The sequence below is a fragment of the Trachinotus anak genome, unplaced genomic scaffold (genome assembly GCF_046630095.1).
Source record: "Trachinotus anak isolate AG129_WGS33_773 ecotype Australia unplaced genomic scaffold, CSIRO_AGI_Tana_v1 ptg000002l, whole genome shotgun sequence".
In the NCBI taxonomy this organism is placed as follows: domain Eukaryota; kingdom Metazoa; phylum Chordata; class Actinopteri; order Carangiformes; family Carangidae; genus Trachinotus; species Trachinotus anak.
Genome location: NW_027273853.1, coordinates 23,671,217 through 23,804,038, shown reverse-complemented (window position 1 = coordinate 23,804,038; position 132,822 = coordinate 23,671,217). Strand labels below are relative to the sequence as shown.

At 39.5% G+C, this 132,822-nt stretch overlaps 6 protein-coding genes across 11 annotated transcripts in view; 2 read left to right on the top strand and 4 right to left on the bottom strand.

Annotated features, from left to right (window-relative positions):
- Positions 1-51,428: 51,428 nt before the first annotated feature.
- On the bottom strand, positions 51,429-74,897 carry tmtc3 (transmembrane O-mannosyltransferase targeting cadherins 3). Of its 3 annotated transcripts, XM_071457204.1 has the most exons (15): positions 74,756-74,897; positions 73,818-74,031; positions 73,258-73,476; positions 70,078-70,177; positions 67,752-67,867; positions 67,229-67,401; positions 63,215-63,467; positions 60,606-60,754; positions 59,611-59,731; positions 59,282-59,393; positions 57,650-57,753; positions 56,411-56,580; positions 55,709-55,935; positions 53,592-54,374; positions 51,429-53,074 (listed from the first exon to the last, which is right to left on the bottom strand). In XM_071457204.1, exons 2-15 carry the CDS (start codon positions 74,004-74,006, stop codon positions 53,070-53,072), a joined length of 2,721 nt encoding a protein of 906 aa, XP_071313305.1. In that variant the 5' UTR covers positions 74,007-74,031; positions 74,756-74,897; the 3' UTR covers positions 51,429-53,069. The 3 variants fall into 3 exon arrangements, with proteins under 3 accessions (XP_071313305.1, XP_071313290.1, XP_071313298.1); XM_071457189.1 differs by having other exon boundaries at positions 51,429-54,374; XM_071457197.1 differs by having other exon boundaries at positions 51,429-54,374; positions 74,665-74,807.
- A 27-nt stretch (positions 74,898-74,924) lies between these two features.
- Positions 74,925-108,895, top strand: cep290 (centrosomal protein 290). Of its 2 annotated transcripts, none has more exons than XM_071457176.1 (53): positions 74,925-75,060; positions 75,534-75,647; positions 76,178-76,255; positions 76,469-76,538; positions 76,630-76,676; positions 77,100-77,234; positions 77,776-77,829; positions 78,025-78,045; positions 78,957-79,103; positions 79,389-79,571; positions 79,804-79,893; positions 81,109-81,231; positions 81,620-81,743; positions 82,704-82,876; positions 83,215-83,377; positions 83,510-83,610; positions 83,712-83,778; positions 84,845-84,948; positions 85,716-85,791; positions 86,015-86,148; positions 87,420-87,584; positions 88,643-88,792; positions 88,893-89,008; positions 89,103-89,205; positions 89,859-90,089; positions 90,794-90,967; positions 91,071-91,182; positions 91,730-91,935; positions 92,321-92,472; positions 93,058-93,169; positions 93,723-94,178; positions 94,361-94,525; positions 94,792-94,899; positions 95,076-95,210; positions 95,293-95,562; positions 96,130-96,237; positions 96,834-97,033; positions 98,839-99,052; positions 99,617-99,754; positions 100,308-100,529; positions 101,191-101,313; positions 101,403-101,545; positions 101,939-102,094; positions 102,565-102,688; positions 104,221-104,355; positions 104,771-104,857; positions 105,116-105,280; positions 105,388-105,510; positions 105,662-105,831; positions 106,077-106,218; positions 107,054-107,127; positions 107,642-107,736; positions 107,957-108,895. In XM_071457176.1, the coding sequence occupies exons 1-53, from the start codon at positions 75,013-75,015 to the stop codon at positions 108,199-108,201; spliced, it is 7,371 nt and encodes a 2,456-aa protein (XP_071313277.1). In that variant the 5' UTR covers positions 74,925-75,012; the 3' UTR covers positions 108,202-108,895. The 2 variants fall into 2 exon arrangements, with proteins under 2 accessions (XP_071313277.1, XP_071313267.1); XM_071457166.1 differs by lacking the exon at positions 74,925-75,060 and adding an exon at positions 103,132-103,872 and having other exon boundaries at positions 75,249-75,647.
- On the bottom strand, positions 108,890-113,661 carry rlig1 (RNA 5'-phosphate and 3'-OH ligase 1). 2 transcript variants are annotated; one of them, XM_071457218.1, is made up of 7 exons: positions 113,422-113,661; positions 112,530-112,647; positions 112,239-112,334; positions 112,034-112,150; positions 111,338-111,535; positions 110,722-110,891; positions 108,890-110,014 (listed from the first exon to the last, which is right to left on the bottom strand). In XM_071457218.1, the coding sequence occupies exons 1-7, from the start codon at positions 113,509-113,511 to the stop codon at positions 109,829-109,831; spliced, it is 975 nt and encodes a 324-aa protein (XP_071313319.1). In that variant the 5' UTR covers positions 113,512-113,661; the 3' UTR covers positions 108,890-109,828. The 2 variants fall into 2 exon arrangements, with proteins under 2 accessions (XP_071313319.1, XP_071313326.1); XM_071457225.1 differs by having other exon boundaries at positions 112,239-112,329; positions 113,422-113,621.
- Positions 113,662-114,599: 938 nt separating this feature from the next.
- On the bottom strand, positions 114,600-119,207 carry lyve1b (lymphatic vessel endothelial hyaluronic receptor 1b). Of its 2 annotated transcripts, none has more exons than XM_071457147.1 (6): positions 119,068-119,207; positions 118,315-118,480; positions 116,920-117,059; positions 116,414-116,788; positions 115,520-115,598; positions 114,600-115,111 (listed from the first exon to the last, which is right to left on the bottom strand). In XM_071457147.1, exons 1-6 carry the CDS (start codon positions 119,150-119,152, stop codon positions 114,910-114,912), a joined length of 1,047 nt encoding a protein of 348 aa, XP_071313248.1. In that variant the 5' UTR covers positions 119,153-119,207; the 3' UTR covers positions 114,600-114,909. The 2 variants fall into 2 exon arrangements, with proteins under 2 accessions (XP_071313248.1, XP_071313256.1); XM_071457155.1 differs by having other exon boundaries at positions 116,414-116,782.
- A 2,341-nt stretch (positions 119,208-121,548) lies between these two features.
- LOC139605552 (paramyosin) lies at positions 121,549-129,073 on the top strand. Its single transcript, XM_071457136.1, has 8 exons — positions 121,549-122,432; positions 123,032-123,172; positions 124,439-124,639; positions 125,731-125,918; positions 127,523-127,736; positions 127,942-128,040; positions 128,231-128,298; positions 128,518-129,073. The coding sequence occupies exons 1-8, from the start codon at positions 122,166-122,168 to the stop codon at positions 128,675-128,677; spliced, it is 1,338 nt and encodes a 445-aa protein (XP_071313237.1). The 5' UTR covers positions 121,549-122,165; the 3' UTR covers positions 128,678-129,073.
- The window catches only part of eif4g2b (eukaryotic translation initiation factor 4, gamma 2b), a 14,322-nt gene continuing 10,341 nt past the window's right edge, over positions 128,842-132,822 (bottom strand). Inside the window, exons 17-21 of the mRNA XM_071457122.1 lie at positions 132,468-132,726; positions 132,091-132,295; positions 131,324-131,532; positions 130,683-130,804; positions 128,842-130,489 (exon numbers count right to left, since the gene is read on the bottom strand). Of these exons, the coding sequence (XP_071313223.1) occupies positions 130,424-130,489; positions 130,683-130,804; positions 131,324-131,532; positions 132,091-132,295; positions 132,468-132,726 (861 nt within the window). The 3' untranslated portion in view covers positions 128,842-130,423. The remainder of the gene's footprint in view (positions 130,490-130,682; positions 130,805-131,323; positions 131,533-132,090; positions 132,296-132,467; positions 132,727-132,822) is intronic.

Here is a 132,822-nt window from a genome sequence, read left to right as displayed (position 1 = left end):
TTTGGTTTATGTTTAACAAACCCTGAAGGAATTATCACAAATCCAGAATTACAAAGATACATATTACTGACCACATCTCAAAAGGAACAAAAACTGTTGTTGTTGTTGAATTACAAATAACCTCACAAAGCAGCGCAGCATTTTTGCTTTGCTTGTTGATGCTCTTGACAACGTACTAACTAGACTTCCCTCAGTGGTGTTCTGAACCGACAGGTCTCATTTTGCTCTTGATTGTCAACAGCTCTGTCTAGTACCGTATCAGTCATAAACCCATTTATCCCATTTATCACCCCAACATTTTGGAAGGGGAGGGGGGGGTCATTTGTCAATTTTAACCCTTAGTAGTGTTAAGTTTAAAATAAAAACATATTTAAACCTTGTTTTCCAGTACAGCAATGAAACAACCAATGTAGCTGCTGAGAACCTGAGGACCTTTTAATCAGCTGGTAGTTCATGAACTACTTTAGTCTGGTTCCTTGGCTATTCTCTTTGACTGACAGAAAGGTAAATTTGTCTATTTTCTTCAAAATTATTGATGAACTCTGGTGTGCCACAAGGCTCAATCGCTTGGCCTGTGTGTTTTATGGAAATGAGCTTTAATTTCTAACAACATAAGTCTCATTCATTTGTTCTTTTTCTATCCGGAATTTCAAAGACACAAAGATTACATATGTTTGAATTTAGGACCAATGCATAGCTCTAGATACTTGCTAGTACCCATGGAAATATGGTGAAATCAATGGATTTTCAGTAAGCTTTACGCAGGACAATTAAATGGGAGAACAAAGGATTAAATTATTACCTATTTGTTCAAGCAGATGCATTTTAGAATATAATTGAATTAAAAAGTGGTTTGGTCATAGATGTTTGTCAAGTACTTTTCCATTTAAAGCCTTTTTCTATAGACTTTTCATGCCATTAAAGGACAGTTTTGACATGCTGAAAGTTTTTGTTTGGAGGAAATGTCTGCCATGGTGTCTTTATATATGGTGTCTTTATGTCTTTATATATATATATATATATATATATATATATATCTGTATGTGTGTGTGTGTGTGTGTGTGTGTATATATATACACACACACACACACACACACACACACACACACACACACACACACAGATATATACACATACATATATATATATATATATATATATATGTGTGTGTGTGTGTGTGTGTGTGCTACCACTGGAGGTGCTAATATCAGAATTTTTCAAATTCAGCACCTAGTGGCTTTAATGTATTTTATAGTAACATTGTGCAAAAGTCCATCAGTTTTTATAAGCTAAATATTCAGACGTAAGCGTTCGCGTGTTTGCTCTGCCTGGCTGAATGTTTGGGAATTCCATAAAATTGGTTTATCAACTGTTTGTGGATGCCAGAGACATACATCATAGAGACCAATGTTATGATTTAATCTCCGCTATCAGGAAACAACAGGAAGGCCATGAAAAGTCCATTGTTCAGAGACATGTTACTGTACAATGACTGTACAGTACAATTGTGTCACTCTGAATAGCCATACTGAAGCATGACTTCAAGTGCTGTGTGAGACGTGTCATAAACAAGTCAACTGACCTCAGCCAGTAACATATATATAGAGGACATGAGGCTCAGATGTTTCCCAGGATCACACAAGTCCCTTCCATCATGCCGCACTAGTTTAAGAAATCTCACAGAGTAAATAATTGGTTCAAAGGGCATGCCCATGAGCATAAACGATTTGACAGCTCTTTAAATAATTATATCCTGGCAGAGATTGCCAGCCTGACTTTAAGACCTTTGAAATAGGCTTTAGGTTTTTCCCCTCATAATGTATAAGGAAGCTGATTGTGTCTGAGTCTGAGTTCAATGTAACAAGGAAGTGTGGCTACAAAAAAAAAGAAAGAAAATTACCCCAGTCTGGAGTGATTGCAAGTACTGTATGATTCAATAGATTATATCACCAGAATAGATGAGAAAAATATCAAGTCATGAATCAGTATCCTTGGCAGCAGGTGTGTCAGAGCAGTTGTATTAACATGAATGCAGGAAGCATTGTAAAGCACACGTGCACAACATTAAGCATTTTTACAAATCTTTCAGTTTGAAGAGACAAAGTTAGATGTATAAGGTAGGTATTGTACGTATTGTATAAGGAATATCATATCCATTGCTCATTCGGGGCATTACTTCTTGTGCAGGAAATGACCTACGTCGATAGATGTAGTTCTGCTGATTTCATAAACATGGCCTTGCGTCTGCCAACACAATCTTTCATAACCACTCTGGTTTCTACCTCACAGCCAGGAGCTTCCGCTTTCCCATCCTTCTCCTCAGACGGCTCCCAGCTGCACAAACCAATGAAGGAAGAGCATTTAGCAACCAGACCTTTTTTTGTTTTCGTGACTGTAAGCCAGCTGAACTTAGACCACAGTGTGCTGGCTCTTTGTGCGAGTGCACTTGATGGATCAGTCCCTTATGTACCCATGAATGCGACTTGGATATGTGATCAAAAAGGGTTTTGTTTTTTGTTTTTGAAAAATTTGTTTTCAGTTGTGCTTGTCTTGGGCGAAGACAAAATGTGCTTCAGTGTTTCTCCACCAATTCTGGTTTAGATAACACTTTCCCAAATTAATTGAGAGTAAACAACTCTATCTGACAAAAAGCAGTTCAAGTGGAGTCACACTGGAATGGGATTTAACTATGGGTCTATTCCAGAAATAACAATGCATGCAATTGTAGAGTGATAGCAACAGCTTGAAAGCCTTTACTGCCAACACTACGAGCCAATGGATAGTAAACACAATGAGACAACATCACACGGCTCACACAATGGCTCAAATGTTTGTTCCTGAAATAATCATGGAGGCAATAATACAGAAATACTTAATGAAAAAAAGGATTTGGGGCAGTATTTTCACTGAGGAACTACATCAGATTATTGTCAGAACAGGCCCTCAGAGAAATAATACTTCAGATTTTGAAGCCTAAATTACTTTTAGTTTCAATTCAATAGCATGCAACATAGTACCATGACAAAAAATCTCTAATCTCTGTCAAACTTTATGTAATATTAGCCATTGAATGAGCAGTTTAACAAAAACAGTCTTAACTGAAGGTCAACTTACTAGCTTTTTCTGGTTAATAAATAGTTGAAAGCTCTGAAAAAGTAAATAAGTGATTGAGTTCATATTTTTGTCTAACTCCTTCTCTGTTGGTCATAACTACTTCATCCAAGATTATTTATCAGCTAGCATGACAAACTGGCTTTATTTGGCCATATTTTGGTTAAGTTGCGACTGCTGACGCATCATCATGAGCAAACGGAGGGAAGCACTCATCATTTGCAAAATCTACTTAGCACAGAGGTAACGGTTAACTCCGCAAAACAACTTGCACAGTCTATTTAGTTAAAGTTGGTGTCACATCCAAGCAAGTCTGGCAAACTTAGACATGTTGCTAAAGTGAACTTCTTGTCACATAACATGCCCACTTCCAGAAAAACATTTTTTGTTTGCATAATGATAAGCCACTGACAATAGCAAAATCTATTTGTTATGGAAACCATTATCGATTTGGAACTAGGTCATGTAACCTACTAGAGGTGCAGTTAAATACCAGTATTATTCCTGGTTAAGAAGATCAACAAGGCACAGTATCGGACATGCCAATCACCCGTTGCTCAAGATGCACGGTCTATCTCCATTACATCTCTAAGATTCTTTGCAGTATGTTTAGTCTATAATTCTAAGATTATTTGAATTTAAAAAGTAAGTACAGAGCAGAGGATAAGTGTCAGACTGCTGTCATGTAATTTTAACACTTTGTGAGACATTGATCCTCTCGGGTACCAGCTACGGCAACATGTGTCAGCATATCTCCCATTTGTGTCCTTGTGAATCACAAGAGTGGCAAGTGGGTGTAACTTTTTTCAGGTGCATGCAGGTAAGTGTGTGCACGGGCCAGATGTCTGTGTGTGCGTGTGTGTGTGCGCTTGTGTGCGTGTGTTTGGGAGCACAGGCTACAGACAGAGTCATTACTGCCAAAGACAGTTAAAGGGCGTCATGAAGGCAAGGTTACAAATACTCTGCTCCCTGCTCTCCTGTGTTGCCACATACATTAACAACACACACACACAAACACAAAAAAAAAATGCATTATTCACTCTCTTGAATGCATGACAAAGCTCTTTAACGTCACAAACTGTCTTTTTTTGTACGTGTCCCCTCCCACTCTATCTGTAAGTGTGTGTGTGGGAATCAGCACAGGACCCTAGTCACAGGTCAGGGGCTCTAAGGTTACTAATAGCCCACACCAATAGACTTGTGATACACGTCTTGCCCTTTATGGCACTCTTCCCTGCGGTCAGAGGAGAATGCCTTCCCCCCCAGGTGGGGAGCGCGGGCTCAGCCAGTCCCGTCCCGAGAGGACGTAACAAGAGGCTTATCGGAGCGCTGGGCTGAGCTGTAATACTCCTGTGAAAGGTCTTTCAGGCCGCCTCCCAATATTGATTTTTCTGGGCAGGAGGGAAATCGAGAAGGCCCCCTCAGAAGCATTGGAGCCTGGGAGGAGGAGGAGGAAGAGACAGGTAAAGATAGAAGGTTGGGTGGTGGTGGTGGTAGGGGGCGGGGTTACCAAAGGCAACAGACAGAAAAACACAGAGAAGAGCTGTTTACAGCTGGCCATACAGGGTTAACAATTTTCTTGTCTGCATGGATATTGCGTACTATAAAACAGTATAAAAGATTTACAAGCCCTTTGCACAGCATTAATAAAAACTAATCAATCCAGACACTGCTGGTGTGGTCTGAGGACTACGTTTTTTTTTTTTTTTTCTATTTGATTCGTCCTCCTTGCAGGGAAGCAGCACCACTGTGCCTTCAACTTTTAGTATGTTTACATTGGCCTTCGGTATGCTGGGAGTGTAGCTCATTGTTGTCAATAATAAACCGGACACCTGACACTTTATCACTTAATTTCAGGCATGTGGTCTATAGGAGAAAAAAGATTAAAGACAAGAAGAAAGAAAGAAGGGTATGTAAAAAGAAAAAGCATTGACAGTCAACAAACTATATCCCCATTGGCTACATCAGTTCCTTTCATACAAAGACTTTTGAAAAAATGGCTTGACACAAGCTGTGTCCTTGGCAAGCAATAAATTACTCTTTATACAGAATAGAGAAATCCTAGTAGTTAACCGTACGGTGGGCCCACCATCACCATTAGTATGTATCTGCAAAAATGATAAACCAGAAATCTTACCCAGGTTTCTTAAATTCATCTGAGTTTGAATATAGACCGGATAACTTTTGCTCACCAGCAGCTGCTGTGGCCACAATTGACAATACAGGATAGTACATGTTTTCTGTGCAGCGCAGCGCTGACTAGTGAGGCATGCTGGACATAAAGCAATGCATGCCGGTTAGGAAATTTCTGGCACTGTAGAACATCACGATATCACGTGACATTAAAACTTCACAGGAGCAAGGTTCAGCACAGTTTAAGTTTTCCGAGTCAGGTGTTGCAATTGCTCTTGCGTCTGCACCAGGGGGAAGGAACCTCTGCAACAACAGAACTTTGCTCTAATTGATTTGAAGAGAGTTTGGGTTATTGGGTATTTATCCATTTTCTTTAGGTCAGTTTGCAAAATCGGGCTGGCAAGAGTAACAGCAAAGAAGCAGAGCAATACACTGCTATGGAAAGAAAGATAATAAAAAATGTATTTTAACACATAACAACAGGGGAACAGACTTCAACACAAAACCTGTAAAGAGAATGCCAGAGCTAGGAATACCTTTATGGATCCCCTGACAGATACAGCGGCCCAGCGAGATTTGCCCTGGTATGCCCGATGGCCATTCCAACTGTTGCTGATATTTTTCAAAGGGCATTATCAAGGAAGAGGTGCTTGTTCATCGACCAGAGGCTGGGGGTCAACAAAGCGTTTTAACCAACAGATATAGCTACATGTTATACCCTTCACTTCCCTGATGCTTAGACACAGCAGCGGGTCAGCTTAGGCTCAGGCTTGTTTGCACAGGCAGAAACCCTGAAATGTGCACTAAACCAGTTATGTGTAAAGGTCAATATTTATGTGTGCCAAATTAATCTTAACTCATGGGCCTTTTTTACTTGGTATTGGTATGTATCATCAGTGAATTACACGTAGACCATCAGCCATGTGACAACACGTGATAGCTTAGGCGTCAGATGTGGCCCCTTGATCTTCTCCTGGTCAGTGACCTTTGACTCCTTCCTTCAACCACTCTAGAGCTTCTGACTTGGATGGTTTGTGCTGACTTGTAGACACTTGCTGGACTTGACAACAGCCCAGCTACAAAAAGGATCCCCCACCCCCCACCATGAATTAAAAAAATATTTACTTCTATGGTTGTGTTAAAATCAATGATTCAAAGTGGATTCCATGTAAAATTTGTCAAAAATAGTACAGAAATAGTCCATGGTCCCTTGATCGAATTAAAGAAATACTGTCTAAGCAGTAGTTTCTGTGCTTATAACCAGAGTGAATGAAATGGCTACACAGAGAGAGTGAGAGACTAAACCAAGTACCGTCGAGACAGACAGACAGTGATAGAGAGAGAGAGAGAGATGGATCACCTGTGTGGGAGGAAGCAAGCGAGGGGAGGGGGGGGGGGGGTTGTTTGTGTGGATGAATCGGTCAGACAAGGGGGGCCTTGAGAGCTCTTGTTCGGTGTCACCTCGGCGCAGAGTGAGAGTGCGCGACGACTCCAGCCCCCGTCATCTGATCTAAGGTCAGCCTTCCACAGTGTGACTCAGTGGCTCCTGAATGCTGCTTTCAGGGCCTGTTCAGCTCTGTACTTGAGGATGAATCACTTAACTTGAGCCTTTTATTTATGGAGAGGATCCTGTTTCTGTGCAGCCGTGTTTCCGCTCCAAAGGGAACATTGGTCAGCGCGCCTCGCCCCCACACGAGGGCTGCTGTAGGTTTGATCAGACCATCTGGTGAGCTGTTATTTTAATCAGAATCGGCTAAATGAACCACACAGGAGCTTCCACACTGTTGTATAGTATACTTTGTTGTGGCTTTATTCTTGTTTTTAGGGTTACAAAGACATTATGTTCTCACATTTGCATACAAACAAGCATCTTTAGGCACGTCTAGCTATAAGTTATCTAAGAGTCATACCCTATTCTGTATCCTTAAAAACTCTTGAACAACATTCAGTAACTCCAAATAAAAGAACCCCCATCTTTACGCTTTCTAAACGTATAAAACTCATTAAATAGTTTTGCCAGAACCAAATGTCTCTGCCGAGGTCATTTTATTTGCAAATGCATCAACAAAAGGAGTTGGATGGGTGTTGCCATATTATCTAGACTTCAATAACGCACTACTTCCCTATTCAGTCTCCCTTTTGACTGGTTTCAAAGGGGAAACATGATAATAGTGAAAGCTAGCTGACAAAAATGCCAACAAAGACTATCTCCCTCTTTTAGTCTTATGACATGAAAGACACCTGTGCTTTCTCAGATGTGACACAAAAAATATGTAATGAACACCGTAGATAAGCACTTTATCTGGCAGGTTGACGCAGATATGCTAACGTCTAGAATGTATAATGCAGTATGTGCAGGTTCAGTAGAACTAGCATTCTGCTAAGTTACAAATCGAGTCCATTTAACTATGTTGGGGTGATGAGTTTGTTGACAAAATTTAAGGCTAAGATTCTCTAGTTCATAGATGGCCTATCATTTTTTTAGCACACAACATATTCAAACATGTCATCTTTACCACATCCATATTTATTTTGCTTTCTTTTCAGTCAGCTGTAGTGAATATTAGTTTAAGAAAACAAAAAATTCCTCATCTGTAAAAGGTTGTAGGAGGAACAACAACCTATAGGACTGAAAAAATACCCAAAAAGTAATCCCCACGGTGAGACTTGAGGTTCAGATTAGAGACACGTTGTCAACAAATTGTCTCTTTTCCGCTTTTCTTCACTTAGGACTACATTGCATTCATTAACATTCATCCCCAGGAGACTAACCCTGCCCATAGCCTTCACCCCTACATGCCTAACCCCAACCTTGACTAGCGATATCCCTCTGGCCCAGTGATCTAAAGCACATACCACAGAAAGCACGCCATTTCTGGTTCGACTTCAGCCTGGTTTGTTCAGACAAGAACATTCAGATTGGATGATGCTGTATAAAATTTTATTAATTTTATTAATGTCCAATACCAATGCCTTTAAAATTGGCAACTTTAATATGGTGAAAATTGGGAAAATCTTAAAGTTATGGCAAATATACTATGGTTAAAGCATTGCTGTGGTTTGTCACTGAAATACTTGGCTAGAGAAACATTATGGTCAAAATGGAGAATATTCATTGCAAGTAAACAACTCCAGTCTCCTGCATGATGTAAATCTTAAGGTGTAGAGTTATTCATTTGTCCAAGAAAACAGCTCTTTGTCCCTACTTTATAATTACAAATACACTTGTACAAACAGTACATGGGACCAAACACAGTATCTAATGTCACCCCAACTTATCTCTTACAAAAACCTATTTGCCCCGCAACATTCTGTTTCTACACCCATTTAAATAATTATGGTGTATGTTTTTTTGTTTCATTTTGGTTATTAAAAAAAGGAAGTAAACAGAAAACAAGACATAATGTCTCATACAGGGACTGTTACAGCCAAAAGATATACGTAAACACAGGAGATATACAACGATATACAAAACACAAGAATATGACACATTCCCATGTGAAAGTGGCAGTTTATGTTGTTTCTAATATCCATTACTGTTCAAGGGGACATGATCTTTTCCTTAACCTAACCAAGTAGTTTTAGTGTCTAAAACTAACAAAGTCATGACTGTTATCATAGTAACCATGACAACAAAGGATCCATGATCCACTGCCTTTGGTTGAGGTGTTAAACAGTCTGATGGCAGTGGGAACAAAGGATTTGCTGAGCCTCTCAATTCCGCAGCCCAGTGAAATCAGATATTGGCTGCTGCTGTAGCTGCCTCTCTGGCCTACAAGGATGTTGTGGAATGGATGGTTGGTATTGCCCAAAATGGCCTGCATCTTACAGTACATGCATCTCTCCACAGCACTCCTCAGTGAGTCCAGACTCCTACCAAGCACAGGTCCAGCCTTTTTAACTAGCTTGTCCAGTCTCCTTGTGTTCTTATCTGACGTGCTGTTATTGCAACAGACTGCATTATACAAAAAGGACACTCGCCACCACTGACTGATAAGGCATGCAGCCTTTCACTGCAGGACCTGAGCTTCCTGAGGAAAAAGAGCAAACTCTGCCCCTTCTGCTAGATGCATCTATGTTCAGGGACCAGTCCAGTTTACGGTCCAGGTGCCCACCTATGTATTTATAAGTGTGCACCACCTCAATGTTCTTCCCTCGAACACTGACTGGCTGAAGGGTGGGCCTAGACCTGTGAAAGTCAGTGACCATCTCTTTGCTCTTGGAGGTGTTCAGAAGAAGGCAGTTCTTGTCACTCCATTAACTGAAAGCTATTCTCCTTCCTGCTCATTCCTGATACACGCCACTATAGCTGTGTCACCTCATCCACTGTAAAGGACAGGAGACCTGATCCCAGTTTGGAGGAAGTTGCAGCTTCTCCCTGTCTCCAACCCTGAAGGCCTCTTTTATCTGATTGAGGAGGGTCTTGATGTTACTGGTGATCCAGGGTTTGTTGTTTGGAAAGCAGCATACAAGTCCTTGTTGGTGAGGTCTAGTGGCTCTATTATGCTTGGAGGGGAAGTGTCACTGCAAATCAGTGGTAAGTTGTTCTGTTCCTTTATCCTATGACGAAACATTTCTCTCCTGATGGAGTGGTCTCTTCCAGGATGGTAATGCCGCCATCCACACGAGACACGAGACCAACATGCTAGACAGAGCTTTCCACCACCATCTTCAAAACACCAAGTGATGGTATACCTTTTGGAAGAATGGCATACATCCCCCCAGTACAGTTCAGAGATTTGTAGAATCAATGCCAAGGAGCACTGAAGATGTTCTGGAGACTTGTGGTAATCCAACAACTTACTAAGACACTTTATGTTGCTTTTCCTTTAATTTGTCACCCTCATCTGTATTTCATAGGACAAGAAGAAAACTAAAAGAGACTTAAAACCTCATCATGGGATTTGCTCCTTATCATGGCTTCAATGAGTACTCATGATTCTCCAATCAGACAGGAGCTTTGGGAAAACTGGTATTCATGTCAGAGTTGCAAGGCAGGAATCTCTGCTCCCTAAGAAAAATACATGAATGCTTGTCTAATGTTAGCCAAAAAAGCACATGATGATCCTCTGGAGCTTTGGAACAATGCTCTATGGAAAGATTAATCAAAGGCGGCGAATGGGGAAAATGCATAACTGCATTCCACAGACTCGCACAAGGGGTCAAACAAGTTGCTGGTAGGATCCCGGTGACAATGACTGAATTGAACATTGTTCTGCCGCATCACAACCTGGACAGCTTACCAGCATGTGACGAATCATGAATTCTGTCTCTGTATAACTGGGCCAGTGCCGAGCCACTGAACTGAAATGCCTTAGGCTATTACACACACAACCATGAGCAAGTCTCCATCTGTTCCATTATACTGTATTCTATTCTGATCTCCTCTATTCTGTTTGCCCATTGTATGTTTTGGCACTGGCATTTGCAGCATGTCAATGATGTTTTTGTAGCAATCTTTTCCAATTTAATATGATGCAGAATTACTGAGATTGCCCACACACAAATATAATAAAAGTACATAAAAATAGTGAAGTATATATATATATATATATATATATATATATATATATGTGTGTAACCTAATACAAATTGGAACATTTTCATATATTAATACACAGTGCCAGTCAAAAGTTTGGACACACTTTCCCAAACATTTGACTGGTACTGTATATGTCTAGACCATACAAATTTGTATGTTTATGTATGTATGTTTATATTGTACACATATGTCACATTAATACATTTCCAAACCACACTCATTTCTGTTGCGTTCGTTCTGGTTTTGGTAATAACAACCAGTGAAGTCTGTCTGGTTGTCAGGATGGCTTTATTCTTATGTGTGCATGACGTCTAACAGTGGGCTGCTGGCAGTGCCAAGAACGCATGTTCAATTCCCAACAAAAAACACTAGCACATAAACTAAACACTGTGTGACAAACTGTGACAAATGGGGAAAAATAGAGGGAGAGAGAGGATGGACAGGTGGCCACAGCTAGACTTAAAGGAAAATACTTCTCTTACTATCTGGGTGATGCACTTAATTTCAAACATTAGTCACACTTGGTATATTTGGTATCCACTAGAATGTGAAATAAAATTCTGTGGGTTTAAAAACTGTTACACAGGTTACACAGCGGTGGTAATGACTGATCCACTGGCTGAGATCTGGGACTCATTCACACAAACCATCAGACAACTCATAAATTTCCCCCAAATCTCAATCAGTTTTCGGATATGACACCAGTGTAGACTGGACAACATTTTTCAGTGCCTTCCAAAAACCTTACTTACCACTATTAATATGTAAATCCTGTTTTTTATGATCACACAGCACTAATGGCTTAGGTTTGGGGACAAAATGACTTGGTTAGACTCAGGGAAACAAGGCCTTTTGGGTGAATGACTACTTTATTGAGGCTTGGGGAGATTTGTCTTTGAAGTTACAGGGGTAAACATTTGGTCATGATTAGAGTACATGGCTGTAGTTTAAAAAAAAAAAAAGTTTCCCATGTTAAATCAGATATTTGATTCACCCATTCATCCACCCCAACCTCCTCCCTAAATGGCTCAGTGTAATGGTGGGTAATTCCCGAGAAAAGTTGGGTTTATAGCATGGTATACATATTGTGAGTTTACCCTTTTATACCAATGATACCACTGATGTCCTCAAGACTGTGAGCAACTTTAAATGTGAAAATTCAGTGTCCAAAGTTCATTTTGTTGATACTGGAATGAAAGCAATGATTGGACTGACTGTTTAAAGGCACTTTTAACAGACTCTCCCTCCTGACGTGTTTCCTCCCGCCCAATTCCTCAAATTCTCTCAACATTTATTTTTTTAAATCATTTAGGTCCAGGCCATCTGGGTAACCATGGGAAGGTCTTTGCATCTTGTCATGCTTGACAGACAAAGTAGACAGACCATTGCAGACGAAGATTTGTCACCAAACAGAGTAGAAACACCCTAATCAGGGCAGATAACAATGATCCAAAACAATCAAAAACATTCCAATGGGCCTGTTTGGCTGCTTGAGGACAAACTGTAGCAAAATAATTTATGAGGGAATGAGCAGAGAGACGGGTGAAAGGAGAAGACTTGAGAAGTACTTCTTTCAGAGAGGAGCATCTCTGCAGCCTATGAAAGGGCACACACTGGACACAGACCGGTTCTGTTGTCTCACTAAAAGGAAGCATGGTGATTTCTCACTTTGCATGTGCTTCTCAGAATTGTGCCCCAATTAATAAATCTTATTCTATAATACTGCCATGTCAGTATGACAGAGTGATCATACTGTAAAAGAATTTTGTACTCAACTCTACTCTTCTCTGTGAGGGAATAGAGCTCTACCTATAAAAGATGGTGTTTACAGCTTAACTCCTAACACACCTTACATACAGGGGACCAGTGTGTGTCTCCAGATGTGTACATAAGGGACATTAAGCAGCTAAGATTGATGGGACGGCTTTGGCATGACATGATGTGACATGGATTATTGGGCTGCGACGGTAGGAAGAGCTGAGATAGAATCTACGTCATGCCAAGCCCGTCCCTTTAACCATCCCCATTTATGCACCAGAGCACACACATCAGTGCTAAATTGAAGCATGGCGGAGCGCTGCATTCTCTTTGGCTACGTCATTACAAGTGACCCCTTTCACATTCGCAGGCATGACTCATTCAGTGTCAGCGAAGTATTAAAAATACTGATTATTCAAGCATTCAACTGTTCAGTCCTAGATCAGGTTGGCACTTTCTTTGTCTGTGTCAGCTCCTCGGATATTTTTTATTCAGCCACACAGGCGACAAACAGGGGTGGAGGCATTATGTTTTTGTCTGTCCACCACATTCTCATGAACACAATATGTCAGTAACACCTTGAGGGAATTTGTTTAGATTTGGCATAGATACGCACTGGGACTCAAAGATGAACTGAGATTTTGGTTGTCAAATGTCAAATTTCAAGGTCACTGTGACTTCACAAAACACATTTCACAATTAAAAAAAAATGTTTAAAGGGATAAAATGAAGTGATGACATTTTATATCCAAATGGTCAAAAGTCAACTTCACTGTGACCTCATAATGTGACCTCTTTTGGCCATTATTTAATGCTGTGACTCAGGAAGTGGAGATTGTGACCATATTTCCTGCAACTGGTTGGCGAAGGTATACAACCCCGAGGCGGTAATTCTAGTGGAGGCACCCATGTTACTCTATGCTGATCACACTGATAATGTATTAATACAGCAGACATGCACATGATGTTGGTTTAAGGGCCTCTTTGTCATATGCACAGTAAACAAGACGGTTATACATACATTCATTCAATGAAACTCTTTATTTGCTTGTTCTCTTTAGACACAGAAGTCAAGATTAAAAGTCATGAAGCTCAATGTGCATTTTTTAAAATGTTGGGTGTACAGTAGAGTAAAAATTGTATACCTGTAGAAATGTAGAAACATGTGTGTGTGGGTGTGCGTGTGTGTGTGTAGAGTGAGTGGAGATGCGATAAATAAAGTCTGTGGATAGAGCCTGTTCATTGGTCTTGTTGTCCTGGACATTCCTGATGACAGAAGTGTGAGGAGGCTGTGCTGGGGGCGTGTGCTGCCTCTGATGATGCCTAGCTCCTGAGAACCCTGGAGTGATGAATGTCCTGTAGTGAGCGGAAGGCTGTTCCTGAGATGAACTGTGCAGTTGTGGTCACACACTGGAGAGCCTTCCTGTCCTGAGCCATGCAGTTTCCATACCAGACTATGATGGAGCTGGGAAAGACACAGCTAACATTGGCTAGCTGAACTGTAACTTAAGTCAAAAGTTAGAGACCATCTAACTATTAGCAGTCATCTATAGATACTTGACACAATCTAATTCAGAAACTCTGAAGCTAAGAAAGCCAGATAGCACTGCGACTTACGTTTGCCTACAAGTGTTTGACGCACAGAGCAGAGACTTCAGGGAGTGAGGCAGGCAGATAAGACTTTACAAAATGATATGTGTTTTTTTACCTCTTTTGAGGGGTCCAAGTCTAAATCAGGGAGTTCAGACCCCCCTACCTCCTCTATAATTCGAATCCTGTTGAAAGGTATAAAACTATGCTGTTAAAACAACAGATTTAGGCAACTTAAAGAGATCAGACATCCAGGTTTTAACGTATCAAGAGCCCACTGACATATTGGGTTTAATCAGTTACTTTTCATACCTTTGCATTATTTTATTCATTTCATATAAAAGATTACTATTACTCATTTGCCATAAGAGAGTTTTTGTTATGTCTCACCCTTTGTCTTTTTCCTGCTGGTACATTTCAACACTCGTATACCTTGTCCCTGTGTGGCCCTGCCACTTGGGATTTAAATGTCTAATACAAAAGAGTGACTGTTGATGGAGGGCGGGACATTGACTCATTCACTTTTACCACCTGAGGCTACAAAGATTTTTTTTTTCTTTTTTGTAATTGAGTTGTTTGTGTGAGTCAGAGGCTGAGTCAGAATGAGCTGGTGACACACACAGTGACACACACAAGAACCCACACACTAGGTGAGGACAGAGGGGTAAAACTATAACTACAAATCCATTAAGAGATAACAACACTTCAACCTGCTCATTAGATAAGTGACATCAAATAAGCAATGTATCTGCAAGAACTCAAGAGCTCAAAAAATTTTGTTTTAGGCTTTGGCAAAAACCCCCAAAATCCAAGCCATTTATAATTACATGCACTGTCAGGCAACCTTCAAATATAGATCCAATGAAGAAACTGCGTGGCAGTTATTCTCCTTAACAAGTGTGGAACCTCTGATTTTATACCACTCAAAAATTGTTTATTATTTGATTTCTTTAATTTGTTGCGTACCTGGCTTAATTTACCATAGATTGCTGGTGTAGTTCATCCACTTTGGATGGAGATAAAAGGTTGGTGGATTGGGCAGCAGGAACAAGACGTATTTCTCCAACAAAGCAACAGAGCACAGCAGGTTCCCTTGCTGCTCATACAGTACATACTGTAAATCTCCATAGACTCTCTTTGTTTCTTTTTTATTTTTTTTTGTTTTGTCTTTTTTTGTTTTTTTGTGCATACATTGTATGACAGTGTTGCATAGGTCCAACCGTTCTCATTCTAGCGGATGATAGATGATATGGGCTTCAGTTGGGGGTTGCCCTCTTTACCTCTGTGTCCCATATGCAGCTGCATATCAAACCAAACCGTGTTGACAAGATGCTCAGATGTATTGGATTTGGATTCACTTGAGAGTGCTTCTGAAATTCTGCCTCTGTTTAAGCTTGGCCATGGGATGTTTGGTCATGTCCTTCCACAAAAGTGTTGATAGTAGAAGACTCTTTACACAGACACCAGTATCACTGATGTACCAGCCCCAACATAACTGCTGAACCTTTCCTGTTTTCACAATGGAGAAAAATGGATGGAATTTAGCTCTCTTAATTTAAAATCAATCAAACTTATGTCGCAACAGTCGTTTATTGAATGATAGATTAAATGAACCCTATGAGGTTAAAATAAGAAAACAGTCCTCTGTTTGATTCTTGCATGATCCTGCCAGGATTTGCTTTATCTCAGACTTCACCTTGCTATACAGGTGACATTCATCAATCTCTGACTACTTTGTCACAGATAAGCACACTATTTTGCTGTCTGCCAAAATAAATGATCCTCCCTCTTATTTCTTGGCATATTGTGACACTATTCCAAGTAATGTTAAATCTGTCACGTCAAGTTGAATTATGCATCCTAACCACAAGATATAGTGTTACTCATCACAGTGAGTTTTTCACCTGCCTCAGCTAATTCTCTGTAGTGTAGTTGTGGCTTGTGTGTGTTTGTGGAGGTGAGTGATAACTCACCAATGTCTTACTTTCAATATGTAACTTCCAGTGCCTGACTCACTGTTCCTTATTTTTTGTCACATGGGCCAAACATACATGCAGAGTCTCCTCAGCGGACAGACATCACGACACCTTGGACAAGGTGCATGCAAGGTGCAGCCTTCATTCATGACCTTTTAGTAAACTGCTAGTGTTAATATTGCTCAAACCTTTCTTAGTATTGTGTAATTCTCAAAATGATACATCAGGTTGATGTATAATAGCAAGTGGTTTGGAGATGAGCCAAAAACAACAACATTAATTCTCTTTGTGCTTTCAGAAAATTCCCTGGGAACAGTGCGGGCCTGTGAGGCAAGAATGGCATAGTGGCTTCTGTCAGAACTTAAGGAGACATTTTAATGAGGAGCAACACCACATTTCATCTCTATTTTTTATTGGAATGGCAAGTGATTAAGACCAGCCAAAGAGGTGGTAAGGTCAATTTTCACGTTGCTCACGTACAATGTATACGTTGTTCTCCCTTTAAGACTGGGTGAGATGTAGTAGTAGTAGTATATGATTGTGGTGATTTTAAGACATGTAAGCATTCATTGAAAGTTGTGTTCTGGGAGGCATTATGGGAAATGTATTTTGTTGTTAAATACCTATTTCTCGGCCTCTGAAGCAGATATGAAACAAAAACCCATAAGAGACCCTAAACCTTTTGCTTTTATTGTAAATCACTGCCTTTACCCTAATGTTCATCAAATCGCTAAACTTTTAAAAAGTTGAATTGAACTGAGAATGTTGACAAATGTACTTGTTTTTCCAGCCGTACAAAATTTCCAAGGCAAAGCTAATGATGATCCATTTGCGTCATCCTGGTTCCCTTGATGGAAAGCCAATGGAATATCCATATGGGTGTTCGGATTACTGTAGGAAATAAGCTAAAATAAAATGAACACCACTTTTATGATTTTTGAAGACTAAATACAATCGCCAGAAGTAAGAAGCTAATGTTAGGCTATAAATGACATACATCATTGTTGCATGACTTCAGTGTCACCACCACTAAACTTCCAACTTGTAGTTTGATTTAGGTCTTACCAGCAATACTGTGAACACTGCTGGTTTAAATAACAACTGTGAGCAATATTTCTTTGGAATTAATGAGGCGTCAACTTGGAACACAGTATCCACTTCTCTCAATGTATCAGTGCTTTAAGATCTCAGAAGACAGCCCTCCTTTTTGTCACAAGAACCATGACAGACTCGCTGGGCAACATTGTCTTTTCCTACCGTGTTACCTTTCTTTGGAGTAAACCCCCACATCCCTTTGTTGGTCTGTTGCTGCCTGCAGTGTGCCCTGCAGGCATTATCCCTGCTGGTCAGCTGCATAGCTCCTCCATCCTTCAAATTACCCCACGCCCAGTCCACCAACCTGTCCGCCCTGTCGTCTGTCAAACGATCTCCCAGTAGACACATTTTTGTGTTTTCATCTGTGGGTTTTACAGAGATTGTACAGACCTGGAAAAATGCCAGCAGCTTCTCGGTCTCTCCACTCATCAGGTGAAACTATAACTAATGACATGAATAAGTACTCTCTTGGTAAATAATGATCTTCCACAGACTTGCTCTTTTTGCATGCTATCTGCTCACAGTTTAACATATTTTATCAGCTTGGCTATTCATTCCCACTCCATTGTTGTGGGTATGGCCTCCAAATGTATTCATAGGCTACTACTGTCATTTAAAAATAAACAGCTGATATGCTGCTGAATTCTAAAGGAAATGACTGATATAGAATGAATGTGCGTTATCTACTGTGTTTTTTGATGAATTGAACATTATCATCAGGCATCAATTAACAATGCAAAGAACTTTCCAGAAGACTGAGTACATCTTTCTCTCAGTAATGACTAATTGCCTGAGGCGTCAGGGGATCAAAGAGATAAATGAAGTGCCTCTTTCACACTCCCACTATGCTTCTTAACTGTGTTTGCAATCTGACAGAGAACAGTTATAGTGTGCCTTTGCCTTGGGCATGAATTAATCAAAGCAAAAAAGCACTGCAAATACAACACAACCAAATAGATAAACATGCTGCAAATACATGCAACACAACCAAATACAGAATTGTGCTGTAAGTAGCACAGATGGCACAGGAAGTGTTTCCAGAGGACACAAAAAAGTGATATGAACTCCATGCTTTTCAAATAAAGCAAAAAAAGAAAAAAAGAAAAGAATGTACATTTTGGATCATTTTCCAACACCACTGATGAGTGGTTGACTTCAATAACCATCACTTTTTTGTGTCCACTGGAACACTTTTCTGTATTTGGTTGTGTTGTGAGTATTTGTCAAATTGATGACGATGTTTTCTTTGTTTGCTTGTGTTTTGTCGACTTGCATGTGTTTTTTTTTTTTTTTAATTGCAGTGCTTTGTGCCCCCTGGCCACCGTACTTTTATCACAACACAAACAGGAGTCAAACATAAGAGGGAACTGTTTAGCTTCAGAAAAAACACAGTTGTCTTGACAATTGACATACATTTTTTTTTCTCTATTTAGTTTCTGCTTTTACACAGATTTACAGTGGCTGAGCAGGTAAGTACATAGTTTACATAGTTTACTTCCCAGCCAAAAAAATATGTACTAATTGGTTCAATCTTCATATTTTCTTATGCAATAAGTACTAAAACAAACCTCTGGTAGTGAAGCCAGTTCTTAAAAAAACATGTTATAATTCACTGCACACTATAAACAAAGCAAATGAAGCAGTTAAATTAATTAATTAATTACATTAATTCATTCAGCAGTGGTGAACCCATAAGAACTATAGAAAAGTTGGAATCATAAAGTAAAACATGAAATCCAGGCCTGGTTTAAGTTACAAAGGTGGTGAAACACAGACATTTTTATATTGTTACACAACGTGTTCCCACCACATTACCTCATTCCCTAGCCACAAACTCCTATAGTGTTGTGCAAAGCAGTTCTTTTCATTGTCCAGAATCGCTATCCCCTCACTGGCCGGATGTTTTATGCTCTCCATGAGCCCCTGCAGTCGCTTTGACAAACACACCAAACTCTGTTTATAAATCTTGACATTTTAAGATCCCTTTATTGAATAGCGGCGATGAAAGCTGGGTTTAATGACTTTTACGTATTTTTAACTGTTCTACCACTCAGCATTACTCTTGAACTTGCTCGACCTTGATGATCACAGTGTTGTACCTTGAGTGACAAAAAGCTTAAAATTGTGTTCTTCCATTCACATTCTGCTGTCATGTACAGTATTTTTATCTGTCATTCATATTTATTGCTGTCATTCATATCTTTTAATGCTCTTCATCATTTTGTTGGCGTATATTTTGTTTTGCAACTATTTTTTTTCCTGGGGGTTGTACTTGTGATTTGCCTGCATCTTGGATTTTCTGGGTGAGTTCTGCCTCACCTGTTTGTCAGGTTTCATTATTAAATGACCTTTTTTTCCTCACCTACCCCCCCTTTTGTGGTGTCTGCATTAGCATACAGTTATCCTTCAGACGTGACAGGCTGTGTGATGGTGTGTCTCGAGATGGGTTTAGGTGGCCCAGTCTGAGCCAAGAGTCTCGGGCTTCTGGAAGATGGTTGAGATGGCAGGAAAGAATTGGATGATGTCTTTCCTTAGAGGTAGCCCCACATTACATTAGGAAGCTCCAGGCCACCAGTCTGTCTAGATCCTCAAGCTTCAACAAGCACACAGTAACACCTTTTTTTTGAATTACTTGTGTAGTGCATATGATGAATATTGTTTTGAGGCTAAAGGCAGGGAGTGTTATCCTCGCTTTCTGTATATTCCCACAAAACAAATTCTATAGAGTTTTCAGTATTCCTTTGCCATTTTGTCCACCACACGAAGCCATCACCTCCTTTAGTTAAACTTGGTGCTCCTGTCAGCTCCAGTCATCAAGTGTGTTCATTCTTCGGCATAGTGCACATATATTTTGACTGAAGAGCCACTCAGCGGCCTGTACTACGAAGCAGGATTTGAGCTTATCGAGGTCACTTCAAGCGTCACCCTGGGTTTTCACTCCACTGTAACAGTGGTTGTAGTAAATGACCATGGTAACTTCAGCTGAACTCTTCACCTGCTCTGTGGCAGGTTGACTTCAGAGGATCCAATCAAAACCTAGCAACAGCCAAACTGCTGATCAGAGATCACTAGAAAAAAAGTCATCATTCCAATAGGTACAAAAGTCTTTCCATGTGTCCACTCTGGTTTTAAAACTGGACTTCTAACAAACAGAGGGGAGTTTATCACACTAAATAACTACATAATAACTATTCCAGACATATGATTCCTGACTGTGATGTGGTGTTTTTACTCTTCCCTCACTGCAGCTGAGAATAATATGAGGGGACTCTGTGATAACTGGAAATAAGAACTAAACCCTCTGATGTTTTACTATTCAAAAAGTTATCCACACATTGTTAAATATTACCCATGATTATAAATGAACATTTCAGTCAGATTGACCTCACCAGACACGGTCTACTTCTCTGCTTAAGCAGCAGCAACAGTCTGATGTTACTTTAACTGTTTTATCTCGATCACATTTTCATAATAGTTTGTTCATCAGACAAAAGAGCAAAAATAATTCACGCACTGATTTACAGTATACTCTAAATTGTTTCTGCTGCTTCTCTTTAACCAGTCATGCAATAATATTGTTTATATTTCACCTTGTTGAATGTCACTTTTGGATGTTGCTATAACCAAAACTTGGCACAGGTATCGGCGTTTCTTCTCATATCATTAGGTACTTTATCCATGGCTTATAATTAACAATGCCCTCTCTTTCACATGAACCTGCTCGTTGCCAGACAGGGAAATCCAGCGTATTGTGATCAGAATTTCAGACACACTTCCTCATGTGAAGTAGTAGTTTCATCATCTGATCAATGCTCTACCAATTATCCGAAGCCTTTTTAACTGACATGACTCTCTTTTAATTACTTGGCTGTATATGAAGGAGAGTTTTTACACTCTGTGACCAACACCATATTTTAACCCACTTGCTTTCTGTATTGGTTCATTTCTGGCAGTGGTCTTGCCAGTTTATAAATAGTCTCCTTACTTCTGCTACTGCCATTTTTATTGATGCTTGGCTGCACACTCACTGCCTCACTGCCAGAACCTGTGTGGTAATAGTATTCAGAATTTTTTTTTTTTTTTTTTTTAACCAAAGGCTCTCTAGCTTTTTAAACAGGAAGTGGTGTTATCAGCTTATTGAATTTAAAAATATGCTTTAATACTCCTCTTTGGCTACATCTTCTCTGCACCCTTGGCTGCTGGTCTCCCAGCCCTATACAGCCCTGTTCAAGTTAGGCCCTTCTCCAAGGCTGAACAGAGGAAACTTGCAAAGGCATAGGAGGATGAGCGCTATCCTTAAAAAAATGTGGAGAGAGAAAAAAAGGAAATGGTGCAAAGGACAAGAAAAATGAAGATTAGTTATTTTAATGCTCTATGTCAGGTATTTACAGGTGGTTTGTATTGTATGAAACATGCATAAATGATGGACATAAAAGATGGCATCTGTGGTGACAGAATTGATGCCTCTACCAATAAATTTGGAACATCCCCATCCCCAGGAGCCAATCTCTGTTTGAAAGCACCTTCAGTTTAGATGCCAGCGCTGAGTTCCTGCTTGTCCTCATCTGGCTTTGCCCTGTGGGAGCTGAAAACAAACTGTGGAATGCTGTGTCTTATACCTTGTACAACATGGGGCACAAGCTGTTCGCCTGAGGAACAAAAATGTGAGGGGCCCTCTTCTTGTATTTGTTGAGGGATCTGAGCTGTGATCTGAGGAAAGGTCGTGTTTCCCAACAATTGATTTGAAGAGTCCCTTTTTCATTGACCTCGACAGAAAGATAATAAAGTAGCCAGGCACTTTTTCAGCAGCACCATTTTTCAAACAGCTAAGCAGCATAGTTACCCAAATGAAATTTAGCAGAAGTGCATGACCATCTAAAATGCAAATGATGTGCATACAAGGATAACTAGCTTTCAATATGGCTCTTGGGATGGTGTGATGGTCTATCTACCTCTTTGGTGCAACTACACTAATCAAATCCAAACCACCAAAAAACCAAAAGATCATAAGACAGTCTTTTCGGGTAGAATCCCAATCCACAATCTGAGTCCCTATCTGCTCTGATTTTATTGTGAAAGTCGTGACCGGAAGTTGTGATTCACATCTTTCTGCTGCTTGGACGCTTTTTAGTTCATATGGTGTATTCGTCACGCTGATGCACTGGAACTCCACCGTCTTGGACTGCATCTGGTGACTGCAGTTCTTGTTCTGTTCCAGTAGAGAACTGAAACATGTTAGCATATTGCTACATCTTCAGATGCTATTTTTTCAATGCTGGTACCACACACAATGTTTGATTCACTGCCATTGTGATGAGGCTGCAGCAGAAGTTTCACAGCCACTATTTGTTTCAGTGCAGAAAGATTATAAACAATGCATTTGTTACATTATCAAAGTAATCAGAGGTTATTGCAGCCTCTCCTGAATATTAGAGCAACATATTTCTATCAATGTTTTTTTTTTTTTTTTTTAACTGAGAGCAGACGTGCAGTAGCTTAGCTTCTGACAGACTCAGTAGCTCAGGTCAAAAAGCAGAGATTTTGTAGGTTTGAATCTTTTATGAAGCAGTTTTGCCATTCTCATTCACAAATATGCTTTCTAAGGTAGGGAGTGTTTTTAGTTACGCTATCTCGCACACCCAAAGTATTTGTCACACCTGCTGACAGGCTGGTGTGCATTTACTCTCAGATACTAAAAGAATGCCTTAAAGTGGTATTAAGAAATATATTTATTCAATGTAGTGTGCACAATGGGAAAGCTTGAAGCAATGTGCCAGAACTCTTTGGCTGTTGAAGTGGGATTCCTAAATAAGCTAAATAGAAGGACTGATTGGACAGCTTGTTTTTGATAAATATTGAAGGTGAATGGGATGGAGGTGGTCTTGCAGCTCACAGCAGAGAAATGACCAGATATTGTTTTGACAGCAAGAAGATTATTGACACACAGATGTCTTGGTGGAATCTGATTGGTTGAAGTGACAAGTGTAAACACCTTCAGTGGCCTGATTGATATGGAAACAGCAAAGACAAGAAAATATTTATATAGACTCAGAGGGAGAATGACAGAAAGTCATCCTGACTTGAAATTATTGATTCAGGTTGAACTGGTTTGTAAGTCGGTGTGTATCCAATAGGTGTGTACATTTAATTATGATCAGCGGTAAATCACAACCTGCTGGTGCACTTTCTGTTAATAACAGTATTTATTATTACAATACACAAATCATTTTCTGATGAAAGTGTGTATGGATGTTGATGACATATTTAAGGTGTTGAGACCTGTGACTTTGTATAGTTTGGTGCAGATCCAGATTAATATCTGGACAGATGTGTAGGATTGTTTGGCCTTGGAGGTATGCACTCTACTGAGTGCCATTCAAGTTAATTAATTACTCTTACCGCACAGCAATGTTAAGAGGTAATAAATCGATGAGCTGATGCTGCCTGGCTGATCTTTTACTAAGACTGTGAAAACGCCGTTACAATGGCACAATGTATGTGTATCTAATTCTTAAGTTTTTAAGTGGGAGGATTTGTCATAGTCTCTAAAGCTAATCTTAGTGTTCTGAAAGGACTTTTTTGATACAGTCCACGGCCGATGCTCAACTAATGTAGATGTACAATTTGAGTACACTTTGTGCACCCTGATGCTGGTTAAATAATCCATGGTGTTCTTGTTGTGCTGAGCAGAAAAGAATGATCTTCTTTAACCAGATTTTGTTGATCCTTTCCAAATACCTGCAGTGGGGTGCTGGAGGCCACAGGCTAAGTTGCCAGTAAGCCTGTGAACCCCGACTCTGGTTAAATCAACCTTGTCCGTTCTGTAACAGTTTGGTTGCTCTCAGATCGGGCTGAAATTGTCAATAAAGCTCAGTTTGTGAGCAGTGCATGAGGTATTCAATGCTAGCAAGTGGCTAAAACTTTCACTTCCTTGCCTACAGTGAGGATCTGACCTGACGCAAATATCTGATCTGGGACTTGCTGTAAAGTGTCCAGTGGATGAATGAATGAATGAGTGTCATTATGCTCAAACATGCACAATAAATGTCTGTGCCTGGATGGTCCAATAATATTCGTGGCAGTGTTTGGACCTCGATAAGGTTCTTTTTCGAGTGTCTGGTGCATGTTCTGCGGTGATTCCCTTTCTGAAGTGACACTTGCTTTAGCAGCTTTTCATTGGTTGTTTACCTCCAGACGCTGCCAAGAGATGCTCCTCGTGGACTTAGCTGAGTCACAGGTCTTGGCATTAGTTCTGAACTAGTGTTAAGCTAGCTGTTGCATTAGCGCTGGGCTTGCCAACAGGAAGCTCGTCTAGAACACGATCTTGTTTTATTATGGAAAATGTCTGTCATGAGCTCAGTGCAGAACAGGTATTTGCACTTTTTCCCTATTTTATCCAGTAGCACATACCCAGACTGAGAATCATTTTGGATCACATTTCATGTACCTGGATCTGATCATGAGTCGGTTCTGGGCCAGTAGTGTGGGAAGCAGCAAGAGGAATGTAAATACGTTTTTCATCCTCTTGGTAGAGTTCAGAGATTCTTTTTTTCAACCTCTGGCCAAGCTTGGCACAGCTGGTGCATTCAGTGGGGGGAGAAGAGAGGTGAGGCAATCTTTTTCCCTAGTGACCGTCTGTCGCAGGGCTGCGTAACTTTACTGTGTCCCAGGGGTAAAGTTTTTTCCGTTCTGCAGTAAAGTGAAGTCATTTTTAACTATGCCCCTGCGTTGCCAAACCTCCCTGAGCACAGACACAGCCTTACAGGAGCTATTTGTACATTTTGCTGTAGCTACATAACCTAAACTTAACAGAAGAAACGTTGCGAGTTCAGTATCATACTTAATTCCTTTACTCACGAAGAGCTGTCTCCAGCGGTGGAAAGCAACGCTAATGTTAACTCTTGTTCCAATTTATATCACTTCTATTCTTCTACTAAAGTTAGCATGCTAACCATATAGCCTGGTCCAGCCATACTTTCTTGTATACACTTATAACCTCTTGTCTTGTAAACTCAATGTTGGCTGAAGCTCATGGCAAGTGACCATCACCACCACCTACTCCTGGAAAGAAACCACATCACGCAGCAGAGAAAACTTACAAACAGGCCCTTAAGCCTGCAGGGAGTGATTAAAAATCTGCTCCAAAGTCAACATCAAAGGAGCTGGATCCTTTGTGGCTCCAGGTATGAGAAAGATTTTGTGGGATGGTAAAATCTCAAAAACAGCTTTCTGTCAATTCCAATGTTCCTTAGCGTATTTCTCTGACCAGACTGGGCTATTTTGTTGATATAAAACTTTGTTTCTTTACAAAAAGTGCAACATTAATAATACTACGATTATTGTGTAAGATAATTCTTTTGATTCTTCTGAATTGCTCTTTCGTAAGGAAAAATATTACCATTGGCTTATTTTTTTTGTAATCCACAGCATGTATTCACTTCAGTAAGTGATGGTGTCTGGGTGGCCCTGATTCTTCCATAATGGCATTCACAAATGGCCAACACAGTTTTTATCCACTAGCAAACCAAGAACACATTATGTTTATATGCATCACATTATCAGTGTAAATACAGCTTTGAAGTCTTGTCACCACCATGAGGCAAAAAGCCTTCAGGATGTCATGCTTGGCCGAGAAATAGTCTGGTAAAAGGCAGTCTTACCCCCAAGTCGCCAGTCAACACTTGGTCGGGACATGTTGGCGTCTTTTAAAAGTACTGGGTACCTATTTACTGTCATCTCATCCTTCGTTAAAAAACAAAACAAAGTCCAGCAAGCCATTTTGTAGTTTTTCTGTCTGCTCCATGTTGTGCACTGTGGTTCATTATTTTTGTTAAACATTATTTTTCTATGACTCTTCATTGTGTCCTCATTTCTGCCAAACAAAGAGAGATCTTCTGGTCCTCCTTCTGGTTTCTAGTCACTGACTCCAGCCCCCTCTTTTTTTTTGAAGTATTGGTTGTCCTGGTCGATACACATGCCGTAGTTAAATAGTGGTCATGGTTGTTGTGTTTACATCAGTCATCCTTGTTATGGCATGAGAACACGTCTGCTCCTGAAAGTATCTGGACCTTTGATTAGCATCACCTCCTCAGAAATGCCAAAATTAGCTCTTCCTGAAAACGTGGGGGCACCACTGGAAATAAACACAAACCCTGTGACAATAGTTACGCTACATTATGGTTGGTTAAGTTCCTGCAGTGTGATTTGGCTATTGGTCGACATTGAATGACTGAGATGGTTCAGAAAGTGGAAGTCATAAACAGACCAACTGCTCAAAATCGATATTCAGTCTCTAGGAAACTCAGAAACAGGACTTATAAACAGCCACTGAGAAATTCTGCTCAAGTTAATTCAGTTCAGATGTAACATCCTCCCATTAGACACGAAAAAAGATGAGTCATTCATCCCAGATTTTAGTTTGAAATAACATTGCTTCTGTTATGCGTTTTGAGCAGCTAAGAAAAAAAAGTTTAGGATTAAGAGAGCGCCTTATCTTGTGCATATTTTAAATCTTATCTTATCTGGGATTAAGGATAAATATCTTCCTCGCCGATTACATGCCACCTGGACTTTTTTCATTATTTCGGACCATCCCAGATTTCATCTACTTATGCAAAGCATATGTGAGTTGAAATTAAGATATGCACACTTACCATCCTTGTGGTTGAAGGTTTATCAGGCCATGGTTTAAACCTGACCCAACTTGTTGTTCCAAAGAGGAAGTGAGTAAAATCAAGTGTTCAGCTTTAAATAATGGGTTGATTCATGAAGCTGTCATACTTGTGATAAAATCATGAGGCTCTTATTTAAAAAGTCTGGTTTTATTTCCATCTTTCTCAGGCCACATGGCCTTATAGTGCAGTCACAGCTCAAACATGAGCAAAGCTTTGATTTCAAAACTCCAGAGACAATGGTGTACTTTTATATTAGACACTGTAGACAGTAGTCTTTAATATGCATTCAAATTTCAAAGTTTTACAGTTCTTCTCAGTTCTGTGTATAGTGCATGAAAAGTCATCATGTCTGTAACTCAAATTCAATTCAAAATACAAATCATCAATCACATATGTATGTGTAATGATCTTTTTAAAAGTATGTATTAACCATAGAGTTATAATAATGTCAAAAAGGCCCATGGTTTATTGTTAAAAATTCATTTTATTGTGACTTTTCTACTATAGTCTATGATGTTGCATTCAAACCAAATATACTGTACAAACTTGGTAAGTATGGGACACTGATCCAGCAGGGCATGGTGACACCATTAATAATAATATATTATATGAATACCCATCATTTCAAAAAGTTATTGTATTAAATTACTAAGTATGGGAGATTGAGTGATCTGATTATCTTTATCTTACGATCGTTTACAATTACATTTTTTATAGCCCATGAGTTATACAGTACAGGAATAGAATGCTAGCCATTCATGCAAGAGCATCTGATAACAGTTTTCACAGCTTTAAATCAGTGATACACCACATGGACACCCTTGTTCACATATTTTTGTGTGCTTTTGGATTGGTCTTGTTTTTCATGCAAGGTTCCTTAGTTTTGTCTTGTGACCTCTTGTTTGTTTTTACTCACTGTCAACATCAGGTCTCTGTGGGTTATGACTAGGTGAACAAAGAAGGCCCATTGGATAATATTTAAAATTATCCAGTGATTTACACAAAAGAACGGCAACAATTAGACAGTCTGCAGGCAATTTAGGCCAAGTTGCTATTTAGAATTAAATGTTGAAACTTCATTCCTTGACTTGCTAAGAGCTATCTCCACTACTGGAAAGCAACACCAATGTTAACTCTTGTCTCTATCATGCCTTTTCTTCTATGGAAGTTAGCATGCTAACCAGCTAGCTAAGGCCTGTCTCACTGCACTTTTCGATCGTGACTCACTGCAGCCTCCAATTTGACCTGAAGACATAGCACTGCTCAGAGGGCGTATTATAACCTCTTGCACCATAAAGACAATGGCTGAAGCTCTTGTCAAGCAACAGTCACCTTCATCTGCTCATGGCAAGAAACCACGTTCAGCAGCACAGAAAACTTACAAATAGCCCCTTTAAGCACAAAGTACAGTATAACCGAGGCTGTTGGGATTGTGAAAGGTTTTGTAGCTTTGTATCTGATTGTTGGCCAAAGTGTTGGGCAAGTGATAATTCTGATCCAATGACAGCACTAAATTCATCAATATGAGGAGAACATGAAAGTCGTGTACTAAATTTCATGGCGATCCAGCCAATAGTTCTTGAGATATTTCACTTAAAGTGTGAACCTGGTGGTTGCACCGAAGGGAAAGTAGGTGGGTTCACTGAAGTCATATTAGAATTCATCCTCTGGGGAGCATGTCTGTACAAAAAATTATGGGATGCATCAAATAGACCCATCCTGCTTGCACAGTTAAAATATAATTTTGGGTAGGATTTGTTTTTGGTTGTTTGTTTGTTTTATATTTTCCTATCCAGTTAATCTTCTTGCAACCCCTCATGTTCATCTGTCAACCCCATGTGTAACTAATGTAGGCTATTGTTCTACTTTACAAGTGTTGGGGAATAAAAATTGTTTAAAGTTAATAACAAATCTAATTGTTTGCAGACTTTCTGTCTCCTTTCCACATCCCTACACTACTCCTCCATGTTATTGTTGTATCTCCCAGCACGCACAAACTCAGCCTTGAATCGGCAGGTGGTGCTTTAATACCAATTCCATTAAAGGGTAACATTCAAGACCAAAGCAGATGGAGCCATTGCAGCCTGTACCTTTATTTCACCTTTTATTTTTTTAATTTATTATTTATTTCTTTTTGTTTTAGTTGGTTGAGTGTTCATATATTTTCCTCATTCTACTGCTTGTTTTTGCTTTTTCAAAATTGCTCCATAAATCGAAATGTAATTATTATGCCTGGATATTCGTTTCTCCTCTCCAACAACATTAACCTGTTTGCACTGTCAGTATCGATATGCTCAACATACTTCCCTTGGAGCAGTTCTACTGCAGCCATGGTGTTCTGTTTGACATTTCCACTAACCAAAACACTGCAATCTCAAACTGTTTGGATCTTGGATGCAGTTTATTTTGACCTTTCTTACACCACATTTTCAAAGCAACCACAGCTCTGTGTGAAGTTTTTGTTCCCTCAGATTTATATCAGAAGTGGAAAAATGTTTACTTTCTGCTAGAAATGATATATCTGAAACAGTGCTTTGATTTTTTTTTTTTTTTTTTACTCTAGCAGGCAACACATCCGTGATGCAGATTAATCACCGAGCCAGCATCCTCACAGGCACTGAATGCAGCACTTGATTCCTGTCATGTGAAATGGCTTCAATGGATATTTTATCAAAGCTTAATGCGGTAAAGTCATGTGTCCCTGGAAATGAGCACTCTTCATAATTATTCAATAAAATGTTCAGTTGATGGTTTACTGAATGACATACTTTACTAATAAGTGAGATTAGATGATTGTCCACAGTTGTCAGACTAGTTCACATCCTGCAAGAAGATGTAGAAAAAGCCCACACATGCAGGGCCTGAATGAATTTGTGATGAATGTTAAAGGTTGTGCACTTTGAACTGTTCCTGAGGTCCTTGTCCTACATTTGGCTATATGGATTGCATTACCATTGTTTATGTAGGAGGCCCAAGTGCCTTTAAGACAAATTCCTGGGAATGCATTGTGATTATACAGTAGTGAAGACAGGCGATCAATCAATCTGGTTATTGGAGAACAAACTTGGCACTTAAAATTCATTATTGTCAGTGGGGAAATGTAAATATGGTAAGTATTTACTCAAGTCATGTGCTTGTGTACACTTTTGTGGAACTTGAATATTTCCAAAATTCATCTGAACTTTTTCACTGAAAACATCAGGCTGCTGCTTCTGGAAACGAGGTTGATGAGAGTTGTGAGACTGAACCAAAACAGTAAAACTGTGGGCTGTAAAACCAAAACAATAGGCAAAAAAATGCTATTTAAAAAAAAAAAAAAAAGCTGAGCTCATTACATCAACTCATTTGATCTGCTGTTAAAATAAATATATAAATTATAGCACGTTACATTAAAAATAATTGTACTTATACCATCACTGTGTATTGTAATGTCAAAAATTACAGTGCTTGACAAATTCACTCCACTCACCTCTTGGTCCCTTGTTGAGAGCCCACAGTAAATTCTTCTCACTCTTTATTGCGCTTTATGTAATTTCTGTTACTTATTATGAGAACATGACAGTTGGTATAAAAACATGCCAAATTTGATTTAGCTTGGAGTATACTGGCAGCCTTTGAAACGACTTATTACACACCAGCAAACATCCATTATGTGCAAACAGCTGTGTAGCGTTTACTGCTTTCTCTCTGTTTGAAATACTCCCATTGACTCTCCCTTGTTTTCTTGCACCTTAGCAATTGATATGTTTATGCTCTCAGCAATCACATTTAGAAAGCGCAGTTTCCTGGTTTATTATTAACAATTGTTGACAGTGAGAGTGTTTCTTCCCATAATAGGTCAAATACAGACTGGAAAAGAGACCAAGGGGTGGCTAAATAATCAATTTTCTACACTTGAAGTGTAGACAGCTTAGGTATTGTAGTTTCTAAAATTTTGAAATCACAAGACTCTAGAAACTTTGAGTGCACCAATTGAGTTTTTAAGAAACTGAGGCAAGGTTGCAAAAACATGAAATGAAATATTCAAGAAGTGAGCAGAAATGACAACTTGTAAATCTTGTGGCTTGTGGTTATATAACCAACTTACTTATAAGGATTGTATAACTGTTATATGATCGATTAAATGATTATAAATTTTCCGTCATCTGATATTAATCTTGATTCTTCGCTGAGGTGCCTAGTCCTCCCTCGGCTAAAAGATTATAAATATATAATAAATCTGGATTGCAAATGTGTAACCCATCTGTACCGTTGTAATTTGAGCCCATCTGTTGTGCAGAGATTACTAGGATTGAGATTGTCAATGTGGAACCGGTGTTACACATCCTGCTAAATTTAAATCAGGATGTGTCCATGTGTGTCAATGTCCAGCACGCACACTAAAAGGCAGGATTGGCAAATGTTCGTACTCCCCATTCCAATGACCTCCTTGTGTTCTGTAAGAAAAGCAATATTTAGGCCTAGTGCAAAAAGTGAGAGAGAGGGAATGACATATAGCAAAGGGCTGGGTGGTTAAGACTAAACCTTATTGACACACTCTCTACAAGGTGAGCCACCGAGACACCCCCATTCTGGTATTTCTCTGCTCATACAAAAGCAACACTTGCTTGAGCTTTTAGATGATGATTGACCCCTAATGGAAAAGGCTTCTTCAGTTCTAACTGAGCGGTGGGAAGCAGTGTAGCGCAGGGTATACACATATATACGCATGTACTGTATACCAAATTATTACACCCTTGCACCGGTGACAGCCAGGGCTGGAAGTATACTGTTTACAGATTGTCCGTCCATCCATCCGTCCCACTCTTGTGAATGCGATAGCTCAGTAACGCCTTGAGGGAATTTCTTCAAATTTGGCTAAAAACATTCATTTAGACTCAAGGATGAACTGATTAGATTTTGGTGGTCAAAGGTCAAGGTACCGGTGACCTCACAAAACAACGTTTTAGCCATGTGAACACAAAATCTCAGTAACGCCTTGAGGAAATTACTTAATTATTGTTTTTCAGTCAGCATTGCGTATTCCCGCTTCTAAATCCCCCCTGATGTGTATCAGTTAATCGCTGCAAGCTAATTATTTCCCCAAGGATGGCAAAAGGATGATCTGCACTACTCTGCATTTGACTGACTAGTACTCATTGCCTTCATAGGTTGGGTTGGTTAGGTTTAGGCTTGAGAAGTGGCGATTGATTAGGCCAAGAATATCAAGTTAAGCCAATTAGAGGCAGACTAGGGCAGATCATGCCTCTGCTTTGCCATCCTGAGAAAGACAATATCAGTATAAGTGTTCACTTGCATTGTTTCCTCTAGACTGGCCAGGAAACAGCTCTTCAAGCTAACAATGGCTATGTAGCAATAGCAAATAGCTAAAAAGCTAAAAATAATATCTAAAAAATGTATGAGAACTAACACATAATTTGTTCAAATAAATTTCAATACAACCCATATTTCCCGGATTCAATCACATTTTGAATCAAAAGTGATGTAAGTGTTGCTTACTTTTTTGAATACCGCAGGGGTCTCACAGGCTCATGAATGGACTGCACATGTGTTTTTTTTTTTTTTTTGGATTGGTGAAACATTTCAAAATGAGAGAAAGGAAACAATGATTTCATTCTGCTTGTTGCAATTTATGTATTCCTAATGTTCCCAGTTTAATTTTAGATAAACATCTTTGTTGCATGTCCCGCTCCTCTCTAATGAACATTTTGCAATCTTTTTTTTTTTTAATGTTTTTTATCTTAAAACAAATGAAACCTGGATCAATGACATATCTCCTTTGGGTCCTTGACAAGACACATGTCATCCTGTCTGTACTTATGCATTGTTTGTATTTGTGCATTTTTTATTCAATGTGCCAGAGGTGCTTTGAAAAAACACTAAAATAAATATATTCAGGGTCAAGTCAGAGAAGGCTGTGGCTGAGGAGGGCAAGCATAAAAATGAACTTCTTTGATCTACCAACTTAGTCAAATGGACAGTAAATGGATTGTAGTGTAGAACTCCTCAGTGGCTTCTCGAGTTTTCTCCATCCAATCCTAATAACCTCCATCCACCTAATCCAGCCCTTCTCCCACACATGAGCATCCCAGACCGACCTCCATTCAGCTTTAATTGAGTAGAGCTGCACATTGACTTTTCACTAGAGCGGGAATGGGAATCGGTCAAACTACTAGCTGTAGTAAAAAAAAAAAAAAAGGATTTCTAATGTTCCCTCTCATCTTGTTGAAGACAGCTTCCGACTCAGCTGCTGTGTGTTGAATTAGCCCTGACCTGGATGAAATCTTTTATACTCAGATGTCTCTGAATAATATGGAAATAAGTAAAAGAAAAACAGTCAGCCTTGCTCAATCCCAAAGCCCACAAAGTAGCCTGTTTTGCTCTGAACCTGTCAGCAGAGCAATGCATCAATAACAGAAGTCTGTGCAGTCTGAGTGATGAACCTGAGTTTGAATTGTTCTAGAAAACTTGTAAATCTTGTAATAAACACATGGATTATATTATGTGACAATCGTGGTCATTGTTAAAAGAAACAATGTTGACTGTCGGTTTGAAATAGGAAACGAGCAGCTGTCTCCTGTGTTCAAATCCAATATTTTGTTGACTCATCAATCCGGTGACACTGTCACCATAACAAGACCATGGCTATTGTTGGCTGATTTCTCAGTTTGATATGTTTCACCCACAGTTGAAAATTGAATAATAAAAGTGTTGCTATTTAATTGTGAGCTGGAACCATAATGTAATATAACTATGTTCCAGCAGGCCAAAGTCAAACACAGCAACACAGCCTGCGCAGGCTGCAGACACCACGGCAGATCACAGAGACAGCAGTAACTTTACCAGCAGCAAAGTGCCAGCTGTGACTCAGACTACCTCCTAAGGTGGAGCAGGTCGGCCATTTATCACAAGGTCAGTGGCTTGATTCCTGGCTCCTACAGTCTGCATTTTGAAGTGACCTTGGGCAAGACACTGACCCCAAATTGCCCCTGATGTATTGGTGTTTCAGTGCGTGTGTAGGAGAATGTGGCCTCCATTGTAAAGCTCTCTGAGTTGTTTGATTACACTAGAAATCTGCACAATATAACTTCAGTCCATTTACAATTCTATTTCCATTTTCCAAAGTTGTTATAAAGACTCTGGCCAAAGTTAGCCTAGCCTAGGCTCTACCAGGAAATAGTGCAATTACTGATGCATGAATGGAACTGCTTGGAAAGCTGCTGCATGTAAAATTTGTTAAGTTATGTCCACATGTCCACATGTCATATGTGTGTTGAAATGGTTATTGGTAACTGTAAGCACTGACTCAGTCCGTAATGGCCATCTGGCAGATTAAACTGTATCCTTGTCCTCAGATTCATGTGATTATGTGAGACTCCTCAGCCAAACTTTAGAAAGCATTTTTGCATAAAACACAAGTCATTTTTGTTCCCTCTTACCTTGTGCAGTGTAGTTGCACAACACTGATTGGAATTGTTGATTGAAGAAATAATTGCAGTCATCAACGAATTTGCAGATATATCTATCAGTTCATCCAACCATCCATTTTCTATACTGGTTATCCGAACCGTTTTACGGGGGGCTGAAGCCACTCCCAGCTGACATTGGGTGAGGGTGGTGTATACCCTGGACAGGTAGCCAGTCTATCACAGGGTTGACATATAGAGACAAGCCATTCACGCTCATATTCACACCGGGGTTCAAACCCAGAACCTCCTTACTGTGACCACTGCATCCTAAAAAAGGGTCAGAAAACGAAAAAGTTTGCAAATCCCCACAGATTTACCTCTTCTTTTCAGTTGTGTTTGAATATATATTCCTGCAGTTGCCTCAGCACGGCTTAATTTTACTTAAAACATTTGCTTAAAATTCTTCCCAGCTGTGGGTCAATCTTGCATTTCCTGTTTTCTTTGCACAACAAAATGTTCTCACAGAGCGACGATAAATTGTGGTGCCATTTTTTAAAGACAGCATGTGACAGTGGTCCGCGTTTGACAAAAGAACAGTTCTTTACCAAAATTTAAGACCTTGTTTGTGTTAAACACAAATGAGGCTTTTGATTCACAGTATAGAATATTCTTTATATATCTAGACCACTTAACTGCAATTATGTATGGTGCATAGCATAAAATTTCCAAAAGGGAACAAGGGCACAATTATTCTTGAATATGGTTTGGCATGAAGGGTAACAGTATACAGGAATAAAAAAGGGGGTTTTGCAGTATAAAAAAAGAGACTTTTATTTTTGCAGGGAGTGCAGTGAGAACACATTTTTGTCTGTTATCTTATTCCCAGGCTATGATCTAGTTGCTGTTATAACTACATATAAAACTGTCCCTTTGCTGCAGTGCAGTTCAAACAGTCTGTAATCCTAGAAGGACAGGTATGTTTTTTTTTAAATCATATTTACAATGAGAATATTGTGAGTCAGATATTTGACTTTGTGTTTCACAAGACTTCATCTTAAAGTTAGTCAAATAGCTCTGAAGAGACCAACACATGCTTTGTCCCCCTGCAAGTTCAAACAAAACTCCTAAGGTCACTCATGACAGCCTGCAAATGGGAAAAATGTTCTTACTTACAAATGGAAACCCCTTATGTAAACCCTTATGTAGCGTCCTCTAAGCCAGTGGGATCATCACACTTTCCTTTTTTATTCCTCGAGACTCAAAACTATTTGGCTAACTTTATTTATTTAGCTGCAGTTTCATGAGAGTAATGTCAAAAAGTCAAAAGCCTGACTCATAATAGTATTCCTTGAGAAAGAGCCAAAGCTTTTTCTAGAGGATTGTTGGCTATCTAATCTGTGCTGCACTAGAGAAATAGTGTTTTTATAGACCGTGTTTCATGCACTTCAGCCAAGCATATATTGCCAAGTATAGTCACAGCAATTCTGAAATGGCTATTTTTATTAGTTTAAATGTTAAACATTAACAGATGTACCACATGGGTGGGATGCCATAATGGCCAACAATAAATGATCAGTGATTTTATTTTGCAGAGGAGGCCTTCTGTCTCTGTCCAGTCAGGTCTTTCGTCACCCATCCACCTATCTCATTTTAAGGCTAAGTTTCTGAATACTGCATTTCTCTATGGACTGAGTGCTTTGATACTTTCACACTATAAATATAGCACCTAGACCTGCTTTTTAATAAAAGGAGACACATAAATGTTGCTTACATATGGGACCATATATTATATGGGACCTGTAAGAAAACTGCAAATACAGCTGCTTTTATGGACTCTCACACCACTTGTGGTCACTCACTGGCATCTATGGTGACTCATCACTGCAAATTGCCACAGCTTTGTCTGTTTTAGGTTTCTTTAAAAAATAATTTGTGCTTCATAAGGTCTGGTGGTCAGTGGATAGGATAAGTCACTTAATCAGACAACCTCAGTACTGTGCCCCTTTTCCTAGCCATGTTGGGAGTATGGCTCTATAGATGGCAGTGAGGTTTGTCATTGGTCAACACTTTCGTCTACTCTTGTCTAGAATGGATTTCTGGGAATTTTTGTACATACATTCAGAATCCCCAGAGGGATTAAGTCTAAAGACTTTAGTGATGACCTGACTTTTCCTCTAGTGCCACCATGAGGTTTGGGGTGTGTCTCAAAGACTATAGGATTGGATTGCAATGGTGACTTTTGGTGACTTTTCCTGTGTTATCAGGTCAAAATTTTAGTTTAGTTTGTGATCAAATACCTGCAAAACTGAGGACATTATCGTCAGCTTCAGAGTACCTCATGTTTGCTACCAATTCACAAATATAGGCACGTTGGCATGATGAATTAAGATGGAGACAACGGTAAAGTTATCAAGCTAGCAGCATTATCTAGCTTCCTCAACAAGGATTTTGCAGTTTTTCTGTTACTCTACAGAATAACAAAAATGGTTTCAATGCTTTTAACACAGCGCTCTGTCAGTTTCTAATTAGGGGATCAATGTTTTGCAGAGATTTAACAATGTGGTTGACTTTGTCAAACAGTCATGGATAATAGAAACAACATAAACTGCTCCTTTCACATAAAAATCTTATTCCTGTGTTTACTTTGACTCATCCATCCACTCCAAGGTAGATTTTGTCACTCTACTACATCACTGCATTTATCCTTTTGCTCCTTTCATAATTACTACAGCTGCTAAATGTCACCCACAACAAATGTAACTATGGGTCACAATAACCTGCTGCACAAACAACCCATGGGCTCGTTTTTTACAGGAGGAAAATCTCAAGTAATTGGAGGCAGCTACATAAAAAAGCTTTGGAAAAACACTGGTACGACCCTTAACTAATACTGATCGTCCATTTTTGTTGTCTTGTTTCATGTATCATAAATTTAGCCTTGCGTTCATATCTTTATTTAACTTGTTCATAGTCATTGTTCACAACCAGTAAACTCTCAGGGGGAACGTGTCACCTCACCTCCTCTGCTGGTGATGCTTTGTTCATGGGCCCATCACATAGCCCTCTTTGCACCACTCTGTCACCTAAATCACATAATTACCTTTATTAACATAGTTTCAGAAAGTTACCTTCACATGCCTTTACTTGTTCCAGTGGGTCTTCAAATCAAACAGCCACTATAAAACTTATGAGGGGCAGGTGCAGATCTCCAACACCAGGGTGACACAGATCAAACCAGCTGCATTAACAGAGAGAAACCATTACATGTTTTTTGAAATATTTAATTGCTTTGTCCTCAGGAATCCCCCCACAGCTCCTCAATCTCTTCTTCCCACGCCCTCTAAAGAATACAAACAGCCAGGACATTGATCAGACAAAGACAGTTCAAAGTTGTGATCCAGTTCTGTGCAGAACAAATACACTGGACGCAACACATTTGAATCATGCTCCAATAAATGAGCCCTGCTATTTAGTTAATGAGCTTCTGATTAAATATGTTTTCATGGGAATTATCCAGTTAACAACGATTTGACTTTTGGCCTCTCCTTCACACAGTTTATTCTTGATGGATTTATTGCCTCCCTAAACCTGCACATATTGTGTTAAAATGAGACCTCTGTGTGACTTGTGGAGCATATCCAGGTGAAGCATAAAGGTTAAAAGTGAGGATAAGTTATTCAGCTGTGGTGGGAGTCCTGCAGCATTTACACAGGTCTGACTCTGATCAGAAGAATGGCATTTAACTCTTCAGCCACCACCAGCCTCCTGAAAATCTCTGGTACTTAATCACTTAATCAATTTTTCCTCAGTGAGTGATCTATATGATATGTGAAGGACTATCAGTGAGGTTTGAGGTGTGTAATTCCTTTGATATTATCACATATATGTACGTCTTCCAGCAGGTTCCTCTTTACTTTGAAATTTCTGGGGGGTTTTTTGTTTGTTTTTTTTAAATTACTATTTCCTAAAAGATCAATACATTTTTACATCTTTCATTGTTATTATTTTGTATAGGAAAAGTTGCTGATCATTTTTCACAAACATTTTTTCCAGATCAATCAAGAAATATGAATCTACTTATCTATCTAATCTAACTAAGATTTTTGTTATTGTTGTAAATGGTAAAAAGGTTCTTCATTTGCTGCTGCTATTACTTTCTGTGAATTTCGAACAGCTTGAGCTAATTTCCATGAATCATTATCATTACCAGTGATCATAGCAAAACAACAACAACAACAACAACAACAAAACAAACAAAACATCCCAGCTGCCGTCTGCGATCTTGCATTGTAACCACATAGACGATTCAAAGTACCAGTCACTTCACTCATTTAGTTTATTGTAGACAAGACATGAGCAGAAGTAATCAGATGCATGTCTGCAATTACTCATGTCTTTGTGGAATGTGAAAACCTAATGGGAGACTCTTGTTTAGACGTCTGACACATATGTTCGACACATTGTTTTGAAATCTGGTGCTTGGCACCATCCTCTGCTTTGATGTTTCACCATGATAATTACCCATGTGGCCATGTGGCTCGATGAAATCAACAAGTACCAAGTGAGTGATAGTCACGTCTAGATCCTTATCAGACTTGTGAAAGAAAATATAATAAAGTTTCAATAACGTTAATAATGAACCACATTTTGAAATGCAGACTGACAAACACCTCTCCTCTGAATCACTTCATGCTAGTGGTTTGACGTGGGTGGCGATGGAAAATTGATTAGCAACTATTTGTTGATATCAGCCACTCATCACTGTCCCTGGTTAACTTTTCATCTAATAATAATTATCTTTTCATTTCCAAGATAAAATACTACAAAAATTAATTTAAAAAAATTAATTAAAAAGCATGTGGACAATTAGGGTTGTTTAGGGTCACTAAGTGTAATCCCAAACAGACTTTGTTTTCATTTTGCAGTTTTTTCCCACAAGATCATTTGACATGGAAACCAATGGAAGAGATGCTACTTGGATGTACAACAGCATGAAAACAGAAAGCAGGTGTTTCTGATGCATGAATGAATAATTTTCACAAGAGATGAAACATATCTTTCAGGGAGCCTGTGCTAGGTCAATAAACATCAATTTTGTTTTTAATCGTGTCGGCATGTCAACAAATGTTTCTCTTACATTTCTTTTTTGTATTTTAATGAAGCGGTGCATCTTGTGAGAAATTAATTTCCTCTCTCATAAAATGTTTGATATGATTTGTGCAAAGATGTCTTAAACCTTATTGGGGACAGAGCTACCCACTGGTAATTCTCATTTGGGAATATTTTTGGTTGATTACTATGGGCCATAATAATATTAAGCCTTGTTGCCACTGAGCTGATGTTTTTGAAGGCTTAAGGGTTGGTTAACCAGGATTGCAATTAGAAAAAAAACTCCCCCATAAAACCTACCACTATCAGCATCTACCCATGCAAAACTTTTCTAAGAATATTCAGCTGCCGGCCCAATTCAGTGCAGTTTTAAATATGGCAGTTTGATATTCTTTGAGGACATAGAATTGGCTGATTTTCATTTAAGTCTTGGTGTATTTTCATCGGTATGGAGCTAGTTGTTTTTTTTGTTTGTTTGTTTTAAAGATAGCATGAACTGCCCTCTGAACGTCCACTAACCATGTGTTTGCTTTAGTCTCAGACTGGAAGTGAGTCCCACCCTGCTCTTGGATCTGCTTTAGAACATGCCTTAGCAACACCAGCACTTCCTCTGAGGAAGTGCTACGTGGGAGCTCAATGAAAAGCGGAACAGGATGATGGGACATCATAAGATAAATAAAGTAGATAAAGTAAAGTAGCAACTTCAATTTCCTTTTTTTATGCCTGTGTACTGGTGACAACCAGGGCCAGAGGCATTATGTTTTTGGGTTGTCCATCTGTCCCACTCTCCTGAATATCTCAGTGATGCCTTTAGGGGAATTTCTTCAAATTTGGCATAAACATTCATTTGAACTCAAGGATGAACTAATTAGATATTGGTGGTCAAAAGTCAAGGTCACGGGGACCTCACAAAACATGGCTTTTGCCTTGTGGAGGCAATATCTCGGGAACTCTTCAAAGGAATCCCTTCATATTTGGCACCAATGTACACTAGATTTTGGTTGTTAAAGGTCAAAGGTCAAGGTCACTGTGACTGCACAAAACACTTTTTAGCCATCACCCAAGACTTCACACAGCAATTATGACAAAATTTCACATAAAAGGTTAAAATTTTATATGATTGTGGATAAACAGGACTGAAACATGAAACTAGTCTGAGTGGTGGAGGCATTCAACTGGTAGTAATTCTATGGTGTTGTTTTTTTTTTGTTTGTTTTTTTTTTCTATTTTTTCTGGTCTTTATTTTATTTTGTTATTTAAAGCCAAAGTGGAACACAGAGCATTATTTAATGGGCCTTCATGGAAAAAGCTCAGGAGCCTCATTTTCTCATTCCAGTGATTAAATTAGTGGATAATTGCAATGATCCGGTAACTTTTCACTGTTGCACAGGTGCTGCATCCTGGAGGTTTTGACTTCACCTTAAATTAGTGTAAAATGCGTAAAATGCAATTCAGACACAAGGTTCTCGCCCTGGGGCAAAATTCTTTCTTGTATCCTCTAAAAGAATCTCTTTTAACCAACCCACACATTAAGCACCAGTTGCTGGACTACTGAACAAATCCTTGCAGAACAAGTTTCCACATGCAACAGTTTGTTGCATAGTTGTGTTACTGTATGCAAATAAGTATGACACAAGACCGAGCATGTAGACTTAACAAAATAATGGACAAAATGAAGTTAAAGAGAGTCAAAATATAAGTGTATTCACTATTTATTAAACCAGGAAGTCCCTTTAAATACAATATAGCCTGTCTTTCATAAGAGGGACATGGCCAATTAATGTCACAGATTCCACAGTTTCAATTAACTTTATTTAAAATAGTGAAACAGTGCCCCTCTGGATTTCAATGGTTGCTAACCATCATTTCATCTGAGTGAAGGAATATGCCAGGTGAAATTACAGAGGTTAATTAAATTAAAAAGAGAGGGGGAAAAAATGAAAAGAAAAAAAATGCCACCGAAAGACTGTGATTAACCAGGACTTTTGAATTTAAGCCAGAACGAAACTGCCTCAGCTAGAAAACTTTAGCAGCAACAGAAAGGTAACTAGTTCTTCAGTGTAACCAATGACATTAGTTATGGTGCTTTGATGGGACTAGTTAACTAGCAGCTGTGAAAGGTGGAGACAAGTGCTCTGGGAGATTATACGACATGGATATAAACCACTTCACTGCCATTAAGGTAAGACTATTGCCCCCTTCAAATAGCCTGACCCAAGCGTGTCTGTGTGTTGTGACTCCTGGGGCCCGCTGTGGCTTTGTGTATTTACTGGCCCTGTAGCTGCCCATGTCCCAGATGGGGAAGTGAGCTCCAGGGCTCTGAGTAAAACTGGAATTTCGACAATTTCACTTTTCTCAGAAGTCAGGACACCCAGTCACTGTTCGTGATTTGTGGTTGTGGTGTAACCTAAGCCTGTGCACAAGGTCTGGTTGCTTTTTGTTTCTAGGCTGTTGTGCAGTGAATAATGAGCTTTATTTGCACTGAGGTGTTTCTAATATTTTGCCCACATCATTTCTATCATTGAGGGTAAACTGAAGAATTAGGATAAAGATAAGAATAAACTAGTAACTTTTAGTTACTAGTTTATTTATAATATCATATTTAGTATAGAATATTTTTGTATGACGAGAAGATGGATAAGAGATGTGACATGTAATTGATACTTTTTGATGTGACCATAATTCTTGGTCTGAAAATTGTCATGTAATTGAATGTGACTTTGTTTAAGGTATGCAAGGTATGCATGTACCATGCGAAGGTACAACAAGTCTAAATGGTACAAGTATGTTGGGGAAATTACACCAGCAGTGCTCTGCTTTATACCTTACAATGCTTACTTTCAGTGTTACAGTAGCAGGTCCCTCTGAAAGAAAAGCTGTTTAAATGGGGCAGACAAGCCTTCAGATTAGCCATAGTCTGACCCCTGTGGATAAAAAGGCTCGACAAGCCCTCATGCTCGACATTAACAAATGTGAAGGCTGTTGTTGTACACTCAGACAGGAAGAGATAGTACATTGTGTGGCTCAAATCGCAAGACAGTAATTTTTGAGAAATGATTGAAACATATAAAGTGAAAAAAGTATTAAATAAAATGCACAGGCAGAGATTTCATCGTAAGTCTAACCGTAACCATCTAACCATGCCTTACCTCGATCCCTTACCCTAATGTTTATCCACAGCACACAAAATGCTGGATAAGTCAGTCAAAATAAAATACCACAACACAGATTACCCTTATGACAGTGTCTTATCAATTGCAGCTCCCACAGTAAATTCCTAAATGTTTGTGCAGACAGCATCCTGGTGCCTCGTTGGCTTTTGGTTAAAAATAAATATCTGTAATGGGCATGCTGCAGCTGCGTTGATAACAGTTTCATGTGATTCAGTGAGACAGACTGCTGGGCACCGTGTGTCAGTGACATTTCCATTGTGTGACATTTTTCAACCGAGGACTTGATTCACAAAGTAAAAAGACATTGTCAGGGGAAGTCGTTCCACAGCTTTGCTTGCCCAAAGTGCTGATACACAGGAGGCAATCCTCATTAGGTTAGCAGGAAAATCTTGGTTGAGTCTTGTGTTTTGTCAGAAGTGGATGTCATTAAATCCTCCAAAACCTTGAAGCGTGGCAGTCTGCATGTTATAAATAAAGCTTCTCCCAGCGGGCACCTCTGATCTGACATTTTTAGGCAAGTAACATCTCATTGGATATTCTTTGAAGTCACTCCTGTGGGATTCTGCTTGCATCTCCAAAGTAAGCAAAGGCAAGAAATTCTCAAAATACGATTCAGTGTTTAGCTGCGAGCATCTGTTTCTTGATGATCAAGACCCTCTTGCAGTTGTCTCGCATTTATGCAGGAACAGTGCTTTTACATGCATGCATGTTGTTTATTTTTTATTTTATTTATTTATTTATTTTTGACGAATCTGCTCCTCCGTGAGCTCAGATTTTCTTTACTCAGATTTTCTTTACTCATGTTTTTCTCATTTTCTGCACTAAGGATCTGCTAGAGAAATCCCCTAAGGCTGCCACTAATGATTTTTTTTTTTTTTTTTTTAGATTTTTAGACAATAGTGAAAAATACCCTTAACAGGTCAATATACAATGATATTGAACAGAGAAAAGCTGGAACCAGGGAAAAATAATTCACAATAATTTCAATTGTTGATTTTTTGTTTTAAGTCATTTCAAAGCTAAACATTGACTGGTTCCAGTTGCTTGAATGTGACTATTTGTTAGTCAAAACTATTTTTATATATCAGCTTGGACATTGATTTTTTTTTCTATTTTCTGACATTTTATAAACCAAACCATTAGTTTGTTAATTGGGAAAATAATCAGCAGATGACTTGATAAAAGCCAGTGGCGACCCTTTGATTGACTAATTTCGTTTCAACATATGAATTCTGTCTTAACTAAAAACACTCCAAAATGGATTTATAACAAAAGTAAAAAGTGGTTTTGAGCAAATGCTTTCTTGATAAAACACAACTGTTATTGTGGTGTCCACCCATGTATAAATAAATAAAAATAAAAATGCTGAAATAATGATGTCTAGTCAGTAAATTATATAAATAAAATTATAAATTAATAGAGAACTAAAAAATGTAATAATATGCAATAATTTACACAACATTTTTCAGTTTTATCTCATGGAGAACTACTTTGTTCTCTAAACCATCATGTTGGATTTTACAACAAGGATTCTGTGACTGATGTGCGCTCTCCAGACTCACGCAGCATGCTAAGAGATGTTTATCTTTGCGTTGCAGTGTGAAGTTTACCACCTAGGGTCAGACAGAGCCGAACACCCGGGTGGCAAACTCGGCTTTAAAGAGGACGAGGTGAGGTGTCACATTTGCTCAAGGACTTAAAAGTCATTCCAGTTGGCGGGCGTCGCTGACACTTGAATGATGTATTGTTTGCCATTGCCAAAATAAGCTTATCTGTCTTGTTTTCCGTGTGCCTCATCAATGAGCTACAAATGTACCAGGGTCAAAGGTACCAGGCTGAGTAAATAAACAGAGTGGCCTTTCGCCATACAAGAAAAACTACTGTTGGATGGTTGCTGGGAAACTGGACACCAGACCTCCAGACAACCTGCTAACTACTTTAAGTTTGACTCTCTAACTGACAGTGACCTGAGCAGGTTTGTAAGAAGGGCAGACTTCAATTAGTCTTGGTTAAGAAAGCTAAAATATTTATGTAAACTGAGAAACCTCCAGAGAAACACCTCACTTACACTTATGGGACCTTGCAAAATACTCCAAACACTTTTTCAGTTATGAATGTTTGAAGTTTGATCATTGTTGTGATTTTTGTGTGTGTGTGTGTGTGTGTTGTAAGCCTCATCATTGTTCACTCATCATTGTTCACTGGATCTACATCTACACATCTTCAACCTAAGCCAGTAAAAAATAAGCGATCGATGAGGCTAAGAATACACATAGAATCACAAAAATTATGAAATTTGTTGTTCTTGTGAATTTAATGGAAGTTTTTCCATGATTTTTTTTATTCTAATTATTTCCATGTCATGTACTGAGAAAAGGTTTGAATGCAGAGTGACCTGGCATAGAATGTTAGTTCGAGTTAAAAGATCATGCGCAAGCCAAAGAATACAAGTGCACTCCAAAATGTTGAGCGGTTTGGTATCTATGAGAATTTGTCTGAGTCTGCTCCAAAGTTTTGGAGCAATGACAGCAAAAGTTCAATGACCTTCAGCTTTCAGCCTCGACTTTGATGACCATAGATGATAGGACTGTAGATAGGACTGTAGATGCTGTTGGTGGTAAGGAGACTGCAGGTGGATGCAGGATTCTCCAGTGTTATTAGTTTTGGTTGCAGGTACATACATTTGCTGTGTAATTGTCCGTGTCATTGTCGGTGTGAGGCAAAATTCATTACTTCTATGGTCACCATGTAATCATTGTTTCATCTTTTCACTGTCTGAAAGCCCAGGCACTTCACTTGGTTTACAGATCTGAGAATTCCATTGAATTCTTGATTAGAATGAATCCTAATGTTGTAGGTGACCGTTCCAGCAGCACCACTATCAGTCCAAAGTTCTCACTTGTACATAAGAAGAATCTAAATCTAACTAGCAGATTGCCATTACATTTACTGAGCACATTCATGCTCTTCATTCCTATTTACAAATACACAAATTTTACTCTTGTGTGGTTTGTGTGGTTGTTCCGTTATGTAGGAAGTGGTCAGTTTACATAGGAATACAACAGTTTTTTGTCACTTGGTTGCAAGAAAACAAAGCAAGCCTATAATTCATTTTCTTTTTCAATGACAGCTGTGTTGTCTCAGTCACAGATAGAGAATAACAAAACTCCAAATACCAAAATTAATGACAATAGAAATAAAATGAATGTTTATTTGTATAACCTTTATTTAGTCAAAAGAACCAACTGCTTCACCGACAGAAAAAACTAGGCTGAAGTGATGCCAGGATTATAAAAATAAGAGTAATAATTTAAACAACACACATATAAAAACATGATTTGATCTGTAAAGGTGGAAATGAATTAAGAAAAGACAAGGCTAATGCTTAAGCATCATTAATGCTCTTGTACCTTAATGGGAGCAAATCCCTGCAGCCACGCTCTAAAATCTTGTGGAAAGCCTTCCCAGAAGAGTGGAGGGTGTTACAACAGCAGATTAATGCCAATGGTTTTGGTATTAACCCGTTTAATCCCATCAGTCACAATAATGACCATAGAAGAAGTTTTCTCCAGCTAAGTACAGAGGAAACTAAGGAAATTATTTTTGTGTGAGAAATGCAGATTGTCACTGCACACTGAGCGCTTCAAGATTGTACCATGGACAGTATGAGGGCTGAAAATAAAAGCTAAAAGAAAGTAAAGAGTAAAAGAAAAATCAATAAAGGTCAATTGATTCAAGACATACTGTATGACAGGATTGATTGTAGTTCAAATATAGTGCTGCACAAATTATTTGTGCTCTTGATTCTGAAGCAAACCACTAATGAGCCTGGTCACCCTGCTGCGGTACAGAAGTTTCCGCTATGACCTCAGGGCATTTTGTGTCCTCAGGCGAGGAGGGACTACCGAATTCATTCTCCACACTACACCACGGAAATAGTTTTATTTTTATGACTTGATCACTTATTAATTCATTTATATAACATTGTGTTTCCTGTGAGTTGCATAAAAGGACTGTAATATGTAATTTTGTGATAAAATCTTGTGTTGTATAATAATAATAAAATTGAATTGAATGTGTGTTGCAGAGTAGAAGTGGAATGGTAGTCTGTCCCCGAATCAACTGGAAGCAAATGGAAAAAGACTTGTGTGATCCCTTTCTTTCATTCCAGTATGGAATTTGGCAGTCAGATTCTGTATCAGTTGAATTTTTTCTCTTCAGATAGCTAAACAGAGTTATAGTAATTGGTTGTGTGAAAGATAAAAGGAAGAAGGACTTTCTCCAAGTCAGAAAGTTCTTTTAAAAAAAATGACCTACTTTTTGAACAATTTTAATTTGATAAAGACATTACTTATTTAAATTGCTTAGCATAACAGATTTATACTGACTGGTGCAGAGCAGTGTTGGTCAAACAAGCTGCAAGAGGAAGCAAAAATGGGCAGCAATGAAGAAGCTCTTACCAAGCGGCTTTCACTTGTGCCGTGAATGGTTGATTCATTTGTTGTAAGGTGGGAAAATGTATTGATGTTAGTGTACTGTATTTTACATCAGTCATTTGCACCCTCAGCGTTGTCATTTCGGTGCACAGTGTGTGCCTCCAAATGCTGCAGGAACGTGCTACGCAGGCTGCTGGTTTTGAGCACTGGCACCATTTTTAATCCAATTCGAGTGCGGTACAGACGTTATTGTATTTACCAGCACGTTTGTGGTGGGACCCTCCAAGATTTGACAGAAGCCAGTAAAGCTATGACAGAATTATGCTAAACCTCCCACTAATTCTTTTCCACTTTAAGCCTTGTTTTGAGGCAAAGCAGAGACAGGGACTTTGAGAAGATGCCAGCAGTTGTCTGGGTGTTAACGAGGTTAAGCCTCACTATTACACAGGCATGTACTTAAAAGCCATACAACCACCTATTGTAGATAACATCTTGAGCAAACATTTCCCCCCAGTGAATAAGAAGTAGATAAACTATGGATATGTATTGTTCTTCAGAAAATGCTGCAATCCACTCAAACATATTTGAGAGCTGCAAGGTGCAAACACAGATTGAATCTCAGCTGTGTTCTTCATCAAGGGCACACAGAAAGTAATTACTCACAGTTGGGAGAGTGATCCTCCACCTCTGCATTTACATCTCATTTGCACTCATCCGTCTGGGAATTCAGTCCAGCATCCTTGAAGTCAGACCTTGGTCAAGCACACAGCTGAAATTGAGCCATTAGCATTTCAAACTCTTAAAACTCTGTCTACCTCCCAGGATACCGACAAAAAGAATACAAGGCTGACAAAAGCAATTTTCCTTTTTATTTTCCCTGAAGGAAAACTTCTTGCATATAAGCATTCACGTGTTTATTTTAATGCTACATGCCAAAGATGAAAATGAACTGAAAGCCTTGAGCATTTCCCCCCGGCCTGAGAGGAGGCTCTGCTTTTTGAGTGATAGACAGACCCCCTTCATTTGTAGCAACAGAACGAGATACTGCAGGCTGACATTCCTGAGGGTTTGAGATAAAAGCAGTCAGTCAGCACAAGCTATGACTAGGGCCAATCATACAGTGTCTGTGTATACAGGCAAGTCTTTCAAACTGTACACAGATGATGCATGTGACCGTATGGCTTATCATCCGCTCAAAATTATCCACAAATAGCCTAAGATGCACGGTTGCATGCACCACTCTTGTAGTTTAGTTTCCATCTAAATGTAATAGCAGAAAAATGATGTTTGGTTAAATATACGTTTTTAAATGAAACATTGAAAGGAAAATTTGTCAACTGACAGGAAATTGCAGCAACAGCAATATTTTGAGTAAAGCCCATAGGCAGAGGTAAACCTGACGTGAAACTTTCCACAGGAGAGGGCAGTGAAACACTGCTCTGCAGTCTGGTGTTACTCTTACTCTTTAGAAACTGGACAAATTGTTGCTGCTAATTTAGAAACATGTCACCATTGTGTAGTTTGTCCACCAAATAAATACAGACATAGTCAATTTTTCATCTGTAAAAAGCAGAGATGCACGGAAAAGGCCGGTTCTCAGTGTGATCTACTTTTTCTTGATGACCGGCCGATCAGTCTCAGATATCTGATTCTGTGATGGTGAAATTAACACTAATGGGTCAGACAATGGTTCATGTCACACACAACAGCACACACACATACACAACATGCAAGCAGCATAGAAATTCTTCACTGGAGTGAGGAAGACACAAATCTTAAAATTTGGAATATGTGTAAGGCCAAAGTAAGCTGTGGAGGAGCAACCATGAAAACATTTGGAACAAGAAACTTTATCGGACACTTTAAACATCATCACCCTGTTGAACATGTCCAATTTCAAGAAACAAAGGAAAAGTGACTAAAACTTGTGCCCCAACACTTACCTCATGACAACTACCTCGTTGAACTGCTGCTAAAACTCGAAGCCTCGTGTGTCCACACCAGCAGTGCTGCTGCTGTGATTTGGATAATGGCCATCAATAATAATAGTAAACGGAAGCCTCCTCTCAGTAAAAGACACATGAAAGCCACTTAGGATGTGCAAAAAAGCAACAAAAGGACTCTCAGACTGTGAGAAACAAGATTCTCTGGTCTGTTGAAACCAAACTTGAACTGTTTGGCCTCATTTCTAGGCAACATGTCTAGAGGAAACCAGGGACTGCCCTTCACCTGGCCATTACCATCCCAACAGTGAAGTGTGGTGGTGACAGGATCATGCTGTGGGAGTGTTTTTGAGCTGCAGGTACAGCGAAACTGGTCAAGGTTGAGAGAAAGTTGAACGGTGAAAAATACAGCAATATCCTTTATGAAACCCCTGATCCAGAGTGCTCGGGACCTCAGACTGGGCTGAAGGTTCACTTTCCAACAGGGCAATGAACCTAAACGAAGTGAGAGCCCTGACTTAAACCCTATTGAACATCTCTGGAGAGGCCTGAAAATGGCTGTACACCCAAAGTCCCCATCCAGCCTGAGAGGATCTGCAGACAAGAATGGCAGAAAATCCCAAAATCCAGGCGTGCTAAGTTTGTGGTGTCAAACCATACAGGAAGACTCGAGGCTGTAATCACTGCCACAAGGCTTCAACTAAGTACTGAGTAAAGAGTCTGAATATTAATTTCTTTTTTTTTGATTGCATAATTCTAAAATTCAGTTTGCACTTTAATCAAAATGATTGGAGCACAAGGTTGTAACATGACAAAATGTGAGAGAAAGGAAGGGGTCTGAATACTTTCTGAACGCATATCACCATCTTCTGGCATGAAAGCCTCAGATAATAACCACGCAGCAAACATGTGTGACAGCAATCGCCCTGCAGCAGTGTTCGGGCCAACAGCACATGAAAGGCACATTGTGACTGACAACTTGACAGTTACACTCTGCTCCAGTCATGCTGACAGATCAGGCTCTGGCTCAGATCATAGTGTTGACAAGCTCTCACTTTGATTTTCTGTGATGCTTCATTTCCACAGTTAAAAAGTAATTAAAAAGGGCTTTATGCATTGAGACTTTGACATTAATACCCAGGCCCTTCGTTGATACTGGCTTCTGCATGCTCAACGCTGCAAACCAATCCACTGCAATAGACGAGAGACATCTGCAACTGTTTGTTATAGAAGATACCTGTTAATTTCTGCGCCTCATCCCTAACCTGTCAATTCACCAAAATGTCAAAAAACAATTTTCTCACTTGCCTCTCTCGGTATCTAGCCACATAGTTTGTATTTTATCTGTCCAGGTTATCAGATTGTTGCATCCATCTGAAGTGGCTGTGAATGGAATCTCATAACAATATGTCTTTCCCGAAAACACCCCTGCTAGTCCCCACTGTATACAAACGGTTCTTTGTGTGTTCTCTGGATTAAACCTAAAGAGTGGTGGAGATACTGATTACTTTAACTTAAGTGACTGTTCAGTTTTTTAAAATGTAGTTTTTCACTGTTGTAAGAACCACAAACTAAATTCTGTTCACCTCCATTGTATTGGGGTGTAGGCAAAAATCTGATATTTCAAAATCTGGGCAAATGAAATAACCTGCATCTGGAGGTAAGTCAGAAAATGCGTTTTTATTTATTTTATTTTTTTGTAACATGGGTGACCTGACCTCTTTTATAACCCCCTGTCCTAAATTAATGCTATACCTCTCCAGAGGCCTGTACTATGAAGCAGGATTTGAGGTTAGCAAGGTAACTTCAGCTTCACTTCTTACCAGGGTAAACCACCATGGTTACTTGTGCTGAACTCCTAACCTGCTCTGCAGCAGGTTAACGTCAGAGGATTATAATTAATTGCTTTGCCTCTTTCACATGAAGTTCCTTGTAGCCAGACAGGAAAACCCGGAGTTAAATGAACCAGTTGATAACCAGCTTAATAGTACAGGTTCACCTGCTTTGTGGTACCAGTTATCCAGGAGGGCCAATGTTAGGTCCAGTTAAACCAGATAACGAAGATATCCAGGGTATGTTCAACATGCTTTGTGGTGCAGGCCTAAGTAGAATGTGGTTAACACACTGTTACGAACTAAACCCTTTAATTTTCTGTGTATTTCTTCACAGACACTGCAGCAGTGCAGGAAGTCAAATCGTGTAAAGCATTAGATCCCGTGTATTTGTAAATAACATTACATTGAAAATTCAACTGGTCAGAGAGACTAACAGCAGCATACTTTTGGTACATTGGATTTCAATCTGGAATTCAATTTGGGATTCAAAATTGGATTGGCACTGGGCTTAACATCCTGAAAGGGATGGCATGATGAGCCAGCGTCATGAAATGAGCAACACCGAACGATACATGTGTTTCATCCACATATATGTCTGTTTTACTGCACACAAGTGGTAAACAGACACAGCACAACAAAAGTAATGAGTTGTCTTCTCACTTTATTTAATAACCTAGACCCCCACCACCAAGGCCTATTGCATAAAAAAAAAAAAAAAAATCGTACAAAAATCAGTCACTCAGCAGAATGAGGCGAAAGAGAATAATGTTGCAAACTGAAAGCTTCCTCATTCAACACTGTACCTAATTTTTCGGGGCAGACAGGCAGTTGATTGAATATTTCATACATTGAAAGTGAAAAACATGTTTTACAAGTGACAGTACATGATTAAAATTAATAGAGACAAAATAATGCACCATGAATTTAAAGCATACTGTCATTGGTAAACAAAAACATCTACAGCATTTGCAGTGCATATAAAAATAATAAATAACACTGGATACAAGTACATGGTAAATATATGTACATAGAATCATCAGGGCTAACCAAAGTCAATGCATAGCTAGGCTAATTAGTACCACCACAGTGATCCCAACTTACAGTAATCAGTCTTCTCTCCTTAATTCCACTTTGAAGAATTGCACTGAGCAGAGTCATCGCACTGAACAAATTATTGCACTGTCAAGTGAAAACAGGGCCATCATGGGAGTTGTGAAGACAATAACATCAGCTCAAAAGAAAAAAACAGTTCCACTTAATTTGCTTTTTAATGAGCGTGATGAATTGGACACTGCTGACCTGCCTCAGCCTCAATCAAGTCTGCTCATATTAAGTTTATGACTCTCAGGGCTCCCCATTAGGCTACGCTGTTAACCTTTAGTGCGGTAACAGAAGTGTTTTGATGATCAGTTATTGGCCTATTTCTTCAAGTGCTCTCAATCAGAGGAGAGGATTGTTCAAATCATCAGACCTCTTGAAAAGCAGCCAATCAGGCGCTGGGTTTTATAGTGGTGTTGTGGTATAAGATAAAAGCCTGAGGAAACAGGGGAAGGGGAGATTTGTGCATCTCTGATTTGTTATAAATTTGTGTCCATGCCCAGAGCACTTTTAAACAGTGGTTGTAGCTACAGATTCAGCTACTACAAAAACTTGAAAATGTGGAACATCCCAATAATACTTTAGTACCAGTAAACTAAAACATCATTATCACTGTCGAGCTGGATGAAGGAGAAGGTCTGTTTTCTACAAATGTGCTGTGAAAATTCCCCCTATGAAGTGGAAGGAACTTTGGAAAATGAAGAACACATGATGAAGCCTGACGCTGAGGATGAAAGTGCGTCATTGTTGACCGTCACATAAAATGGGTGCTGCCCAGGTCAAAGCCATGTGTATGAAACAGTTTACCAAGAATAGCAGGGGAAGGAAAAAAGAAATCAACTCTAATGAGGCTGTAGTGTCTAAAGGATGGCGGATAGGTGTGGAGATGCGAGGGGGTAATGTGACCAAGGGAATGAGATAACAGTCTCTTAGATGGGATCACAATGAAATTTTGAGGCAGCTGCAAGCACAGGGGCTGATGATGTAGTGGCAGGAAGTGCTGGGTGAGATCAATAAAGATTAGCAGACAATGTTGAAAGGGAACATAAGCCTGGTGTCGATGAAGTAAGGAAGGTTATTTTTCTCTATGTGGTTTGGGTTATTTAGAGGCACAGACTCTGCAGATATCATCCTGCCTTGAGGAAATCTCTGGAACACGTCATTTCCTTTAATTGTCCACGATACAATCATTCTGTTTTTAAAAACAATAACACACAGTGAGTGAGTCACATCTTTAGTGAAAAAAAAAATCCAGTGATAAACAATGACTAGACTTGGAAAAACAAAACAAATATTTATAACTAGGATATGTGAAATCATGTTCAGATGAAGCACACACATAGGCATCTACATCTCCCATAAGCTTTAAATAGATTATCCCAAATTGGCTTTGTGCTTATTGTTATGGGTTTCATGTGCAGAGCAACATTTCCCTTCTTTATAGGATTAGTGTTGGAGCAGGACCATGCTGAGCGGTCTGCAAACACGTGATTAAATCAAAGAAATAAAATGGCAATTGATTAAGAGTACATATTTCTAAGAGGGGAAATGAAGTCTTATCCTGGAGCATTAAAGAGCTCTATAAAAGTAGTCCAGCTATAAATTACAACAATGTCAATCTCCACTTAATATGCGCTCAATCTCCTCTAGTCTCTTCAAAGCAGCTGCCCTTTTTTTCTCTATATCTTTAATCTCTTTAGTGGACTTACCCTTAGTCCGCTTGTCAGACTGGCTACTGTCCAAAGACTCTGACTGGTCCACGCCCACACCTTCGAGGCTTTCTGCAGAGGATTTCCGCACATTCTTCTCATCCCCAGCCCCTTTTCTAACAGCATCAGCACCCCTCCCTTCCTCCTCACCCTGAGCAACCTCCTCTGCCCCCTCCTTGACTCTCTTCACCTTTTCCTCTTTAGCTGTCACGGTGGCTCCCTCTGCTGAAGTAAGCGGTTGCCCTGCTGCGCTCATGGCAGCCATTTTACTTCGCACAATGCTCAAGTGACGCCGCACATATTCCTCGTTTGGTGCAAGGGCCAGCGTTTCCTCCAGGCAGCGCTCGGCCAGCGGCAGGTCACGCTCCTCGAAGTAGACCACGCACAAGTTGTGTTTGCCTTGCACGTTGGTGGGGTCCATGCTTAGAATGCGCTCGAAGCAAGCCTTAGCACCGCGAGTGTCCTTCTTGTGGTTCATGAGGATGTCGCCCTTCAGAATCAGGCCCTTGATGTGCTCTGGGTGGTAGCGCAGTAGCTCGTCCAGTACAGGCAGCGCGTCCACCTCGCGTTTGGACTGAGAGTAAAGCAACGCAAGGTTAAATAGGGCACTGCGGAAGCCGGCCTGCAGACCAATGGCTTTCCGCATCCACCGCTCTGCTGCAGCATTTTCATTAGCATCCATGGCCAGCATACCGAGGTTAAAATAGCCGTTGGCATCGTCAGGCTCCTCCTCCACATAGTTGAGGAAACGACGATTGGCCTCAGGCCAGAACTTTGGCTCACCTGCAACAGAAAGCAGAGGTGTCATTTATTTTTTTATAATTCACTACTGGTATTCATTTACATAGTCTACAGACAATTTAAGTCTGGGTTGTAGTTAATTTTAGGAATTATTGTTACAGTTAAGACTAAAACATGCACAAGAACAGTGTCTGGTAAAAAAAACTGCACAAAACTGTAAATACACTTATAAAGAATATACTCTTAAGAGAAAGGTGTATACAGAGAGCAGTGGAAATAGGCATTTGAGGAATGAGAGCAGAATAATTTGTGGCATGCTTGGAGGTTTGCATATGTGCACATCTGTGTGTACCTGGCCACTTACTGCAGAAAATCCAACATTCAGAATCCAAAATTAGGTGACTAAGTAAAAAAGCTTTCAAAATATTCGAAAGGCAAAGATGTTTTTACTGGCTGTAAAGGCTACACAGTCTGCAGTGCTGCAGTATACAAGTGACCCTTTGTTGAACTGTATCAGTCATCTGATTTGTCATCTGACAAATAGCTGAGTATGAACAATGGACTACACAAATAAATAGCGACTGGAGAATACAATGAAAATATAAAAATAATGAAATCACATTGTATGTGTGATGTTGTTTATTCACCTAAAAAGATCTCTAACTGCCCCCGTTAAGGAAAAAAAAATCAAAGAGTCATTTCAGGACTGGAAGTGAAGAAATCATAAGTATGTGATACATCCAGTTTTGAAATATAAAATCTGAGGAGTGGAGGAAGCAAGTGGCATTAGTTTGGCAAACATGGAGCACATGGTGCGATATTATTTAGAAAGTGTTTTTAAATACTTGTTCCTAAATCAATAAATGTCACTTTTTTAAGTAGTGGAATAAATCAACTATGTGATGCTCCATTGGTTAAGGGGTGAGAAAAAGTTTTACACATGTGATGAAAGCATATCAAAGGTGGGCTGGTTACAGAGCTATGCTGAGGTGTGCGTGATAGAAAGCTCTGTTGACAAGATGTATTTCAACCTTAATGACTCACCTCTTCATTTTGCTGGAACCACCCCACATAATATTAAATAGCCATGTAAACCATAATGTTTTTTTCTCATTCATCGATGCATGACCTGACAGAAACTTGGCCATGAACTTGGTGCATGAAGGGTTCATTGCGGCATTAGGATGGATTCTGAAAAAACTGGTTACACCCTAAAGGTAGTATCACGTTATTCCCTTTGTTCATACAAGTTGACATTAAAAGCCCTTTAAGTGCCAAGTAATCCTTTGCATTAGTACGATGACCCCTATTTGCACCAAAGCTGCTGAATAGATTAGCTTTAAACTAGTCACTTCGTCATTGCAGACCTCACTCACCAGACTCCTGCATGAGAAGTGCTGAGTTGAAAAGCGCCAGCTTGTGGCGGGGGTTGAGCTCCAGGGCGTGGTTGAAGTTCTTCAGGGCTTCCGACGGGTCCTTCATCTCAATGTTGACGATGGCCAGGTTGTACCAGAGATCGGGGTTGGTGCGGTCAAGCTCCAAGGCCCGGAGGTAGGCGTCACGGGCCTCTGTGAGCTTATTCATCTTCAGCAGCAACTCCCCTCTGAATCAAACGAAATCCGATACATTCAAAAGGCACACTCATAGAAATCAAGAGTCATGGTATGGTAATAATTTTACATGTGGGATCATTTCCAGTAAAATCTGTCCACTTCCACTAAGTACCAGAAAAGCCAGACTAGTTATGCAAACATTATGTTTTGTCATGCCTGAATGCAGGTAGTAATAGAGTGAGAATCTAAAAACACTGTAGCACTTCTCTTACAGTAGATGGGTCACACAAAAGATGAGATCTGGTTACAAGGAAACACTTTTCAACAGAAATGTCTGTAGAAGGTAAAGTATAATTGTAGACGGCCATGTTGGTGTTGCAGCACGAAGAGTGTACTGAATTTGAATAACGAACAGATTGAACATTTGAAGTTATTGTATTCTTGTATATGTGTGGGAATAATGAAGGTTGCTGAATAATCATGAAATCTGATGAGTAGAAAATGTAAAAAAAAAAAAAATCTTGCCTGCTAATGTAGGCTTGTTTGAAGTCTGGTCTCATGCTGATGGCTTGTCGGTAGAGCTGGTCTGCCTCCTCTAGGCGAGATTCGTTGGCCCGAATCAGATTGGCCAGGTTAATGTAAACGTTCAGATGGTTAGGGGCCACACGTGTTGCATACTTCTTACCAGGAATAATCTGATGAGTGGTCAGAAAAATCATAGTCTCACTGCTTTGGTAAATGTCTGAAAACTATAGAGAATTCAAAGGAATGGAACATGTGTGATGACAGTGTTAATGTGCAACCCTCCTGACTACTACCATTCTATTTCTAGATAGATTCTTGGTGATGGTGGTGGCGGCTGTACATTGACTTAGCTGCTATATTGGTAATTGGACTGATAAGACTAAAAAATATCAGAGAAGTTAAGGAGGATTTAGAATTTAGATTTCTTAAAAGTGCCATTTTAATGCATGTCAAAACTAGCCCAGAGGTGGGTATTAAATTGAGGTGTGCCATGGCATGTGCCCGTTCACCTGACTCAAGTTGGTAGCCAAGACTGACTATGACTGATGCATACCTACACCCACAAACAAAACAAGAAACAACTGCCTCTTTTAAACCGAGATCCCACTATACTGATGTTAAGAAGACCTTCCTTTACACTGAACCAAACAATACGCCCTTGTGTGTAATTTTTAGACAGCATGCCAGCGTTTGGAATCAGAAGTGTGGGGTATAACACAACAGTGTTGGCGTCTGTCCTCAATGCTGGCTCGCCCTTTTAAACAGACGTTGGTCTAGCTCTGTGGCTATGTGTACTGCTGGCTTATTGCTGTATCTTACATACAGAACGAGAGGCAGACTAAATGGAAAACATTCCCACCTTGAACAGGTTGCATTAAAGGGGCTTTTGTCAAGTGAGGACAAGAGCAGCTCTCTAGAGAAACATAAACCACATTTTGTGGTTATACAACAAATAGCTGCTCGTCAAGGGATTGTTGTTGGCATTTATACAAGCAAAACTGAAATTCTTTAACATAGTCATATATAGTTAAATACGAAATACATAACTTGTTGTGGATTACGTGATCTGCTGCCATTAGGTGTTAAACAACGAATCTTACAGCCACAGCATGAATAACAAGTGCACAGAAGGAATCACGAAAATATATGAATGGTGAGGAGCTAAGAGTTGTTGCGTTGCATGATTGATGAATGAGGAGTTCTTGTTTGAACTGCATACAACATAATACAACATGATACCTGTGGCATGAGGGATTTGGCAACCAAGTAGGCATCTTCTGCCTCTTTTGACTTGTTCAAGTTCTTGTAGGTTCTTCCTACATTCATGTGAGCGCCAATATCATCTGAAAAAACAATTTAATGGGAGTATGAGAAAAGGCGACAGAAAAAACAAAGTCAGATTTCATCTCAGCTGATTTCTTCCACTTTGCTTGTTTTTAACACAAATGTCTCAGCTAATGTTAAGTATGACTAATGAGAGAGAAATCTTAATGGTGTATTTGAAAGTTTTGAAAAGGGTCAGTCAGGTCAAGCTGATGCTTGATGATTAGCATAGCAGGAAATCCTCATCGGGTTAATGTGTTTGCATTGTTAATCTCGGGGAAACAGTCTTGGGTGGTGAACTAACAAAAGTGTTGCTGTCTCAGCTGACATCAGGCTTCTTGAAAAATAAGCTATGAAGCAAAACAGAAAACGCTGGGAGAGGGTCTAACTGCATATGTTATGTATTGAAGTAAGGCATGCAGGTAAGCTGAGTACAGGTTTTTCAGGTGCATGCAGTCATGAGTTCTCCGATTATAATTAATGGATTAATGGATTCATCAAACAATAACCTGGCTGCTAACCATGTGTGGGGAGAAGTTTCTGAGTAGTGAAATGAAAATCCAAAAGAAATACATGACCATGAAGAACACATTAAGCGTTATTATATCATTATCATATTATATTAAGCATTTCCAGCAGGCATCTCTTTCATCACCTCTGAGGTCCTTGGAAAATCGACTCATTCATTTTTAGCCTAACATGTTCAGTTTGTACAGTCTAAATGTAGTTTGTCTCCAAGTTTTATTTCTTCCTTGGTTTCATAATAAGCTACTAATAAATCATTTCCTCTTATTTTTGCCACGTTTTAAATTTTTCCTGTCCATTTACTTTATGAAACTAGCTACTGCTCTAGTGAAAGCTATTAGTGATCCTGTGAACAATAAACAATAGCCTTAGCCTTTTTCAAGAGTGTGCTTACTTCATACAGTAGGAATCATAAGGGATCAGAGCCTTAACTAACAGAGGAGTGGAAACATTAACAGAAAGACTTCACAATACAATATCCCTGCAATTCTGTAGGCAATAGTACAACGTGTACCGTTTAGCAAATAAGTTTTCCTTACTATTATGCATTACATAACTTTACAGTCTGTGTTTCTGATACGGTATCAACTCAGGAAGCGACTACCTGGCATCTTTTAGGCCCGTAAGCTTCCTCGTGTTGCTGTGAAAACTCACAGAGAAAAATGAGTCATCTCATTCATGTAACTGCACTTGTAAGTGTAGTCGACAGTAACATGCACAGGCAAACCACACTGGCAAACACAAGCAGACCCTGCCTGAGAAAGAAACTGAAATGTACTTAAAAAAGGTATTTGTTGAGCAACTGAACAAATTTATTACAATTGAGTTAAATCAGCATCTCTGATAATCTCAAAAAAAACAAAAAAAGTTCATTAAATTAGTGATAACTTTGTTAGTGCACTGACAACACAATATTCCCTGTTCTAAGCCTTTTAGAATAATCTGACAAGCCCTGGTTGAATTTTTTTCATCCAAATTTGTTTGTAAAATGTCAAAAATAGTGTAATGATTTATGTCTCTTACCTGGCTGGACACGAGTTGCCTGGAGAAAGTACTGCAGTGCCTTGGCATAATTATTTTGATTCTCTAGAGCGTGGCCAACATTGTTCCACAACTTGGCATTGTTCTTGTTGACCTGAAGTGTTAGACAGTTTAAGATATATGACTATAAGTTTATGTTATGTTTTGTGACTGATCCTCATTTAAAAATTATAGACTTGTGTTAGACACTTAAATGACGTCTTTTATCAAAAGGTGATGAAATGTGTTCCAATGCTGGAAAATGGCCTGGATACACAGGCAGGGTGGGCCAAGATACTCTGGCAATGCTGCCTTGATTCCATCCAGCTTACCTTTAGGGCAGAGGTGAAGAGAGTGTATTCTGACTCCCAGTCCCAATTCCTATTGAAAGTTTTCACTGCATGTGTAGTTAAAAGCACTCCAATCATCAACCAGGAAATCTTCTTCAATTGCCTGCAAAGGAAATTTTTAAGAGCTTTAATTCAAATTGTTTTGCTGATACAATAAACCAAAGACTTCAACTTGCTCACATTTGACATTGAACACTTTTGTGAGTAGTATAAGGTAGCATTGTTCCGATACTAATACTAGTATTGGAAATGCCCCCGATACTTCCAAAATTATGGTATCGCTGAGTACACGAGTCTATGCACAGATCTGATACTGTGTAATTTATTAATAATCTTTATAGTTTCTCAACCTGATAAAACAGCAGTTTTCCTAGAAAACAATTATTCTTCTATACCTACAAAGGATGTTGCACTGGGCAGCCACCAGCAACTACTTTTTTAGAGCCGCATAGAAGAATTCGTGTCTGACAATATTTTACACTGAAAAGCCCCACCAGTAAAAAAGGAAATATGTACAGTATGCACAGCTTTAATTTCGAGTGGTCGGACAACTAGTGTAGAAAGTGTTATTTATTTAAAGATATTTAATGATCAACAGTCAAATTAGATGTGAAAAGATTTTATGGCATTCATGTATCCGTTCATGTTCAACAATCACATCATATAACATACATAGTAAAACTTATTTTTAATGCAATGGTATTGCATTGGTGGTCGGTATCAGCTGATACAAACGTTCAGGTATTGGAATCGGTATTGGGAGGAAAATCTGTAGTGTAAGGGTGTATCTTGTATCCTGTATTGTAGTAACAACTGCCTGGTGAAATATGTGTTGACATGTGTATTCATGTTTCCCTGAAGCACAGGGGTGTGAGTAATTTGTTTTGACTGATTGGTAGAACAGATAGATTACAGTTTCTTTCTGCTTGTTGTTTTAACATTGTAAGGAAGTAACATCATTTTGGATGAACACTCACCCTTTATGAGAGAGAATCTTGAACCCATGTGCGACAAGAACACAGAAGCCCATACTGGGCACGTACAGGACCCTCTCTGCCACAACAAAGCCGACAGGGAAGAAGAGGTTGGACGCAGGAATAAAAGGCAGGACAATCAAAGACAGGGCCTGGGAGAAAGACAAAAAACACAATTCATTAGTCCTTGCTTCTTAAATGTGAGGATTTGCTGGTGTTCATTGTAATATATAATAGTATTTGGGGGTGGCTGGCCAAGTCAGCTATTTCAATATGTCACCTCTGGGCTCTGGCAAATTATCATTGGCAAAAGGATTACTAAAACAATCAGTATTAGCAGAATAGTCAAGTTACAGTCCTAGATGCAGCTGCTAAAACAACCTGTCATCTACAATAAGTGCCTGCATGCAAAACCAACTGAAGTTGTTTTAGGGGTTAAACAAGATATGCACAGGTCTGCTGACTAGGGCTAAAATCTATACATCTCCGAAGTGAAATGAGCTGATGCCAGGAGATCTGATACTGTAGGTCGTGCACAAGCTACAGCCTGAGAGTTTGTCGGTTTTTATATGTATATATATAGCAAGGAAAAAAGAATCTAAGGTTTATGCAGCGATATGTTCATTAAACAGTGTCTTATTGTGGAAGTTATATGGATAATACATGAGAAACTGGCATGAGTACTGAAGATAATTTCCGTTCTGCTTACTTAAATAGCAAGGTATCACATGCATTGGTAAGTTATGTATAGAGCAGCATATTGACTCAGTTTTCTCCCACACCAAAAAGACACGCATGTAAAGAATACTTTTGCCGTCACTCTAAACCAAGACAATGTTGGTCCCCAGATGGCTGCTGACTGCTTCTCAAGGCAGGATGGCTTACTTGAGCCAGACAGATTTCTTAACCAGGATCAAGTGAGTAAAACTAATATGAAACCCATTGACAGTTTAACCTATATTTTCAGTTACACTTACTGGAAGTTGATGACGTGCATTTCTGATATGACCTATAATTTAAATTAACCTTATATTCCATAATGCCAAGCATTCTGATGAAGAGTCCATCCTTCAGCATAAAATCCTACTGTGTTATTTAGATGTCCTCATTAGTCATTTTCAGGCAACAAACAAAAAATTCACAGGTTCCTGCTTTTCACATGTGACTGCAGATTTCCTTAGTCCATGTGTTGTCATAGAAGACTGTCTTTGGGTTTTGGACCATTGCTTTCAGAAACCTGTCAATATTTAGATATTAACTTGGCCTTCAGGAGATACGGAGGGGCACGTTTTACCATTAATCAAGGAGATAATCAGCAGATTGATAATGAAAGTAATTGTTAGTTGCACTTCAGTGCAGAGCCAGCAGCCACCATACTCCACAGTAAACAGCTGTTATGTAAAACAATTTAATGTGTCTCAGGCTCCACGTGAGACAGATAGCTGCCTTGCAATGATTCGATGTAGGTTGATGTGGTATGATATTGTTATGCAATCTATTCCAAAATGCTCTCAACAAAGCAGAGTAAACACTGCAAAGGTCATAATTTGTGTTGATTTGTGGTCCCCTTTTCTAAGACTGAAGCTAAGAGCAAAACTGTGAGGAAGTTTACTGACCTTTAAGTATGAGGGCCACAGGCCTGTTGCACAACAGATGCTAAGCTGTGTCTGTGCCACAATGAACAATTACCACTTCGATGTTTTATCTCTCTTCATTTGGGATGGTCTTTGTAGCCTATTTTTATTTTTTTTTTTATTTACTTGGTTTGCCAGATTTAAAAATAACTTATTTGATTTCACGATAAAGCTGATAAAGATAATTATGTTGTGCAGTCTTGATTTTGTCTCGGTTACTGACTCAGCAATGTCATGGAGTGAATGTCATGAGAATTATGTTATGTATGTCCGAAAAAACAAACAAAAAAAAAAAAAACAGAACATGAAGAACAATGGTGACAGCCTTCACAATGGTACACAGGCTATGGTAATAAAATCTGTCTCGTTCAAATCATAGTTGGTTTTAGCACCACCTAATCCGATACCGAATTTAGTAGGATAAAATATCATTATTTATTGTTTCTGTTAAACATGAGGAACCACTTTATTTAATGGCTTTTGTAAAGCCTGGTCCTTTTGAAGAAAAAAAAAACACAAAATAAGTTATTTTCATTTCTAAACTATTGACATCTGAAGCTTTTCAGCCCGATCTGAGTACTTTAGAGTTAATTTACCCATGTCAAAAATGGAGAGAACAAAGGACCTTTAGTGCGAAATATGTAGAGGGGTAATCTATAATAAGAAATGTTGGAAACCTCTTGATTTCAAAACCCTCATTTGTTTCACAGGGAAGGAAAAGTTGAGTATAAAGATTCTTTAGTGTTCCCCTAAGCAAAGGGGGCACAATATTTACTCTGCCCACCAGTGATACATCGTTTTCTTTTCCCAACACCCTGTGCCAACATTTGCCGACTTCCCCACATTGGACCTTTGACATTAACAACAGCAACACATTCAGCGTCACAACCACAGCAGTCAGACTTTTAACCTTTAACTATGTGTACATTTTAACTATACATGTTATATCAAAATGCATCAGACCAAACTTCCTCTCACCATGATGACAGTCTTGGCAGAGCTGTGTCTGTAGCGCAGGCTGTGGTAAGCTAGCAGGCCCAGAAAAGAGTAGAACACCAGTGTAGCCAGGTTGCGAAGGTCAAGGAGTGACTCCACCAGGGGAATAGTACCCATGGTCCAGTCGCAGCAGAGCTCTGAGGGATTCAGCAGAAGCCATGCATTCACAGGAAGTAGGTAGTTGAAGGTCAGTTGTCTAGTAGGAGTGGGGCTGACTGCTGCTGGGTTATCAAATCTACAAGAGGACACAGAAGATAAAAAATGTTATTTCTTACTAGTAGAGTAGGGAAGGAGAAGGTAAAAAAAGTGCATTATGAAAGGCATGATATTTGCAAGGACTATAAAAGACAATGAATTAAAGAAAAAAATCTTAATTTCAAAGTTGCATCTTAACATGAGCAATAACCACAAGTGATCAAAAAGTGATAATGTTGAGATAAATACCACACTGTAAAAGATTCAAAATAACGATGACAATATGAAGAGAGTGCAGACTTATTAAAAGCTAAATGTTAAAACATGTTAAAATGAATGGGATAAATAGTCTGTAAAAGAAAAGCACAATTCTACTGTGATAAAAACTTGCAAGGTAGGAAACTTGTCACAGTCGGCTGCCATAGTACAACATAACATATAGAAAATGTGAGGAAAATTTAATTTGCTCACTTTGTCGTCATGAAAACTGAGCAGAACTGAGGCACAGAATTAAATTAAACAGTTTGATTATCAGTGGTTTATGAGCTACAGTGCGTAATCAGTCTTATTTTACAGTAAAAACAGGAGGTTTGGCAAGCATACAAGTCTGCAGTATATCAGATATCCATCCACGCAAACTTGACACGGAAAGGCCCCGACCAGCTTGGCAAGTTCAAATGCAGAACCCCCTTGTTGTGAGGTGACAGTGCTAACCACTGCAGCATATCAAGCATATTAAACTTCACTATGATAATAATATCTATTTTTTTTTTCACACAACCAGAACTGTGGTATTCACGCTCATCCATCTCAATAAAGAGGCATTTGAGGTATGAGCACGTACGCCCTCCATGACTCATAAAATTCTGCAACTCAAGTTTTATATATTGGTTGATGAAACTGTCTATCTTTTGGAATAGCTGAAGTGCGATCTTTTCTTTCATCCATCTCAATAAAGAGATAACTGTGGCAATAATAAGAACGTAGGCCAACTATAAATCAAATTTCTTGATTTTAGGTTTTTGCAGCTTGAACTGCAGTATTCAGATCTACTCTAACGTATTTATGTAGAACTATAAAAACAGTCCCTTTATACTGTACATCTACATCTGTATCTCTATATCTATCTGTCAAAATCAGTATCTAATATCCAATGCACGGAACATTCAGTGCTCATGGATGTTCCTTTTCAGTGCATCACATTGATCTTTACTGTTTACATTTTTTTACAGTTAATCTTGTACATGCTACCCTCACACTCTGTGTCATCATGGTGAGTCCCCATAGACACCCCATAACAACCATAATCCCAGCAACACCAGCTGGGAGATGAAATCTCAATGTTTTGCTAAATCAATACTATTTTCCTTACAGCAATGCTAAAGAAAAGGCTATTAGGATATCTTAAATAAAAAAGTTGTTTTTATTATTTGCTTCGGAATATAAGTGGGACATTGGGATTCATCTGACCTCTAGTGACCCTGATGTTGTCCATGACAACTATCAATAGAAATTCTGAATGGTTTTCCTGTATCGATGTCAGGTGGGCAACCAACTAACTAACTATCTGACATCAATATCTTTAGACTCTGTTTCAAGCAGTACAAAGATAATTTGACAATAAATGTGGTGACGGCTCTGACAATGAAAACATGATCTAAAATGTGAATGGATACCGTCTTTATCCTGCAGACACAATGCGCATGTTTTGTCTATACAGCTGCTATGTGACACCCTGACATCCTTAACTGGTGATCCATCTCTCGTTGGTGTTCAAGATAGGCACCTCTAGCCCCCATTTGTATCTGAACTGCTCTGGTACAGCAGGTAGTCCTAAATTGTTTTACAGACCCATGAATGACAGCTGGGAAGGTGATAATCTAAATATGTGGTATTGTTATGGCTTGAACACAGAACTTCTCCCAGACAATCTGGAGTCATCTTTAGGATTGCAGCAAAGGGATTAGCATATCTAGGCTAAATTGTCTGGAATTTTATCTTCACCATTGAGTAGAATCCTAGAATAGTGCATAGAATCCTGTATAGACAATTTCAAATTAGTTCTTTTCAATCCAATCAAACTATTAACATTTGAACATTGGCAGGGGGTTCTCACTGGTCACGTAGCTCATCTAAATCCAAATACTGAATTTCTCCTTCTGAATTACTATCTGTTGCAGCCATGCCTCAATACAAGCAGGTATCAGTCTCTTTTTCCACTTCAGATTGTGGTTTTTGCTGCTTCTGAAAAAAGATTGTGCACAAAACTGAGCACATATAAACTGATTTCCACCTCTTTGTAATTAAGGTAACTTTAGTTTAAGAGAAAATAACTCACCCACCTTTGCAGTTCTACACAGATAAATACAGTTTAATGTAACTCCCTTTGGTTTGTTATGATGCAAGGTCCCTGGTTTGATACACACAATTTTTTTTAACAATGCTGGCATGAAAACAAACTATTACAAGACAAAATTCCTTATTTATTCATGCTGCGTTTAAGAAACATGTTGTAACATAAAATTTAAGGTCAAAATGTCTTCATAAAGACAAACCAACTCTGAGCCTGTCTGAAAAGCACAGTTGGCCACAAACTCAAATTTGCATGCCATTACACAAAGGATTTTAAACTTTAGGAGTAGTATCTTTGTTTAGGGAGCAGTTGAGACCTGTGACAACAGTTCATTGTTTTGATAGATGAATTTCATGTTTACTCTTGGTATTTCAATATATTTATAAATATTCTTTGATAATTAGTCCATAAATCACAAGAGTAATAACCAGAATAATATATTGTGAGGATATGTCTATCAATTATTTTAGTATACTAATCACAGATGTGTTGTGATGTACAGGGTCTGCTTGTGAAGCTCCAGAGGAGGGTTGCACTAAGCTCCATGTCCATCTCAAAGCTACTTTGTAGCAGTGTTGTGAGCAAGAGGTGATGTGCTCTATGAACCAATTGCAAGATTCCTCCATATTGATAACAATCTCAACTTTAACTCCACCAACACAGTAAATACCACACGCACAAATTTATGAATGATATCAGCTTGTGTTAAGGGGGCACAGTGTCTATGTAGAATATCCCCCCCCCCCTTTTTTTTTAATTTACTGTCGTGTAAGAGGATTACAGGGAATATATTTTTTTTACTCCACACAACTGGTTGCTGTCAGCATTGAAATCAAGGAATGAGAGTAACACTGAATGAGTATAACTACAATGCAAATGTATGCATGTATAATTCATTTTCTTGCAGAGCCCTCTGTTCATGCAAAATAAATGTAGGCCTGTTATTCACAGCCATCAGCTGCAGGAAGTGAGAAACCATGGGAAGATTTTCTACTTTAATCAAATAAATAAAGACATTATGTAAACTATTACATAATCTGAAATAAATAGAGAACTAGACTAGTATAATGTGTTTATATAATCATGCATTCTATTTACATTCAAATGACGACTTTGACTGTATTCCACTGCCCTTTAGTGTCTACAAATTTCCTTTTGTGTAGATAATATGCAGCAGCTGTAGAGCTGCACTTTTTTAAAACTGGTAAAATCGAACATTTTACTACAACCCCTTAAAAACAAATTATTATCTTAAAAATAATCACATCACTCTGTCTATATGAAATTGTATGCTTGTAGTATATTTGTAATAAAATGCAAATCAATTCCTGATGTACTGTAAGAAAAAACAGTGTAGTCAACAAACAGGGAGAAACTGCCCTAAAAGGTGAGACTGAAATTCAACTCAAGCAGCATTTTGTCACCGATGATAGGATAACGCTGCCTACCTGGTGAAGACAGGAAGCTGGGACTGGATGACTTGGACTCTGATGATGACAAGCAACAGGGTGCTGATGATGAGGACAATAAGCTTCAACAGAGTTTGCAGGACGGCGTAGGGGAAACCGTCTTTACCCTGCAGGACTTGCCGCAGCGTGTCCAAAAGCATGGGCAAGGTAAACTGAGAGCAGCAACAGAAGGAAGACAGGAAAGAAGAGTCAATTCAACACAAACAATGGTTCTTACACACTTTCAGAGTTAAATTCCACTTATTGTTTATACTTTAAATGACTATTCAGTTTCCATTTTGATGTAAAAAAAAAAAATTATAGCCATTTTGCCAAGCCATTTAGGAGCATTTAGTGCTATGTTCAATATGAATGTTTTATCTGTGTGATGTATACCAGGTGTTAATTGTTAAACCTACCTTTCAGCTTATGCTTAGACAAAGCCTATTGCAAAAAGCCAGCCATGCCTTTGATGCTGCATGACCAACAGCAATGAGGAGTGACTAAGAACAGGGAGCCTTACCCCTTGTGCAACAAACACCTCATGGACACAGCAGATGCCGACAACAGTGATTCCCTGCTCCTTACACAGTGTTGCTGCAGCCACTAGAATAACTGTCAAAGCAATAGGAGCCCACACTGAAAAAAAACAGAACAATATATATAAATTACAGACAACTATATACAAGGTTTGACAGTGTTGTACATTCATTATTCATTATACATGCATGACTCGAGAGAATCTCTTGAGCCAAATTATGCCCTCTATTGCCCGGGATTTGGAAGACACAACCCTTTTATCTTTTGCAGCACTTAGTATCCCAATATTCACTGTTTAACGCAGTGTTCAGACAATCACTTGTAAAAATACCACTTAATCTTTAATAGATCAATGGAAAAGTCACTGCAGGGTGAAAAAAATAGAAGCCAGGCATTAAGTACTTTGCTTGCTCCTGTTAGCAGTTTGGATGTTGGTCAATGAAGGGCAAAATTTCTGACCATGAACTTTGAAATATTTGGCTTTGTAAATGAATGAGAAGTCTCACGACGGAACGTAAATTTTGGTTCCAGTGCTGGTTTAGACTGTCTCATTAGAGAAAGTTCAAACCTTAGGTCTTTCCAAGCTCTGGCATCTGAACTGGGACACAGCTTTAAAGAGCTGCCAGGTGCCTGGAGTACAGTGCTAACAGACACCTGGCAGGGGATTCCAACACAACAACCATTACCAATACAAGCCAAACCAAAGAGTGAACACAGTGTTTTACAAATTTACATGACTAAAGCCTGACTGATGTGTCTGCATGGCTGATTATCATAATGTGGTTTGCAGTAAAGAAAAGCAGAAGACATTGCATGTTTGCAATTTAATAACAGCATTGCCATTGTTTGTACCAGAGAGGGCTGAAAGTTTATTTTTCAACTGTAAAATGAAAATGTCTTGCTCAGTATTGTCCATTTTTATGCCTTTGTTCCTTGAACAATGATAGAAGAGAGATGACAGGAAATGAAGGGAGAGAAATAAGGTACGACGTCCGATAAAGGTCCTGGGCCAGATGTGAATGGGGGTTGTCGAAGTTCATGGTTGGCAACCCAATCCCAGAGTCATCAGGGCGCCCGTCATATCTATCAATAGTAATGATCGGGCTGTAATTCAGACTTAAATTATCATAACCACTGGTGTTTGTCATGGTTTTTGTCAGTTCGTTACATTGGGATGTAAATGCAAAACCAGAGAAATGTTAATCAATGTGAATCAAAATCTAAGTTTGAAGGCCCCTGTCATAAATGGTTCATCAAGTTAAACATATAAAATAGAGATGCACCGACTGCAATCATTATTCCAGGATAAAATATTGATGATAAACTATTTAATAGATGAAGGGCTCTCACTCTCTCTTAGTTGTTTCGAACGTTTTCATGGTTGTTCCTCCACAGCTAACTTCGGCCTTACAGGTATTACAAATTGCCAGCTTCGTCTTCTTCACTCACGGTGAAACACTTTGACACAGACGGCATGTTGTGTGTTTGTGTGCATCTGCATCAGTACTTTTGTTTGTGCGACATGAACCATGTGGCGCATGAGTGTAAAGTTGGCAAAGAAGTGGATATCTGAGACTGATGGGCCGGTCACCGATCATAGCAGATGACGCTGTAAACCAACCTTTTCAGATCGCAAGCCAATTCACCGGTACATCAATAAAAGCCATGTGTTGCAGCATAGAAATTCTCCTCAAAGTCAATCACAGAAACAGACCACATAAACAGGTGTATTTAATGACTGCAATTCCCACCCACTGGCAAAATAGCAGTTTTCAATAAAGGAAAAACCACAAACAAATTACTAAACGTATATGAAATACACAAAAACAAGTGCATCAGAATTTTATCAATGAACACTGACAACCAGAAACAAGCATGCTGTTAATTATCCTCTGCAAAGACAGGATGTCTAAAAAAAAATAATAATAATAATTCAGTTTTCAAAATGCAAACTGAATTGGCCCTGAGCCGTGACAGTTTTCCTCTGAGCCAGATGTGTGATCCCATTCAAACCCTTCCTGTTGCCATAACCCTCCTCATTCACACAGTGGGACTGTGGACAATTTCTGCTTTCCAGTGAATGAGGACTGCAGCATTGCTAAAGACTCTGCCAAAGATCATTCATGTCCTGCAGCTACAAGTTGGAATAACAAGTTTGGTTTTCTGCCTGTGTCTTGAATGTTTCCAATAATGTCTTAATGGGAAGGCACATGGAAAATAAAAACACTACATGACATGAAGCCGGTATGTCTTGTACACAGGACATACAGTACAGTGAGTGAGAGACAGGTGAGGTGCGTTAGACTTACCGATGGAGTGGTCTGCACTTGTTGATTTCGTGTATGCCAGGAAAGCAGCCAGAAGGAAGATTGAAGAAAGAAGTTCAGCTCTGCCAACCACACCTGTGACCTGATGAAAAAAAGTGACAGCAGCCAGTAATTCAGCCCGTTTATACAGATTTCTTAAAATTGACTTAGTTTACTTAACCAGAGGATCAGATCCCACCATAGGATATTCCTGACAGATCTTGAGTAAACCAATATACAGAGTGAAGTTCTGTTCTGGTCACTTTAAAAACATTACACACATGTTTACGATTGGCAGTAACCAGAGTCTGCATGTTTAAGTCCCTGAGTCCAGTTGTGAAAACAGGTCTTTCCAGGTAAATCATCTTAATGAAAAGCAAGCAGACACACATCCCTATTAAGAGGGCTCTCTGACAGCATCGTCTGTCATTTGTGTAAATGATGACTGCCCTCATGTGGAAGAAGCAACATTCTCACTTTCACCATAACCAAAGGCCTGAGTTCTCAGAAATTGACATACCCTAAAACCACACATACAGCCCCACAAATGCTTCTACAAAGCACTTTACAAAGCCAGTCTTATGTGTCTAGTGTGTATCCCATAACAGCACGCTAAGTATTTACAAGAGGGTTACACCTTCCTAGAAAAAGTTATGAACATCTAGATTGAACAAGGCTCATGCATAATTCACTGGCTGCCCATTTAGCGGCAACCAGCAACTAATATATACCACTGTCCTTTGAAGCTCAAAAAAAAAAAAAAAAAAAAAATAGAAAGAAAAACAAACTCACAAAACTGACCTATAGTGTTATCAGGCAGCCACAGTGCTGCCCTAGCTCATTTGATAATATGCCCAAAGTCTTATGCAGAGGCCATTTGTCTACAAGGATACTCCTATATTCGATGTTTCAATTTGATTACACTGATTGCTGAAAAACACTGCACAGAACTGCATTATCTAAATAAGTCTAGACCTACTTATTTTTATCACTTTTCACTATCAGATGAATCTACTATGATTTGGTCATATAATATTGGGAGAGCCAGAGCAGACATTTTCAAAGTAACAAGGAACTCTAAGGAACATGCAGTACGTGCTTACAGACAGACTTAAAATTGTCTCGTCAACCCGTCAAAGCTAATTTAACAGAATGTTTGAAAGGCTGACTATAGTTAGCTCAATTGGGATGAGTCATTCAGACAACAAATTCCATTTTCTGTCTGTGTGTACAGCATTGGGGTGAGGCTCATCGGTGAGTGTTTTACTCTAATGCCATTTTAGAGCTATAAGATATTGTTGTGGAGTACACTAAATAACTTGTATTTGAAGGTACCCAGCTACTTTAAAAAAAAAAAAAAAAAGCTGAAATCTCCATTCAAAAAGACAGAGAAAGACATGGGGACACACAAGGACTCTCTTGTATGTTCTTATCATGAAGGGACCTTCAGTGCTTGGAGCATGACTGAAAAACAAATGATCCGTTCAGAGAGATTCCAGACGACGATAACATGAAGGGCATTTGCTAGAGTAACTCTATGGGCTCATTTGTGACGCAAATTGTTTCCATTCAAGAAGTCTGAGAGACTCTGCATAGATTAGAGAACACCATGAGGAAGATGGGCACAGCAGCGCATGCTGTGTAACAGTAGCACTCCTCCCAAAGAAGCAGAATGTTGTCTTTGTTTTTCTGCTCTGGTCAGGGCCTGTCTGGTCATCAGATCAGCTGTGCTCAATAGGATGAATTACAAGTCCTAATTGGGGAAGAGGCTTTTCAGACAAGCTCTATTGAAGAGAATGAGATTAGGATCAAATGATCAACAATAAGCAGAAAGGTTTTCGGTTTCCGATCAAGTTCACACAACTTTGTGATCTCGATAACATCCATGACAAACGGATGCAAAAACTAACTTTAAGTTTTAAAAATAATTAAAATATTCTAATTGCAGCACAAAACAATGTCCATTGTCAGAGGAAGAGGACTGAGCACTGCACAGAGGGGGTTTAAATGACAGTTGCAGTAACTGCAGTTGCCTAAATCTCTTTACAACTGAGTTAATAGCATGTACGTAGTCCACAACAAGGGAAGGGGCATCATGGATGAGGTATGGTCACACGTCAGCAGGCCATTACGGAGGAAGGATCTGATCTCCAATCTGCATGTTGAAGTGTCCTTGAGCAAGACACTGAACCCCAAATTGAGCCCTCATCATAGTGTGTATGTGTGAGAAAAAAGCTGTATGCATAGAAAAAGCGCTGTATGGGTGAATGTGATTTGTAGTGTAAAGCCCTATGAATGGTCAATAAGACTAGAAAAGTGCTACATAAGTGCAGTCCATTTACCATGTCACTTAAGTATTGAGCCTGTGAGGAAACCACACACCCAACAGTATAAGGACATAAATAATGGCCACCTGTTCAAGTGCTGAAACTGAGGCATGATGCACCCCGCAGAGAGAGGTGTTGGGCATGTTGGAGCAATGCTGAGGCAGTGTTGTCACAGCAGTGTTGAGTACAAGTGATTTCCTAATCCTCCTCCCTTGTTCAGTGAAGGTGTGTACAGTGTGTACATGTACACATGGCTTATACACTATAGCCTCTTTTAACATACTTTATATGTACATTTTTGACATCAAATCTTTGTTTCATCTAAACAGGAGCACCACTGTTTTTTGACCTGATGTTGGCTCCTCTATTTTGTGCGATGCATTTGTGAATGGTTGCATTTCATGACATAGTGAGTGTTGCCCTTGTAATACTGGGTTATAGAGCTACAGATAGATGCTTGTGAACTAAGGATTCATTTGGCATGTTGCCTGGTTTTAAATATACAGAGAATGTTATGTTTTGCATACTTGTAAGCTCAAGTGGATGGTGAGAGCCAAACAGGAAAATGATGCAATAGTGTGTGGACAATTACACTGGAAGACCACCTGTCTGATGGTTATAATATCCCTGCCTTAGCGCTTCTTCCACATTCCTTGTCTTTCCAGTCATCACTTGGTGAAGGGACTTCTGTTTAGAAAGGGGCCTCACTTGAAGCCTTACAACTGAAGCCAGTGATTTAGTTTAACACAGCAATAATTCCTGTGATTTCAGCTGGTTTAAGTTTTTAATCCAAAGTTATTTTGTTGCCATAATATACATTACATAACTTACTTTCACCCAATAAACGTACACTTACAGCTTCAGTATGGATGGGATGCACAGCAAACAGCAAAGCTGCCACCAAGCTGGAAGTCTTGTCCAGGAACAATCGGCACACCCGCAGGAAAAGCACACATACTATGGCGTGTAAAACTACATTGAAGAGATGGTAGGAAGCTGCGCTCAGCTCACTGAAGAGGTAGTTCAGTCGGAAGGTGAATACAGTGAGGGGTCGGTAAGATTTATGGCTCCGCTCCTGTAGTAAGACATATATTTATGCTGTCATATGCAGGAGAATTGACAATTTGAGAGGCATTGAAAAGCTGACAAGTGTTTGGTTAAACTTTTGAATGATTCTTCAAATTAACCTCAAAGTCAAGTTAATCTTAGGAGGCTTTAATTGAATTCCTTCGAGTTTTACTGGACAAATATACTGTATGTTTCATTTATTTAATTAAAACTGCAAATAAACCAACCCTGATCCTAAACATAAATGCTAGAGAAACATCTGATAAGCTTTTATCAATAATGTAATTTTGTAATAGTAGATTAAAAGTGCTGATGAACCACAGAGGTGTTTGCTGAACCATCATTTACCTCAGCCATGGGCGTTCCCCAGAAGTCATTGAGAAATAGGTTGCGGAAAGGGGTCGAGGGCCGTAGGTCCTTGTTGTCAAGGATTGCTGAGACATCATCAAACACAAAGCCGCATGACAGACTGTTCCAGTAACATCCCACCACCAGTCCAGTCAAAAGTAAAATCTCCTTCCATGACACGACAGCCATGGCTGACCAAAGCCTTCATTGATCACTGAAAAGGAAAACAAAGGGATCTGATACCAACAATGCTGACAACAAGATGTGTAAAACAGGCATCTTCTCATGTAGATGGATTTAGTCTTACATTTCCAAAATAACCAGGAAACCCTTCTAACGACTTAAATTACTTGTATAGTAAGTTTACACCCAACCATGTTTTACAGCTCTCCTCCTTTTTCTCTTAACTTAATTCCTTGTCATTATACTCACTCTACGTTATGACTTAAATTCCGTTATGCCACTATAACCCTCCTCTTTTACCACCCTCATTTGCCATCCTATTTTATTCTTTTGGGCTGTGGTTTATTCTAGTCTACAATTGTTGGAGGGTGGGATATTACCTTACAAGCTGAAAAATCAAATAGTCTAGCAACCGGTACGGTACACTGACAGCTGGCTGCAAAAGCAGTGGAGGGTGTAACTTTGCACCAACTTAAAACCTGAAACGAATATTAAGAATGCTTCCCTTGCTATCTAACCGCAGGTGTTGAGTAAGTGAATAACATCTGAATTGCTGCCGGTCGATCGCAAGAATATAAGATTGCAAAAAGCATCAAGCAGCATGTTTGTTATTTTCAGACTGGCCGCTTCAACATAACGTTAGCTAACGAGAAAGATAGCTTACCAGCTAATGCTAGCAATTTGAGACCAGTCTATAAGCCGGATACGGTGAACGCAGATGTATCTTTTAGGTCCTTCTTGAATTTTCTACTCACCGTGTCTGTAGCAGGGCAGGTGGTGACTACAGAGGTGATTTCAAAAACTTGGGATGGTTAGAAAGACATACGTTGCACACAATTCAGCAAGCGGCATTCCTCTTGTACAAGCTAGTCTCAACACATCATCACTATCACTTCCGGTGCAGAGGTGACCGCGCAAGTTAAACGCTAGCAAAGATAGACTTGTCTTTCCAAACTCAAGTGTATGCCACCAATGCCAGACTCAGAGTGCGATTTATAACTACTATATTTTAATGTTACATTCGCAATGTCTCTTCAGTTTGGTAAAGTTCCCTGCAAAGGTGTATCCGCCGCTTTTTACTAGTTTGTTTTCTTGTGGACTAGCTAAATTACAGTAGCTAACCGCTGTTGTCAGTGGTAACCTAGCAGCCTAAGCATCACACCATGTAAACCTCAAGGTGGTTGTTTACTGTAATTTTAACGTATCAGTGGCCTATATCCTCCGTCTATTATATTTACCGTATCCTGCTGAGCTACTTTAAATGATAGCCGATGCTTGAAAACGTTTAACTTACTTATACCACCACCACAACAACATCTAACGTTAGCTAGGTAATTTCTCGTAACTGTTTGTGGAGTGCCGTGCCTATTTTTAAACGTCCTCACTAATGTTTGTGTAATGCGAAGAGTAAAGCTGATTTTTTTTAAGGAGCAGAGCAATGTTTATTCGTGAACTAACTAACCAGCTAACACTAACATTCTTCAGTTATCACTGAGTTGTCTGCTCAATTGTCGGATAAACCTGTACAAACAGGCCCCGGCCAACATGTCTGCTGTTTTTGAGTGGGATGAAGTGGCGAGAATTGACCCTGCCACCCTCCAAGAGGCAGAGGACAGATTGGAGGACGTCTTCGACATATTCGTTTTGGTAATAGTCGCCACTTCACACTGATATCAGTTACAGCTCAAGTTTCTGCTCAGTTGCCCAACCACCAACGCTTCTCTCTAACACTGAAAACGCTTCTCTGGTTTTAAATTACACATTGAATTCAGTGGCACTGCATGTTTAGCCACGTCTGTTGCTGCTTGCACAAGGAAAGACTGACGTTTTATTGATCCTGGATTATTGTCCAGGGCGTTACAGCTCCTTGCTCTTTGGCTTTGTCAGCAAAATGTAGCTTTAGATGTTTTACTTTGACTGTGCCCTCCCTCCGTGATCACTGTTGCCCAGAAAATTTCACCCAGCAGTTTTGCATCTGCATAAAGCCCTCCTTGAACTTAATGCAGATGTTCAGTGTGTGTGCTGTCTGTCATCTGACCTTTGATGAGTCCATGGAAAAATGACAGATTTGACAGACAGAGTTTTGGGCTAGGCTCTCCTAGCAAAATATTGTTACTATTACGAGGTTTATTGACTCTACATTTGTTTTTTAATGTTGAACTACTTTTTCGGTGCAGGCTGAAGACTGGCAGGTGCAGGATAAAACTCCTGAGAGCATTACTCACGTCCTCAGAGTGTTTCAGGCCATGCTCAAGGTTTTCATTCTTGTTATTTCTATATCCTGATTCTCTACCATGCACATTTATCCACAGCCCTTCTTGCATATAATGTAATGTATTTAACAAAGCAAGAAAATTTAGTATACACTTTTTATTATAGAAGCAATTTTGGAGGCATGGTCTGCTTGAAATATTGCAAGAAAATAAAATAAGTTTGACCCAATTGTCTTCTCTCCCTCTGCCTGTTAGATTAAGGAACGGGAACTTACTGTTTGCCACAACTTCCTTGAAGATGTTGGAGCACAGCATGCTAAAACTGGTTAGTGCACAGATAAAGTTAAGTAGTCGAAATGTTTTATATGTTTAAGTTTTGCTAACAAACAACACTGATTATGACTTCTGTACTGTAGAGAAGGAACTCCTTGCCAAGGTGTCAAGGCTGGAACAAGAGCGCAAGGTAACGATTTTCAGCATATGTGTGCAACTAGAAAACAGGTTTCATTCTGCTTTACTACAGGCAACAGTAACAAATCTCTTAGCCAGTCATACAGCGCAACCCTGGCTACAAAGGGATTGGTTGCAGTGACTGAAAGACAGCACATAAGAAGATTACAGCTAATTCCTTGCATGCTCACAACCATTACATGTAGTTTCAACTTGATTATTTTTTAAGGTTTGTATATAATCAGAATTTGCACAATTCAACAATTCTACAATTTGCTTTGTAAAGAGAAAGTTAATCCTTGTTTAAGAATGTGAAAATGACACCATATGCATATATTAGTGTTGTAAACAGATGGAGGTGATCGGAGACTAAGAGGTATCTTGGTGGGGGTTGTTTGGATGTTTGTATGTCTTGTTTCCGGTCCACACGGCTCAGCACTCCGGCACTGGGCCAGACACCCGCTTTCTGAGAGATGAGATTCGGCAGCTCGAGACCCAGCTGGAGCAAAGGGAGAAGGAGTTGACCCAGTTAAAGAAAGAAATGGGCAAGGATAAGAAGACCAATGAGGAGGTATGAGCAAGTTACCCATAGTTCCCATGGATAGCATAGGACTTTGGATCCAGTATTGAGTCCTTGGATGACCTATAGTTGTCGGTTCATAAGTTTGCACTCACTGTGTTGACACTGTACTGATATGTCCTTTTAAGTACATGCTATTGAAGAGATTTTCCTTATATTTCAGTGTTATTTGTGGAACGAGAATGTACCAGTGGGATTTATTGAACTGCATATAATTATATTTTGATATTCTTAAGTATTAACAAATTATTTCACAAAGAAGTTAAAAAAAGTCCTTCAAAAACAAACATTTTGTTAAATTTAGATGTTTATTAGTATGGGATATTTAAATTCTTGACTAATAATCTCTAGTTACACTAATTGTATTAGACATTGTCTACTGTCAGTCACTTTCCACTTATTAATACTTAGGTTCATACACTGGAGCAAAGCTATTGCGTAGTGCAAATGTAAGAGATGATAAGTGTGCATCTAGTGTGGCAACATTTTTGCAGTGTTTATGTATTTTGTACTCCCTGTTCTGTTTTCCTAGCTGGCTGTGCGGGCAGAGAAGGCTGAGGATGAGGTCAAGAAGCTGAAAAGAGAGGTATGTAGCAGCTGGCACCACATCACACAGATTATAAAGCATTATGAAGCAATCTTTACATCCTCACTCAGTACAGAATGTAACCCATCTATTCTCACTTTATGTAGTCTCATGTGCTCTGCCATCATTTGCTCATATGAATGCTTCCTCAAAAATCATAATCTCTTTTCATCTCTTTCTATTCCATTGCCCTAGATAAAAAAGCTTAAGGAGAAGGTAAGAAATACAGGTAGTGCAGTTCAGTAAAATTAGGTTTCAGTTATTCAATATAAGTATGATTTCGATAGTTTATGTAGTTGTAAAAAGGTAGAAGTAAGTCAGTCCAAGGAGTACACATTTTTTTAAATTCTGTACAGATGGTCACTCACTGTACATGTATTGCTGCTATAGAATTGTTATCATGTTATTTTGCCACAGCTGTCAGAGAGGTTGAAAGCATGACCGTGTCAGATGAGATAAGGTAAAGTCTGTAAAATAGATAAGCTACTGAACAGAGAGGGAGGTAGGAACAAGATACAAATAAATCAGAGGTACAGTTATATGCTGTAGACTGTATTTTGTTCTATACCAGTGTGCATACATTAAATGTACTATATGTACAAATAAATGTGTAGTTGAGTGTAGTTTCCCGATTTTCCAGTTAAAAGTGACACAGTAGATTTCATAGTAGTAGAATACATTTGAAATATGTAGTAAAATATACGTTTTAAAGATTCCAAGAAATCCAAATTTTGCACAAGTGAGATATTTCACTATTGTCACTGAGGCTATTGGCCTGTGTTGTAGGTGATCCATGTTGGCGAACTTGGCGTAGAAAAAGTATTTTTACTGTTTCACCAGCATTTGGACATTGATGAATATTAACTTGGGTATTATTTAATAGGGTGAACATATGTAGGGCTGCAACAAATAATTATTAAACAGTTACAGTAAAATGCTCATAAAAATTCCCAGAGGCGAAGATGACATCTTCAAAAGTACTTGTTTTGTCAAATGAGCAGTCCTAGACAGTCCCAGTCGTTTCAGATCTAAACATAAGACAAATCAGTTGTGTGTCTATATTCGGTTCGGTTATTCGGTCTAGCCTCTTCTCTGACAATAATTCCGTCCTTCCTGTACCACGACAGAACGAACAGCTCAAGCAGGATGTGGACTTCTATCGTGGGGAGCTGGACCAGAAGGAGCCGGGCCCGTCCAGAGACGAGAATGCTGAGATCCAGAGGAAGCTCAACTTGGCCAACCGCCAGCTTTACCAGTGCTTGGAAGACCTTCAGGTACTTGGAAATGTGTTTCTCTACTATACTCTCTGGTGAACAAAGCAAGCCTGGCAATAGTACTACACTTAAGTCTTTGAGACATATAGAACCTTTGTAGTGCCAGAAACATCCAAGATAAGTGTTGTTTGCACTTAATAATCTAATTTCTTACTGCTGATTTTTATTTTTATTTTTTTCTGGCTGTCATCTGCTTCTGTTAACCGCTCTTTGTACCTGTGATTTATAGGATGCAAAGGCATGCATCTACAAATCAAGTGTATCATAATATTTTGTGTCCATTAGCGAGCTGAGGATGAAAGCTTGTACCTGAAGACACAGAATGAGCAGATGCAGAAAAGTCTGGAGGAGTCTGTGAAGGAGATGGAGAAGATGACAGATGAGTACAACAAGATGAAGATTGTTGTACAGCAGACTGACTCCATTATGGACCAGCTCAGGAGGGAGAGGGATCATGCAAAGCTGCAAGTAAAGAACTTCCTCAATGAACTCTGTGTTTTATTCTGTGTTGGGTTAGTTTTATGCTGAGAAGAATTACATGACACTGTTTACTGTATCACTACAAGGTTATCACATGCATGAAGTCAGTTATCATTGTCATTATCATTGTCATCACTGCTATGGCCTGTTTTTCTGTTAGCATGATTACATTGTGTGTAGGATACTGAATCTCGCCTTTGTGTGTGTGTTTGATGTGCAGGTCAGGGAGTTAACAGATAAGATTCATAGCATGACTCAAGAGGATGACCCAATAATGGCAGCAGTCAATGCCAAAGTAGAGGAGTGGAAGGTAGGTATAAATTAAATGCCTTTTCTCTTTAGCCAGGTGTATGTAAAAGATATGTGTGTAATGAAGGAGATAAGGATTTAGAAAGAAGCCCACGGACCTAAATATTTCACCTTATAACCCTGTGTGATCACAGAGAACACAGAGACCTTTTAACCTTTCAACTGAAGGAACCAGGGTCTAAATGTAGTTCCCGTCTAACAAAAAGCCCCTGGGAGGGGAAAATCTGGGTGATTTTCTCTATTGAGTGATGTCCCTTAAAGCTGTTACATCATCTTCATTCACAGTGTAAGCAAGCACTGGTTGTATCAAGTAGAAATGTCTTTTAATTCTATTGACGTCCAAAACCAAACTAGAAAAAAGGTCAAGGTTAGATACAGGCAGTGTGTCACAGAGTAAAGCAGAAACAAATAGGTATAAAACATTCAGCACATTGCTGTTAATTTGGGAACTGGCATTCTAATAATTTCTACTTTTAAATCTCTGCATGTTTGCGTGCAGTATCAAACATCACAGTTACACAGTAAACTATAACACATTTTCCATTGAGAAAGTGGTCTCAGACTCTTGGACCACACTGTATATACAGCTGTATTGCTTCAGGTTGTATAAAACAAAAAATGTTCCTGACCTGTGTCGGTGAGGGTTGTTTACATGTTGTGATCGGCCCAGTTTTGGTACATGCACGCAGCACACATTCATGGCACCCTGAATGACAGGCACACAGAGAGAGCCAGTATAAAGACAGACAGGGGCAGGAACAGTAAAAACTTTATTGGTTTATTGGTCCGACTATGACAAATTGGTTCTTTGTCAATGTGTTAAGAGAAAGAAAGAATGGGACAGGGATGGCTTAGCAAATCAATGCATTTTTACCCATTTGAAATAAAAAAAAAAATTAAAAATTAAAAAATCAGTTTTGATATTTTTGATACATAAATGATGTGATGGCAATTTGTATCCACATCGTCAAAGGTCAATTTCACTGTGACATCTTAATTTTCTCCAAAATCACTTCTGGCCATTACTCAGCACTCTAACTCAGACACAGAAGAGGAGATTGTGACCATATTTCAACTTGACTGGTTGGCAGAAGCATATAAACATGAAGCGGTGATTCTAGTTTTAATGTGCCTTAGCTTCGCAATTATGCATCTTTACCATCATCACTGAGGCTCTTTGTGGACACTCTTAAACCCTCCTTTTCCTCACATACAGAGAGTGCTCTCTGGGAAGGATGATGAAATTCTGGTGTACCAGCAGATGATCCGTGATCTGAGGGAAAAACTACGTTCAGCCCAACTGGACTTGGACAAAAGCAACATTATTGCCTTGCAGCAGGTTTGTCCCATTATTAATCTAGACCTTGCATACTTAAATATGCAGGAAGGAAAATCCTAATTACAATGTAGAAGGTTAATGTCTGCAAATGCCTTTATTTGCGCCCTTTGGAGCAGGGGAATTCTGACTGTTCTTCCATCTGTCTATCATTTTCCCTGCTGTCTGCTTTCTCTTCTGCCTTGTCATATTATATATTTCCTTCCGCTGCCTTGGGCCAGGTCATATATGAACTCTGTGCTGTAAGTTTCATCTGTCATGTGCCTCTAATCCCCAGTGCCACAACTGTTTCCATTTCATAAATTTCCTTAATGATGAAAGCACCAATAACTCAGTGTGCTACAGCTGTACTCACACATAAATTCTCATCACTTTGGTGAATGCCCTAAAGGCCGTTCAAGACAGAGATAATCAAATCAAGATGCTGAGTGAGCAGGTGGAGCAGTACACAGGGGAAATGGAGAAGCACACCCTACTCATTGAGGAGCTAAAGACATCCACGAAGAAAGACAGAGGTGGGTAGATCCTTACTTAATATTCCTAACTGAACACCTTCATACCAAAACCAGCTGTGATGAGGTCATTAAGTGTTCTATTTAAAATGATCATAACACCCATTATCTGAGTTCCTAATAATACAACACGCTTCAATCAGCCTTTCCTTTAATTGTGGACGGTAAACATTTGTAGCAGTGGTGCTGTGAGTAGTTATGGTGAAAGTTAAATTTTTCACACAGCTGATGGGGGAAAAAAAAAATCTAATTAACAAAAATAAACACAACTCCGATCATTTGTAAGGGCCTTTAGAGTTTAATTGGCCCTGGAAATCAAATACCAAACATTCTGTGGTTTCAGCTTCTTTCTGCTTTTCTCTGTTTTGTATTAAACATAAAATCTATACTTTATGGATTTGGTCAGACAAAAACTTGGATGTAAGATAATGTGTATCTGTCCTCAGATATGTCCTTTCATCCATCTGTCCCATTCTCATGGTAATGATATTTACAAATGTATACAAAGATGACCTAGTAAGATGTTGGTAGGCAAAGGTCAGAGTTCAAGATCACTGTGACCTCACAAGCACACTTTTGACCATAACTCAACACACTTAATACAAGTACTGATAGATGGATGGATGGATGGATGGATGGGTGGATGGGTGGATGGATAGATAGATGCTCTAAATCAGGAATAAAGGGGAGATTGTGACCATATTTTCTACAGCTTGACTGAGTCCTGGAGCTATATCACCGTGAGGGAGTGATTCTAGTCTAATTGTAGGCACATGAACAGAGACAAATTTTGTCATTGTTGGATGAGGACTTGGCGGTGGTCCCATCTTCTTTAAAGCTGTAGAAATAAAAATCAGTGTTTTTAGATTACCAATAGCTCAGAAAATGTGATGTGAAAAAGGGCTAAACGCTATGCAAAAACAAAAAAAAACAAACTGAAATTATTTCTTTTTCTTGTTCAAGACCTGCCATTAACCACACAGCAGAGAAAGATGGAAGAACTGAAGTCTAAGTTGGAAGCTGCAGAGACCAGAACAGTAGAAGCGGAGCAGGCTGCAAAGCTTGCAGAAGCTCATGCTGAGGAAAAAGACAAAGCACTCATTGAGGCTTCAAATCGCTTGAGCCAATACGAGTCTGTAAGTCTACACATGTCCTGCCGCTCCCCTTGGCTTACATCAAAGATTATTTTAATCCAAATCGAATTACTTGAGACTTAAATTCCCAGAAGTAAGGCCTATGGGGTTTTTCCCTGTCCATACTCACTTTTAACAGAGACATTGAAATGACTATGTGACTATGGTGTGATCAACATGCTTTTTGGGTCTACAAGCTAAGTGTTTGTCTTTCACCATGTCTAATAACATCCTGATTTTCCCAAGAAGCGTATGAATTAGAAAACAAGGAAATAAAGAAAGTGAGACAAGACATGCTTTTTGATGGACGAGTAACCACTGCTCTGTCTTTTGTATTACAGGGCACTTATGGTCTGGAAGCTGCCATTGCGGAGATCAAAGAGTGTAAAAATCAAATTAAAGTGAGAGATTGTGAGGCAGAGGCCATGACCAAAGAAATAAACCAGCTCGAGTTGAGAATTAATGACCTTATGGACGAAAACGAGGATTTCAGAGAAAAATTAGGTCAGCTTTTTAAAAAAAATTATTGTTCCCATCTTTCAACATTAACTCACTAATGGCGGATAAATTGATTTTATGTTTATCTCTATATGTTTATATCTTTTGTTTATTTGGGTCTTTTTCATGAAACCAAAGGTCTAGAACCAAAGCAGGAAGTGGATCTGACAGAATTCAGGCGAGCCAAAGATCTCAGGCAACGTCAGTACAAAGCAGAAAACCAAGTCCTCACCAAAGAGGTAAAGATGGATGTCAGTGGTAATAACCGCAGCATTTAAAACCACTACCTTTTCAGATATCCTCTCATCTCACTGCTTGATTCTTTTTTTTTTTTGTCTAGATTGAACGGCTTGAGGAGGAAAGACTGGACCTCAAGAAACAAATCAGAAGCATGGTGAAGGAAAGAGGTGATGCACAAATCACAGGATTAAATAACACCATCATTGTAGTAACATTCTTTGCCATGAAATTCAACACAGTGTTTCATCTGTCTGTTTGACAGTGATATAAAGTGATATGAAGTAAAACTTTGATAGATAACATGATGTCTTTTTTGTGTGTTCAAACCTTTAAATATTGGCCTCATTTAGCCTGATTAGGGCAAGAGTTGAACAACAAAATTTGTAACTCATAACGTTATTTCTCATTTTGTCTGAGCGTCAGGAGATAATGCCTGTTACTCCTTTGTACAAAGAATCCCACTTGTTTTCTCAACCTATACTCATCTGTACTATTGTTTGGCATATGCCTGCCATGTGCTGTATTGGTTCCCCCAAATTACTAAAGAGCATTATGTTTCAAATTCAGTTTCATATCTAATAATGAAGATATTTTTGGTTTTGTTTTTGGTGCTGCAATGCATTGATGATTAATTTAAAGGTCCCATATTGTAGAAAGTGAGATTACAATGCCTTTTTTGATTATAAAGCAGGTCTAGTTTCTATAGTAATACTGTGAAAGTATCGAAGTGCTCAGTACACAAAGAAATACACACAGCCTGTATTCAGAAACTGAGCCTTAAAATGAGCCGTCAGGACTTCTGCAACTTTGTGATGTCACAACAAAGCAGTTACTGCCCTCTGAGCAGGCCCTGAGCCTCTCTTCTGATTGGCTCACTGACATGTTGTTACTAGCGCTCTAGAGAAAAGCTTAAGAGATGACATGTAAAACTACATTGAAATGGTTTTTGGTTCTTAAAACCACAAATATATTACCTTATGGATATCAAAGTTTTTTTTTAAATACAGAAAAAGTGTAAAATATGGTGCCTTTAAAAGAAATTAACAGCAACCGTTTTTTCAAGAAACATTGTTCCTTTGAAAGCTGTTTACAGGGAGTGAGGTTAGCCTTTTTTGAATTACTGACCGAAAATCTTTTTATTTTTTTATTTTTTTTATTTTTTTTACCATTTTAAAGGTGTTTAACGGACTGTGCTGCTTCTGAAATCTTAGTAACAATCAAGTGTTTCTGCAGGTATCCCACAATCAAGCTTGCTTCTGGTGGAAGACATAAGACCAGGCAGAACAATGTCACTAAAACAAAGCAGCACTTATGCAGATGGAGAGATCAGACGCAAGGTAAGCTCCTGGCTAATGATGTTATTTCTCACATCTCAACTTGAAGCAAGTCCAACTGTTTTTAAAGAAGAGCAATTTTCTGATAAAGCCACAGAGCTAATTGCAATTGCTGTCCACAGCACAATGGATTGCAGTTTTATAACCAGTGATACACTTTTTGTGTTTATTGTTTCATTTAATCTGATCATTAGGTGGTTTGATTGCTGGGCAACTATGTGTTGTTGTCAAAACAAAAAAGAAAAAAATCTCTCATTCAAACATCAAAAAGTGGAGTTCAGCTAGGGCATGGTCAGGTCTACTTTTCTCCTGTCTCAAGTACAGGTGCATGACACACCCTTTGGGGTGTGGAACAACTGATGTAATGTGTCAATAGTCAGTAGTTTAGTCAGTAGGATACTATGAAATGAAACGGTTACATGGATTTGTGCTGAACTTACATCACATGGTATATACCACTGTATCATTGGATTCAACAGACTCAAAAAATAAAAATGTTGCATACAATCAATGGTTTAAAAGACAGGGCACCTGCTAGAAGGGATAAAAGATAGAGCATCTTGATTGATAAACAAACAAACAATGACTTGGACAATAAATGAATCAGACAGTACACCAGCCCCATCAGATTTTTTTATTATTGTGAAACATGTTGATTTACCTCAAAGTACAGCATGTCATTAGGAGTATTTTTGGTAGATATCTAAATCCGACCTGTTGTTTTAACATTGTCATTGTAATCTGTTCAATGATGTAACTTGTATTTGCAGAATGAGTACCTAGAAGAAGAACTCAGCAAAAAGGAGAGAGAGCTGGGACTTCACAAGACCCAGTTTCAAGTTAAATGTAAGTACAGATGTGCTGTCTATCTGGATTTTACAGGGACATTTTGAAAGTTGAGTCTGTTCCATGAGCAGATTTTTTTTTTTGGTCTGATGATGGTTAAAAAACAGAGAATGTGCACAGAGGAGATCATTATTGTGATGTTTTTTTGCATAAATTAGACTGAATTAAATACTCCAGTGGCTACAGCTTCCCTGAAATTGTTCCTTCGTGTGTGAACTTACAGTGCAAGAGCTGACAAAAGTGAAACAAGACCTGGAGGCTGCACTCAAAGACGTCCTCCAAGCCATGAGGATTAACCAAGAGGCCACTCCATCTCATGGTGCCATCAATATTGCCAACCTGGAAAGGTTGACTAATGTAAGTATCTCCCATGCACCAAATCTGATGTTAAATTTTGATTTGTTTTTTTTTTTCCACAAGAGGCTAAAGTGTAATTTATTGCCACAGTGTGTTTTTTTGCTATAACTAGTAACAGGTTTTGATCAGCTCAATCCTCAGAATCTTATCTTTTAGTTGTTCAGAGTTTGGTACAGGTCTTGATTTTGCCATATTTTTGCTCTATCACTCTCTATGTGGGGCATAATGCTGCAGAGCAGGGCCTTAATATTGGTAGGTAGGGCAGCTTATGCAAGGAGAACACTGTCATCTGAAGGAAGGAGATTTGCCTTAATCTACAAACAAAACAATAACTCAAACATAATTGAAATGCATGTAACTTAACTGCATTTTAATGCAATTTAAAATAAAACTGAAAATTTACTTTTCCTGAGGGAGATTAGTTATTAAGGTGAACAGTAGTCGCAATAGTAGCAGATGCAGCAGTTGCAGCATTAGATATTAGTAGTTAGTGGTAGTTTTAGATGGCATCATATTTTATAGTAAGATTACTTCTTAATTACATTAACGTTACAGATGTCATTAAAATAATTCCAGATTGACAGGTGTAAATGTTGAAACCTAAATGTAATGTTTCATAGTTCCTATTTATATGATGTCATAGAGTTTATATTTGTGTCTTCATTTATATATTTGTATTTGGTAGAGCCTTGGATGCGCGGATCAGCTCTGATGTAATCCGAATCTGCATATCATGATGCAAAATGTGATCTCTTGATTTTTTTGTTCAGAGTTTTCTACGATGTTTCCCACTGTTTCAGTTTACACCTTTATAGTACTTTCACAAATAGATTTGCTATGCTGAAAACAATGGGCACACTCCCCATCCAGGTATTTCAATGTTTTTTGTCAGTAGATGAAGCAGATGGCTTGTCACATAGCAACTTAATAAACAACAAATGTGGTAAACCAGAAAAACGGTGAGAGCAAGATAATCCAACAGTAAGGAAGATATTTGTTCGGCTCTGTCAAAACCCTAGGTCTGGCATGTGGTACAGTATTAATGTGATATTTGCTGTCAGCAGTGTTTTGAACAAAAACAATGTACATTTATTTTTATGTACAACAAGTGCTAGTAAATGTTAAATCTAGAAAGTGAGTATGATCGTGGTGGACCTGTTACACTGACTTAGAGGCAGCACTTCAAATGGATCTTTTCTATTTGACAGGCTGTATCTATTTATCATCCATTATTTTGAGGTTTGTTTTCATGGCATTTCAACTGTCCTTAGGCGATAGATGTGAACAACATGAGTGGGCAGTCTGAGTCAGCACTGCACCTCAAGTCCCAAATACATCAGCTGGTGGGGAGAAACGAAGAACTAAGGCAGGAACTGAAATCAGCACGCGAGGAAGCAACAGGCAGCTTCAGCCAGCTGGCCAGAGCAAAAGAAAAGGTACATCCAGATTGTATCATGTCAAGATAAAGAAATAATGCTGTTGTTTTATTGTGATACATTAACTTTTCTGTCTAATTCTGTGGGTTTTTTTTGCTATTTTCCTTCCTTCGGCAAGAAAACAAAGCAATGTTGGTAACTGCATCAGGTTTTTATGGCTACACATTTAAATATGATTTGTCAAGTTGTTCACAGTCAAACAGCTGGTTATACAAGGCCAAATCCGAATGTTTACAACTGTGTGTCGCAACTCTGTTTTCCACTTCAACAGCATAAATATCTCACATGAAAGTAGTTGACCACATTCATTACTAATTTACATAATGATGATTTATAGAGACAGTGGCAATACCTGAAATTCTCTCTCTGAGAGTAATTACTAACATGACTGCACCATTTCTTTGTTGAATCAATCTCCTCTGTTTTTACATCTCTCGCTTTGGTCTCATAAAACAAGAGATAAACAAACTTGTGTCCCAACTTTTCAACTTACATTCAGTTTCAATATTTAAACTGACACAACATAAATGAGAAGTCATGTTTAATAGAAACTGTGTTCTTCATAGCACAGCCACCCAAAGTTTGTTCTTAGAAGGGAAAAGTGTACATATCATATATATCATATAGCAGAACCTTCCCTCAATTTCTCCAGTTTTATTCTGTTATATCACAGTGTGTCTTACAAAAGTATCTTTTCTCTGGTCTTTTACTTTTTCATTTGCTTGTCTGGTTCATTGTGCTCTAAGGTAGTGTCATATGTTTTATTTCAATTGGGTTTATATTTCATGTTAACTTTATTTGAATGACACTGGTATTTTCATGATAGCCACCCGATCATATTCTCCCTGCAAACTGCAAGTCATCGTGACAATGACTCATGCTCAGTAGTTTGGATTGATGCTGTCCTCTTATTAAAATTTATTCTGAATAAGCACCTGTAACCAGAAGTGAATATTTTGATGCGCAAATGACATTTTTAGTGAGACTGAAGTTGGTATTAAGAAAAACATTGTGCCTGCCAGGCTGTACTTGTGATTCCCTTCATCTGTGCTTGTCAGGTGAGCCAGCTGGAAGCTGAAGTGGAGCTGCTCAGAAAGTCAGGCAACAGTGGAGTTGTCCTCCGACCTCTGACCCTTCCAGAGGGCCTGGGGCACAGTAGCACTGAGGTCATCAGTTCCCTGAATGAGTACACTATCCGACTTCTTCAGGTCAGTGTCACTGTCTCTTCAAGACCTGGATGGAAATACCTATAAATCATCTTTATTTTTCAAATATCAATTAAACATTTATTTTAATTAAATTAATTAGGAGCTCAAAAACAAGGGGGAGCAAAGCAAGAAACTTGTAGGAACACTAGAGGAATACAAAGAGAAGTTTGCAGTTATCAGCCACCAGCAGGGTCTCCTCTATAAAGAATACCTAAGGTGAGTTAATAAGAAAGTTTCTCACAAGTTACATTTGGGTTGCGACCTGAAGTTCAAAGTTTGAAAATCTTTTTTGTGTGTTTTTATTGCTTAGTGAGAAGGCTGAGTGGCAGAAGGAGAAAGCAACATTTACAGATGTGAAGGACAAGCTAGAGGAGCAAAAGCAGGTGGATGCTGTTAAAATCCAAGAGTTCAACGTAAGTCAGACAAATACATTTTTAAAATGTTAATGGCACTTAAACGCTGCAAGATGAACTGCATTCAGGAGCACTTTCATTCACCCCCACACGCATGCACACACACACACACACACACACACACACACACACACACCAATGCTTTAAAATGGTCTGTCTGAGGTTATTCTTTAACTGGATGAATGTGAAGCACACATTAGGGGAACAGGCCATACACTCGACATGCAGTTAAAGGTGCCATATGTCAGTTTTCTCTGGAGTCGAACATGATTTCTTGTCAAGATGGGTGATGGTGGTGTTGGTAGTAATAATGGTCACAAGAGCTTCAGCCATTGTTGTGTTTTCAACACAAGAGGTTAGAATATGCCCTCTGAGCAGCCCTGCTTCCTCATCCTCTCATCCTGAACATGAGGCAGCGAGGACACTGCACTGACTTACTGCAGTGTCATTACATGACAGTCTTGGGTTAGCTGGTTAGCATGCTGATGTAATCTTATGTGTCTACACATGCTTTTTAAAAGCCTTTTAAGAAGCCGTAACAGATAAACTGCATTGCGTCACTTTTCTTATCTTACCCTGTAGTGAGTTTTCCCACAAAATGTCATGAAGGATCAAACCTTTTTATTGAAGCATCCATGTATTTCATCCATCAGGAGCTGCTAGACACCCTTCAGAAGGACCCACAAGAAATCAAAAGACACTTGAGCGAAGTATTGCGCAAGATGACGGTGCTGAAGGTTAATGAGAAGAAACTGACACGGCGCTACACCACTCTGCTGGAGCAGGAACAGCACCTCCGCAAGGAGAACAGCAAACTAAGGGACGAGAGCAGCCACATGCAGGCTTCTGTCACCCAGAGAATAGGATACCTGCAGAGATACAAGGTACAGAGAATCTAATTCCTTCAAAACTCATAACAAAACAAATTCTAATATCTGTTTTCCAGAGTAAAAAGCTTTATCCTAAGATAATGTGTAAAACGAAAGTTGATGTTGTTTTTTCTTAATTAACTTGAGCTGGAAAAAAAAAACAGATGCCTCACAATCAACTGAAAGTTTTCTACTTTACACTTATCTGGAAAAATAGTGACATAACCTTTTAGGGGTGGAAAGATTGACCAGTGTTGGAATACGAACCAGCAGCATAGAGAACAAGAAGGACTTCTGTTGTGTGGAAATTCACATATTTGTCAACTTGGATCTTATTCTCATGCATATTCTCATACTTATACTAGATATCATGGCCATTATAACTATTGGTGATGATGACATTTTAGTCACCACCTTGGATGTAGAAATTTTGGGAATGCAGTCTCCAGTTAGAATGACTCTGACTGGGAGGAAGAGCACAAGCCTCCCTCCAACTCCAACTCTTTTCACAAAGTGCAGCAGAAATCATTTTCATGGCTTGTTTTTGACTCCAACCAAAAGTGAATACTGTAGCTATTGTAGGAAGCATTGGCCAGAATATGAGAGTAACACTCCAGTTGTCAAATCACGTAATGTCCTTCTAAAAATCACAAATAAAAGTTGCATTTTAGCATCGGCATACAATCCCCATTTAATGGCACTGCCTCTGCTTTCTCTAGGAAATGGCTGCATATAAGATAGCAGCACTGCAAAAGGCCTTGGATGACAGTGTGCCCTCATCAGACCTGGAGAAGGCTAACAAACAGTACACAGAGCTCACAGTCAAATACAGAGACACGCTGCAGAGGGACAGCCGTCTCATACAAAGAACAACCAACCTTGAACACTTGGAGGTATTAAAGCATTAACTGGCTTCAATATACTCACCATTATTTTTTGCCTGTTTACAGTTGACTGACTGTAATATATTTCTGTCTTCTTTTTTTTCTGTCTCAGCGCGAGAATGAGTCTCTCCAGGAGCAAATCTCTTCCATGAAAAAAGAACTGGAGATCACAAAGGAGAAACTGAATACTTTAGAGCAGGCTTGGGAGAACAGCGGCTCAGTTGGTAAATGATGAACGCTGTAAACTGATGGCCAGTAGATTCTGTTATGTGTTTTTATGATGCCAAAAGTATTAAAAAAAAGGACTACAACATGTTGTGATTCACAGAGAGAAGGGGTACATCTCCTCAAACTGCATATGAACACAGCTTACACAGATCAACTAGGCCATTACAGGAAACGTCGTTCTGGTCTTTATCCTTATCAACATATGATTTATGGGGATGTGGTGACACCACTAGACACAGCCTAGAGCACAGGTTTCTCTAGGATCCTAGATACATGCAGTGTTGTAATACAGTGGATGATTATCACAGACAATTTAGGTATCAGCACATGTCTGTTTTATCAGTAAGTATGGTCAGTAAATGTCATCGTATCTAGTGCGAATGTCAGCCAGAACTACAACAAGACTGTAAGCGTGGGCTGCATCAGCAGGATTTAATTTAGACTATGAATAGGTTTTTATTTGCTTTGATGCAGTACAATACTGATTTAACTCATCTGAGTTTGTGGGTCCCACATTTAAATTATGTTTTTCCTTAATATCAGGAGGTGAAAATGGCATGGATAAGGCAGACAAGGCATTGGCCAACAACGAGATGGTATCTGCTGCCAGACGAATCACGACTCTAGAGATGAAGGAGCTGAATGAAAGGCAGAGAGCTGAGCATGCCCACAAAATGTATGAACACATGAGAAATTCCCTCCGGCAAGTGGAAGAGCGCAACTTAGAACTGGAGTCCAAGTTTGCAGAGGTAAGAGGCCAAGGAAAATGACAGATGGGTTTTATTCTGTCACACACTTATGACAGGAGTTGTTGCTCAGGGTGTCAAAGTGATTGTTTTAATAGATTGTGCTAGATGTAAAGCTGAGGTCACCTGGCAGATGTACAATCTTACATAAAGAAGAACATTCTTCTCGATTGTGCAAATGAAAAACCCTGTTTTATGCAATACAGGTTTTTTTTATCTGACTATCTCAACATTTTGGTTCATGACCCCTAAAAACAGCAATACCACACAGCTACGTGACTTTTTTAAATGTTTGTCAGTGTGTGCCAAATTCATACCAGTTAAGGACATTTTCAAGTCTCCCATTTGAAGAATCTTATCAAGCAGTAGTACCTCTGTTTTTCCTTAGTTGACCAAGATGAATGTAGAGGCCCAGAGGGTGGAGCGGGAGCTGAGAGATGAGCTGTCGGACAGCATCAGCAAAGCTGTGAGCGACGCCGACAGAGCCAGGATTACAGAGCTCGAGAAAGCTGAGGCTGAGCTTCGCATTGAGGTGTCTAAGTAAGTTTGACAATGTGCAGTCCCCAGATCATTAAGATTCTTATCATGAAATATACATGCAGTTTCAGTCCTCGAGTAACTTTGAAAATAAATTATATATTTATTTATTTATAATATTATATATTTAAGGTAACAGTAGTGTACTAAAATGAATCTGTTAATAAAACTTTCATATGGCTCATCACTGCTAATTATTTCTCATTTAACAGTGCAATTAAGGTAAATACATTTTTTTAAATCATGTGTATGTTAATCCAATATATGTTCATATGTTAAACTAAACGAAATTCGAAATTCACCAGAAACTAAACTAGCACTTTTCTACTTTAAATGTTTCAAAGTTTTACGTGCCAACAATTCAACATAATTTGAACATGTAAATTTGAAGTTACCTTTCAATATTAATGGCCATTTGTTTTGGTATTTGTATCAGCTATTCAGTTAGATACTGAAACGCCTCTCTGTTATGTGTCAGCATTCCTTTGCTCTCCTTTGCACTGCTATAATGCTAGCAATACAGGTATTAGGCATCCTTTACTGTTTAAAAAGTTTATGTAAAGAACATAAAATGTTTTTCTTGTACAGGCTTCAAGAGGTGTCTGATGTGGCCGTAATGCAGGTGTCTGCTCTGCAGGCCAGACAACAGTCCAAAGAGAAGGAAGTTGAAGCTTTGAGGAGACAAATACTGGACTACCAGGTAACTGGGTGTTGTATTTTAATATTTTCTTGACTTTTTGAACCTTGGAAGGTCATCAGCTTTTCCTGTTTAGCACACTGTTGCCTTTCAAGTAAGAATCTTTTATAAGTCAGGTCAAATGTATCTTTGAAGCACATTTAAAGACGACAGTGAGTTTATGAGGCTGACTGCATGATGTACAACCTTAGATTCATAATTAAAGTAAATGGGATTTCAACTTGAGTAGTTGAGTAGTACTTTAGACTGATTCACAAGACTTTTCAGGCGTTTGCTTTCAGCTTGGTCAAAATATGCAAAGAAGTATATGGAAAGAAATATAGTTTTGCCATAGTATTAGTATTCTATAGACAAAAATGTATCTAAAATCATGCTAATAATATTTTTATAATATAATATCTCTGCCTCTCAATATTTAAGTGGTAAAAAGTATATTTAACTTCATGAATCAAAACGCATACAAACCTGCTTGTGTAGCAGGCAGTCATCATCATCATCAGTGAGTTGTGTTAAATAGTTTGAAGCCTTTGTCTTCAGTGTCATCTCTCTCCCTCAGTCACAGTCTGATGAGAAGGCCCTCATTGCGAAGCTCCACCAGCATATTGTGGCTCTGCAGCTCAGTGAATCAGCTGCTTTGGCCAAGCTGGAGGCCGCCGCCTCTCATATCCAACAGCTGGAGGCCTACAAGCTGCGTACTGAACAGCGGCTGGATGCCAGCGAGCGTACTCTGTTCCTCGCCCGCCAGGAGGGCAGAAATTGCTCCAAGCACCTACGACAGACCATACAGTCACTACGTAGGCAGTTTGCCGGAGCGCTGCCACTTCCCCAGCAGGAGAAGTTCTCTCTGACTATGGTTAGCCTCCAGGAGGACAGAGCAAAAGCCCAGGAAGAGAGGATGAAGGCAGAGAAGGAGAAGAGGAGAGCAGAAGGCAGGGCTGACGAGCTGGACCTGAGGCTTCGAGGGCTGGAGGAGCTCATCTCAACACTAAAGGATGTGAAAGGGGCCCAGAAGGTCAGAGAGGGAAATTGTTGCAGGAATAGGAACAAATATTTATCAAAGGATGCTATATCTCTTCTGTAGCTTCTGGTTGATTGACAGATAAATATTTAATCATAACTGCTTAAAATGGTAGAATATCACACTGTTGGCCTTGTGATAACACATCTTGCCCATAACTAATAACATTCAAACAGGTCATTGAGTGGCATAAGAAGATGGAAGAAGCTCGCCTGCAGGAGCTGAGGAAAGGCAGGGAACTGGTGGTCCAGAAGGAGGAGATCAGGTTCCTGAAGAACCTTGTGGAGGAGCAGGAGCGAACCATCCGCTCACTGGAGGAGGATATTGTGCAGCAAAACACAGTGAGAGAAAAATGCAGCTGCAACTACCTTTACACACATTCACAAATTTGATAATGTGCAGACACAGATTTACAGATTTGTGTGTCATTGTATTTATAATGAGTAGACAAACAACTGACAAACACATCAGGGTTATGCACAAAAAGATTGTTGCGGCAAAGTAGAGAAGTGAAATCATGAATACCTCACAATTTTAGCTACCGTACAGAGGTGTGTTGGGAAGAATTCAAGGTCCATGTCCATGCCCTTCTTTTTATCTTGTCAAGCTTCAAGAAGAACGCCAGCTTGCTTGGGATCAGCGAGAGGTAGAGCTGGAACGCCAACTGGACCAGTATGAGAAGCATCAGAGTGAAATTCTGAGCAGTGTGAAAAAGGTAAACTATTGTTTACAGCTGTTGACGATGACATAGCTCAAGTTAACAGCAAGTTAAACATGATTATTCAGGGACAGACCTGTCCAGCTCTGTTAAATGTACAAAAAGTTATATATTACATGTATGTTTCTGAAACATGTTTCCCTGCCGATGACTATATTTTTGATTGTTTTCAGTTTAAGGAAGGCACAGGCTCCCTACCGGACCCAAGTCTCCCTCTCGCTCATCAATTAGAGTTTGCTTTGGGTAAAATCAGAGAGCATGTCCGCACCATCTTGGACACACAGGCCACCTGCAAAAGTTTGGATGAGGTACAGTATTGCATCCCTCTTCATATGCATTCCCTTTAAATCAAACAGACAGTACATTGTTTGAATTCTCCTTCACATGTAGAAGTTGAAAGAAAAGGAAGCAGCTCTGTGGAAGGCAGAGCAGAACATTGTATCCAGGGATAAAGTGATAAATGAGCTGCGTCTTCGGCTCCCAGCTGCTGCCAACAGAGAGCGCCTGCTAGCTGACCTTGCCAAGCATGAAGAGGGCCAGTCAGACAGTCAGCCTGCCCTCAAGGTCGCTCACCAGACCATCAAAGACCTCCAGGGTCGACTTGACAAAAAAGAAGACGTGCTAAAGAAATACCAGAACCAGTTGGCTCAAGCCCGACAGGTAACACAAGGAGAAATACTGGACGTGAAATGATTGAACAACACTGATATTATTCCTGTGTGATCTTTAAAAGGCATTTGTTTATCTGTGAGTAACACTGTATTGGTCATAAGTTGCAGGGTCTGTTGGAGTTGGGGTTTAAAAAATGTGGGTAGAAGACCAGAATCTCAGCACTTAATAATAATATGATGTGCTGAGATTTTTATTTATTTATTTCTCTACAAATGTGTTCCGTTTTAACGTTTGTACAATTATTTAAATTAAACCATGTGAGAAGTTTGAAAAGTTACAAGTGACCCCAACTAGACTTTTTTCTAAGGGGAGGTTTCATCTTTATTCTTATAAAGTTAGCATATGTTATTTAGGTAAAATAAAAAAGTACCATATTTCCATGAAATAGTATGTAGTGGAGTAGCTGTTTAAAGTAACGTAAAATTCAAATTCTGAAGTAAAATATGAGTAACTCAAAATGATACTTAAGTGTAACACTTGGGCTAAAGAAGAATTTAAATTATTATATCCAAAGTATTTCTCTATTTCATTTTAACTACACCTTGTTGATCCCAGGATCAAGAGGAGATGATAAAGAGACATCAGGAGGAGCTAAGAACACTGCATCAGAGGCTGGACTTGCACACGGACACCTCCTTGGACCGATTCAAACAGACAGCAATGGTATGCATGTATTCATGTCTCTTTGTGAACTGTTTTTTTTCTTCTGCCTGAACAACTGACTGTTTGGGGTAACCCCATGTCTGTGGGTCTCCCACTTTTTGTCAACACTCAGAGCCCAACACACAATCAATACAGTTCCACATGATATGTAAGAAAATATGCTCTGGGCTCCATTTATGCACATATAGTGCAAGTAAAACATGAGCACTCTGTGGCCTGTGACGACAGCTGGATTGTTTAGAATAGACATGTGTCTGTTCTGTCACATACGTGAGATGAACTTCTGAAAAACATGACTGAAACACCTCCTCTAATACTCTGTAAGGCTTACAACAAAACTGGAGCAAGTATGTTTCATCAAGAGATGTCTCCTTTGAATACACTTTAATCCCATATCGTATTTCTAAGGATACTGTCTGATATCAAACATTTCACACGTAGTCAGCCAGTGTTTCAAAGGAAAATATCCCATTTTCAGATTCACATAGTTTAGAAGATGTTACTGATTCTTTAAGCAATATTTGAAACTTCGAGTTGTGCTTTGTTTGAAGTGGCCTGAAGTGTTTTGTTCAATGCTCTCTCCTTTCTTTGCCCAGGAACTGATGAAGAAGCCCGCTATCAGGGTGCCAACCTCCAAGCATCTGGAGCGCCTGGCTGAGTTAGAGCAGATGGTGGCTGAGCAGGACTTCTCACTCTCCTCTGCAACAGAGAAGCTGAAGCTGACCACGGCTGAGCTGGAGCGACAGAGGACCACTATGGAAACACAGGCTAAGCAACACGCCGATGAGATGTCAAAGTGATTAACTCTGAGGCTTTTTCTGAGCTTGACCCAGTGGTCAACCGTGATGATTACATTAAAGCAGAATCTTTATCCTAATCCTTCATGTTTACTTTATCTTAGCTGTTGTGAGTGAGTACAGTAACATAAAATTGAAATGCCGTGCAGTGTCTTTCAAGACCGTACAGCTTCAATGATGAGACAGAACAAGTAAATGATGTCAGGCAGTGTGGAATAAGATGATTATAGCAACCTTAAAGCTACTTGAGGGGATGCTCAAGGAACTGGATATTAAGGGGTTTAAAGTTAATAAGATTTCAGTGGGGCATTGGGGCATTGGCATTTCAGCTTTATGAGAACACACCCAATGACATGAATGGGAGTGAACAAGTCAAATCAAGTCACTTTTATCTATATATTACCAAATCATCACCGAATCTCCTTTATGATATTGTTTACAGAGACTATAATCAGCATTTAAAAGAGACTAATAATAATATAATGGTAAAAATGCCTGCAGAGAGCGACAGGAGGAGAGAAAACAGAACTACAAGAAACAGAGAAGAAGCTTAGAAACACGTATTAATGGGATATAAATCCGCAAAGATGGAGGGGAAGAAGAGGAGAGAGGAGCTTGATGCTAAGGCCTATAGCAGCATAACTAGAAGGTGTTTCATCGTTAACATGCACAAACTGATATCCATCTGGTAAATGGGACTTAAACCAGCTTAGTGCGGTTCCTTTAATGCCAATTAAATGTTCCAGTCTCTGTAATAGGATGTGATGGTCACTGGTGGTAAATGCAGCGTGGAGATCTAATAAGACAAGTACAGAGACAAGTCCTTTGTCTGATTAGAAAAGTCATTTGACGCTTTCACCAGTGCTGTCTCTAAATCCTGACTGAAAATCCTCAAATTAATTATTATTTTTATTATCACACATTATTATTATCACACAAAAATAGTATTAAATTACATTAGGTTTATCTGGATAGCTCAGTGTACACAATGAAGTGGCAACTCAGTACATATCAGCAGTTTTACCTTCTATCACAGCAGAGATCAGGTGTCTTCCTGTAGCTCACTGCTTATTGGTCATAATTTATTTAGGCAAAAAAGAAATAGACATGTATGTAGTAGTATTTAGTAGTAGTATTTATTTTGGTCAGAGCTTTTTGTAACCTACCAGGTTGAATCTGCTTTTCTGGAAGAAAAATCACCCTACTTACATCAAAACAAATGGATAATAAGGCTTAATTGCCCTGTGAGACAGAACTATCACTCTGTGCGTCGTTAAGACCTGCCGACCGTGTAGAATAAAGCTGCGTGCAAGGAATACCTCCCTGTTTGGAAGAGATATTGTCTTACATGTCATAAAAATGACTTAACAGCCTGGCCTTGACAGAAATGGGACCTGAAATTACCAAGATGTTTATACTTAGTGTAAATATTTCACCACTTGGAACCAATACTGGTCTGTCTGTGTCAAACTGAGCACTGAACGAGACATTTATGACATGTAACTCTTGCTGATTGAATGAGCAGATGTGTAATGCAATGTGTGCATAGTTATGCTACTCATGACTACACTCTGCATACCACATTAGCTACAGATCACAAGAGCAAGATCAGGCGATCACATTTTGAGCTGCATCCCCACTGTATAGAGTCAGCAGTAATGACCTGGGAAGTTAGAAAAATAATGTCCTACTCCCAGGTCAGATATAAAGGAAGCATCAAAAGTATTTTAAATTTATAATAATTTTAGTCAAGAAAATCTGGATGTCATAAAACAGTCTAACAGACAGAGGGGATTTGTTGCAGGCTGAAGGAGCATCATGCTGCCCAGGTACAGGCTCTGACAAGTGAGACTGAGGATCAGAGGAGCCAGATGGCCCAGATGGAGAAGGAGATGAACTACCTCCGAACTGAGCTGGAGGCTCAGAAGGCGGCCAACATCCGCTCCCCCAGCAACACAATGAAAAACCTGGTGGAACGACTCAAAACACAACTTGCCCAGAAAGAGAAACAGCTCAAGGTTGTTCTTTACCATTTAAGTGTACTTGTTCTTGTACTTTTTATTGAGCAGTATAAAAACGGTCAGTCCTGTTGCCTTGTGAAAGTATTGAGATTCATTTCTGCGGAAATGAGGACATGTGGTCTCTTTTTGCCATGTTTCCCCTGAGAGCTTCTGTTTTATCCCTTTACAAAGATGTGAGTGCCAGGTGGACAGTGGAGTGCTGTACGTCTTCATACAAATGAGTGTTTCTCTCTGTGTTGCCTGTGTAATTGACTGGCAGCCTGATCTGGATGATTTCCAGAATACTGTATCCTGGTAGTGAAGCTTGAATGAAGTGTATGAATATTGTTTTTTTTGGCTTCTTAGTTTCATGACAAGTAACAAGTAAGTTGATCTGGATACTACAGCCAAGTTCTGTACTTGTTCACCACATACAGGAAATCATGTTTATACTAGGAATGAGAGTGAGAGAGAGATCATAGTTTATAAAATGAAATGGATGATGATGCATTAACTAAGGTCTGGCTGCTGCACTCATCATATTTATTATAACCGACATCTCTTTTCTCCCTGTTTTCCCAGGCTCTCAGTAAGGCTCTGCTGGAGCTGCGGGCAGAGATGACATCAGCCGCAGAGCAGCAGGTCATAGCCAGTGCTGCACAAAAAGAGGAGAGTCTCAATGTACAGATGTTGATTGACAAGCACACCAAAGACCTAAAGGTGAGAACCCCTATCATCAGAACATACTCATTGTGTGTTATATTTCATTACTGACATTTATAAATCGCTGATGAGCAGATAAATAAAGAAAGCTTTGTAAAATAATTCAGATTACACAAAAGTAGAGACAATCTTGTGATGGGATAACTCCAGCAGGGACGCCTGTCACACCCATCTTCGAACTTCAATTTGATCTCAACTACACTACCTGTAAAATTTCATGACTGTATCTGGCAGGTTGTGATGCTGTCGCTCTCACAAAATCTGTCCACACACAGACAGACATATAAATACCTGTCAAAGTCCTCAAAACCACCACTGTTCCTGCTACAGCTGGTGTCTCCAGGGCCACATTTTTCCATGATGATTCACACACACACACACATAAGCTCTGTCTCAATTCAGGGGCCGCATCCTTCAGAGGCTGCATTTAAAGGCCTATTGCATCACAGCAGATGACTTTTCATGGAGTTTATTGTCAATAAGAAAATATAGAATATCAACCGATATGTATTTTAAATCAGAAAAGACTTTAAATCTCTCTTCTCCAAAGGTGCAGATGCAAGAACTTAATGAAGACCTTCAAACTGCAAAGGAGTCTGTCAAGGCAGCCAGAGGTCGAGAGAACAGCCTGAAAGAGGAGGTGGACTGCTTAAGCCAGGATCTCCAGAGGAGTCACAAAACCCAGAGACGCCTGCAGGCTGAGAGGGAGGAGAGGGAGCAGGAAATCCAGGAGCTCAAGCAACAAATCAAGAGGCTCAGCAGGGCTCTTCAGGTTATCATCTGTTAGAGGTGTTGTAACGCCCTGATCAGGAGCTTCGTGTTGTTGCTGCTGTTATGTTAACATAAGCTGTAAGACAAGACACGTTGATTTATATTGCACCATTCAGGCACAAGGTAATTCAAAGTGCTGTAGAGTGATATGCTCAACAACAGCCCCATGACTCCATTGACATTATGACCTTGAAATAGGATAAAAGATGGAAATGCAAGACATGCAAACCCTACGAGGCTCTTCCATAGCAAATTAAAAAAAAAAAAAATCGAGGAATGCATCAAGAATGGAGTCTCACATTCTTCTAGGATATAAGATAAATTCCTCCAGTGGATATCAGAGTTGATTTATTTGTTCAGGTGTTCTTGTGGACTGGTACCACCTAGCATGTAATTGTTTAAAGCTGGATTGACTTTTCTCAGGACTTCAGCTAAATCTCTCTCTTTAGTTATCTCTTTCTCTCTCTCTCGCTCTCTCTCTAACTCATACACGAGCACCTTTAACATGACACCATGTGGTGCGACCCTAACCTTTCCAGTGTTGGCGCCTCGCTTTTCTCATTGAATCAAGCAGGGAATGGAACACTCTGTACAGATGTATGTACACTGTCAGAGAAAAGTGAGGTGCCATGAAAATCTTCCTCTCTGTACTTACTGATTAGACTCAACCAGAACCAGATGGGAAGGGGCCAACTATCGAGAATCTGCAGAAGAAGATCAGGAGGCTGGAGTCTGACTTGGAGAGAAGAGCGGAAATGAAAAATACCAAAGATGATCATGGAAAGGTTTGAAGATTAAACAATTAAATGGTATTGTATGATTGTATCAGGAGTAGTATTATTGTCCTTTAATACATTTTTTTTCTGTCTTACAGGCCAAAGAAAAAATTGTGCGGTGGGAGGAGGGTAAGAGGTGGCAAGCTAAGATGGAAAAGATGAAGAATGAAGTGAAGGAGAAGGAACGAGAGAATGAGTCCCTGTCAAAACAGCTCAGTACTTTGAAAGACCTCTATAGCAGGTCGGTCTGTAAATCACTCAACAATTTACACAATATCTTATCATCTCGCTTGTTATATACATGACAGACTTACTTAAGTTACTTAAAGCTGCAGATGGCAACATTTGATAACATGAAGTTTGAAAACTTCCAAATACAGTATGATGTCAGTAAACTGCACACATACAGCTCTTCATCCAACAATGCTACATTAGGGTGGGGTACACCCTAATCGATTAGTTGCCAGGTAGCATTAATAAGAAGAAGAAGAAGAAGAAGAAAAAGAAAAAGAAGAAGGTAGTGAAGTGAAGGGGGGAAGGTGAAGACTTTGGCTATGCAGATAATTATATACATTGTCTTGTCATGTATATGGCACCAGCTCTGTTTTTATTCTGTGTTTTATTTTGTATGCAGACTGGAGCAAGAAAAGGGTGCACTGCAGAGAAAGCTGAAGACTCGAGGTGTGACTGCTGATCAGGTAGTGGGAGTGAGATCCACTGAAATGGAGACAGAAATGGAGGAGCTGAAGAGGAGGAACTCAGACCTGGAGACGCAGATCCTCACCATAAAGTATCCACCAGTCTTTGGAAATTCTGCAAATTTTAAAATTGTCCAAGTGCCTGGGGATTTAGTACATTTATATTAAATGGAAATATACATGTATAGTTGTGTACTACACAACATGTAACCTCTAATCCAATGTCTAAATTTCTTGGAATTCTGAGGTGTAATTATTCGTAATTGTATAATCTTATAATCATTATTGGATACACATGAGAATGTTAAAGACAGAGAAATTAAATTACATGTATGAATTAAGGTATTTCAGCAGGAATTTTGGATCACGTATCTGATACTCGATTTAGATTGTGAAATTAAAAAAAAAAAGTCTGTTAACAATGTGTGTATACATATAATGTGTGTATATATATATATATATATATCAGTAATGTACTGCAAGTAATTTAAACAAAATTATTTTTGCTGAGGCTCATTATAGAGCCATGTAATATATTATTTATATTTTGTTGATCTCACAGACGGCACCAGGCTTTACCTCGTGATGACGCCATGGAGAGTCTGACACTGAGGAACCGCTACCTGGAGGAGAGAGTCCACACTTTAGAGAGTCAGACGTCCAAAGAGGCTCCATCAAGACCCTCTGTAAGCGCTCATCAACATACACAATGGCTGTAACAAATGAGCTGCAATTTGTTGGAAATATCCTGATAACTCATAGGCTGACATAAGTGCATACTCACACCTTAAATGTTCAGTTAATTATTTACACAATTGATCAGCAAAAACAATTTTGGTTGGTACTGAAGTAATTTATCAAGCCAAGATGCTTTTTAAACCGATAAACCAAAAACCCTTCAATCTTAAAGTGAAGATAGATCTAAATTAATCACAAATATAAAATCCTACATACTTTTTTACATATATTCTTCACCCCTTCAACAAGACACACCTAGGTCATCTAGGGTGCAGATGGTTGAGTCACATGTTTCTCTTTTACTGCATTTCTCTTTTCATCATTCTTTACTGTCTCTCCTTCTGCATCTCCTTCACTGGACTTCATTGAATATGATTCATGGCCTGTGAAGGTAAAAAGTTCTTCCCTCCAGGCTTTGAGACGGATTCGTTCTGTCACTGTTGATGTTGTGGGCGGGTCATGCAAAGGGAATGCTGCACCCCGTCCTGCTGAACACCCCACTGACCATCAGAGGGAGCCAGAGCTGAGCCACACAGACAGAGAAACTCAAACTAGCTTCAGTGGTGAAGAGCACCTGAGCCCTTTTGTGGCAGAAAACACAGTCGTTGACAAAGCACATGTGACGGCAGAAGAAGAAGATGACACTGATCACGTTAAAGAAGATGAGACAACAACAGGAGCAGATCATGCTGAAAATACACAAGGTATCCCATGTGCTTCTGATCTTGATGTGGTTGATGAAAAGGAAGAACCCTCCTCACTGCCTCAACCACAGACCACAAAAGAAAATGAGCCCGAGCCTGGTGAGCTGTCAGAAAGAAGAAGATCAGTTTTGTCATCCTCTGAGCCAGCAGCAACAGGAGGTGAAACCTGTGAGAGGGTGAAAGAATGTGCTGCAGAACCAGATGCAGACAATGATGGAAGGATCAGGGCAGGAGAGTCTGAAGAGGCTGATGAGCAGGTTGAGATGAAAGATGAAGCACTTGAGACTACAAAGGAGGCAACAGAGGAAGATAATCCAGAACAGTCCTGCTCAGCAGAACCTAATGTGGGCAAATCCCTGGAGTTTATCAGTAGAAAAAGGGATGAGCGTGTACGAAAACAAGAAAGCAGATCTCTTAGATATCTGAAGGTATTCCAGGCTTCTGTAGTCGCCCAGCTGAAGAGATAGTGCTGTGATAGCAGTGCAGTAGATGTGGCAGAGTAAAGAAGGCATGAACAGAGAGTAGTAAAGTGGCTTGATAGTGTGCTGGTGTTTTCCTCCCCCGCATTGTCCATCATGGATTAAAGGTTTCTGTGGTTGTGTGTAGGTTGACAGTTTCATGACCCCAAGAACAAGGACATTTATGTAAAAATAAAGCTGTTTTTCTTCACTCCCCCAAAGCTTTTGTTTTTGATGTTTTACCTCCATGGCACTTGTACTATACATATGTTTTAAATCATTTTCTCTGGCTCATTTTATGTCTTTGTTTTCCTCTAGACTTCAGGACGGGGCACTGGCACTCCCTCACAGAGAGATCAGGATCTCCAAAAAGAAAACCTCAAGCTGGCCTCAGAGAACCTGGAGCTGCAGTTCCAGTTGGAGCAGACCAACAGAGACTTACCCAGACTCAAGGTACGCATAACAGTCAACTAGTTGTTTAGTATCAGTATCGATAAATGTCTGCGAGACATTTTAAAAGGCATCAGTGAGAGCTGTTTTTCCTTCTGATTGAAGATATTCTTAATTGTCTTAATTTGTGTATTATCTAATGCTGTGAGAAATAAAGCATTTACAAAAAACAAGATAAACAAATTAAATTTTACTTAAGTGAAAAGTGAGTTTATTGCATCATAAATTCATCTTCGCTTACATTTATTTCAGTATTTCCACTTTACAAACTTAAAAACAATTCAACAAAAATGTGTGGAACCTCACAATTCAACCCCAACACTGACTTAAAAGATACAGTATTTATTTGGGCACGAGCAACTTGTGTTTTTGGCAAAGAATTTTTTTACAGTTTGTTTGTTTTTTGTTTTTTTTATAGAATCAAGTTGCAGACCTTAAGGAGATGTGCAGTGCACTGAAAAAGGAAAAGGCAGAGGTGGAGAAAAAGCTGGCTCATATACAGGGAGTAAGTTCATCTAAAGTCACCTATTACTTTCCATACATGATCATTTTCCCAGAAAGGAATAAACACCGAAATGACAGGAACTAACAATGAGACAACAATGAGATTTATCTATCTAAACCGACACATAGTGAATCCATTTAATCTAGGTAAGAAAAAAACCCATGACTGGAAAAAACATCTAATAAGACACAAATAGCAAAGAAACAGAATGTTCCACCTGCGGATCATGAACGTGATTTGTGATGTGTTCCTCATCAGACTGGTCACAGCGGTAAAACAGTACCTGAACTTGAGAAAACCATTGGGTTGATGAAGAAGGTGGTGGAGAGGGTTCAGAGAGAAAATGAGACGCTTAAGAAATCCAGCGCACCTGCAAATCAAGACAAGGTCGCAGCTTTGGAACAAGAAAACAAGAAGCTGAAGGTTGTCGACCACATCATTCCTCATTATGTTGGACAAGTTTATTTTTAACTTCTTTATTCTGTTATGACACCTGACAGTAAATATTGATTTTTTAATTTTTTTTTTAGGCTGACTATGAGAAACTGAAGAGTGAAAGTGAAGCTGAGCTCAGTTCAAAGCTTGAATCTAAAACCAAAGGTCTGGAGAAAATAGTGATGGAAAATGAACGTCTACGCAAGGAGATCAGAAGGGTAACTGCATATGTTAGTTCCACAATATGTTTTTGATTTTTAGTCGAGTTTTTACTTTGGTGCCAGCACTTGTTTAGGAGGATAAAACCTGAATACATGTCCATCTCTGGTTTTTTAACTGGTGTATGTGCATGTTTCGTATTGTCAACAGGAAATGGAGGCTGCAGAGAGGCTGAGAGTGACCAAAACAGGTCTGGAAGTGAACAACGAGAAGCTGGAGGCAGAGCTGGAAGAAACTAAACAACGGCTTCGTGCAGCTCTGTCCACACCCATCACAGAGGGAGCAGACAGCAAGACCCTGAAGGCATCAGTGGTAACAAGGTCAGCAAACTGTTCCTTATGAAATCCATTAGAATCTCATTTGAGTGGGTCTTTAGTTATTAGCTTAGCTTAGTAGCTATTAAAAGCTATTTAAATAGCACTATTGGTATGTAGAGCCCAGTCTCCATTACCTACTCAGGCTTTCACAGTTGGCTTGACCTTGTGTCATTCACTTGTAGAAGCTTCAGGCTCACATGTAGAGTTTACAGAGTGTGAGCCAGTGTTTGTTTGACTCCCATCTGCAGAATGTTTGAGAACAAGATGAAGGAACTGGAGAAGGAGCTCTCTCAGAAGACCTCCAGCCTCTCTGAACTCAAACAGCAGCTGAAGGAAGTGATTGAGCGGGAGGAGAGAGCACAGACAAGCATCCGGGACCTCGAAGATCAGGTACAGGCTAAATGACAGTTTACTGTAATAACAACAGTCAGACACAAGCTAACTGCTGTTGGTTTTCTAACTCGACTCCTGTGGGACTGGAATGTTCTTTTGGATTTGACATCAGACTTGTGTCAAACAAACTATTTAAACATGTTTTCATGGAAAGACTTTTAATTAGGAGACTTAATTATTTTACTGCTTGTTATGTTTTCAATCATATAATTTTATTATTTTACTGTGCTTGGTATGTTTTGCTATCACTCTGTTCACAAAACAGTAAGGGCTCTAACAACAGCTATATCAGTCTGTCGCTCAGGTGGGTTCAAACTGCTTGAGTCCAGTTGACTCTATAGATTAATCGCATTTTGAGACAAAGCTTGAATGGCTAATTAGGCTTTCCTTAATCATGCTAGTCATTTATTATGGAAAACAACAATTGTCTAGTCTTGTGGTTGACTTTGCAGTTAGGGATGTTTTTTAAGTGCTCCAGCAATTTAATATTGCTCGAGACAGATTGAAATATAAAGGTCAAATCTGAAGCAGATCTTACTTTTAGTCCCTCCAAATCAAGCTCCAAAGCCTCCTGGGTCCCAACCATCTCATAATGCAACTCAATAGTCTCCATGCCTGCTAGACAATCTTTTGAACTCTACACCCCCAGTTTAGTCTCCAAGTCCAAGCTGAGATAACCCTGATGACATCATTAAGGGTAGTTTTAACAGACTTTAAGAAAGCTCTCTCACAGAAGTCGCAGCCGACATTATGAAACTGTTTTCATTGGCTGAGTGGTCGACGTGCTGTATCAGTGTGTTTCAATTGTTATTATGGGTTTGTCGTTTCATAGGTTGACATGTTAAAAAGCTTCCCCACTGCTGCAAAGACTGATGCAGGACTCACCAAGGAGTTCCAGACAATGAGGTATGTGAAACTAGGTGCATGGATGAGTATAAGTCTTTAATGAGTTATAGTGATAAAATGGTAATACGAGGGGAATGTGGTTCCACTATTGCGTCACATCAAGCAAATCTTTGTAAATGTGAAAAACCTCTTTCAGTCTTTACAGCTTCCTTGGAATCACTGATTTAAATGACAGAACATGTGGAAAACACCATGATTATATCATCACAATGCTACTGATTCATCACCAAACCCTTACTGTAATATAATGCATTATCTCGAGAAGAAATTGTAGTTTTGTGTGCCACACTGTTCGTATGTCACCAAGACTGTCACTGGTTGTCAGGTAAACACAGAGCACTAAACAATGCTTTGATCCAAGTGTCTGACACAGAACCAAATGAGTGCAAGCTAACTTATAAACTTTATTAGTGTCCACATGGAGGACAGCAGTAATTCCTGATTCCAGATCATGTATGTTTTATCTGCATTATGTAACTCATGGAAATTAAATGTTGCTTTATTTTGTCATAAGATTGGTCAACACTAAGCTGCAGAAGGAGAACGTAGATCTGAAGCAAAGGCTCAATGAGTACAGCGAGCGATACGGGGAGACGTCTTCGAAACTAGGTGAGACTTTCACTGTTGTTTCTGGAAACAATGAGAATGAAGATGTGAGAGATTTATTTGGGTTTTCTTATGCTGCTGTCATTTTTATCCATGTCAAGAGTGTGTTTAAATTGTCTTTTAGTTTGAGAAGTAAGGAAAGGAAAAAAGAAAATCTTGTGAAGTATAGTCAAGTTGAGAGACTGTTGTCTCATTTCAGTTGTTTGTTTTGTTGTATTCGTAGATTACGGGAAGCTCAAAAACCTCCTGCAAGCAGCCGAAACTGAGAAGACAAAACTTCAAACTGAGGTGAAGAAGCTGAAGAAAGAACTGGAGAACTTTGACCCAACATTTTTTGAAGAGATTGAGGACTTGAAATATAACTACAACTTAGAGGTCAAGAAGAACATCCTGCTGGAGGAGCAGCTGAAGAAGGTGTGTGATCAGTTTGGTGTAAAAGCTGAAATACCCAGTGTGTCCATCAGTTAACTCAGGGTTACTGTGCCTTTTTTGGTGGTTGCCATTCTTTAAACACTGACATTATCATGAACTTTTTCAGGTAGTTTTCAGCTTAGATTTCTAAGGGTGGGTACAGAACCACCATCTAGTCCTCAGCAAAATGTGTTTGTATGATTAAGTATCAAAAACTGTCCGGGACCCAAACTCTGTTCAGATATGTTGTTGTTTACTTTGCCATTCATTTCAGTTATTTAGACTTTAGCTCTTCTTCAGACAAAATTTGAGAGTTGAGAACTTCAGCATTTTTTCTTATGTTAAAAAATAGTTTTTGTATTATTTAAATATTGAAGTAAGTTATTGAAATCAGCACGTTTTGGTATCGGTAGTGAAGCTCAGGTTTTGTATCAGTTTGGAAAAATGTCCAGCTCCTAAGATCTCAAGATCACAGTAAACGGAAGGTTTGTAGATAGTAGTAGTGGATATTCAATACTGATGTAATAGCAATGTCCTCCTGATCAAGGTTTTTGGTGATGCAGTCAGGTAGGAAAGTTTACCTTTCAGCTCCTTCAGCCTCTTCAAAAGGCAGCTTTCTTTTGTTAATACTAAGTTCTTAAATTGGTGAATAGCTTATTTATAAGACTTCTTTATTATATTTGTACACTTCTGACAGATTGTGCTTCTATGTGTTTGTCAATAAAACAGCTTTGATAATAAGAAATGTTAACATACTCGTCATTTATTCCTCACTTAGCAATGAAATAGCTGTAACACATTTTTACAGTATATTAATGGAACATTTAAGTAACTTCCCTCACTGAAACTGTCCAGTTGGTCAGTGATTTTTAGAGTAAAGGCATATTCACATTATTGGAGCAAAAACAGCTTTTGTGTGACCTCCTCCGTGTGGATGTTCATTCGCCAAGCGGAGCGTGGGTGTGAGAAAAGAACTTCGCTCCGAGCTGTACTGACTTCTGTGATGGATGAGAACTGTACAATAACCAACTGACCTCATACCAAGACCAGACAAAAATATATTCTTATTGTGAAATATCAACATGCAGATGCAGCTTTTGTTTTTGTTATCGTCTCAAGCGTAGCAGTCCACTGCTAGCAACTTTTTCAATTGCTAAGGTGGCTGCGTTTTGGCACAGCGCCACCAGGAGTTTCAGAATGGTTAAGACTACACCGACCACCACGGAACGCCCAGTGTAAAACCCTTGTCTTTCTGCTGTAATGTCAATACATCTCAAAGCTGTACACATTTTGCAAAAACAAACTGTCTCCAGGCTTAAAAGGGGCTATTTGTAAGTTCTCTGTGCTGCTGGACGTGGTTTCTTGCCAGGAGTGGGTGGTGGTGATTGTAGAACGGTAAGTAAACAGCTCTTCATGATAACGCTGGCTACACACCAACAGCAAAACTTACAAAAGGCTCCTTCAGTACAAACCACTGTTCCTGTCTGGTGCTGAAGGTTTGATCCACTGTAGTGTCTGTGTCAGCGAGCCCTGCCTCATTGTAAACCAAATCTGATTAAGACTTATTCAGACTTATTTTTAAATAGAGAAACTGTAATTCATCTATTGGCACAGTGACAAATCCTTACAGGGTCACAGCAGAAGCTTCAGAAAAGGGAATGTTTCATTTTCTTAGACTGTGGTTCTATGGGTCAAACTGGATGTCCTGGAGCCGGCTGAAGCGGCGTCCGTTCAGTGTCGAGAAAGATGAGAACAAGTCCTTGCTGTTGTCGTACTCATTAACTGTCCAGTCGACGTGAATGACCACCGACCTTTCACTGAAGCAGGACTCCCCATCTGGCCACCTCAGTCCCAGGTGATGACGATGAACCTGGCAACAACAAGCATGTACTGTAAGACCTCGGCCATCTTGGACAATACCAACCACCCTCTCAACAACGTTCTGTCAGGCCAGAGAAGCAGCTACAGATGCAGCCAAGATCTCATCTGGCTACTCTGCAGGACTGAGTGGTTCAGGAGGTCCTTTGACCCCGCTGCCATCAGACTGTTTGAAACCTCAGCCAATTGAAGTGGCTCAAGACCTGACTATTAATATGAACTACACATGCTAGTGGACAATTGAATTCCCCCTAGGAGAAGTATTCCCATCTATCTGTCTTAACACAGAAGAGCACAGAACCTGAACTCAAGCATGTACAAAATTCTGTTTTATCTTTGTTCCTTTTGTCTAATTATGAGGAGAACAAAACAACAACGCAATGCATTTTATACACACACTGCCAGTGCATGTGAGTGATAAGTGAATAAACCTAAATCCTGCCACAGTTTCATTTGCCAGTCCCTCACTTAAAACAAAGGATGCTGTGGAATGTGTCCAGTTAGGAACTCCCTCAGTGTACGGGCACCCTGTGCCATTACGGCTTAGTCCTCACCACCCGACCTGTGGCCCTTTGTCGCTGTCTTCCCCTCCCTCTCTCTCTCTCTCTGACTTTCCTTTCTCACTCTGGCTATCTTAATAAAGATAAAAAATGCTCAAAAAAAATAACTTTAAGAAAAAAAAAAAAAAAAAAGTCCCACCTTAATGAGCGTGCCATCGTCACAGTGCCAGACGATGCCCTCGACTCGGCCGTCTGGACTCTCCTGGAACCAGGAGCAGAGCTGCTGGAAGTCCACTGGTGGAGGGTTCCTGATTTGAACGCTCCCATGTGACACCAGGCAGTGGACAGGCTGCTTCTTACTCCCCAAACCTTACAGGACAGTAATGCTCCACTTTAGTTTACAATATACAGAAATATTTACACCTAAAATTAGGATTTGACTGTTTTTAATTCAGTTAACATTGAGTATCAATTTTCAACTTCTTTTAAAGTTTCCCCTAAAATGTCATTTTGATAAGGTTTTCATGTTTCTGAAAAGACCACAGCATCTTAAGACTCTTCTTAGAATTTCTGGTTTAGCAAATATATTCTGGAACCAATGAACATGTGGATTAAATGTATCGTAAATATTACAGTGAAATATGTTCACAAACCGGACACAGACAGGAAACCATCTGCCTCGATGTTGCAACTCAAATGTGGGGATTCAACAACATTAAATTAATCTTAATATAACAACAAGGGTATACTATAGCATTTAGACAACAATTTGTTTAAAAATGAAAAAAAAAAAGAAAATGCAAATATCACGTTACCGTAAGGGTTCCCATTCACATTGGTTCCAATGAGCTCCAATGTTTGTTCCATGAGTTCAGCCAGTGGAACGGCTGCTATCTCGAGCATGTCTTCTTCATCAGCGTTGGGCCTGAGAACAAGAGCCGCCGCGACTTCGTTATCCACCACAGAGGAGTGCCAACAGTACTGCTTGTTGTCCTTCTCCACTGGAACCCAGCCTGAACGTTCACAAGTACCACATCAATACTCCTGCAGGCTGCAGCTTCAACTGTCTCACACCACACTGATCATCTCCATGTGAGAAATAGGTAAACTCTGATCTTAAATGCTTCAAAATTAGGAATCATATAATTTAGTTTCTTTCTCATAGAAGTGCCAAACAACAACATTCCTACACGATGCAAACAGGTCTTTCTCCAAATGTCTCTTGGTCAGTCGGAGTGACAAAGCAGAGGTGGCAGCTACATGTTTTCAAGATGCTTACATGTTGAAAATTTGTAGCTTGACTAACTTAAATGGTGCTAAGGGAAGTTTTTCATCCCGTACTGCTACAAGATCCAATCTTCTTTTAAGCAAAGCTACAGCAAAACTAAAGCTTCTGTGACCTGCAATAGCATATGTGCAGTAAAGCTTTGTTGACTTACACTACCTTCTTGTTACAGCTAAGAGGATTTGTGCAGTATGTGATAAAGCAGAATATGTAAATGTCAGAGAACCTGGGATGTGTCCGTGTTCGTCAGGCAGGGGGTGGCCGCTGTGACGTTTGACCCGGTGAGCTGGGATCCACGTCTCTGGCACTGGCTTAAAATCTTCCTCTACGTTCCAACTGAAACCTGAAAAGGAAAACGAAGACAATAAAAACTATTCCAACCTCATTGCAGAAATGTTGACGTGTAATGTGCACAATTACTGGACATTAACCTTTACAGCTCCTGTGAGAATGCTGGTACTTTTTGAACCTCTTCTCTGCTTGTTTGTTGGGTTTCCTGTCGAGTCGAGCCCAGAGGTAAGGCTGCCCTGCACGACAAAGGTAAACCATGATTTACTTCATCCCACCAAACACCAAGCAGCTTGTGAAGGAGTCACCTTTATTTGTTCGGTTTTTGGAGATAAGTGACACCACTATCAATCGACAAGTATCCAATTTACAACACAATCACAATATGAAGCAGGAAAAACAACACATTTCCATTTGTCCAGCTCGATATTCACCTTTATAAACTGTGACATAACAGCAGGTACCATCCAGTTTTTCTGTGGCAAGTGCACAATCCACGTTGGCCTCCAGAGCGACAGGGTTCACATTTTCAGTGGCAACAACCTGAAATTGCTGAAGACAAAACAGACAGAGACGTTAAACACTAAAAAGTCAGACAGAGACGATTGAAAAACAAAGTTTCAGCTTTTCAGCGTCACTTCTCCAACCATTAGTGACATATTGTTGGTCAAATTAAAAAAAGCAGGTGGTTATTCACTTGTTGACACTGACATGTTTTAAATGCTTCTATCTTTAGAATTCTTTAGTTCAACCACTGGGAGCAGCCGGACATTTTCATTCATTTTTGTCTTGCCTGGTAAATAAAGCTTGCCTCTAAAATTTGGAATATATGACTGAAAGCTACTGAAAATGTATTTTACAAAATTAATTAATAATATTATAATTAGATAAATACTAATTAATATACAGTATAAAGGGGTGTGCCCTCTGCCGGTCATGCAGCCACACATTATAAAATAGATGCTTTAATTTGGACGCTAAAGGAAGAAAAAAAAATAATAATAATTTTTCTGAAATTTCTGAAAAGTGTAAGCTAAATGGAAATTATTGTGCGAAATAGCTTTATTCTTCATTTTTTAAATATTAATTGTCATGCACGTCAGCGAGCAGGTATTGAAAAATAAAACTGCGCATATGTCATTTCAGTGAGACGGTGATTTAGAGACGGTCCCTAACTTCATGTCCGCATAGCGGGGTCGGTGAGCCCCTGTAGCCGCCGTCAGACAGCCGTTCCCCGGCGGCTCCGCGGATCTTTCGGCCCGCATGATCGACTTCAGGCCGATTTGCTCAGGGTTGTGTCGTTTCCACACGAGTGGCTGTTCTCACCTGACAGGCTCGTTTTCGGGACTGTTCCTCTCGCACCTCCGTCAGAAACACACACGGTATCTTCTGCTGAACGGAGCCCAGACGTCGCATCTTTGTGTCGTGTGGTGCTCGCCTGAAGCGCCTCCGGCAGCGTTTGCTTACTGCAGCTGAGAGGAGCAGAGATTATAGCGACGATTCAGCATCATGGACGTGAGGTTCCTGGTCACGTTGTGGGGTTCTTCTTCTTCACTTTATATCGGGCGGTAACAACAATGAAAAGACTCATTAGCGCCACCAGGTTGTGTGTGATTATTTTACCATATAATATATAAACATATATATTTTTATTCTTTATGCTTAGACTAATGACTTGATATGTCTATTTCCAGAAAAGGGTTACATTACTTTGTTAAAAAAAAAAAAAAAATATATATATATATATATATGTATATGTATATATACATATATATATATATGAACCATATCTACATCTTCTCCCCCATTTAAAAAAATCCAGAATTTCTACACATAAGATAACCAACTTCACTTAAAGGTCAATTCTCGGTATACATGTGTGCACGGGATGCTTCAAGTTTCCACATCACTTCCCAACTAGCTGTGAGGTCATGAATCATGCTTGTATGCTCAAGTCTTCACATACATCATTTTGCACAGTGAAGGTCAAAAAGCAAAGAAAAGAAAAGACTGAATGGGGACTTTATTTGGACAGAACTGCAGGCCTACATGGGACAGTAAAGCATCCCAAGCTACAATACCAAATTCACAGCTGTCATATTTTCCAATCCAGTGTCTACTTTGTTGTCCTTACATTGTGTAATATGTTTTTTTTTTTTTTTCACGATCTTGGTATTATTTTTTCTCCCCCAAAGGTAAAAGAGTATTAAGTAATAGAAAAATAACCTTTATTTTTTCATCTGATTTATTTTTTAAATTTAATTTATTCTATTTTTAAAGACAAATTAATTAAATGTTTTTGTAATCTAATTAAATATTTGTTTTCTAAATGAACTAATTGAGCAATAGAAGCCTCAGTCTCCATCTAAAAGTGCCCACTTACAGTCTGTAGGTACTAATGCAATTCAATACAACTCTGCCATGAATCCTACCTCAACATTTTCAGCTTTTGATGACATTGTTGCAAATGTGTCAATTTAATTGTGAAAGAAAAATGCACCATGTGATGAAAAATTAAGTAGATTTATTTCAAAATTACAGACAAGATCTTTTTAGGGGGGAATCATATGCTCGTGACCACAAACACAGGAGCAGGAAGACTGAATCACTGCAGCTTTTCACTCTCAGTAAAACTGTAGAGGAAAAGGTCATTCGATGTACAATATGTGCATATTTACAATCACTTTGAAAGAAAGAAAAAAGAAATAATCAAAGCCGTTAACGAAATAAACCGCCCTCTGGTCTGTAATAGACATGTATTTTCAATATTTACTGACATTTATCAGGTAACACACACACAGAAATATCATAAAGCTACTCCACAGAGTTGGTTTTCATGTGTGGATTAACGCACAACGTGATGTCACTGGAGTACTTCCTGTCTGATTCGTGATAATCATCGTCTTCCTCTTCTCCACGTTGACTGTGTAGGTCCATCTCACTGTCAGTGTGCTTCCACATCTCCGTCTCTGTGTCGTCTTTCTGTCGCCCCGGAGACCAAAAGGTGAAGATATTCCTTTTTCCAAAAGAAGATTAAAGAAAATGACATTAGAAACATGATAGCCTGCACATGGATCGGTAAAAAGTAAATCAAATTCAGTAGAAACATCGATCAAGCTCTAACATCATTGTCCTCTCAAAGTGCATCATAAAAGCTGAGTTTTACACATGCAACGGAAACAGAGTATGAAGATCATATATTAAGAGTTAAAGAGTGGTGCTCGAATTCTTTCTAGTCTGTCTATTTGATTACAATGAAGCTCCATAGACAGTTAAGCAGATCATTCATTTCAAACACTTCAGCTCCAGATTGGAATCACATGATTTATTTGTTGCTTTTAAGTCATTATTATAAATGTTTTAAATGGAGCGATGCTTTAAACAGGGGTTTAAGCAATGCAAGGCATCTGAAAACATGACTCACAGTTTGTAGTACCACACAGCACCTGCTGCTGTCAGAAGCAGGAGAATGACACCAAAAATGATGAGTGCCGTAGGTACAGCTGGAATATAAACAAAGATCTATTAATGATTGCCACAAATTCTATCTTATTTAGGCTATATCATATATCTACATGCACCAGTTCAAATTCAAGCTGAACAAACTCTCATAGAGTGCAGAACCTTAGCTGAGCAGTTTTGACTTTTATCCTGATTCTGATCTTATTTGGGGTGTGATGTTTACATGGAACATGAGACATGTGGTTTATATGCCATTTGATTTGGACAATTCCAGCTAGCATATCCTGGTCTCTCAAAACTGGGACAGGGCCTTATCCAGGTTTCTGACACCAGGACATAGCCGAGATGCTCCAGAAACCTGATCATAACCAGGACACACGTGCATGTAAATGCACTCATAGAGAAATCATTCTATTCCATCCTGATCTGTTCTGTGACTTCGTCTATGTGCGACGTGAGTGATCATAAGGTGGCTGGATAAACATTACATAAACACTGCACCGCGGCACAGGTTGTTACCATGGTACTTCGAAGCTGACCACTGTAGCTTCACTACCTACCACTACAGTCACATTCAAGGTATAAATTCCTGTCTGAAACCTCATTAAGACACTTTGTCTTCATATTGTTGTGTGTTTTGTTAATTAATTAATTAATTAATTAAATGGTAATGCCTTGATTTATTTATTTATGCTTTTCCCCCCTGTCCCCCAGTGGTCAAAATTTAACATTTCTGATGTTATATTGACATCTAGTGCCAGGAGGGGTAAGGTACGGTTGAAATAAAACGGACGCAATACAACATCACAACCACAAAAAAATGACAATCTAAACATTCAGGAAGACAAGGACGCACCTCCTAGAGCAGGTTTTGCAGAGTCCACGGAGGGAGGCAGCGCTGATGCAGAAGCAGAAAAAGCACCAGTGGGTTTTGAGGTGATGAGATGAGAAAAGGATGTAGGACCATGGCTGGAGAAAGTTTTGGGAGAAGCAGAGGGGGAGGAAATTGTAGCTGAACGTGTTGTTTTGATGAAGAGTGTAGAAGCCGAAGTGAAAGGCGTCTGCTCAGGGGAGATTGTTGTTATTAGCTCTACTGAAGGTGCAGTGTTGCTTGTTGTTGATGTAACCAGAGCTGGTTTGAGTGTCGAGGTTTGGGTCAATGCCGGCAGGGTGGCTGGAGACGTGGAGGTTTGAGGGGCAGCTTTTGATGTAGACAGAGTTTCCTCTAAATCTGTAAGTGGTTAAAAAAAAAAAATGGAAAAAAAAGTTTACAGCTCATATAAAGTAATTGCAAAATTAATAATTGACAATTATATGTTTTAAAAATATATATGTGATTGTGCAGATTGAAATAAACAGTACCTGAGGCATTGAAGCAGAAAACACCAAACTTTGTATCTGTCTTCGCAAACCACCTCACCACCCCAGTTTTACCCTTTCCACAGTTGTTGTCAGATTTAAGTCGTGGGATGACTGCAACCTGTTCAGCTATCCAGCCATACCTGGTACAAAGATAAATCAAGTGTTGATAATCAAAGGGCTGATGAGTGCATTACTTTAAAGGGGAATTACACCTATTTTAAGGTGGGGCTCCAAATCTATACACAGGTCTCTGGGAGAACTACTGCACATGTGCCTTCAGGTGGAGCTCTGAAATCTGTTAAACTGCCTCAAGTGATGCCACTTGAATCAGTGTCTGTCGGGTCAGAAAACTACAAAATAAAGGAGGCCATGACAACCACAGACAAATCCTCAATGAATGAAGACTCTGTACGCCGTGTTGTCAGTTTTAGTCCAGAGACAGACTTGCAAGAGGAGAGGACTGCTGTCCAGACAAGTCTTCGGGATCAAAACATTGTCATGGTTATTTTAGAGAGGCGATTTCAAATTTCGACACCTGATTCCCTCATCTTTTATTTATCAGACCATTTCCCTCTGGGGTCTCTTAGTTTGGACAGTATGAGGAGCTGTGCATCCAGACTTGGGAGCCAGGGTGGGATTCAAACCCAGGACCCTATTGATTAAATATATTGCTCAACACTTTAACACTAGTAACAGATTTGGTGACTGTTTTAACTATAAGACAATCGTCAGAGGCTTGCTCAGGCTGAACTGCAGGCAGACTGGAACAAGTAACTGAGTGTTACTTATTCACCACAAAAGCATGTTTTAGTCACTTCAAAAAATGCTTTATCTCGCCGTCAAGCAGCCCTTACCTTTGGAACTACATTTTTTTCAACAGTTGAACTACTATATTCGCGCAAGCGCAATTACGTTAAGCTCTGCCTGCCCAGCTACTGTGCTCCTGGCTGCTTCTCTAAACTGGGGGCGCACTGATCCGGATCTGCTGCAGGTCGTACAGTGACCATGGATGAATAAATCGTCACCACAAATAACCCAAACCACCACTTTAAGACTGAAAAAAATCGTGTTTACGTTTTTCAATCTGTGACATTCCCCTTTTATTGCCAGATTATACATACACATACACACTGGTTCATTTACAGAGCAATAAAAGTGAAGTTATCAATATTTTGCTCTTTTTTTTCCAAGTGCACCCTTACATGACAGGGTGCACTTGGTTTTTTTTTTTTTTTTTTTTTTTGCATGACTAATTAGTGTTGGAATATTTCACTACAAAAAAAAAAAAAAAAAAAAAAAGCTATCAAAAGGAATCTCCAACACTGCACATCAGCCAGTCCCTTAACAACTGTTCACACCTTCCACACCAGAACAGTCACCAGGCTTTCATCCTACTTGCACGTCTCCAGTCCTTGCTGCACTGCTTGCTCCATCTGGTCTCTGGTCGCTATGGTGACGTTCAGAAATAGGCAGGCAGCTCTGGCAGCAGTGAAGTTCAAAGTGTACTTTCCTCCGTCCATGAGCAAGAATACTCCAGCATGTCTGTGACTTTGAGGGGCCGCTGATGTGTTTGTAAGAACGTACACATTTTTGTTAGAATATGCACATACTTAGGGATCTTATCTTCATAGAGGTGTACATTTAAAGTGTTACATCTTAAATAAATGGTTATTTGCTTTCCCCACCGTTCTAAAAGTACTGTAATTTGTATCAGAGGTAAACTCACTCTAACATCATTATATGCTGTCATATAAGCAGTATAATAAATATATGGACACACATTGTGGGGACAACAAATAATGCACACTAATTAACATTTTCTGCCTTTGTCTAATGATTATATTTAATAAATGTGCACTTTTCATGTATTCCTGATGTTTTATCTGTCTGTGACCATAGAATTAACTTTTGATTGTCACTTAAAAAACAACCAAGAAGTTGGAGCCAAAAATGTTTTGACTCTATTCCTTTAACCATGAAAGATCATGCACTAGTGATTGTAAATACAATACATTTTTAAGTATTACACCTTTACACATTCAGATTGAAACCAACATTTTCACACCAGCAACAGGAACAGATTTACAAATGATCCAGTATTTGGTCAAAAATGTGGTGCTCCACCTACATCAGAAACAAACAACTTACCTTGAATGACACTGGATTCGGTGGCAGGACACAAAGCTGCAAAACAAAGAGGCAAAAATTTTGTAAAAAAACAAAATCTTGCCATGATTTTTTTTCATAAAATATGTATAACTGAAGTGGATGAAGGTGAGCAACCAAATAAAGCGAATGCAGGGGAAAACGCTTCAGAAAAAATGCGATGCGGATAAGAAGAGGAAAAAGGAAGCACAGGTCAAATCTGTTTGATGCCCTGCTACGAGATAACAACCACATCCACACACCAGAAAGACCTTGACAGTAGCTCTCAGTGTGTGTGATTTCCAGGAAATATTAAAGCAGGGCAACAGGAAACATCAGCTTTAATGAGTCTTCTAAGAGAAATAAATAATAGGGGATTCTCCTTTTGCCATTATTAAAGAGCTGATCAGTCATGTGCAGTTGCTTCATGTGTCTTTTTCAAACTGGTGCCTTCACAGCTAGATAGAGTTGAAGTAATAATATTGGCTAGAAAAATAGTTTTTTTAAGGCTTTCGTTGGTTTGGAGATTTTCTGCTTCGCCAGCATCTCTCTGGCAGAGGTATTTTTTCTCTGACAGGCCAATCGGAAAGGGAACTTCCTCCACATTGTTCCAGTTTCTGACTTTTCTTTATAAGCCACTTTTTCTCTTCTTCTCCATAATAATTCTCCCTCTTCTATTGAACTGTGGGATTTTTATATAATCACTCCTTTTTTTCCTATAATGTTTCTACATGTCACCAAAGAAGAGTGTTCAGTCCTGTTCCTTTGGCTTCAAACCATCACGGAGGGATGACATTGTGTCCCTTGGCACACATCAAAGAGCCAAACAGAAACGACATGCAGCAGGCGGCAGAGCATCTTTGATCTGTTTGTATGTTCAGGTGGGTGGGGTGGCACAGTGGGGGATCAAACCTCTAACCTCCACAGACCTGGGGCACATTCACTTATAATCACTTTAACTCCTGGGCTTTGTTGACGTTGCCTCCACTTCCTCATTTCTACAGGTCCTACAAACCGATTATAAGAAGAAGAAGAATTCTTTTTCTGTCACATATATTTTTCTTTTTATTTGTCCTTATTAAAATGAAGAATTGTAGCAATGGTGAGATTTGTTTTTTCTCTTAAACTGAGCTTGCACATTCAATAAAGCATAAAACACTGGTATTACAGAGGAAAGTAGGGGAGTGTTTCATGTTTTAGATGTTGCATGAGCTATGTGTGATCATTGTATTCATTTTGCTTAACAAAAAGTCATTCACAGACAAAGACCTGTACAGTACGCTGTCCTACAGTGTGATGTTACTTATTTTTTTAGTAAACCTTATATGCACAAACTGTCATACAACTTCAAATTCCTGAAATCCAAGTATCCTATTTGGGATCTAGGCGGGGTAGTATTGTCAACTCCAATATAGATATGGAGCTTATTTAACCATGGTCACATACAGTGGGTGAAACCCCAGACAGAAGTAATGTGTCATTTTCTGTAGTGGAAACATGTAATTTCAAGTATGTTTTCTAAACTGTTAAAGAGGGATAGAAGTCTCCAGCACCCCAGACAGAATGTAAGGATAAAGGAGCAGGCTGACATTGTGCAAATAACCGTCTATCTTACTTGAAACTCAGATTAACAAAATGAATTGCCTCACTGAACCGATTTAGCACTTAGCACTTAGTGTTGTCCCTCACTTGTAAGTTGCTTTGGATAAAAGCATCTGCCAAATGAGTAGATGTATTGTAAATGTAATGTAACTTGTCTGATCCTTTAATGCAACCATGTGTTTCTTCCTGTGTAGAAGCAACACCTGAGAAAGTAAATTACAGCCAAGACCAACAATCAACCATACTCAGTTAAGCAGAATGACATCATTTGTTTTGACCTCTGCCGTCAATCTCACTCACCAGACAGGGTGAGCAAGGCTGGATTACCAACCAGCCTCAGAGTCACAATAACCACAGGTTACTGTCTAGTTTTTTCAAATCTTATTCATTTTGAATTCAGTTAAATAACTGTAAATATAATAAGTCAATCAATCTTAAATATAAATATAAAATAAATGTAAGGTTTTTCTTGAGTTCAGTGGTTTGCGCTGTCGCCTCACAGCAAGAAGGTTCTGGGTTTGAACCCCGGGCCTGGGGCCTTTCTATGTGGAGTTATGGATAAGCAGTATGGAAAATGCATGGATGGATGGATGGATGTTTTTTGAAATGGGTTTTCTGAAATATTGTGTTTTGCAAAATTTCATAGTCTTTTGTGAAATGTTGTTGTGTTTTATGAAATGTATTTTGTGAAATGTGTTTTCTGAAACATTGTAGTGTTCTCTGAAACATTGTGTTTTGCAAAATGTCATTGTGTTTTATGAAATGTCAAATTGTTGTTGGGTTTTGACCCTCCAGGCCACTGTACCGACGTAATTAAAGTCACTTTATCATCACTCGCTTGACAGCGAGGATGTTCTCATGTACAATGGTGCAGAGGAAAAGAGTTCAACATGACCTACTTTTGTGACTCAGTGAATATCACGTGTATAACAACGCTTCCTGCCTCCTTCGGGCTCCAGCATGGATGACTGGCTGTAAGGGATAGAGCCATGTACCACAGATAAGAGCTGCAGGAGAAGCTAATTGGTCACACTTCCCTGGTCAAGAAGAGTGCGAGTCTATCTTCACCCAATGGGAGAGAAAAGCATAATTCAGAGTTAAAAGTGTGACAATTTCCTTCACACAGCATCAACACAGGAAGTCGTCCTCAGGGACAACAGCAGATTGTAATTGAAACGGTTTTTCTGAGCCCACTGATCCAAAGCCAAGACAGACTTGTCCAATAATTTGCTCTTTCTTGATCTGAATTAAAGCCAACAGAGACAAAAGGTGTCCCAATACCAGAACACAGAGACTGTTTGCCTCTGTCCCACACAGGTTTGTCCTATCACCTTACTTCATGAATAATTAATGATGACAGGATCCACCCAGTGAACTCGACATGAAACTGAGAACTTCATTCGACTGGTTGGCCTACGTCCTGACTACAAACCAGGAGCCCCATCATCTCTCAGAGCTCAAAGTAAAGGTGAAGTAAACTGCCTCCATCTGGCTTTGAAATGTCACTCCGAGCCAAATCCCACACAGACCTGCAGACAGCTGGGAAGTCCTCTCTGGACAACAGCTTGTATAAGTCCTTCTCCATGAGCAGCAGTAACGTCAGCAGAGGCGACCGGTTCAGGGATGGGGCAACAGAAGAAGTTAAAGGTCTCTCCAGGCCAACCAGGAGGCCTGTACGTATGGTCAGGCCGGTCAGCGCAATCAACTCCAGCGGCTCCTTCCTCCAGATCAACCACCTGCAAGGAGAGCTGGTCCGCAAGAGGAAGGTAAGGAGAAGGAAGGGACTGGCAGGTTGATGCATCAGCTGCTGTGATGAATGTGAAGAAAAGCTAATGCTAATCTGCAGCCTGGTAAATGTGAGACAGGGAGTTTACGAGCAAGTTGCGAGTCTTTTTTTTTTTTTAACAGTGCTTTGTTCCACAGAACACTTCAAAGTGTTTTTAATAGGTATTTTAGGGCTTTCTATCATATCACATGATCTTCATCACTAAATGGGATTTGCCCAGTTGTCGTGGAATTGTAGAGGTCTTTAAAGTGGTGAGGAAAAAAAGAACAGTAAACTCTGAACTTCAGCTAAGTTGAGGTGGGTGAGTGGAAATATTCATCAAAAGATAAGATTAAACCTAAAATGGTGATAATGGATGTTAAGAATCAAAATGTTCTGTTAGCTGTGATATGTGTGGAAAAAAAGAGTCTGAAAGTCTGAACTATCTATTTCAAAGCACTGTGTATCCCCAGGAGTCTTTTTTTTTTTTTTTTTGTTTATTTTCCTGTAATCCATCATTTTATGAGTGTGTATCCTTTGGAATGAATCTCTAATGTACTCTTAATGTCACTCTGCACTGATAATGTAAATGTTCCTCAGGAATGCGAGGATCTGAAGAAAGAAAACAAGTTCTTATCAAATGAGATCCACATGGAGCGGATCATGATGCGCACAGAGAATGAACTCACCATGAGGAACCTCAGGAACCTGAACCAGGAGCTGCAGGCGCAAGTCAAAGAGGTACAACTCTGCGCCGGACAAAGTTTTCAACAGCGCATCACTCAAGAGATAAGAATCAAAGTCCTCCTGCCTCCTCTGGGTTCATCAGAAAAGAACCACCCACCACCCAAAAACATACAACCTCTGTCCTCACATCAGTTTTATAGTCTGACACTTGTGGCATTGAATGTTATAAACCACACACTGTAAGTCATAAATATTTTTGACAGCCTCACTTTATATTGTATAGAGTCAGTGAGGTGCAAAAAACATTATATATAAAACAAATTTAAAAAGCAGAAAGAGCATTTCAGAAACACAACCTTTTATACAACACCATGATATCACAAACTTCAAATATATGTGTTGTCTTATTCTGAAATGTCACAGTAAATTCGTGAAGTTGTGTCATGGAGGGTACAGGTCTCTTGGGGCTGTTATGAAATGTTATTATTATCATTATCTTCTCTTTCTTCTTGCTCTTTACTATAAAGAGCAAGTAGCAGCATCCTCTTTGTGACCTCTTTGTAGCAGCAGCTAACAATTTTCTTGACTGTCAATTTTTGTTTTTCAGAAATCAAGCATGATAATTTGACACTGTGGCAGCGTGACATTACAGATACGAGGCTGAGCCAAATAGCCTATCACAGTTTATCACTATTTTCTCTAATGCCATGTTATCACAGTGTTATATGACAATATTTTGTTGATGACGTTTCTGCTTTCGAAATCTATTCACAGAAACATTGGATCCTGCGTTTCCAGTAGTAATGCATCCAATAGTATCTTTTCCACAATTAGCGCAAGTGTCTCTCCAACTCCACTCCTCTAGTTTGTAACACAAACTTCTGTTCTGAAGTCATATAGCTCATAACACTGCTGGCATCACTTGCACATACAGTTACTTTTATGTATAATATCTGTGGTGTGGCCCTTTTATCAGAATCAGAATCAGAATCAGAATCAGAATCAGTTTTATTGCCAAGTATGCTTTCACATACAAGGAATTTTTTCATTTTTCATTTTTTTTTTTTTTATATGAGAACACGCAGCATTTGAGTTATAACAAGGTATCGATTCTCAGATTATATCCTGTCTGATAGGATGTAGTGTTCTTATGTAAATGTTAAAAGCAGTTTCATGCCACATAATGGTATTACTGACTCTCATTCTTCAGCTGAGTGGTTGGAGTTGTATTACATCTACAGACAAAGGAAGCCTTCTACTGTTTCCTGACCAAGTCACTGCGGCACACACCCACCTCTCTCCCTCTCTGACCCCCATCAGCTGAAGCAGAAGCTGTATCAGAGCCAACAGAGGGCGACGTTGTGTTCCCGGGCTGCAGATGAGGCGGAGGGGTCCAGGGGGGACGCAGAGAAGAGCAGGGCCCTGGCTGAGGCTCGGGCCCTCGGGTGTCAGCGGGACAAAGAGGCAGCTGAGGCTGACAGGAGCCGCCTGAGCCAGGAACTGCAGCAGCTTAAAAAAGAGGTACACACACACACACACACACATTCACAAACATATTGTCAGCTGATCTGCACACTCACCTATAAACAACTTGTTAGCAACAGAATGGAAATAAATACAGGCAGCAATTAGTGTAACCATAGTACAACAATGTCATGTATACACTCACAGCCTGGTGCACTGGATTCCTCTGAGCTCCACTGTTGTCCAATAACTAACAAAGAAATATCAACGAACCACACATAAACACATAAACACACACACACTGAAGTTTATTTTGTGCCAATTCTGCTGCCAGACTACTCACTAGAGCACCAAATATGTATCAATCCGGCAGTGAATATGGTCCCCAACAACTAAATGCACTATTTCCTGCTATTGTTCAGCTGTTTCAAGACTTTGCCTGTTTTAAAAATGAAACTACATCTTTGTGATGTTTTTTTTTTTAAAGATTTACATTTTCAGTACGAACAAACCGGCTGAATGTAGAGAGAGACAGATGAGGTAGGGAAGACAGAAAGGAGAGAGACAGATGAATGCATTGTTGGTTTTGGTCTTGCCACCCTTATACTTTTAAAACAACACAATTTGACTGAAGTTCTGTCTGATTTTCAAAGCAAGTAGTAATTGGAAACACTCCTAATATAAGAAAGAAGCCTGTTCCCCAGTCTAGGGTCCACAGCCAGAAAGGCTTGGTCCCCATGGTGGTTCATACTGAGGTCCTCTGACAGTGTTAGGTCAGAAGACCCTCAGATATCTGATAATCCAACTGATAAAACAAACAGTAAAATTTTGATTTTGGAAGCCATTTAAGAGAGGCCAGAACAGTGGTCTCTTCTTTTGGTGACTGAGGAACCCATTAACATTCTCCACATCATGGGGCAAGAGGAGGAAATATCAATAATGAGAAATCATCGTCATTTCCACAGTTGTTAACGTTGATGAGCAGAGCCATGCACAGCAGATGTCATATCTTTAATCAAAAGGGATGTGAAACATTCTCTACATTACCGCTATCGTCATCCCCGAATCAGTCGAGGCATAAACAGGAAATAACATTATCAGCGGACTTAATGGATTGCTTTTTTTTTTGTTTGTTTGTTTTTTTGTAGCACACTGATCTGCAGCTTTTACTGGCACAAACAGAGAAGAACTACTTTGAAACCAAGCTGAAGCTGGACCGGGTGTCTGGGGAGAAACAGGCCCTGCTGCAGGAGAACAGGAGCCTGGAGGGAGACAGAGATGACCTGCGACACAAGCTGAGACAAGCCACACAAGAAAATGTCCAAATTAAAGAGAGGTGAGTGCATCTCTCTAGCAAATTGTGCAGCATCAAAGCTGCACCAGGTAAGACATTCAGGATCTTGTGACGCTGTGATACTGTAAGAGAGATGCTACACAAATTAAGTTTTATAATTGTTTATCATTATTAGTCTACTTTTTCATTTTTTGATAGACTTTTTTGGCATTTGAATTTGCTGAGCTTTGGCGTCCACCAGGGCTTTGTCCTTGGTCCTTATCACTTTTCTTCATACAGCACATATTTACCCTCTCTGCAGTGTATTTAGTCACTTCAGTGGTGTTTCTCACCAAATACTCACGACTGGAGCTGCTCACAACTGTGAGTATTTGCAGTGCGTTTGTGTGTTTGTTGGTGTTGTGAGTGTGCTCTATGAAGAAAAGCAAAGTACAAAAGTAATAAAACTTAATTTGACTAGCATCTTTCTTAGTGTTAGAATGTGCTTTACAAAAGAAGACGCAAAAGGTCATGGTGTGAAATCCTGCTCTTACAATACATCGGCATCAACATGCATTATTTAAAATGTACTCTGAAAACTGATGGGTTTTTTAAGTGGCTGGATGATTGCTTTTTGAAACTAATCAGACACACAAATACTGTTTAACTGTTTAATAGTGTTTGCCACAAAACCTGAAGCATAAGAAATGAAAATGGACAAAAGGAAAAAGATCAGGAACACTAAGAGTAATCATCTTGGCCTTTGCTAGATAATTATTCCTATCGTGTTTTTATTGTTTTGCCATTTTTGTGTATGTTCTGGTTGAATTCTTCACAATTATGACATGTCACATAACGGATCTTTGAGCATAGTCAAAGCCTGAGAAGTAGTGTGAGTGCTAGTAAAAAATGAGCGTTACATACACTGTATGGGAAAGCAGAAGAGCAATGAAAGGTGATCTGGAGGATGGAGGAGTGGAAAGGAAAGCAGAGGATCTAGAATGACAGGCAGCTGAGCGCAGACCTCCGGGAAGGCCAAACAAGCCTTTCCTACATGCCTTCTGTTCTCATCTACAGCTTTAAGAACCAAAGATGAAAGTCAGGGAAGAGAGGGGCTGTTTCATGGAGGTTGACAAGGCGCAAAGTGGTTTTTTAAAAGGCTACATTCACTTAAAACCAAAACCTCATTAAATCAGACTTCTTCACCTTCATGTTGGCGTGTGCAGAGGTGGTCCCTTGTTAGTGAAGATGGGTAATTCTTCAGAGGTCGAATGGGAGAAAATTCCTGAATCCAGATGTGCTCAGTTAGTGTACCTTTACCCAAACACATTAACTGAACGGGCGACACTTTAACAGCTTGTTGGTCTGATTTACGTGCTGATAATTGGCTTGTTTTTGTACCTGTGTGAAAGTTAAAGGGCTGCTTTTCATTTCAGGCGAGCCTCGCGTAGACATAAATAACACTTTGAAAACACAAGATGAGTTTGCATTGAAGTTCTTTGCAAAATAGGACTGGAAAAAGGGAGAAAGAAAATGGAAAGGAAATGACTATCAGCAAAAAATATAAGTGGGTGTTTGTTGCGGACATGGAATCAGAACAATTTCTCTGCAGTCTGTTCTGAGAAAATTAGATATTTTGGGACGTAATTTCAGTGTTCTGTTCACAGTGAGATCAACTCAAGGCGCAGAGCCGTAGCTTCCGAGGAGGAGAGAAAAAGGGCCAATCAGGCTCAGCGGGAGGCTGAGGCTGAGCGGTGCCTGGCTGAGAAGGAGCGGCAGGAGAGAACGGCCGAGTGCCTCGGCTGGAGGGAGAAACACCAGGAGTTAGCTGACAGGTTCAGAACTCAGGAGGACCTGAAGGCTCTGAGGCAGAACAAAGCAGTAAGGAAGCATCTCTGACATCACACCACACCAGAACAAATCGTTCACCAGTGTTCTCTGAGGCAGGGGAGAGGGATGTTGCCTGAGTGGTAAAACACGCCTGAAGGGCTTTACTGTTATGGACATATCTTCCATATTTTCCTTCTTCTGGGTCTGTTGCTGAATAGATTTTCAAGGTAAATGTTACATGTATTTTTTCCAACAGTGTCAAGCTAATATCAAGAGCTATTTCCTCTGCATGACCGAGAGCGATCAGAGGGTTAAAATTCTCAAAAATCAAGATGGAACCCCAAGAAACTTTACGGTGAGATGGCTCTGCATCTAAGCTCCTAAAGTTATCTACAAATGTATGCTGGTATAGAAAAGAAAAAAACGACCTGCACATGTTAGTCCAGTGCCTACAACACAGGGATGTGTGATGAAGAAGAAAGCTCTTGATCTGACAGTGGCATTGTGAGACCAGTTACTGCCTTATGCAATGTGCTTTTGTTCAGGAGGGAGATCCTGTGTTCATCTCCACCCCAGAGTCCAGTCCTGAGGAGCCTGAGAGGAGTTCATCCAGGTAAAGGCTCAGGGCAGCAGCTGCTGTGGGTCCTGTGGCCACCAGGGGGCCTCAAACACATCAAAAATGATTTTAGTAGATGTGTTGAGAAAAGCATGGCATTGGTAAGCTAAGGTAATAAAATAGCCTATAGCAGTGAGACGATGAGAAATAACTTTGTATTATAAAAAGGAAGTCTGGGAGTGAAAGATACATCTCATGTTTAAAACATTTTCTCAGGACTATGTTCAGGATCTCTGCCCCACACACGGGTAGGGATCTGGGTCCGACTCACTTTGATGAGCTGCCCGCCTTCGGAGGGGATCGACCAGACTCAGCACCTCCACGCAGAAGCAGGAAGGTGGTGGAATACTTCTGGATCCCTACAGACCAGGAGTGATCGATCATTTACCACAGACTCCCCCCTGCTTCTTCCCACATGCTCTTCAGCAAGGCTGGAAAAGTTGAGGAGCTGCTCACTGCCCAGCAGACTGAGACTCAGACTGGGCTGAGACACTGAATTTGTGAAGAAAAACTGAAAATAAAAGTGAAAAACACTTTCGGTGCTCATGTACTGGACTTTATTGACATTAAAGCAATAGAAGTGCACAATAATTATGAATACCTTACAATATGATCCTAATTCATTGCCTTATACATAAACATGGCTTGTGAGCACGACTCTTGGGTAAAACTTGATGTTGATCATGTTTAGCTGTTAGACTTATTGTAGTGAGAGAGGTTAATTAAACTTATCTACAGGTTTGCTTTTACTTTGCCAATTTAAGAAAACATTTTTAAAAAAAAATTCACTTGCTTAATTTTCCACATCATGTATTTTAAATAAAACACTGGGGGAGGTGAAAGTCTGAAAGCCTTTTTTTTTTTTTTTTTTTTTTTTTTTAAACAGGTACATCGAATTAATAAAAACAAACTTTCATTCGCTCTTAAACATTAATACTTGTAAACCATATGAAGCTTCATAAGAAAAGTCTGCTTCAATAAATTTATTGTGCAATCAGGCCAGGACTAAATCAAATACTTGAGCATCTGCTTGGACTCTAGGTTCTTCTTAGATTTCATTATCCCAGCACAAAAAAAAAACTAAACCAAAAAAAAAAAAAAAAAAAAAAAAAGAACAAAAGCCCATCTAACTAAGAGGTAGAAACACAGGCAACTTTGAAACGTTACGGCGGCACACCAATGATTACAGTTGTTTTAAAATATTGTAACATTTGGAGGATAAGTATTGCAACCACTCTTGTAATAAAAGACAACAAAGAGGGACAGATAAAGGAGGGGTGGGGGGCAATCACAAAAAAGGAAGATGCTCATCAGTGACCATGAAGAGCACTTTTATTTTGGAAAAAATAAAAAAAATAAAGGAAGCGGAAACAGTTTTTTCTTTCTTTTTTTTTTTTTTAGTAAGCATAGGTTGACTAAACGCGCACTTTAATTCATTATGAAATGTTTTGCCAGCTTATGCTTCACTCTCGCTTCAGTGGGGCCTCTTGACGTTCATCATACTTTCACCAACAACTGGCTGCTGATTTTAAATCCACTCTGCTGTGTTTAAGCATCACGTGTTTCTGTGTGTGATGAGAGAATCCAGGCTGGGCCCTTAGAGAAGATCACAAAGCAGGTCACTGACGAGACCTTTTGTTAAATTGTCCTATACTTATAACTAGCATTAGTGAAGCTCACCACTAATTTGACTTGTTCAGGGAAAGAATCCTAAACATTCTTAAATAAACCAGTTTCCTATTGGGGAAAACAGAATCGGGAAAATGAGTGGAAATGAAAAACATGCAATTAAAAAAAAAAAAAAAAAGTTACAAACCTAACACAGTCAGAGCAAAAAGAGAGAGAAAAAAAAAAAACACATGGTTGAGCCACTCCAGACTTCATGTAGCTGATCAGGACACAGATCCAAAATCAAACATCCATTAGGCAACAGATCAAATGATGCTTCTCAGCCTATCATCATGGTGCGGGTGGTAACACATGAGGCCCTACAGGTACAAGCTTTCGGTTTACATTTGCGACACAGAAGCAGCTGAGTGCCACGTGGTAGTGGTTAAATTGAGCATGGAGTTTAATAAAGGAAAGGTCGATCTTCTACACCATGATGCTTCGGCTTGGTTTCTCAATCCGCTTCCTCCTCAGACTCCTCCTCCTCCGCCGTCTCCAGCCAGGTGAGCCACTGGTTTACCTGATGGGGGAAAAACAAGGGGACAATCTGTTTCTAAATTCCTGTCCATCTTGTACAGAGTAGAAATCGGGTTGAATTGAACTGTTTCATCTGATGTTTACGAGCTGCAGTCACACATGTTAAACAAAACTGAAGGGCAGATTCTCTCTCTCTGCTGCTGAGAAACAAACCTAGTGTGATGGTTTTACTGTACCTGGAATAAAGCTTTTCCTTTTCCAGGGAATTCTTGAGTAATGTCTTCTTTCCATGCAAGGAAGGCTTCTTCTTCAATGATCTCCATGTCGTAGAAGTTGACAAAGTAGCGCAGCAGCATGCCTTAGTGCACACAGTTTTGTAGCATTAATGAAATGTTCCATCAAGGCAAAAAAGTAACATACAATAAAGCATCTAAATCATGATTTGTTGCTTTAGTTGAGGTTTTACTGATGTCTCTCACTTGCAGATCAGTTTGGATAAAAAGCGCCAAATCAGTGTAAATTTATAGACAAAACATGCCCTTCAAAGAAAAACTGCCAGTACACTAAGTATTTACAGTGCATCTAAATCATTGTGTCATAGCCAACTCTATATCACAACAAAAAGACTTCCAATACATAACACAAAACATCTGACCAAGGGGTTTACTGAGCAGGAAATTCTGCTGTTGAAAAGTAAATTTGGTGCTGCCCCCTGGTGGACAAATGATGCAATGAGACAGTTTCCACACTTCTATTTTCTAGCTCTTATGTACTGCAATTTCGCAATGCACACACAGTGTAACCAGTACCAGCAATGAGTAAATATTGACCTGGTTGATTTCTGGGTCTAACTCTAGCAGACACTGTTGCATTTTACCTTTAGGGAACCCGCTGGCGTTGCAGTGCACCTGCAGGGCGTACAGGGCGCTGACTTGCAGCTCGGTATGGTCGTGCAGGAACTTCTGCATGACGGGCTTGAAGGCCAGCAGCAGCTGTTTCTCCTGCTCCAGCTGCTCTTTGGAGGGGGCTGCCAGCTGCTCGTCGCCCTCCACCATGCACAGCTCCTGGGAGATGTACTGGAGGAAACTGGGAAAAGATCAGAGGACACTGGTTAGCTTCACTACAGGCACTTCTCATGTCAAGTCAGATCATTTCCTTGGATTTCTTTGAATTTATACACACAAATAAAAACACACTGACTTCACACTTTGTGTACAAAAGACAGAACAACTTAATTTGTCTAATCCTTGTTTTGAATGGCAATGATTTATCCATTATTTGAACAATTAGAAACTATTTTGATCGTAAATTCATCATTTCTCAAGGAAAAATGCCAAATAACGATCATAACAAACTAATTAACAAAAAAGCCAAGCACTGTGTGAAAACAACCTCCTAAAAGCTGAGGATTTTCTGGAAAACCTGACACTCACTAAAACCCACCTACCTCTGAAGCAGATGGACACATGAAATGAAAACTCTTGAGCTTAAACCTTTTATTTTTATTGTAACTCATAGGCTTTGCCTTGGAAATTGTATATGGCTGGAAAAACAAGCACATTTTTCAACATCCTCAGTTCAATTCAATATTTTTTCTTCCATTTTTAAAAAAAATGTTGCCTTTACATTAGGGTAGCTGTTTACCTGGTCATGAGGATGTTGACAAAGCCTTTATCAGTGTGAAGCTTGGGAGAGATGTTGTCTTTAATCCACTTGTAGATGGACTGTGGAGAGGGGTCTGCCTTTATCTGCTTCAGCAGCTCCTTCTCCAGCTTCAGCAGCGGGAACAGGAAGCTCAGCCCCTTCCCCTCCAGGATCTCCAGCATGCGGTCCTTGTTCTGATCGATTTCTGCCAAGCAGTCAGTTATTCAGACCGGGGGGGGGGGGGGGGGGGGGGGGTTTGGTGTTCACAATGGTTACAATGGTTTGCTCAGTGTGATGTTTCTGTTTCTGATGTGATATCAGTTCTGAAGCATTTTTAACAGGAAAGGGGGGAGGGGTGGGTTGAAGGAGGGACATACCTGGGAGCATCTTCTGCATGTTGACCTTGCTCTGCTGAAAGAGGTCGGTGAGCCACTCCCGGTCCCTCAGCTTGGCTGTCTGTTGTAGGCAGAGCAGGAAGAGGGGGAAGTGGGTGCCGTTCTCCAGGGGGTGAGCCAGTTCCGCCACGCTCACCAGCTCTGCGATGATGGCCCGGGCCGCAAACTGGGCCAGGTAGGACTTCACCAGGGGCACGTCCAGCTCGATCTTGGGGCACTGGTCTAGGACGTTGAGGAAAGCCTGCAGGAGTGGGAGGAAATGCCAGAGCATGAATAATGCTGTAACCCCCCCCCCCGCCCTCCCTTCTGGGCTCATCAGTGGAAAATGTGTCAGCAA

Coding starts and splice junctions, on each gene's coding strand:
- tmtc3 (XM_071457189.1), bottom strand. CDS start 74,006: ATGGCTGTCGTGTCATGGAAGGAGATTTTACTTTTGACTGGACTGGTG. Junction 70,178..73,257: donor ATCCCATCCATACTGAAGCT/GTAAGTGTACGT, acceptor TTTTTTCATCAG/GTCACAGGTGTGGTTGGCAG. Junction 60,755..63,214: donor CTGCCAAGACTGTCATCATG/GTGAGAGGAAGT, acceptor TCTTTCTCCCAG/GCCCTGTCTTTGATTGTCCT.
- cep290 (XM_071457166.1), top strand. CDS start 75,546: ATGTCTGCTGTTTTTGAGTGGGATGAAGTGGCGAGAATTGACCCTGCC. Junction 101,314..101,402: donor CCAAAGATGATCATGGAAAG/GTTTGAAGATTA, acceptor TCTGTCTTACAG/GCCAAAGAAAAAATTGTGCG. Junction 103,873..104,220: donor GATCTCTTAGATATCTGAAG/GTATTCCAGGCT, acceptor GTTTTCCTCTAG/ACTTCAGGACGGGGCACTGG.
- rlig1 (XM_071457218.1), bottom strand. CDS start 113,511: ATGCGACGTCTGGGCTCCGTTCAGCAGAAGATACCGTGTGTGTTTCTG. Junction 112,151..112,238: donor TTCTCACAGGAGCTGTAAAG/GTTAATGTCCAG, acceptor TTTCCTTTTCAG/GTTTCAGTTGGAACGTAGAG. Junction 110,892..111,337: donor TGTGAATGGGAACCCTTACG/GTAACGTGATAT, acceptor CTGTCCTGTAAG/GTTTGGGGAGTAAGAAGCAG.
- lyve1b (XM_071457147.1), bottom strand. CDS start 119,152: ATGGCAAGATTTTGTTTTTTTACAAAATTTTTGCCTCTTTGTTTTGCA. Junction 118,481..119,067: donor CGAATCCAGTGTCATTCAAG/GTAAGTTGTTTG, acceptor CAAACACATCAG/CGGCCCCTCAAAGTCACAGA. Junction 115,599..116,413: donor TGCAAAACCTGCTCTAGGAG/GTGCGTCCTTGT, acceptor TTTATATTCCAG/CTGTACCTACGGCACTCATC.
- LOC139605552 (XM_071457136.1), top strand. CDS start 122,166: ATGTCACTCCGAGCCAAATCCCACACAGACCTGCAGACAGCTGGGAAG. Junction 122,433..123,031: donor AGCTGGTCCGCAAGAGGAAG/GTAAGGAGAAGG, acceptor AATGTTCCTCAG/GAATGCGAGGATCTGAAGAA. Junction 125,919..127,522: donor AATGTCCAAATTAAAGAGAG/GTGAGTGCATCT, acceptor TTCTGTTCACAG/TGAGATCAACTCAAGGCGCA.